General features: G+C 43.8%; 1 protein-coding gene, 1 long non-coding RNA gene and 1 pseudogene across 6 annotated transcripts; 1 reads left to right on the top strand and 2 right to left on the bottom strand.

Annotated features, from left to right (window-relative positions):
* Nucleotides 1-3,933: 3,933 nt before the first annotated feature.
* Nucleotides 3,934-22,507, bottom strand: LOC117722741 (uncharacterized; annotated as a pseudogene). Its single transcript, XR_013104526.1, has 6 exons — nt 22,435-22,507; nt 13,105-13,261; nt 12,418-12,586; nt 10,328-10,408; nt 5,272-5,376; nt 3,934-4,648 (listed from the first exon to the last, which is right to left on the bottom strand). The product of XR_013104526.1 is annotated as an uncharacterized LOC117722741 (transcript).
* Nucleotides 22,508-63,716: 41,209 nt separating this feature from the next.
* Nucleotides 63,717-70,667, bottom strand: LOC143434824 (uncharacterized). 3 transcript variants are annotated; one of them, XR_013104619.1, is made up of 4 exons: nt 70,320-70,667; nt 67,912-68,113; nt 67,444-67,658; nt 63,717-63,930 (listed from the first exon to the last, which is right to left on the bottom strand). It is a non-coding gene; the product is annotated as an uncharacterized LOC143434824 (long non-coding RNA). The 3 variants fall into 3 exon arrangements; XR_013104618.1 differs by lacking the exon at nt 63,717-63,930 and adding an exon at nt 63,940-66,755; XR_013104617.1 differs by lacking the exon at nt 63,717-63,930 and having other exon boundaries at nt 67,166-67,658.
* Nucleotides 70,668-70,678: 11 nt separating this feature from the next.
* Cab39 (calcium binding protein 39) lies at nt 70,679-127,784 on the top strand. Of its 2 annotated transcripts, none has more exons than XM_034521341.2 (9): nt 70,679-71,067; nt 92,409-92,565; nt 110,165-110,329; nt 112,142-112,260; nt 117,685-117,853; nt 120,369-120,428; nt 123,568-123,633; nt 124,453-124,596; nt 125,207-127,784. In XM_034521341.2, exons 2-9 carry the CDS (start codon nt 92,452-92,454, stop codon nt 125,393-125,395), a joined length of 1,026 nt encoding a protein of 341 aa, XP_034377232.1. In that variant the 5' UTR covers nt 70,679-71,067; nt 92,409-92,451; the 3' UTR covers nt 125,396-127,784. The 2 variants fall into 2 exon arrangements, with proteins under 2 accessions (XP_034377232.1, XP_076770993.1); XM_076914878.1 differs by lacking the exon at nt 70,679-71,067 and adding an exon at nt 71,102-71,255.
* Nucleotides 127,785-135,321: the final 7,537 nt, after the last annotated feature.

Below are 135,321 nucleotides of genomic sequence, written 5' to 3'. Positions count from 1 at the left end.
TGAGGTCTTATATATGCTCAAGCTACTCCAAGTGACTCAGTCTCCTATTGCCTGCAGATCAAGATAAAGAACTCTCAGCTCTTCCTGCACCGTGTCTGCTTGCATGCTACCCTGCTTCCCACCATGATGATAATGGACTGAACCTCTGAAATTGTAAGACAGACCCAAATTAAATGTTTTCCTCTATAAGAGTTGCCGTGGTCATGCTGTCTCTTCACAGCAATAAGACTTGACCTAAGATCTATGCTTCCAAAGGAAGGGGCATGGTCAACAGGACCCTGCAGATGACATGGCTGACAGAGGAAAGTTAAGGGAGTCAATGGGTCATGCCTAAATCCCCAAGAGGACACATACATAGTTTCAACAGACAAAAATATTTAATTTTTGGCCGGTTACATGGTTTTAAGTATCCAAAAGCAAATAATAATAATAATAATTAATAATAATAATAAAGCTGCCATTCATATAGCCAACTTTAGTCAATTTAAAAAGGACAGTCCATAAAGTTACTAACTGGATTCACTTGTTCAAGATTAAACCCTATTTTTCAGAAAGCATTTAAAACAAAACAAAACAAGATCAGGGGAGACTGGAAAAATAAACCAACTGGGGACATATAGTTTCTCTTCAAAACTGACCCCAGAGGTCAACCCCAGGTAAGAGCAGGATAGGGTGCTTTAATCCCAGCAGGCAGAGGCAAGAGGATCTCTGTAAGTTCAAGGCCAGCCCGATCTTCAAAGTGAGTTCCTTAACAAGCAGGGCTATTTATTTAGAGAGATTTTATTTCTCTCTCTCTCTCTCTTTTTTTTTTTTTTGGTTTTTCGAGACAGGGTTTCTCTGTGTAGCCTTGGCTGTCCTGGAACTCACTCTGTAGACCAGGCTGGCCTCGAACTCAGAAATCCACCTGCCTCTGCCAAGTGCTGGGATTAAAGGCGTGCGCCACCACTGCCCGGCTGAGAGATTTTATTTCAAATAACAAAACAAAACTTGGACCTTCCTGTTGCCACCGCACTGTCCCTCCCTTGGGAGCCACTATGTTTTGGACCGCACTGCCCCACATTTGGGTACCAAGTGACCTGGTCTGTCCGGGTCAGTCAACAGGATCTAGCAAGAGAGAGAGGGGGGATGGAGGGGCAAGAGACGAGAAGAATGGAGACAAAACAGGGTGTGTAATCAAGTCCCAAGTCTCATTTAGTGAAAGGATAGCTTGGGTATTTATATGCCTTTCCACGTGCCTTGCAGTCGTGGACAAGCAGGGGAACCCAGCTGAAGACAATTTACCACATGTGCCTTGCAGCTATGGGCACTAAACAACAAAACAAGATACGTGGGAAAAACAAGATGTTTATCAGAGTGTGCTCAGCTGTTGTGGGCTGTTGAAAACAAGTCTCTTGTCAGGGCATATGGCTCAAGATGGCTGCAAAGATGATAACCGCTTTCTGCTGGGAGTCGGCTCCCAACACCTACCAGTCCAAAAAAAAAAAAAAAAAAAAAAGAACATTTCCCGACCCTATTGATGGCTAAGCAGGTTTGTCTCTTCCATAATTCATTAAATTATTCAGGAGATATCATATCCTACACTGTTGCTATCTGTTCTTTTACCTCTAAACCTGCCCTGGAGGAATCCTGCTCTGCCCTGGATTCTGTGTGGGACTTCCAAATGACTATCTCAACGGGGCTTCTGCTGTCTATTTCTGCTGTCTCTTTGAGCATTCAAGTAGATGATGTTTCGTTTACCTATCTTATCTGTCTGTCTGTCTATTACTTGCTATTTATTCTTTTACTTTGGCTTACTATATACTTAATAAACTCACTCATTCAACCCCAGGGAAAACAAAACTGTCTTATTAATTTTTATCATTCAGTGTATTACCCAATGATTAGTCAATGTTCTCTAAAGGAACATAATTTAATATATATTAAATATTGCTAATTATATATTACTTACTAATTAATATAATTACGTATATTACACACACACACACACAAATGGCTGTGGACCAGTTAGCTCAACAATGGCTGCCTACAAACTGAAGGACCAAGAATCCAGTAGTTGTTCAGTCCACCAGACTAGATGTCTCAGCTGCTCTTCAGTCATTATACACTGGAATCCTGAAGAAGTAGGCTCTCACACCAGTGAAGGAATGGGCTTGCTTTGCCAGTGAATGGAAGCCGGCAGGGAAAGCAGCGAGTCCTTCTTCCATGGCCTTTCTATAGGCTTCCAGGAGAAGGTGGATCAAATCAACGGTGGATCTTATCACCACAAAAGATCTGGATTAAAGGTTTTGTCTTCCCACCTCAAAGATCTGGATTAGAAGTGAGTCTTCTCTTCTGGAGAGCTGGCCAAGCAGTTAGGAGCACTGACTGCTCTAGAGAAGATATGGGTTCAATTCCATGCACCCACATGACAGCTCACTACTGTGTGTAACTCCAAAATCTGACACCTTCACACAGACATTCATGCAGGGAAAACACCAATGCACATAAGATGAATGAATGAATGCGTGAGTGAATGGGTCTTCCCCCTTCAAATGATTTAACTAAGAAAAAAAGTCCCTCACAGGTGTACCTGTGTACATTTAGATTTTAGTTAATTCCCAGATGTAGTCAAGCAGATATCAAGAACAGCCATCACATTCAGTAATCTGGGTAAAAAAATAATTTACAAGTAAAAATACCCAGTCTTTGTTTAAAGTGCCATAATGAGATAGGAGCTAACACTACAGGAAATAAGGGTAGGACCCTACAGCTGATCATAATTTGGTGACGGCAGAGAGTGGTCCAATCAACAGCCTACAAAATGAGTTGTCAGAGTGGACAGGCATCACGATGCCTGCTCCCTTGATTGGATGATTGTTTCTCTGGTTGGGTTGAGGGACACCCAGTGAGGGTGTCGGCCACTCACCAGTCCAGAGCCAAGTGTGCTCAGAGAGTGCCCATCCCAATAATTACTCTATTATCCAGGTTCTCACTAACACAGGCAGTTATTTCTCACGTTTCCTTAATAATCTCCATTTGCTTTGCTCATTCCTTATCTGTGTTTCCTTGTTTTCCTAGGGGGTGAGGCAATGAACTCAGAAGCCAGGGGCTCAGGACGACTTTGGTGACGATCAATCACCAGACCCCCAAGTTCTAAGAGTTAATCTTACCAAGCATTGAGAAAGCCTCCACCGATCTCAAAAAACCACATCAAACCCATTAATGAACATTCTACTCTAGCCATGTGGTCAGATTTTGAAAGAAAACTCTGTTTTATTTTATTGTTTTCATTTGGTTTGTGTCGTTTTGAGACAGGGTCTCACTGAGGAAGGCAAATACAGGATTAGTTAGCAACCAGGGACTCCACTTGCATTGGGTTACGTGCGTACAGCCCTTTCCCAACAAGTCGCTCAACAAACTGGGACTCTCACCTACATCAAGATGCACACTTGTCTTAACATACTAACTGGTTATGCTGACCTGTAGCTTCCAGCAACCATGAGTGGCCATAGTCAACTTCTCCTTGACCCACACGAGAAAGCCCTGGGCAGTGGTTAGATGCTGTAGAAAAGATGCCTGCTCAGGGTTCAATACTTCCTTGTAGTCTATATCTATTCTATACTTTCTGCTTTGTTTCTTTATACTGTCCTATTTGTTTATGCTTCCTCAATTCTTTGAACAACATACCTGGAAATGCCTGATCCAGACAGAGACTCCCAGTAAAATCACTTTGTAGCCCAGGCTGGACTCCTGTCTCATCCTTTTATATAGTCACAGCTATATAATATATAATATTAAATAATATATATACATATATATGTATGCATATATATACATACATATATATGTGTAGATATATACATATATCTACACATATATGTACTGAGCACTGAGAGCTCTATGCAAAGAAATAGCGATAAAAGCCAAATATAATATATATTTTATTATGCTTCAGATAGGCATGGTTACGTGAAAGGGAAAAATAAAACAAAACTTGTAAATAAACCATTTTCATTTTATTCTGCCATCAGTATTTCAACAAAGTTGGAGAATATTTTCTGACCTCTCTGTTGTAGGTCAGAGAGACTACCCACCAGAGAAGGCTGCTGGGACATGGATTGAAGCTGACGGAAAGTCTTTCTTAGCCAGCCAAGGAATGGGTGTTCAGGATCCCAGAGTAGCCCCAAGTCTTTATCAGGATGAGATTTTAAGCACAAAAACTGTTTGGGGTCGATATACTTCAGTTAATAAGAACAGTTAGCCAGAAGCAGAACTACAGAAGCCAAAAAACAAGGTTAGTGTATTTAGAGGCCTTCCCAGAACTATGGTGGATTAGTTTTGTTTTCATGCGGGTGGTACTGCCCGCATATTGAGTCTTAGAGCCTGAATGGCTCTTCCAGCATGGAGTCAGCTGTGCTAAGGTCTGGGACCTTGTTACACTCTCCACATCTTCCCAAGTGTCAGAAACCGTAGGGTGCAGAGACTGAGCCCCTGGACTTCTCGATGTCCTCCAAGAGCGACTAGTCCAGACACAGAAGGTGTGAGATCCTGAGGGAGGCTCTGCGTTCTGGAACCTGGGGCACAGAGTCCTCAGCCTCCTGAGTCCCGGTGCCCAGGGTTTGGTCCTCCTTGTCCTCATCACTGGACTCTGAGCTCGCACTGCTAATCACTGCACAGCAAGATAAAACCCCTTAGGGCTCTCAGATTCAACTGGAACCCCAGGATGCAGACACCAGGAAAGATCCAGAAGCTTGAGTAACACTTCAGTAGCAATGTTCCTGCCATAGTTGGTCTCTCCTGAGTGTGCTACTTTGAGAGACATCACCCTGGCTTTGGTTGTCTCAAAACTTTGCCTGTCATTTCTCCATCCTTTTACTCTTCCTCCTGCTTCCCGCTGCCTCTGCCTCTGCCTCTGCAGGCTCCTAACTCCTTCTTCTCTCTCACTCTATGGATCTCCAGTGCTTTCTGCTTCTGCTTGTTTTGTCTCCTCCCCCATCCCTCACTATACACACCCACATCCACCCACCCATACACACACACACACACACACACACACACACACACACACACACAAAACCTGGCTTCCTTGTGGCTATTATTCCCTCTCAGATGTATTAAAGCTTTCCCATTGCCTACCTGCTTTCCCAATCAAAGCAATGCCAGGGCCCATGGCTCCTGCATTTATCTGGGACTCCCAGAGCCATGGAGCTGGACTCGAAGCATAGGCTCAGTCACCTCCACTCTAACTTACAAGGGTCACCTATCATCACGGGCATCATAAGTTATCCTTACCAATGATTTCATCCGCTTGGTTCTGCAGTGTTTCTGGCTCCTGTGGGTTCTCTTGTTTCGCAAAACAGGGCTGTGCCCAGTTTTCATGTGTGCATAGGTTTGTCCCTGAAAAAGAAGAGAATATTACTTTAAGAGTTCTCATCCACTCCCTTAGAACAAACTGACAATGTTCTGGTCTTTCTCCCCTGACACTTGACTGCAGAGGACAAGCATACTGATAAAACTTTTGCCACGTTAGCCAGGTGTGATGGCTCACACCTGTTATCCCAGCACTTGGAAGGTTGAGACAGGAGGGGTCAATCATGAGTTCAAGGCCAAGAGGTCTACATATAATAAGACTTTGTTTCAAAGAAGGAAAGAGAGTGAGAAGAGAGAGAAGGAGAGAAGGGAAGGAAGGAGGGAAGGAAGAAAGGAATGAATGAATGAACGAACAATCTTTTCCCACTTAGCTTTCTAGCTTGCCCTACAATACACCTTCCTCTCTTCAGCCCTTACGTTCTTTTCTCCCTTGACTCCATCTTTTCTGGTTTCTCTTTTGCCTTTACTATCATTTACCAACTGATAATTATCGCAGCTTAAGTTTGCATTCTTTAACATAATTAACTTAATTTTTAACTCTATTAAGGCCTGAAGTTTTTCTGTCAGGCAGCGGTGGCACACACCTTTAGTCCCAGCACTCGGGAGGCAGAAGCAGGCAGATCTCTGATTTCAAGGCCAGCCGGGTCTGCAGAGTGAGTTCCAGGACAACCAGGGCTACACAGAGAAACCCTGTCTCAAAAAAACAGAAAAGAAAGAGAGGGAGAGAGAAAGAGAAAGAGAAAGAGAAAAGAGAGAGAGAGAGAGAGAGAATATCAGTGAAGAGGATTTAATTCCCCGTGAATACTGAGAAACAAACTATCTGCATAAATGTAACTCCTCTGATTGTTTTTATTTTCAGAATTTTGTTAATTCTGTGGTGTGTGTGTGTGTGTGTGTTGTGTGCGTGTGTGTGAAGAGAGACAGAGAGAGACAAAGACAGAGACAGAGAAAGCATGCCATGGTGCACTTGTGAAGGTCAGAGGACAACTTTCTGGAGTCAGTTCTCAATTTTCAGCGTGTGGGTTCCAGGAAATGAACTCAGGTCATCAGGTTTAATAGCGAGTCCCCTTTCCTACTGCACCATCTTGCTGCCTTTGAAGTTTCCCACATAAACACACCAGCAATATCACCATACCAACATGCACATCCAATGTTCAGGGTAAATAATTAGTGCTATTATGGGACAGATCTCTTTTTAAGATTTATTTATTTTATGTATATAAGTACACTGTGGCTGTCTTCAGACACACCAGAAGAGGGCATCGGATCCCATTACAGATGGTTGTGAGCCACCATGTGGTTGCTGGGAATTGAACTCAGGACCTCTGGAAGAGCAGTCAGTGCTCTTAACCTCTGAGCCATCTCTCCAGCCCATGGGACAGATCTTATGATATAGTCAAACCAGGTCACTTTCCCAGAGCGGGCTAACTGGTAGGGCATGGAGGCTGAGGAAAAAAAGGACTCAAAAGAACTCCTGGGCTTACTGCTTGAAGAGCTGGACATGTACCCACATTAGCAAAGAAGGAGAAACAGAGGTTGAAGGGGGAAGGTTTGTGACGAAGAGGCTCAGGGTAGTTTGGTGCAGTACACTTGAGATTCCTAAGCTGAGAAGGCAGTCTGTGCTCACCACGCCAGGAGGATATAGGAAAATATACCTCAAGTCAGCAGGGAGGCTGGCCACCTGTCCTCCTGCCCCTGAAGCATCTCAGCAGCTGTTTGCAGAGGTTGCCTTGGCAACATTGTAAGTTGCCAAGCTGGGAGGTTGTAAGGCAGTTGCTTAAGTGGCTACAGCAGCTGGCCACTCAAGATGGGCTGAAGCTGGGCATCCAGAGTAGTGGCTGAAGAGGCAGACTCTTGAATGAAGGAGCTCTTGTTGTTATGGCAATAAGGGTCGCCCCAGCAGCCACAGACACTGGAGCACATGTAGCTGCCAGGATGACAGCCCTGCCAGGTACAGAGCCCAGCAGTAGTGATGCCTGGCCCTGGATCCTACTTGCAGACTAGTGTAACATGCTTGTTTAGGCTCACTGAAGGGTGGAGCTGTCAGTCAAAGGCCTGGGTGTTACCCACCCTGCTTCCCCACCCAGGTGGTTTCAGCACCATGCATAAACACATCCTGAATTCAAGAAACAGGGGTAACCAGGAAACACACACACACACACACACACACACACACACACTTTAGAGCAAGGAGGGTTCTTCCTGTTCTATCTCATCGATCCCCCTCCCTCCCTTCTTCCTCCTACAGATCTTCCACTGTGATCTTTCTTACCTGCAAGTCTGAGGATCACACACATCCCCATGCCTCAGTGGTGACTTTAACCACCCAGTATAATGATAATCTCCATTCCAATGTCTGCCGAGCTGGGAAAGTAAGGTAAGGCTGAGCTCACCTCGGTAGCTCACTGTGTGACAGTTCATCTATCCACGCTCTCTATCCTCAGCCTCTACGTGGCCTCACCCAAGGCGCAATTGGGACCCCTTTGTCCCTTACCTACAGACAGGATGGGAGCAGCAAGCAGGCAACAAAACAAGCAAGAGGCTGAAGGGGTCAGATTTGAGGAGATAGTCTCGTCTAAAGCCATGCAAGCGAGAAGATCCCTACTGTTGGGTAATGGACCTCTAGCATCTCCCAGGCCTCTGCCAACTTGCCTCCATCACATTTTAGCATGCAGCTTGAGGCTGGCTCAGGTGTGTGAAAGGGAGAGGGGGTGGAGGAACAGAAGACAAATATCTCCTCCCTCCATAGAATGGTCTAAAGCACAAATCATTTATAACGTGAGATTTGGGCTTGTATTGAAAGGGCAACATAAACCTCATTTGTTTCCATTTAAGGACCAGGCCTGATGTCAGAAAAAGGCCGTAAGGCACCAGCTTCAGGAAGAGACCGTAAGTCCCAGAAACTAAAGTCATAATACGCCAGCTCTAAGAACAGACCATAAAATCCAGAACAAGATCATAAAACCCCCTCCCAAAGAACAGCCTGGGGATAACCACAAAATGGGAGAATACCTTATCTTGGAATGGGCCCTATGTGGTGGGCAGCCCTATCTCATCCTATGGCTAAAGGTTCATGACATAGGGAAGTGTTGTGGAGAGCCCTGACCTTGTATTTTGATACTAATTCCCCTTTCCTGTGAAGGGCTGCAGAGGAGGTGTGAGTCTGACACAGGTGAATTCTGGTGAACCTTCTGCCCATCTTAATTTGTAAAATAAAGGCTGAAGTCAGTGATTGTGCAGAAGAAGGGGAGGTGGAGAAATAAAGGTTGGTGGAAGAGAGTGGAGGGAGGGAGGAGGACTGGAGGAAGACAATAGAGGAGGAAGAGGATGAAGGAGAGGACGACTGGGAAGCAGGAGGTAGAAGGACAGACGGGAACAGAGTAGTGAAGGGATGAATCTGCTCAATCTGGGCTTACAGAATATATTCATAATTACTGAGTTGTGTTTTTATTGACCGGTCATATTTGGGTTGGAGATTTAAATATCTCCCACTACAGGGATGCAGACCACTGACCACCTGTGAAACCCTAGCAGCCACCAGTGAAATTTTAGATTACATAATCCTTCTAGAGAGTTCCCCCTGGTTCCCTATAGGAAGACCTGTGTGCTTTGTCTGGGGTCTCCATTTTAGAGAATAGTTGACCCCCACATGCTGGTTGTGTCTGCAGAATAAATGCTCTTTGTGTTTACATACTGAGTCTGGGTGCCTTCCTTCAGCGATTTCAGACTCTTACAGTATGATGGCCCAGGGGGTAAAGCACTTGCTTCACACTACGCTACACTGGTGTGCCCCCCACATACACACTTTATTCACACACACAATAATAAAAATAACAAAGTAATTTTTAAAGACGAGAGTCAACCTGATGCTTGTCTCTCACACAGCTGTAGGCAAGAGGTCTAGTCTAACCTCTCCTCCTTTTAGAGCTGGAAGGTATTAGGTTTACTGGAAATTCAAGAGATGGAAAAAGAGAGGGGTCCCAGGAGCCATGTCTGGGAAAACATGGCCGTTCTAAGCTTGGGTGTTGGAGGTTACAATGAGCTGCACCTCAGGAGAAAGCACGGCCTTTTGAGGACCTCAGCTGGCATCCAGTAAGCCTGCTCACTCATGTCATCCTCTTCCCGCTCTTTCTCCTCAGGTTCCATCAGGAACCCATCTGTAAGCACCTCGGCTTCTCCCACAAGGAGGTGTTGGCACATTTTGGCTTCACCAGCTTCGAGGGTCACCCAGCTTCTATCTATCCTGTCTCTCCAGTGGGACTTTGCAACCCATTTCTCACTGACTCTGTTTTTCTCCTTGACTGCTGTGCCCCAGCCTCTCTGTTTCTACTCTTGAACAATAACCCCCAGATCCAGATTTACCAATCACCTTTGCTATCACCAATTGTCTCTTCTCCGGTGCTGTTCATTGTTGACCCACAGTTCTGAGCCGGTCACAGGTCTCCATTAAAGACTCCTTAACTTGGAACCCACACTCAGAGACGCAATCTGCTTTCACTGTGAGCAGAACGCATCTCAGCCCCTTCAGCTCATTTGTAACTGGAGCAGCTGGAGCAGCTGGAGCGATGGCTCAGTGGTTAAAAGCACTTGATGCTTTTGTAGAGGGCCCAGGTTCAGTTCCTAACACCAGCATGAGGACCCCCAATCGTCCATAACTCCAGCTGCAGGGGCTCTGACACTTCTTCTGACCTCTGTAGGTAATAGGCAGGCACACAGTGCAGAGACGTGCAAGCAGAAACACTCAGACACATTACATAAAATGCATAGGCCTTTTGTTTTTTAAAGTAGCAACCATCTACCTCTCTTATCCCTTCAGAGTTCTCTGCACAGCACTACCCATCCCCCACTCTCACTCCCCATCCCCCATCCCCCATCCCCCATTCCCCATCCCCCAACCTCCACCCCCACCACTGTAGCTCTGGCGTCCATGTTTCTTTTTCCTCTTGGTTAACCAAAAATTTCGCCCAGTTCTAAGTACCTTGCTCATAACTTGGCTGCACAGTGGCAAGTTTCTCTTCTTCCCGTTTACTTTTCTGGGGAGAGTATCCATCCTGTAGCTCTGAGCAGAGGGAGAAAGGCATTAGTCACTGCAGGTCAGTGACAAGAGCATCACCTCAAGCCCTGGACATGGGGGTTGGAGTCCAGTGGGAACAATCGCACAGATGGAACATCTGTGAGTTTTCATAGTCTAGTGGGAAGTTCAAGTCCTTGGGTCACTCTGGATATCAATGGCTTTTATGGATAGATATAGTTTGTCCCTTCCTACAGGGCAGCTAAGGAGAAAGCAAAACAAGACCACTGGGAAAAGTACACCAGTGGTTCTCAAGCTGTGGGTCACGACCCCTTTGGAGTTGAATGACCCTTTCATAAGGGTCCCCTAAGACCATCAAAAAAAAAAAAAAAACTCCAAAAAAACCCCACAGATTATTTACATTACTGATGGTCTTATTCATAACAGTAGCAAAATTACAGTTATAAAGTAGCAACAAAATAGTTTTATAGTTAGGGGCTCACCATAACATGAAGAACTGTATTAAAGGGTTGCAGCATTAGGAAGGTTGAGAACCACTGCTCTAGACAATAAACTTGAGATTTGGGGGGCTTGGGTTTTTGTTTTGTTTTTATTAAAGTCTATGTATTTTCTTGTCAGTATGTGCTGTATGTGTTCATGAGTGTAGGTGCCTGTGGAGGCAGAAGAGGGTGTTGGCTCTGAAGCTAAAATTACAAGTGGTTGTGAACAACCCAATGTAGGTGCTGGGAATGAAACTCAGGTTCTCTGCAAGAATAGCAGATGCTCTTAGCTGCTGAGCTGCCTCTCCAGCTCCTCTCTCAGGTTCTAAGGATGATGATACAGTGGAGACATCATAAAAAGTCATTAGTTGGGGCTTGGGGACTTAGCTCGGTGGTAGAGAGCTTACCTAGCAAGTGCAAGGTCCTAGGTTCGATCCTCAGATCCAGGGGGAAAAAGTAATTCGTTGCTCAATTAAGTGTAATGAAATCTTATTTCAGTTCAAGAGAAGGGGTGTCCCGTGGGATGCACAGACTTCTGGGAAGAAACAGGGGCTCCCTCTGGAGTAGAGTGAATAAGGTCATAGACCCACATAAGATAGTTGTTGTTGCTGCTGTTAAAGGTCAAGAGCATCAAAGATGGGGCCAGCAAAGAGGGGAGCCTGAGCTTCCTTGGGAGAAGGATGAGCAGAGAGCACAGGAGAGAGCCAGACACAGACATCCCCAGGGCAGTCCAGGCCCAAGCAGTAAGAAGGGGCTTCGAGAGCTAAATTGGGAGTGAAGACAGCTAGCCTGAAAGAAATGCCAAGACTTCATGGGAAGAACCCGAGAGGCCGCTCACAAGGCGAGAGAGAACACTATCTGTTATGTCCACAACGCCCGGTTCAGGCAATGGCACACAGTAAACAATTTAACGACAAAGATTAAATGAATGAAAATAGAGTTGTATTTAAGTAGGACATTTTTTTCAATCCCTCACCCTAAGTCTCGGGGAATGTTAAAGAGGGGGCAAAAAGAATTTAAGAGCTGGCAGATGAGGATGACGGAAGGCTGTAAAGCACAGCCTTCTGGATATTATATAACTGCCGGGTTCACAAATACAGAGCTGCATAAGAGCCAGCCAATCAGCTTGTCAGCACTGGTGGGGCGGGACTCACGAGGCTCCACCCTTAGCTGAGTTACTATTTGCAGGAATGGTTGCTGGGAGAGAGAGTGGGGGGGGGTGAGGGGGGGTTCCTAGGGAGTGGGGGTGGGGGATGAGGGTTCCGTGGTTGCTGGTAGATTGTTCACACTTAAGTGGATGCGCCATACCTATCTATGCACATATGGGCAGTTTTAAAACCCAGAAGGTTATAAAACAGAGGAGGAGGAAGAAGATGGAGACAAAAAACAACCGTGAAGAACATGAAAGTGTAAGGGGACATGTTGGGGGGTGGAGGGGATTTGATGGAGTCAGGGTCAGTTTAGAACTAGATACATTGTATACATGTATGGGATTGTCAAATAATAAAAATTAAGATAGAATCTCACTGCAAAAGGGAAGTGAGGGAAGGAAATTACCAGTTTCCACGTTTTTATGAATCTCTCTTAAAGCAGGATATTGCTTCAGGTTCACTCTGTTAAACAGAGCCCATAGAAACGATGGGTCAGATAACTTCTCCAGGTGACTGAGAACATTGTATACCACTCTCTCTACAGGAACAGAGTTTCTACAAGCTTCATAAGAATCCTTTAAAATGTTCAACAGAGAGAGTGTCAAAGCATAGTTTCATCGGACACAGGTAGACATTATCATGAAATACTGTCCTGGGGGGACAAAACTTAGACGCCGGTAATATTCTCATTCTTTCATTATTTCAACTTTGCTTTATTGTAAGTCACTAATCAGTATCTGTCAGCGGGACTGAACAATTTCTTCTTTCTTTCTTTTTTTTTTTTTTTTGTGCATCAGGAGTACGAGGGGGTGGGGGTGGGGGGGCGTGGCCATAAGGAGGATATTAGAACACAGCAAATGCTACTCAGTCGCTTTACACCCCAGCCTTGTTGCAATTCAGCCATGGTGCCTTCAGTTAGGAGCAGAAGTGGCTTGTTACCTTGTACATGATAGAATAGTTAACAAACATAAAAGGGTGTTCCCACGAAAGGCATACCAGGCCTTTTAGCCCACTAGAGAACCCTAGCATCCAGAATGGCAAATACCAGTTAACAGGCTCAGTTGTGATGGGGTGATGAACACATGTCACTTACAGCATAGATTTTGTCTGTGATGAAGGAGCGTTCCCTTAGGCTTTCTAGGAAAGGAAACAGCTTGGTGATTGCATGGGCTATCTCTATTTTATTTTCCTTGAAGTACTTTAAAAATACTTCATTAAAATGTTCCTCTTTCTGGATCACTCCAAACATGCTAAGGTGGAGACGAGAGAACACGGTGAGAAAATAAACATGAGGACTTCATAGCACATTTCCCAGTCTCTCCCACCAAAGAAATTCAGGCCCAAATGACTTCACATATATGGTTTTAAAAAATAAACTACCAACCTCAAATAAACTCTGCCAGTAAACAAAGAAGAGAAGAGGAAGAAGAGGAGGAAGAGGAAGAGGAAGAAGAGGAAGAGGAGGAAGAAGAGGAGGAAGAGGAGGAAGAGGAAGATGAAGATGAGGAAGAAGAAAAGAAAGACTTCCTAACTTGCTATAGAAGGACAGAAAAATCTTGACACTCAAATTTTAAAAGATAAAATAAAAAGTAACATGTCAGTATTTTTTGCAGATGCAGCCTGGAAACACAAAAACAAAACAGTAAATCCAATCTAGAAACATTCACAAGGCATAACACATAACTAAGTAGGACCTTTTCCGGGAATGCAAGACATATTTAACATCTAACATTCAAGAACTAGGGGGCTGGAGTTGGCTCAGTGGTTATGAGCACTGTCTGCTCTTCCAGAGAACCCAGGTTCAATTCCCAGCACCCAGGTGGCAGCTCACAACTGTCTCCAACTTCAGCTTCAGAAGTTTGACACCCTCACACAGACATACATACAGGCAAAACACCAATGCATATAAAATAAAAGTTAAAAAATTAAAAAAATAATCAAGGACTATATCACCACACTGACAGAAATAATGGTATAAAAAATGTTAACTTCAGAAGTCCCAGAAAAGATAGTTGATAAAATTAAACATTGGTCATTATTTTAACTCCCAGAAAACTAAAATAATACAAAGTAAATGGATTGATTTAATTAAATATGTAGGCATGCCTACAAACAAAATCCTGTAGCAAGCATTAAACTTGGAAGCCAACTATTAAGTATTTTCCCACTCAAGCTGAGTACAAGACACAGGTATACTCAACATTTCAATTCAATGTGGATTGGAAAGCCTAGCCAACACAATAGGTAAGAAAAAGAAAATTTTAAATAAGCCTTAAAAGAAATAACTAGCCAGTCGTGGTGTGCACTTAATCCCAGCACTTGTGAGGCAAAGGTATAGGCAGATCTCTGAGTTCCAGGCCAGGCTGATCTATAGGTCAAGTTCCAGGACAGTCAGGGCCACATGGAGACATCCTGTCTCAAGAAGAAGACAAAGAAGACAAAGGAAGAGGAGAAAGAGGATGAAAGAAAATAAAAACTATATCATTGTTTTCAGGGGACCATATATTTTAAAAAGCTAAAATAATTTATAATCAAACTTAATTAGTAATTTCAGCAAAGTATCTGGATTCAACGCCAATATGCTGAAATCTATTGTATATTTAAAAACGAGCAAGCAACAAGTTGAAATAAAAATAGAAAAGCAATTTCCAGAGGTATCAAAAGCCATCACCGATAAAGATAAATCTATCAAAAAGCATGTGGAGATACTAAATGAAGATCACCAGCCAGACACGGTGGGTGGTACACACATGTGATTCTTGCACTGAGGAGGTTGAAGGAGAGAAGCCATGAGTTCAAGGCCATCGTGGATGACAAGTACCATGTTTTGCTTTGTTTTTAAGACTTTTTAAATCTTTAAATGGATCATGAAATACAGTAGATGCATACAATGGAATTTTACTCAGCTGTAAGGCTGGAACTGTGAGCTTTGAGGGGAAGTGGATAAAAATGGAAAATATTAAGTGTGGCAACTCAGGCTTGGAAAGACAAACACTGCATGTTCTCACCTAGATGTTGTGGTGGTTTGAACAGGAATAGTCTCCATAGACTTCTGTGTTTGAATGCTTGGCTGTAGGGAGTGGCACTATTAGGAGGTGTGGCCTGGTTGGAGTAGGTGTGGTCTTGTTGGAGGAAGTGTGTCACTGTGGAAGTGGGCTTTGAGGTCTCCCATGCTCAAGGTACGACCAGTGTGGTACACATTCTGCAGCCTGCAGATCAAGATGCAGAACTCGCAGCTCCCTCTCCAGCACGACATCCCCCCACATGCTGCCATACTCCCCGCCATGATGACAATGGACTAAGCCTCTGAAACTGTAAGCCAGTCCCAATTAAATGCTTTTCCTTTATAACAGTTGCCATGGTCATGGTGTCTCTTCACAGCAAGAAAACCCTAAGACGAAATAGATCCTAGTTTCTAATGTTTATACGATGTGTTCATGTGGGAGGGACTGTGTGTTAAGGAAAGAATGGAAACCAGAAGAAAAGGAAAAAAAAAAAGATTACAGTGTGTTGAGTGTCTGCGTATGTAGTATAACAATGTGAGTTAAAACTGGAAGGGGATCCTGGGGGTGGAAAAGTATAAGTGAAGAGATGGGATGGGGAAAGGAGACATGTAGATGGAGAGTCAACTAAAACTGTGTATGGAAGAAGACTAATGAAACCAGGACTTGTTAAACTAATAAAAATTAAATTATTTGAACAGAGCGCTCTGTGTAGATGGATAAAGGCAGTCCCAGAAGCTGTAGGTTAGTAAGTAAAAATCTCAGTACCAATGACTTATGGATCAGACAGGCCTCTGCAGCCTTCAAAACAACGAAGGCAATCTCCAATCTTGTCACTTGTCCATGGGAACTAGATGCTATCACTGAAGACACCAAGAGCCTGGTCACAGGTCATAGAGAAGCCAAGCTGGACTGGAGCCAGAAGCTTCCTCCCAGTTGGCTAGCCTTTACAGTTCAAGAAGTTGCTTTGCCAGTTGTTGGGGGAGAATTGTCACCAGTAGTCAGCAGTAGACCCTGTATGCAACAGTACCAGCAGGGCAAGCTGAGCCTACTGGTTGGATAATAGAAAGCCAGCTGACTGCCTACACAAGATTTCCACAAGATCAGAGCCTTCAACATCCTGTCAATGAAGCCAGAGAACACATGTTGGCCCACCCACCTTGAGGATTGATACTTTGTTAGTATTTCAACTGGGGAGATGTTTTTTTCTTCACTGGTACACATATCAGGTACATGTGCTCCTGTACACAACCCTAATGAAACCGATTGGGTCACAAAAAGATGTGAAAAGAGAAGGGAGCTGGGTGGGAAGAGGAAAGGGATTAGTGAGAGGTGGAATACAATGAAATGCAGGAGACCCACTATTATGTATGATTTAAACATATTAATTAAAAGCATTCAAAAGGAAGAGGGGCTGAAGAGGCAGCTCAGTTAGTGAAACGCTTACCCTACAAAAGTGAAGATGTGAATGTAAACCCCACACATGGGGATAAAGAGATGACCCAGAGGTCAAGAGTCCTTGCAGAGGACCTGCATTCAGTTCCTAGCACCCACACAATGGCTTGCAACCATCCATAACTCTAGTTCTGGGGGATCTGACACCGTCTTCTGGACTCCAAGGGGACCAGCACATGCATGGTGTGTGTACACAGACACAGACCTTGCTTATGTTTGACTTTAGCATCTTCTTAACTGACTCTCTGGGATCACCTAAGATTTGCTGAGTACAGATGACAGCAGACTTTGAGGGTGCGTCACCAGGGGTATATCTGTAACCACATTATTTGGTATGGGGTGGTGGCTCAGGATGGTGTCTTATCTGCTCATCCTCTGTGAAAGCTTTTGTTAAGTAGATGACATAACAGAAACCCCTGAATGTTTTGCAGATTGGGGAAGCCATTAGAGAGACATCTGGATGCATCTAAGGGAACCAGGCTGGGAGATCTGGCTGCACAGCTGTAAAGTTCTAACATTATTATGGTATGGTTAAGATGCATATGATATCTGATAATGTTATTAACAAAATCCTACTACAACCTGTTCTTGTAAATGTAAAGAAGCTACAGGCGTCTGGGGACTCTGGGATATTAGCAGATTTTCATGCCTCACCTTGCCCAAACCGCCCATCCTCTGTATAACTTGATAAAGAAGAATATAATACAGGGTTGAGACATAAAGGCTCAAGAGGCTTTTGAGAGAGCTAAGATCCTTGTAGGACAGGATAAACGGCTGTGTAGGACACCACTGCAGTATCCCTTCCTGTTGGGAGACACCAGGAGTTCAGAAGGCTATATAGCTGGGGCCTATGGCAAAAGCACAAATGAATAACGTTTGGCCTTGGTCGATGAAAAGAGCAGAAGCCATCATACAGCACTAGGAACAGCAGCTGTGAGAGCTACACAAAATATTACAATGGAGGAATCTGTAGGGTGATAGGTCCAAGCTCACCTCCGCGTGAAAAACTTAGCAAATCCCACCAATCCCTGGGCTGGGCTTGAACCCTGACCACTCCCCCACCCTGGAAATCTCACCCTGCAAAGCACCTCTCCCAAGAAGCCCTACCTAAGTGTCAGTAAACTCTTGCTGCTTCTCTGCTGAGCAGAGACGGCCCCCTTCTTGTGTCTCTCCCAGTAAGTCTCTTGTGGTCTGTTGTGCAGAGGCACTTTGTGGTATCCTTGGCTCTCAACCACCAGGATACTGTCCCCTTGGAGCTGTAATACTTCCACTGGGGGAAGACTGAAGGGTTTGGGGTCAGTATGGGCTCAGGACCCCCAAGACCAACTTCTCAGCATAAAGATTTATTTGCAGTGGTGGCGCAAGCCTTTAATCCCAGCACTGGGGAGGCAGAGGCAGGCGGATTTCTGAGTTTGAGGCCAGCCTGGTCTACATAGTGAGTTCCAGGACAGCCAGTGCTACACAGAGAAATCCTATCTCGAAAAACAAAAAACAAAACACAAAACAAACAAACAAACAAACAAACAAAAAAAGATTTATTTGTCCCAGAGAGATAAAGGGCTGGAAATAAGAGACAAAGACAGGAGACAGAAGATGGGGGGTGGGGGAGAAGGGAACGAGGAGGAAAGGGCTGTCTCTGGATAGAGAAGAGACAGATGTGGCCCATAGAAAACTGGCATTTTATAGGGGTAAAAGGGGAACTCTGTGTTAAGATGAGGTGTTTAATTTTTACTGGGCATGTTAATTAGATGAGCCAAAGGGGGCTTTTGATTACTGGACTTCAATATTTTAATAGCTGGACCTTGGTAGTCAGCCTCAGGAGGAGGAAGTGGCCAAATATGGGAATATACCTTGGTGGCTAGTTTCGGGAATATAATCTAATGTTTTTAGGCAGAGGGAATCGGGGAGAAGGGCAAGGCCTGCCAGAGCCATGTTTGCCGAGCTCAGCCTGTCTGGAGTCCCTTCAAGGCCGTTTCCCTCAGAGCTGTAACACTTACAGAAACCATAACTTCTTCCACCCCTAATGACTAAAAATAGCTTATCTGATAAAGGTCTAGATTAAAGCCAAACTCCTTTTGGTGTAGCACAGAACCAAACCCTACAAAGGTGACACACACACTTACAACAGTGAAATGTGATGTCTGCAAGCCACAGTGCCGATGCCATGCAGGCTGTCCTAGGGCCAATGTCCTTTAACACCACTGAGCATTCTCCAGCAACTAAACCAACAGCTAAAGAGTTTAAAGCCCAAAAGTACCATGCACAGGTGGGAAGGGGATGAAAATCCTGGGGCCCAGGATGGGTTACCTCCCTGTGCGTGGTTGGTCAGAGAAGCCCCTGAGGTTCCTCAAATTATATAGGCTATTGCTACTTCGGTTGGCTGTATACCAGGATGAAACAATAGGGCCTTATTGCTGAAGACACTACATGTTTGTGCTTTGACTAAAGGGTGAGAAATTCAGCTGTGACATAACTGGAAATTCACATCCTGCTGGCTGGCTTCTGTAGTATCAGAAGGGGCTGCACAGGATGTTTGTGAGGAACTGTCACCAAAACTTCAGCTTGGCTATTGTCCCTGCATTTTGAAACACTGACTTTCTAGCAGGATGTACCTGGTTGTGCAATAGTGGCTCGGCTGTCATGGGTAAAACCTTCCGATTAGATGGAAGGCCCACGCCAGAAAAGGGAGTTCACATCTGGTAGCGTATGCCAGTACAAAAACATGTAGCTGAGGAGGTCACAGGCCTCAGTGGGAAAGCGATTTCTATATGGATTTTCTAGATGGATTGGATATGTCCACTCAACTGCCTTCTAAATATGTGTATTTGCACCATAGGCTCTGTCACTGTCAGCTTCAACTCATAACTACTTGTGAAGCTCCAAATAACAAGTGACTTGTTACTGTGGCATGGATGGCCTGTTTATTAGCCATAGGTGGACATCTATAGTCATCCCTTCCAATGCTCAGGGATTATTGCAAGAGATAAGGTGGAAAGAATGTAATAAAGAGAGGAGAAAGGAGTAGAATGCTGTGTAACAGTTTCCTCAGAGATTGAAACATTCCATCCTGATGGTAAGATCCTTAAGCAAGAAGGTAAACAATTCAATAGCTTCAGGAAGTCCCTGAAATTGACCAGTACCTATAGGCCCCTCTCTGCCAGAATGAGAAATCAGAGCTCAGAGTCTTTCTCAGATGAAGTGAAGGCAGGCAAGCTGCTAAGAAGACTCTCAGAGCAGAGAAGCAGCAAAGAATTAATTCTGAAATCAGAACAGCTTCCTTGAAGAAACAGAAACCAACTGAGCTGCCCGGTCGTGGTTTAGACCAACCAAGGCACCAGGAAAGGAAATTGCCCAACCTGTTTGAGCTGCTTGCAGGCTGTACAGTGTGTTCCAGATTACTAGCTTTGTGAGCTGTTGGCTTTGTTGGGTGGTAAATGGTGATGCAGCTTTGAGTCATTTCTGTTTCTGTGAGTAACCCCAATAAAACCCGTTGGTTCACCAAGTTGGACATCGCTGGTATCCATACTTTGGTCTGTCATGGTTTCTATGATGGTGAACATTGTGTTTAGAGGATTAATTTGCTATGCAAAGCTTATAAAAAGCAAAATTGTTTTGAGCTTGTATAAGCCATGAGGAAGTTACTCCTACCTTGAATGTACCCTGTCAGCTAGCCCGAGATAGACCACTTCCTGATGCAGTTGAGCTATTCTTAAAACCTGCTGATTGTTCGCCTCCTCAGCTATTTCTACAAGGTAGTGGGTCACAAGAACAAAAAAAAAGTGTTAAATAACACTTTTGTATGAAACCCTTGCTTGAATGACTAAGTTACCAGCTGGATATCTGTTACAAAAATCAAGCCTTGCCTGCTTGCAAGACAAGATATGAGATATTTTGGCTCCCCCAAATTACAATATTATGCTTTTTGCTTTTATAATCCTTGAACTAACAACAGCCAAGGCCTTACCTGAGGAACTCTTTCTGGTTTGGTTCTGGTCAGGTTTTGTTGTTGTTGTGGTGGTGGTGGTGGTATTTGTTTGTTTGTTTGTTTGTTTGTTTTAATAAAAAGCCTCTACTTTACTAAAACCAAAACATGGGACTGGCGAATCTCTGAACGGCCCCAGACCCACAGTGGTTCCCTGTCTGGAGTGGGTAGATGTGTAACTGTTCTTTCCCATCCCTGCATCGAGAATTGCTATCAGTAGGTGCTGAGAGGTTACACTTGAGGGATGAGCCCCCTTACAGAGCATCTGATCCCAAGTGGTCATATACATATAGACAAAGGAGCAACACTAAAGGAACTCAGCAGGCTGTGCACATGTGTATACATACATGCATACATACATACATACATACATACACACATACATGTGTAAGTATAACAATAATAACGAAAGAGGAAGAGGCCACTGCTTTGCAAGGGAGTGAAGGGGACCAGGGGAGAGGAGAATGGACATGATGTACCTATGTATGAAATTCAAAAGCATTAAACATCTCAGTTTTGTCTTAACATTCCTGCTGAAAACCCACTCTCTGTGTCTGCTCATGTGTCTCTGGGCTATCTCTCTTCAATCCATTTGTTAGTCCCTATGCCAGAGCACCCCACTGTCTTGGTAACTGCAGGTTTGAAGAATGTTTCAGAGATGGAAAGAGTGACTCATCCATCTATCTATATTCCTCTCTAAGACTGCTCTGGCTCCTCAGGGACTCCTCAGTACCATGTAACTCCGAGGTTCAGCATCTCCATTTTGGTGGTGGTGGGGGAACCCCAAACTCAGAATCTGGTGTGAAGAGCTGTTGAACATCCTATAGGAGTCATGTTGACTCCGTAATCTTTTTAGATAGTGTTGACAGAGAATACATAGCCGGACAAAGGCAAAACAGGACCCAGTCAGAACAAAGTCTTAGTACATCACCCCCACTTTCTGTTCTGCCGGACTTCTTCTACAAAGAAGCAGTGCCCCTAAAATAATGCTAGGTATTGGCAAATAAAGATTTCGGGATCCCTGCCCTCCTCCCTCAATTACGCCACAGCTGGGTGTGGGGAGGGGTGGGCTGGGAACTCAAGGTTTAAGTTTCTTTTGAAACTTAACAGTTTAATAGAAAATGAAACCAGGAATTAAACTTGGATAAAGAGGAAGTGCTAGGCCTTCATCCTATCCCTTAGCTCTTTCTCTAGAATGAAGAAATTGCTAGGGTTCTTTCCTGACCGCTGGTGGGTCCACCCCAAACTACATTGCCGGTGCGATAAAAATAACAAATACATATAGACAGCTTCATGGGATAGCAAGGGGCACCTCCACTGCCTGCCCCTCACCTCCCAACCCCCCTCACCACAACCCCACCCCACCCCAAGAGGAGCAGGGCAGGGCATTAAGGGGAAACCAGCAGACTCATTCCTTCCCTCCCTGGAGGAGATAACCTAAGGCTGGGTGTTCCCCGGAGGTTGGTCGGTAAATGGCTCCCGTCCTGACCCTCTTACAGGAAGGAGTACAGGACATAGCACCCCAAGTGTACCACTTTGGAACCCTTTGAGATGAGCAATGAAAAAGAGCACGTGCTGAGGAAGGCTTTCTCTGAAAGCCCCTCTTTTGCCTAAAGGCAGATCTTTGGAGAGAATTCTCTCAGATCAGTGCTTCCCTGGGAGTTTGATCCGAGAAGAATGAGTGTCTCATGCCAGGAGAGAAAGCATGAAGGCAACTCTCAGAGAAACTCTGTCTCAAGCTACCATCCCTTCTATCCGTTTGGTTTCGCCTAAAGCACTTCACAGGCTGCCTACGGCCCCTTCCCTCTCTTCCGAAAGGATGCTCTCTTGTTCGTTAGTAAGTTTGCTTTCTGTGGTACATTAGCCCGTCTGGTATCTGACTTTCACAGACTCGCTTAAGGAGTCCTCTAGGAGTCAAGGCCTCCCTCCAACCTCTCCCTCACCTCATCCCAAGCACCCTCCCACCTCCTCCCCAGTTAGCCACCTTGGGTCTGGGGGAATCTGCAGGGGACACTTCAGCCTTCTTCCCGGTGGGCGTCTATTCTGGTCAACAGCAAGTACAGAGAACAGAAAGCAGAGCGAAAGCTAGGACCTCACCTCGAGCTGGGGTGGGTTTAGGGAAAACTTTAGTGAAATTTGCATTTAGCTCTTTCCCCCCCCCCTCCCCCGCTGCGTCTTTCCCTGCAGAACTTGAGTACCCCTTTCCCTCTCACGGGTCTCTGCAAAGTCTATCCTGCCCTCTGGTGGTAGCACTTTGTTACTGCACAGTCACCTTCAGAAATAAAGATTGAGTGGCCTTTAGCCTCTCTCCAACTTTTGGAGATTTGGTGGTATTTGCTTTACACATAATGAAATATCTTGGAGATTTGACCTGTAGAAGTTACTTCTCTGCTGCTTGATAAAATACCACAAGCAAGGCATCGTAAAGGAGAGTTTATTTGGGCTTTTACGGTTCCAGAGGGGAAAGAGCCCATCATGGCAGGGAATCTTAGCAATCAGTGCAGTCGTGGTACAGGAACAACGGAGCTCGAATCTCTAGCTGCAGGAATAGAGCGAGGGAACTGGAAATGATGTGTGCCTTCGAAACCCCCTCCCCAGATGTACTTCCTCAAGGTATGCCATGTCTAATCCTCCCCCAAACAGCACCTTAGACTGGAGACCTCACACTCAGTCACCTAAGCCCATGGGAAAGGGACATTTTCATTCAAATCACCATACCCAGAAATGGCAGACTTCTCAGACATCATCAAAATATTCCCCTAGTAAGTGATCATGCAACGGGCCGTCTGCCCATCTAGAGAGTACTAGTATAAAATTACAATGGAGCAAGTTGTTAGGGTCCAGGAGTCTCCCCACAAACCACAGAAATACCTATCTCAATTAAAGAGGGATGGCTTATTGAACTCACACCCGAAGACCAGGATGACAGGTCAAAGATACGCTCTGGACATTTCTCAGGACAGGCTTATAAAGACTAAAACTGCGAAACCCACAGGGAGCTCAGGCAAGAAGCTGGAAGGGCTGCCCGGTAGACGGCCCTGACTCAACCCATTTTAGACATAACAGTTTGTATTGACCTTTAATTTGATGGGCCCTACCTGAAGCTTATAGTTGGGGAATTTCTTAAAATTAGCAAACCCCATAACATAGGGAACATAATAGGATATGTGGTCAGCGTGACCCTGCTCTGAGTAGAGTTATTTTTCTGCAGGCACATTACAGCAACAATATGAAGTAGCTGGCGGCATGGAACAAAATGGCTACCGCTGTGCTAGGGGGCAGGGTGGGGGGCCTTACCAGAGGTTTAAAAAAAAAAAAGCCTTTTCTAAGCCCAACCTTTCCTCTTGAACCCCTTCAGTCTTGCAGAGACCAAAAAGAAACAATGATACAAAAGAGAAGACACTGAGCAAAAAGGAAAAGCAGTTAGTCAATTCCTCTGTGGCCCCAGGTGATTACTAAACCGAGTCCTTTTTTTTTTTTTTTTTTTTTTAAATCACTAAATGAAAACTCAGGAGTTGCCAGGGACTTTAACCAGGTCTAGCAGATGTGATAGTGTTCAAGCTATAGTGTCCGACTCTGTGGGTGGCCACCCCTGAACAGAAGTGCTGTGTTGTGCTGATACCTGCAACTCTGCCTGTGGAGTTTTATCTGGCCAGACTGGATACTGAAACCCTGAAGCAATGCAAACCGGAAGTTCGGGAGTTTTCAGGTAGCCAGAAGTAGGCCTCAACCACTGAGGAGCAGGAAGTTCTTGGGTGAGCGTCATAGTGCCTTGGCTCTTCTGTAGAAAAACTCTGGTCTCTTTCCTCTATTACTACTTCCTTCCTTTAAAACAACTTCCTTACAGGGCTGGTGGAGTTGTTCTGTGGTTAAAAGCACTTGTTGCTCTTGTGGGACACTCAGGTTTGGTTCCCAGCACCCGCATGGTGCTAGACGAGCATCTGTATCTCCAGTTCCAGGAGAATCTGATGCCCTCTTCTGGCCTCTGTGGTTACTGCACACACATGGTGCGTATACATGGAGGCAAAACACATATACACATGAAACAAAAATTTTTAAAATCTTATTAAAGTTATTTGGGGGTATGTGTTATGTGAGTATAGGTGTCTATGAACACTGACACCCTGGTGTGTGGAGATCAGAAGTCAGCTGTCACCTTCCACCTTGCTGAAGCAGCCTTTCTTGTTTCTGTTCCTACTAAGTGCTTCAGGCTAGCTGGCCATTGAGCTTCTGGCTGATTCCCCTGACTCTCTCTCCCTCCTCTGTCCTGTAGGAATGTCAGGATCACAGATGCAGGCCACTGCATCAACTTCCTATGTCACTTCTGGTAACCAAACACAAGTCATCAGGCAAGTGCTTTTATCCTCTGAACGTCTCCAGGGCTGCTTCACCACAGTTTACAATCTCATATCTCCGTGTCTGTTTCCTGAGGAGATCAAAACCAAGACTCCAGAAAGTGGAGAGGTGGCTTAGCAGGAAGGAGCACCTGTGGCTCTTGCCAAAGATCTGGATACAGTTCCAGGCATGGTGGCTCAGTAACTCCAGGGGCCCCAAACTCCTTTCAGCCTCCGAGAGCATGAAGCACACATAAAAGGAGTTGAGACACATACATATAGACAAATACTCATTCATTTAAAGGAAAAAATGAATATGTATTTTAAAAATTAAAAACTCTAAGATATCAGGAAAACACAGGTTGACTTCAAAGGCTTGAGTCTGTGTTGAGCTAAGTCAGAGAGTTCTATCTTGGTGCTTGTCCAGTCAATAAAACCAATCATAGTGAATTTCTGATTTTACTCATAAGCGAGTTTCCTGCCTGACACCTGGGGATGGGAGCCAGTAGGGGTTTCACCACATCTTGAGACAGAAGAAAGATTTTCATCACATAACTCTTCTGATTTCCTGCCTCTGAAGTGCTCCGTTTCCTCCCACAATGCCCTAGGAGCAGGCGAGGTGCATCATATATGGGGTCAGAGCTCATTCGATGCAATAGTCATAAAGTTGGGGCTGGTGGCAGACTTAATTCTCAACAGCCCAGTTACTTTATTTGTTTTCATTAAAGAGTGGCTCACTGGGCTGGTGAGATGGCTCAGTGGGCAAAGGTGCTCACTACACACGCATGGAGACCTGAGTTCGACTCCCAGAATTCACATAAAGATGGAGGGAGAGAACCATTTCCACAGAGTTATCCTCTAACCGCCCTACAGGTGTCCCCACGCCATAAGCACACATGCATAATAATATTCTTTGTTTGTTTTTCAAGTCAGGGTTTCTCTGTGTATCTCTGACTATCCTGGAACTCAGTCTGTAGATCAGGCTGGCCCTGAACTCAGAGATCTGCCTACCTCTGTCTCCTGAGTTCTGGGATCAAAGGTATGTGGCACTATGGCCTGGCTAAATATTTTAAAAATTAATTGTAGCCTGAGGTTGAAATTCAGTCATTTACCTTTATAGTTCTGATACTATCTTTTAATGATGTGGAAGTGGGGTTTAATGAAGACATTGTTACGTAGCCTTAAAAAGCAGGAAAAAGAAGTTCTCAGAAGAAAGAAACAGATGCCCAAGAACATGGATGTGGGCTTCTTAAAGACAAGTCACCCTTGGGGAGGTTTTGTTTTGTTTTGTTTTGTTTTTTTGTTTTTTGTTTGGTTTTTTTTAATTTGAAATCAAAGTAAATTTTGTACCATTTAAGAAATTATAACTTCATCTTGATAATAATTATACAGATTTCTACCAATAGGTTATGGCTATGCAATAAGTCCTAGCTAATCCCCCCTGTTCCAACAAAACTTTGGGGAGGTTTTAATCTTTTTTTTTTTTTTGCGTAGTATAATTGATTAATTTTTAATTTTAAAAAAATCATAAGCCGGGCAGTGGTGGTGCACGCCTTTAATCCCAGCACTTGGGAGGCAGAGGCAGGCGGATTTCTGAGTTCGAGGCCAGCCTGGTCTACAGAGTGAGTTCCAGGACAGCCAGGACTACACAGAGAAACCCTGTCTCGAAAAACAAAACAAAATCATAAAGCTTTAAAAATCATAAACATACAGCCATACCACTACCACTACAATCAAGATGTGTGGTTTTTTTTAAATTATTTTTTGTTTAGTTTTGTTTTGTTTATTTGGTTTTCTTTGTTGGTTTGTAAGTCAGGGTTTCTCTGTATAGCCCTGGCTATCGTGGAACTCCCTCTGTAGACCAGGCCTGGAACTCAGAGATCCGCCTGCTTCTCCCTCCCCGAGTGCTGGGGTTAAAGGTGTGTAGCCCCAGGATCCAGCAAGATCTGATTCTTATTAAGTTAGGTGAAGCCACTCAAAGCCTGACTCCTTGGCACGCTGAGACCTTCCGGCTGACGGAAGTGTGACAGGTGTTCTCTGTGGTACCTGGAAGCAGAAAGGAATGTGGACAGACAGGCCTTGCTTGCTAAGCCCACCCACCCCAGCACATCCTTGCTGCTTAGATGTCCTCTCTGTCCAGCCGTGCTTCCTTCCACACAGCTGTCGGTCCGTTGTGTCTCAGCAGACAGGTCCCGTTCTCCCTGTGTCTGCGTCTTCACTCCTGAAGGCTCCCATTTCACATACAATTTTAGTCAGTAAATCCTGCACCCTTTCCTTTCAGCAAGCTGCCCTTTGTTATAGGAGTATCAGTTGTAGACCTCGTCATGGGTGAAGAAAAGAAGTCTTTGGGGAAAAGGTGAGATGGTCCGGTAGGGAAACCACTTGCCACACAAGCCTGACCTGAGTTAGACCCCCTGACACTCAGGGAAAGGTGGAGGATTCCTCTGATTGCCACATGGGGGCCATCATCATCACCACCTTATCATCATCACCACCATCACCACCACCACCATCATCACCATCACCATAATAATAATAATAATTTTTCAATAAATCTTTTCTTCCTTACAACTTCATTGTTTTGACTTTAGCATTTAGGCCTGGTACCCAGGAACTTCCTAACGGCTTCTAGAAATACCTCCTGTATCCATAAAATACACAAGCAAACAAATATATGTCCAACTGTATCCACTGTATAATGGAAACACTGGAAAGAGGGATCTCATTAAATAAGCGACTATTCATAGACACAATAGAGCGTCTTCAACCAAGGAGCGATGAGGTTCTGACACTAAAAGAAGTTTAATATATGTCCAAAGGTAATTGCCAAGCAGTATCCATGGTAACATGTTACCAAGCCTCAGGCCACAGCCTGTACCCCCAAGAAATGAAATTCAGCTGGCCTATCCTCAAGGTTCCAATTAAAACAACCAAACGAGTAGTAAAGCTGACAAGGGAGGTGTGTTTCATGTCCAGTGGCGTTCCCTCAAGCCCAGCGTTAGGAAGTCACGGGGGACGCAGAGCTAAGCAGTCCACACCAAGGTGGGTCCTGTCCCCCGCTCACCCGTCGTTGCCTAGACTCCACGCTGATCCCGTAAGGTGTCTGACAAGCTGTAAGTCTGCTTCTGGGAGACAAGCTCTCTGCTGCAGCAGATGCCTTTGCCGTCACACAGCATGAGACTCACGGGGGAAATCCCCACTTCTTATCATTTTTGGTTGTGAGCCTAGCCTTTAACGGCTGAGCCATCTCTCCAGCCCAGTCCCCACTTCTTGAGGTCAATTTTTTTTTCAATAATCTGATAGACTGAGAAACACTAGCTTGTCTTTGAAATGTCTTCATTTCTGCCAGGTCAGTTGCAGTAGCGGGGACAATAATGAGTAAGACAATAATAGTAAGTCTGTGTTCAGGGGGGGAAATCTGAGATTTCAGGGAGACATATACATCAAACTATTATTAATAGTTCATTGTTCCATGGGGGAGTGGTTTGGGGAGGTGGTTCTGGTGGACTTCCATCTCCCAAGAACATATCTCTGTATTAATCTTTAAATTATACTTGTTAGCATCTAAATAATAGTGTTTTAAGGAGGGGCCCTGAAAGCTGGGGACACTGTAACAGATGTGTGTCTGCCTTGCAGGCAGATGCCTTCCATTTATAAGGTTGTTTAAAAATTCAGACTCATCCCCTCGTTCGCTGACCCAGAGCACAGCAGACTAAATGTTTGACATGGGAAAATTCTTGAGGACAAAGGAGTTTATTCAAGCAGAACTGACAGCCATGAGCTGTCCTATAATCAGCAGAGACTGCCTTCCTGCCTGTGCTGGGGGGAGGGAAGTCCAGGAGAGCCAATAAGGGGGCAGGAAAGGACCCTCTTTCTTTCTGGCTTATGCCCATGCCTATGGCCTTCACTTTGGTGGCTGAGCTGGAGGGTAACTGGGAAGAAGTTGCTAGAAGGACCCCTGTGCGAGTCAGAAGACCTCAAACCCTGGACATAGTTAACAGAGGAATGTGAAAGGAGGGTAAGAGTGAACAGGAACTTTGCCTTGGAGATTAGCATAGAACCCACCTTCCAAACAGGTGTGGTAGTACATGCTGGGTGTCCCAGTCCTCAGGAAGTAGAGGAAACAATTTGTGGCTAGCCTGGTCTACATAGCAAGATTCTGTCTTAAAAATAGAAGGAAGAGAAGGAAGTTCCTTTGTAAGAACAATATGTTCTCTTAACTGCATGGCTGATATTAATACTGAAAATCAAACTCAGGTCCTCTGTAAGAGCAATGTATACTTTTTCTTAATCTCTGTCTCTGTCTGTCTCTGTCTCTCTCCTATCTATCTCTCTTTTTTTAGAGATTTGTTTATTTTATGTATATGAGTACACTGTGGCTATCTTCAGACACACCAGAAGAGGGCATCAGATCCCATGACAGATGGTTGTGAGCCACCATGTGGCTGCTGGGAACTGAACTCAGGACCTCTGGAAGAGCAGTTGATGCTCTTAACCACTGAGTCATCTCTCCAGCCCCCTCTCTTTTCTTGAAACAAGGTTCACTAAGTAGCTCTGGCTGTCCTAGAACTCACTATGTAGCTGGGGCTGGCCTTCAACCCACAGAGAGATCCACCTGCCTCTGCCTCCCCACTGGGATTAAAGGTATGAATTGGCACACTCCTCTGCTGTATGCACTTGCAACTTCAGAGCCCCCACTCCAGTCCTGTGATTGTTTTAAACATCAGCTCACAGCCTAGAGTCATCTGAGAGCCTAAGTAAGGAATTGCCAAAATCACATTGGCCAATGGGCATGTCTACTGGGGATTGTCTTGATTGTTAATAGGTGCAGAAAACCCCGGCTCATTGTGGGCGGTACCATTCCTTAAGCAGGAGGTCCTAAAGATGACAGCTAGATAAACAGCAAGCAGGCAAGCTAGCAGGCATGCATTCTTTTCCCTCTGCTCTTGACTGTAGATGTTTTAAGTTCCTGCCTTGACGTCTCCACAATTGTGGACAGTAACCTAGAATTATAAGTCAAACACTCCCTTTCTTCCCTAAATTGCTTTTGTTTCTTGGCGTGTTTATTTGAGACATGATCTCACTACATAGTCCTAGCTGGCCTAGAACTCTCTGTGAAAACCAGGCTGGCCTTGAACTCACGGAGATCCTCCTGCCTTTGCCTCCTGAGTGCTGCAACCCTGGCACCCTGCCCAGGCTAGTATTTTTACTTTGTGTTGTTGCTGTTGTTTTGTGTGTTAAAGTTGGTTTTGGTTGAAGTATTTTGTCGGAGCAACAGAAGTGAAACTATGCCAGGTTACACCCTGTAGGTGGGACTCATAGAACTTTTTAGGGTGCATGTCCTTTTGTAGGTGGCATGTCATCTGATGAGTACCTCTAGATATGGCTCTCTGGCGCTCGGATTACGTTAAATGAAAGGCATGTGTGAGCTTTCCTTACCTGCCTGCAGTGTAACTCCCTCATTGGCTGGAAGAGTGTGACTCAGAAAAGAGAGTGAAGGTCGATGTGTCACCTGGACAGACTTTGGCACATCCTATCACCTATGCTTCCAGGCCACTACCTGAAACTTTATCTGCTTAACAGATAACCTTTGCGTTCCATGCAGTCCCTCCTCTGATCCTCCCATTACCTATCACCACCTTCTCCAAAGCCTTAAATATCTAGTTCTTTCTGGAAAGCAGAACCCTATATGAAGATCAATCCTCTGACCCTTTGGTTTCCTATTCCACACGACTACTGTGCTCATGCATAAAACCGGAATCTTTTCTCTCTTGTTCAGTTTGTCTACTGTCAACTTATCCCAGAGACCTAAATTGTTAGGTGTACAAAGAGTAGAAAGAAAGCTTAAAAGTCTCCCTGTACATGGTAGAATCCCCTTCCTTCTCGTGACCAATAGTCCATTGATTTTCCGAATTTTATGGCCCATTGATATACCACATTTTACTCACCCACTTGCTCACTGATGGACGAAGTTTGCTAAGTCTAAGTTTTACCCACCATGCAGAGTATTGCTGAGAGCATAAGAATATAAACATCTCTTCAAGCCTCTACTGGCAATTTTGAGAGTATGTTCCCCAATGTCACTCTGAGCTTTCCTGGAATAGGACAGATCACCTCTGAAACATGTAACATGTTACAGTTGCCCTGCGTTTGCAAGCTGCTGCCTACTTGTCCCAGGGTGTTTCCCTCTTACCTTCAGCTCATTGGATTCACAGCCTGCAGGGCAGCAGGGCAACTGCTGCATGCATGGACAGGGAACCAAGGACAGCTCTCTGTGTCCAGCTCTTCTACCCCTTAAGCTATTGACTCCTACTGGGTGACAATAAGAACACAGTTCTTGAGCTAAATATGAAGCACACTTTAATTAAATACTGGTCACGATGCTGGACTGAGGACAGGACCATTCCAGGGTTCCCTAAAAATGACAGACTCATATTATTTCCTCAGAGGCTTATAAAGGCAAACACATAAGGCTACATATTTCCCACCAGGTCCAATTAGGAATGTACATATATTCTGATGTACTTCCTGCTTGTGTACTCCTGCCTACATCCAATCAGGGCAAGCAGCCACCCTGGTATATTTCCTGTTACATACCTCCTGACTGTATGTGATCAAGCACATCTGGTGTAGTTGAGTCAAACAAACTGGTTCAGGATAGCCACAACACGTGGCTTGTTATCACAATAGCCGCCAGTATTTCAGGAAGTATCTATTCTTGGGCAAGGGGCTTACAGGTTATTGCTGTCTTATGGATCTCTTAGGCACAGTAATTAAAACTTAAAACATAACTTTGACCCTTACAAACAATCTCTCTCTCTCTCTCTCTCTCTCTCTCTCTCTCTCCCCCCCCCTTCCCTCCCTCCCTCCCTCTCTCTCTCTCTCTCTCTCTCTCTCACACACACACACACACACACACACACACACACACACACCTCTGTATGCTGGAGTGTATGAGAGACACACATCCATTTCTTAGTGTAGTCTTGGGTAGACCTTCTATTTGTTACTATGCTATTTCAGGGCTTGCTTTTGTGTGAGAGCCTGTCTTTGTGGAAGCAGATGAGATGTTTTTCTGTCCTTATGTGCACACTACAAGCTTGCCCACCGACTTCCTCCTAGTAGCCAGCTGGGTGGGCTGGGCACTGACTTCTAAGAATAACCTTTCATTTCATTAAATTTCATCAGAAAATCTCTTATACTTTTTGCCAGGAATATTGACCCCCCCCCCCCCCGTTACAGTCAATAATTGTATTACGCACAAAACATTTTGTCTCCGACCAGTTTGGGCTTTTTTCTTTTAGAGATTATCAACATATATCAGAATTACCCACTTATTAACTAAAAGAAGCCAGTGTGTCACAGAGGCAGAGGGTTGGTCCCTCCACTCTCCACCTTTGTCCAGATGACCCCATAGATTGTTTTGCTAGTGTCAAACAAGATCAAAAATCCCCTGGGAGAGTGGGGCTCCCCCTAAGGTCCCTAAGGACAAGGAACTTGGAAGAAGTACAAATGAAGAAAGAGGGAACCTTGGCCTCCAATTCATATGCAGCTAACCTTTGGTGGTTATTTCCAAAGAGCAAGAGCTCCGAGTGTCCTCAACGCAAACACAGAAGGCTGAGGTAATGGGCGTTCTGATTATTTGCATGTGAGAGAGGTTGTTGGCTAGCAGTGTCGAAATAAACCAACAATTCCTACACTGTATTCGTCAACAACCAAAATTTGCAAGGATGGAAGGGGTTTGCCAAGGTTGGCCCCTTTCCACCCACAAGGGCAAGATGAACGTCCCAGGCTAGCCTCCCACACTGAAGTTCTATGTCTTCTACTCATTCCCAGACTGACTCTGAAGCCCCAGCCTCAACTCTATTCTTGCCCCTTTAATAGCAGAGGCTCCTTGAACTCACACCCTACTTTGTTTGCATATTAAGACTTACCAGTGACTGACCAGGCTCACCCCACCTTGAGGAAGGGCATGAGGATTTAGTGGCCTCATTGCCTGTCACCTCTTCCTCTGTGTCTCTGTTTTCTCAAAGTCAGATCTGGGGGTTTGGAATGGTAAGGGCTCTTTGATAGGAACGAAGCCACTAGGCCTGGAAGTTTATCTTCTACCATCAAGGACAAAATACATCTTCAGCAAAGACTGGATTCAGCAAAGGTCAACAAATGTGGATAGAATGAGAGCTGGTGGCGGCCACTGTTAAGAGCCCTCCTAATGACCGACCTCTTCGCCCTCTCCTCCTTCCCACCTGCCCCCCACCCACCCACCCCCGTGCTGCCTGCCTCAGAGAGTCACCCCAACCTGGCTTCTGCTACAAACAGGAGAAAATGGGACGAATAGAATATAAGTGGGAAGCAGTGTGGAATTTCCCAGAAGGACCAAGTGTGCTGCTACCCTGGTGGGAAAGGGTTTCTAAAACACAGAACAGATTATAGAGTAATAAAGTTGTCTTGATAAAGGTGTGGCACACACCTTTAATCCCAGCCCTTGGGAGGCAGAGGCAGGAAGAGCTCTTGTAGCTTTTTAGTTGAATTTGCTTTTATCCCTGTGGTAAGCACCTGAAAAAATTTAGGAACTGTTCTGGCTGCTGAGAGTTGGGTACTCTGAGAACTGCTGAGAGCCCTTTGCCCACAGTCCGGAGCCAGATTCCTCCCTGCCTTCAATGACTCAGAGCTCATGCCCTGTCATCACTAACAGCCAATGCAATGCATTTCCACCGTCACCAGAATGATATATTTTCTCTCTACCCATGCTCCATACCTTCTATAAACTCGGCCTCCATGATATGGTCCACCACTGTCTCCATCCCTGCTCGGAGGCAACCATTGTGCACCCCTTCCTGCCCAATAAATCTCTTGCCGGAATTCTGTTGTGTGGTATGGTTTCTGTGGCATTCCTTGGCTCCCGATGGCCAAGATACTCTTTCAACACAAAACCCTTTCAATAAGGGTTAGCAGCTGGAAAGAACATCCTCCATGGTCCCACCTATACCACTGTTCACACCTTCAATGTCCAGGAGACCCAGAAAGGTAACTGAAGGGGAAATCCAGAAGCCATGTCCCCTGAGCTCACAAGTCAAATTTTCCCTAGTAAATTGCTAAATACGATAGAGGCCAGGACTGTGGTGTGCATCTTTAATCCCAGCCCTTGGGAGGCAGAGGCAGGAAGATCTCTTCTGAGTTCAAGGTCACTCTGTCTGCATAGTGAGTTCCAGGACAGTCAGGACTTCATGGAGAGACTCTTCCTCAAAAATAAATAAAATAAATACATTTTAAAATAGATTTTTTTTTAACAAGACAGGATCTCACTATGAAGTGGTAGAAGGCCTGGAACTCATTTTATAGGCCAAGATGGCCTCAGACTCAGATATCGGCCTGCTTTGGTCTCCCAAGCGCCGAGATTAAAGGCGTGCTCTACCACCTCTGGCAACAATGGATACAGTCACTTAAAATGTGAAAACCTAGAAGGCAGATAGTGACATAAGCACTGAAAATGAAATTCGGGAGCTGGGAATGTAGTTTGGGTGTTAGAAGAATGTTTTCCTGAAATGCATGAAGCCCTGGGTTTGGTCCCCAGCACCACCTAAAATGGGTGTGGTGACACCCACTTGTAATCCTAGCACTTGAGAAATGGAGACAGGAAAATCAGAAGTTCAGAGTCACCCTTGGCTATAGAATGAGTCTGAGGTCAGCTGGGCTACACAAAGAGGTCTGAGCTTTCAGGGAGACTTCTGCGGGCCTGACGTCAAGCTTTTGAGAGAAAGACAGCTAGGGATGGATGTAGCAGACAACTTGTCCCCTGGGAAGGGAGCCTTCCATTTGCCTCGTGGAAGGACTGGACTTACCTGAAAGGTAACTGAAAGTCACTGTGGAAGCTGTAGGATCTGCATTTCTAGGACTCTGCTGTTGCTGTAGAGAATGGATTGGAAGGGCGCCAGCTGTGGAGTAGGCAAGGCAGTAATCAGTGGGAGAGACTAAGACGATGTGGGCCAGGAAAGGACAGGAAGACCTGAAGAGTCCAAAGGGACCGGCAGTCAAATGCATGCTGTGTGGAGAGGAAAGCACAAGGGTTGGGTAAATGAAGATTCGTGATTGGACAGGTGATTGTCTTGTCCATTGATGAATAGCAGGGTCTGACTTGCAGATGGCTATTTGAACCCCACTCCTGCCTTCCCTGGGCTATTGCTGAAATGGAGTAGTTTCCTTGTTTGTATTTGGAACACTCTCTATAGTACCCCAGGTCTGTCCAAAACTAGCTGAAAGGATACCAGGACCTACATCCAGGACAGTGAAGTTATTTCTTCAGGGACCTCAGAGGAGTCCCTCCCTGTGTCCCAAGAAGCCTGTCTTTCCTAGCCCTCCACTAGGTCCTCTGGTTGGCACTGGAGTGTATCGTTCTTCCTATAGAAATGGCCAACTGAAAGAGCAGGCACCTAACTCAGTCCTCTAGAGATGGGAAGGTACCGAAGATAGGCATGCAAGGAAAAGAACTTCCACCAGGTGGAGGGAAGGGGTCTTAGAGCTGGAGATAGGCAAAGAAGATGAACCTCACCAGGGTCCAGCCCTGTAAATAGTCATGGAAGGATAGCAAGGGCACCTAGTGCAGCTCCAGACGAAGCTGGCTTCTTCAGTAATAACACAGCTGCTGTTGACTGTGGCTTGCTCTGGCTTGGCCTGCTGCCAGCATTTCTGAGCCTCTCGTTTTTATGCTCACAAAAGAGACCAAGCACATTTGCCCAATTACTATTAGCTGCCTTTTTGTTCTATGGCCCTGCCAATTGGTCCATGCCTGCCTCTGACCTCTCTAGCCTCATAGCGTAGCCCTGAGGTTATCAGGTAGTTACTCAATCCACAAAAAGATCCTTCCATGGACTGCCTCTCTCCTTCAACTGCCAGCTTCCTTCCGGGTGTCCTGTGTCCATTCACAGCCTTTGAGCTCCTGCATCAGCGATTCTTCAGACTCTTCCAACAGGAAGTGCCACATCCTCCTGGTCCTAGCCCTACCTATTTACCCTGTGTCTTCCCATCTCAACCACCACCCCCATATCCCAGTCAGAAGATACTACCCAGACCCTGCTGCCCCCCACCCTCAACATTGCCTCCTGTCCTCCTTTCCAAAGTACCCTCTCCTGTTCAAATCCTAGGAAGGTCAGGTCAGACCCAAGCATCCTTCTACTCCGGCTCTAAGCACTCTGAGGTGCTCCCTGGGTCTCACACATTGCCTCCTTCCCAAGGAGAAGAGAGAACGGCCCTGTCTCAGAACACAGAAGCCTCTCCTTTCTGAAACTACAGAATTACCCAGACAATGATAAGCAGAACACTGACTGTCTGCTAAGTGAAACCAGGTACCTAGGCAGGATGTAGGCTGGGTGGGGGGGGGGGGGGGGTGTTGAGGGAACTAGGTGATTGAAGGAAGAAGGCAGTTCTGCTAATGTTTCTTTAAAAAAAAAAAAAAAAAAAAAAAAAAAAAAAAAAATCCAAGAAACTAGTCCCAAAGTAGGAGAACTTGTGACCAGAAGGTAAGAACACCCAGCAGGACGCAGAGAGACAGTCCCAACACTATTCCATCCTCCTTCAGCAGGCTCAGTCCCACCCCTGTGGTCACAGTTTGAGAGACTCTGAATGTGTAGTCAGCAGCTTCTGCTGGGCTATTTGTGGGTACCTAGATCTGGGACCCTGCAGGCTTTTCCAGCAGGCATGGTGGATTGCACCATGTGTCTCTAGGGTCCCAGGATAACTGCCTTAATGTCAGTCTTATCCTCTGACAGTCTGCTGCCCAGTGACAGCAGCAGAAGGCTGTCCCCCAACAGACAGGCTATGCTTCTGAGCCCCTTCCCCCATTCCTATTTCCATTCTAGCCTCACCTCAGTCCAGCATTTTTCAGCTCTAGACACCCAGTGCCTCTCTAGCCTGGGAAGGGAAAGAAGGGCCAGGCCCCTCCTACAGGTGTGACTTCAATAAAGGAGGACAAGGCCTCCAGGTAGATTCCAGAAACACAGCTTGTACTGCCCAGGGACAGCCCTGTGCAGAGCCGTAGATGGATAGCCAGTTGCTTTAAGGCTACTGTCATCTCTGCATTTCCAGCCCCAAAGATATTTCCTTTTCTTGTTCTGGTGTACACTAGCCAGGGCATTTCACAATGAGTTGTTGTCAGAGACAGAGAGCTGGAGCCCCCGGCCAGCTTCTGTCTACATCCCTGTGAAAATGGCTGATGGCGACAGGCCTTGAAGAGCACAAATCCAAGCTGCAGTTTTCAGGCTGAGGTCATGGGTGGGGGAGGGAGGCGGAGCAGGCAGAGGATTACAGACCACGTGGGCGGTTTAGATCTCTGTCACACTAGTTGGCAGTTTCCGTCCTCTTACGCCCAAGCTTCCTTCTTGGTTCTCTGCCCGGCACAGGGCTGTGGCAAGTGTGCAGCCAACTGCAACCTATGACAGGCACCAGACAGGGTGTGAGTGGTGTTGGTTGATGGTTAAGACAACCGGCACAGACAGAGCCACCGTCTCAGCTTCACTTGAGCGCTCTCTAACTAACAACTCTCATAGCTGCTGAAAAGACCACACAAAGAATTATAGAACACACTAAGACATGAATCTGGGCCTTCAGTAAGAACTCGAGGCCATGACTTGACTGGGCAAGGTAGCTGAATTACACAGGGAATCCTCATATATTCTTCTAGCTACCCTGCCTCCCCAGCAGGTCTGCAAGTCCGTGCCTGAGAACCGCAGCTTTGAGACACTCACATACCCTTCCTACCCAAAGCCACTTTCTCCTCCCCACCCCCACTGACCTCAGCATCTGAAATTAGAGACTAGTGCCCTACACAGACACAGGCACACTGTGGATCATGAGAGTGCAGAGGGATCCAACCTTGGTCTTCTGTGGGGCAGGGTGGGAAGAAGCAGATATGAGACAGGTCTGACCTTCCACGGGCTGCAGATAAGGAGGGGACCCAGAAGTCAGCCTGGCAGTGTCCTTCCCCTGCACCATAAGGCTTTCCTCCCTAAGTGTTCACCTTCCCTCAGGCCTTCCTTCGTCACCACATTCCAGAGCTCCACTTCTGCATCTGAGAAATGAGCACGTATCTCTGAGGGTTGTGGTTAGGATCAACTGCGACTAGTTAGGCGAAGTCCTTTCAAGGGAGACATAGACATAACGAACCAAGCAGCAGTAGCCTCGGACTGCCTTATCTACAGAAATGCCTTTCCCCTGATGGTGAAGCCTGCATGGCTGAGCTCAAGGAATCACATGTAGCGGGCTGTTTCTCCCCAGGTCTCTGGTTGCCTTGCAGAGGGGTGCCTTCTCCCTGAGTGTTCTTGTGGTCTTCCCTCTGTGTGCATCTGCGTCCTAAGCTCCTCTTCTTATCCAGGTAGCAGACTCACAGACTAAGTCCACCTGAGTGAGTTCACTGAGCCTCCTTCAAGATAGGCCGTGTACTGCCATACTCGAAACACTGGGATCAGAGGATTCAACACATGAAGGCTCTTTGGGTTTATTATTATTTGTTATTTGTGTGTGCGTGTACGCGCGCTCATGAGGCATCCGATCCCCTGCAACCAGAGTTACAGTTGCTTGATGTGGGTGCTGAGAACCGAACCTAGATCCTCTGCAGGATTAGTAAGTATTCTTAACTGCTATGTTGAGATTGTTTTGTTTTGTTTTGTTTTGTTTTGTTTTATAAGACAGGGTCTTAGTTAGGGACCTCTGTGAAAGAATCGTTGGCTTCCAGACAGGTCCTAACTCACAGGTTGGGAACCATTGCAAATCTAGCAACTCCCTAGGTCACAGATGCATTGAAGTAGGATTACATGCAACTTTGCTGGAGGAGTAAGTAGAATCCATGTGAAGGTCTGAACACACACACACACACACACACACACACACACACACACACAAACTTCCTTAAGGGAATCCTGATATACCTGGACTTGTTAATTTTTCCCTTCCGTGAATCAAGTCCACAGCACATCCACTGTAAAGAAGACATAGTTCTATAACAACAGGTGAGAATGCAAATATATCTGTGCCCAGGCAGGACAGATAACCATACAGCTACCAAATAGTCGGGAGTGGTGGGAACTAGTCTAGTTTCCTAGGGCTGTTTCACCAGTACCATGTGCTAGGTAATTCAAGACCAACAGGAACCCACTGCAGCTCTGCAGGAGATCTGACATGGAGCTGTGTGTTCGGTCACATTTCTTTTGAGAATGCTGGGAAGGACTCATCCCAAGAGACTCTCCTGGTTTCCAGGATTTTTCTTTTCAATTTGTGGACCTCCTTGGCCTTTAGAAATATTGTTCTGGTCTCTGCCTTTACCTCCACGTAGCTTCCTCCCTCCCTTTTGTGTGTCTATGCTCTCCACAGGGGTCCACACTGACCTCACCTTAATAACCCAATTTCCGTGGATGACCTGCTCAGGCCTAGCGATGAGGCATTTAATATAAGAATCCGGAGAGGAAAGAACTCAGCCTTCATAGAACTGATAAGATCTGAAAAGTAAGAGAGGGGGCTTGTTCTCGGGGCAGCCCCCAAATGTTACCATGGCTCTACAGAACTTCAAGAGAAATCAGAAACTCTGACTTTCTGGGAAACTGACTCAACGAGTTAATAAAAACAAAAAAAGATCTTACTGTGGTCCCCACCCATCCATCCCTGAAATGTGTCTAATATAAGCAGCCAACTTATTACCCATTGAAGACTCTCCCAAAAGAGGCCATTTTTGGCTTGACCTAATTTCCAAAGCCAGGTTGGACAACACATAGGGCTGTGATGGTGGAAAGGTGAAGTCAGTTAGGAAAGAAGCTATAGCCAGTGTTTCAGTGAACTGCTTCTATGTATTCAGGAGGCTGGGCACCAGGGCAGGGATGGGCAAGAGTGCACACAGAGGCAGACCAGTGTCTCACGAGGCTCTCCTTCCCTCATACCTTCCTGGGAGGACTTTCTGAGTCCCACTGCCTATGCTCAGCTGTGCTTTGTTTTCCAGAAGCTTCCAGCACTGCTGCCGACGAGGAGTCCAGTGGCCACCGGTGGCATTTATTAGTATTAGTGTTCTTATTGCTGTGACAAAATGTCTGGCAAAGTAACTTAAAGAAGGAAGGTTAGGGGTTGGAGAGATGGCTCAGCAATTAAGAATACTTGCCACTCTTTAGTGGGCCCAGGTTCAGGACCCATCAATCACAACATGGTGGCTAACGCCCTCCTGTGGCCTCTGCTAGTACTGCATACACATGGCACACATACATACACATAAGCAAATCCTCATTCACATAACATAATATAGCCGGGCAGTGGTGGCGCACGCCTTTAATCCCAGCACTTGGGAGGCAGAGGCAGGTGGATTTCTGAGTTCAAGGCCAGCCTGGTCTACAGAGTGAGCTCCAGGACAGCCAGGGCTACACAGAGAAACCCTGTCAAAAACAAAAACAAAAAAATAACATAAATATAAATACATTCATTTAAAAAATTAAAAGAACAACAAAAAAAAGAAAAGCAGCAAGAACAGGAGGCACATGGTCTCATCACATTTGTGGTCAGGAATCTAAGAGCAGTGGATACTGGTGGTCTAGTGGCTTTCTTCTCTCCCACTTGTTTTTCAGTGCAAGACCCCAGCCACCACATTCAAGGCTCCTCATCAAGCCTCTCTAGGGATACCTTACAAGCATGCCTCCTAGGAGGCTCCAGTCAAGTTGACTTATGAGGGTGAACCATCACTGTATTGGTGTTTGTGATCGGATGGGGTGGAAGGAGGGAACATCTGAGACTGGAGGAGGTTGAGAAGCCATGGGGGGGGGGGGGGGCAATCCAAGTATTTATCTTGATCTGTCTCTGCCACTGTTACAGAACACTTGAGCCTGGGTCAACTTGTACTCACAATTGCCAGGCTGGGAATCTCAAGAGAATGTCCCTGGCACCACCTTCTTCGTTTCTGGCAAAGGCTCGGTGCTTCTTCAACTCATGGTAGAGTGTGGAAGGGCAAGTGGGCACACACAGAAGAGACCACACACCAAGGACACTGTTGCTTCACGCCAAGTAACTCTCTTGGTAACTAATCTACTTGAGAGAACTCCTTCCAGGGCTCTAATCCTCCTTGATGACCCAATCATCTCTTAAAGGTTCCATTTTGGGGACCAAGCCTGAGTGTAAGTTTTCCTGGGGACAAACCATATCTAACCCACAGCAGCAACCTGGGAGGTAGAGCCAGGCTGTGGGGACAGATGCTCTATGCTCCATTACTCATTCTCATGACTGCTAGCACTACCAGGCAGGGACACCCCTTTCCCACCCACTCACAAGTACACACACGAATGTTCCTCATCCACTCAAACCAGTTTCTGCATCTCTAAGGCATCTGAGAGTTTCTAAGCAACCTGTAAGGCCCAGTGATAACAACTGCATGGCAGTTTTGGTGCTGGGCTCAAGCAGAGTGGGTTTCAGGCAGAGTTGGGAAGGGTCTGGTTCAGGGTAAAGTGGGTGAAGGCAAGTTTTGAGTTTTCTCTTCCCACTGGAAGCTGAGCTCGCCCTCTGTGGCATCTGCCCATCAGGTTTGAAAAGGGAAAGGGGAAGTGGAAGATGAGTGTCAGGAATGAGAGGGGAAGGGCAGAGGCTCTTCTTCCTCTTGCCAGACACTGCAGGACGCGGGACCCCCCCCCTCAGATGGAATCCCACATCCCTGCTGGGAGCTGCACACCCCACCAGTCAGTCCTGGGTAGTCTGCTCTGCTTGGGCAAAGCACACTGTGCCTGCATGAACTTGCTATTTCTGAAACCAGAGAAGGCAAGGGGAGTGAGGGGGAAGTCCTCCACCCAGCCTGGGCCAGCTGGTTGGGCTAATTATAAAATTTTCACAGCCCAAACAAAGCCCATTAAGCTCCTGTATTCTGGAAAATACATGCAGATCAGCGGTACCTTCGTTCATGGCCTCCTCCACCTCAGCCTCCTCAAAGTGCCCCATCTCTGTCTAATCTGTCTCCCTTTCACCTTCTTCTCTCCTCTAGCTGCCGCCTCACAAAGATCTCTGGTTTGGAAGTCACAGTGAAGCCCTGTGTCCTTAGCCCTGGCACAGTGCTAGGACCAAAATAAGCACCAGAGAGTCTGGATGGAATGAATGAATGAACACTTTAATACTTCGTGTGCCGTGAAAATGCTACTGGAGGGTGAGGCTAAAGTTAGCAAGTACTGTAAGGTTAAAAGAGCCCAGGCTTTAAATCACCCCAAGAAGTCTATCAATAGACCGACAGACTCTTCCTAAGTCCAGCCTCAGACAACCCTCCGCCCCGAAGCCTGCAGAGTGGCTCCTGTCCTCTCTCCCTCTTCCTCAGATTCAGCACTACAAGTGTTTGTTCAGGCAATCTTGTTCATGCATCGTGTCTCCTAAAGAACCCACACCTAGAACTCTGTTTTAATGCTAACTTTATTTTATCTTCCTTTTATTGAAAATAGATTCTTCTCTTACATAATATATCCTGCTGAAGCGCCCCTCTCCCTACTTCTCAAAGTTCCCCCACCTCCCCTCCCCTCCCTTTGTCTCATTAGAAAAGAGCAGACTTCTAAGAGATGATGTTAACATATAATAAGATGAAACAAGAACTATCCTATCCACGTTGGACAGGACAAACCAATGGAAGAAAAAGAGTCCAAGAGAAAGCACAAGAATCAGAGATCTTGCCAGGTATGGTGCGGAGATAGCAGGACACAGAGAGCCCTGCCACAATAAACAAAACAAAACAAAAAAACAAAAAACAAAAATAATCAGAAACCCACTTGTTTCCACACCAGTAAAACCCACAAAACCACTAAACTGGAAGCCATGACATTCGGAGGACGTGGTACAGACCTGTGCAGACCTGAGCACGCTGCTTCAGTCTCTGTGAGTCTGTATGAGCTTTGCCCTTGTTGGTGTAGAGGCCATGCTTTCCTGGTGTCCTCCATCCCTTCTGGCTCTTATACTCTTTCTGTGTCCTCTTCTATGGGGTCCCCTGACCACTGAGAGAAGGCCATGTCTCCCCAATTATTTGATGACTTCACTTAGAAAGCTTCATGTATATATTTTAGGAAGTTTCTACTGTATTAGGTTTCCATGCTACCCCTCAAATGGCTGTTAATTTTAGCTGTCTCTCCCCGTATCTTCCAGTTCCCGACCTCTCTCACATTCATCTACCCTTAACTAACTAGTCTGTATTCTTTTCTTTTTTTTCTTTTCAAGACAGAGTTTCTCTGTGTAGTCTTGGCTGTCCTAGAACTCACTCTGTAGACAAGGCTGGCCTCAAACTCAGAAGTCCACCTGCCTCTGCCTCGCAAATGCTGGGATTAAAAGCGTGTGCCCCCACTGCCTGGCCCTGTATTCTTTTTATAACAAGATCTATCTGTCCCCTCTAGTCCTTTACGCTATACCTATGACCCTCTGTGGTTCTACAAATTATAGCTTGGATATCATTGACTTAGCAGCTAATATCTACATATAATCAAATACACACCATATTTGTCTTTCTGAATCTGGGCTACCTTACTCAGGATGATTTTTTTGTTGGAGTTCCATCCATTTACCTGTAAATTTCATAATGTCATTTTTAAAAAAGCTAAGTAATGTTCCATTCTTTGTTGAGTGACATCTAAGTTGTTTTCCATTTCTAGCTATTATGATAGAGAAGGGTCTTAGTCAAGGTTTGTATTTCTGCGCAAAACATCATGACCAAGAAGCAAGTTGGGGAGAAGGTTTATTCAGCTTATACTTCCCCATTGCTGTTCATCACCAAAGGAAGTCAGGACAGGAACTCACACAGGGCAGGAACTTGGAGGCAGGAGTTGATGCAGAGGCCATGGAGAGGTGCTGCTTATTGGCTTGCATCCCCTGGCTTGCTCAGCTTGCTTTCTTATAGAATCCAGAACTACCAGTCCAGGAATGGCACCACCCACAATGGGCTGGGCCTTCCCACCCTTGATCACTAACTGAGAAAATGCCTTACAGCTGGATCTCATAGAGAGGCATTTCCTCGAGGGAGGCTTCTTTCTCTGTGATAACTCCAGCTTGTGTCAAGTTGACACACAAAACCAGCCAGTACAAGAAGCAAAGAACACAATCGAACAAGTGTCTTTGTGGTAGGATGAAGCATCTTTTGGGTATATGCCCAAGAGTGGTATAGCTGGATCTTGAGGTAGAGCAATTCCCATCTTCCTGAGGAAATGCCATGCAGCTTTCCATAGTGACTGTACTAGTTTGCACTCCCACCAGTAATGCATGAGCTGTCACTTTGCTGATCTTAGCCATTCTGACACACATCAGCAGATCTTTAGAGACCTTGCATTGGCATCCTCCTTCAGGGGCTGCCGCTTTATTTCCATATTGGCTGGGGCAGGGTAAAGCCGAGCTTCAGGTAGTCTAAAGATTAAAACCAGAGGCAGAGAGGGGGTCCCCCAAGGTGGCAAATGAAAAATGGGGCTTTTCATGGGTGGCTGGAACGCCTCAGTGTTGAAGAGCAAAAGAACACGAGGAGCTATAAAACCATACAGTGAAAAGATCTCTTTGGGTCCAGGCAAAAGAGGGAGTACCCAGGCTAAAGCTCCAAAGGACCAACCGTAGTCAAGTGAGGTGGCACAAGCTTATGGGCTAGCAACTTGGGAAGTAGAGGCAGGAAGATTAGAAACTTAAGGTCATTCTCAGATACATAGAAAGTTGGAGCCAGCCTGGATTATAGGAGATCCCATCTTTAAAATAATAAAATAAAACGCGTTAGTGGTAGCGATGGGGTACTCTTTGTTTTCCCTTTCCCGTTTTTTTTTTTTAAATTGGATATTTTATTTATTTACATTTCAAATGTTGTCCCCTTTCCCAGTTTCTCCTCTGGAAAACCCTATCCCATCCCCCTCCCCCTGCATCTATGAGGTGCTCACCCACTCACCCACCCATCCCTTTCCGGTTTAATCAATTTTCCTGCCTTCTTATTTGCCAGTTCCCCGAACACAAGAACAATGGAAGCTAGAGAATATCAAATGTTGGCCGCCTTCTCTCTCTAGCTGTATTTAAGAAGTTCAAGAGTGAGCTGTAGACACTGGGACAAGTCAACCCCAAATATTTGGGCTGCCTCTCCTAAGAGTCGTACACTTTTACATAACCACAAAGCCACAGTCAGTGGTGGATATTTGAATTAAAAAAAAAAAAAAAAAAAAAAAAAAAAAAAGGCTTTCTAAGTAGTATTTCTTCTAAATAAAGAAGGTTTGCATAACTAAAAAAATAAAGGAGGGTCAGGGATTGGAGTTAAACCATACAAACCCAAACCCAGATCTTCTCTGAAAAGCTTCTAAACTGGGTTCTACTCAGAAGAAAACAAATGACCCTTCATCTCTGTCTAGCATCTCCCCAGGAAGCTTCTAGAACAATACATATTAAACAGCAAGGCTCCCAGGCACATATTTATGCTTCCCACAACGGTGCCTTGTGTTAGGAGAACTTTTCTGTATGTGAGAGATCCTCACATAGTAGGTGCTTACTAAATCCAAATATAAACTTAGCCTTTGTGGCAGCAGAAAGCCCACGCTATCCATGTCTGCTCGAGGCTAGCTCATCTTGAGCAAACTCAAACTCAGCTTCAAAAGGATGGCTTTTACTTACCCACAAGACCCTAACTCTAGCTGATCTGAGAAGACTTCCCCAGCCTACCCTCCCAGTTTGCCTTCTTATATACGCCCCTAGTTTATTTGTGCCTAGTGTATTCGTCCTTTTCCTGTTACAATAACAAAAATATCAGAGACTCAGTGTTGTGTAAACAAAAGAGGTTAGTGTAGCTTTAGAGTCCAAGAGTTTGCCTCTGAAGAGGGTCATCTGGCTACACCATGACGCTATAGGTGGCACCAGGGTGGAAATACATGCTGGGACAGAGAATAGTCAGTGGCCAGGTGTGAAGCAGTAAGGCCTGAGGGGCTACACTTGTGCCTTTGGTAACAACTCCCTCTCATGGGAACTTACCAGGGTTCCATGAGAGAAACATCAATCTGTGCAGGGGTGACCTATACACCCCCTGCTGGACTTCCACCACTCCAGCATCATGACCAAACACAGGCAAAACTACACAGCTAGCCCATATTAAAACCACAGAGGCAATATCATAGCTCGACTCCAGCTTTGTCCACTGTTTTCCTCTGTGGGCTCTTCTTATCTCCCCAACCATAGCCTAAGCCCTCCTCTTTTCACCCTGCCACGGAGCTTACAGACAGAGTCTGCTGGTTGGTTCCAGGTAGCAGTAATGGCTGCTGCTGCTTCTCCTCCTCTTCCCCCCTCCTCCTCTTCCTCTTCTTCCTCTTCCTTCTCCTTTTCTTTCTCCTCTTCCTCTTCCTCCTCCTTCTTTCTCCTCCTCCTTCTGTTTGTTTTGTTTTGTTTTGTTCAAGACAGGGTTTCTCTGTGTAGCCCTGGCTGTCCTCACTCTGTAGATCCAGATGGCCTTAAACTCTGCCTCCTGAGTACTGAGATTAAGAACACCACCAAAGCCCAGCTTGGCTTCAGGTTTCTGAAAGTCAGAATTACTCCAGAAGCCCAATCTCCTGGAGTGGCAGGCACCAAGATAAGAACCTTTCAAACATAAACTAAACTAATCTTCATAAAAACTCATGCTGCCTATAAGTGTGGCTCCTCGCTTACAGACGAAGTGCTGGGACTTCTCAGAGATGAGCCAAAGTCAGACAACTTGGAAGTAGTAGGAGTGTTCAGTAGTTCCCAGTTGTGCCCCCTTTCAGAGTGGTGGAGATGGGCTGCAGGGCAAAGGGAGCCTGTGAAGGTGTGAAGGTTACTGAGCAAATGAGTGGAGGTCAGGTAGAATATGGCACAAGGAGCCAGCTGTGGTGGCCATGAACTCTACACTCCAGCCACAGACAGTACTACAGAGCAGAGGACTCAATTTTCTCTTCCAGCCTTCTCCTTGTATTTCACATAACAGATGCCCTGTAAGCACTCAGGGACCTAGGCAGGTAAAAAGAAAGGTAATTTATTTCTCCTTCTTCTTCCCCACTGTGCAAATGTCCAGATGGCAGAGTCCAGGGAGTGCCACAGCCCAACCATTGGCATCCCATTGACCTTTCTGCCAACTGGGACCAACTATGAGGAAGGTGCCTGCTCTTGCCTGCTCCAGTTGTGCCCTGAGACCCTGACGTTGTCACCGGGGGAATAGGATTTTTTTTTCCCACAACAGATGACCAGAGGAAGATACCTCACATTCTTCCATAATACGTAAGACAGCTGTATGAGTTCCAGAGGGAGGCCAGAAAGGGCATGCGTGGGGTTGCTGGAACCTTAGAAAGGAGATGAAATGAAGGATCGACCTTAATAAGTTCCTTTATCTTTTGAAGAGCTCATGATTCAGAAAATATAAGAAGAAAAACCAAGAAAGCTTGGTTCTTCTCAAATGGTCAGAGGAAAGTTTTTGTTTCTTGGAAAAAAGAAAAAAAAAACAAAAACGTTGTGCTTGTGTGTGAATGATGGATGAGTAGGAAAACGTACTTGTTTAGAGATAAGATCTCATGTAGCCCATGCTGACCCTTAACTAGCTACGTAGCCAAGGATAATCTTGAACTCCTCATCTTTTGTCTCCAGCCTATTACTGCTAGGGTTGTGTGCAAGAACTTGGTGCATGCCATGCTAGGGCCTTGAATTCTAAGCCCTAGTATGGGACCTCCACCAGAGCCTAGGTGCCTGTCCTCATGGTCTTATGAATGCTAGGTATGCAGTCTATCAACCAAGCAACATTCCCAGCCCCATGGGTTTGAAAAATATTAATGAAACCTAGAAGTTCTGCCTTAGACCTTTGTTCCATTTTCTCAGGGACATTTTTAGGATGTATTTAAAAAGTTGAATTAAGAAATGAAAATTAGCAGGAAGTAATGGTACATGCCTTTAATCCCAGTATTTGGGAAGCAGAAGCAAGTGGGTCTCTGTGAGATCTAGGCCAACCTGGTCTACATAGTGAGTTCAAGAACAACCGAAACTACTTAGTTTGAAAACAACTTAGTCTTGAAAACAAATAAACAAAAGAAAAAAACGAGCCAATAACTGGGCTTCTGTACAGGAAAAGGTCTTGAAGAGGAAAGGGTTTATTTCATGCACAGTTCCACATAACAGTTCATCACCAAAAGTATTGAGGGCAGGAACTGAAGCAGGGCAGAAACCTGGAGGCTGCTGATACAGAGCCCATGGAGGCCTCATACTGGCTTGCTCAGCCTGCTTTCTTATTGAACCCAAGACTACCCAGTGCCCAGGGATGGCACCACCCACAATGGGCTGGCCCTCCCCTGCCAATCACTAATTAAGAAAATGCCTGACAACTGAATCTTAAGAGGCATCTTCTCAACTGAAGTTCCCTTCCTTCGGATAATTCTAGCTTGTTTGTGTCAAGTTGACATAAAACTAGCCAGCATAGGCCTCTGAGAGGAACTTACTCCCCTGCCACTGCAGGGACCCTGAGGACAGGCCCCCAGGCTCTGGTGGAGGTCTAACACTAGGGCTTAGAATTCAGGGCTTAGTCTGTGGGCAGGCACAGTTCTCTGGGAATGGCCTTCAGGGCCCACAGCAGCTGAGCAAGGGGGGGCTGTAAGCTGAGCACTCACACCTCAACAGGCCAAGGGTGGGGTGCCTGGGCGGGTTGTGCTAAAAGCAGAACAGCCTGACAACATCCCGGCAGAGAACAAGTGGGCCTTCTTCCACTCAGAACTTCTTCCTAGCAGCAGCTCCCAGCAGCAGGGGCCAGAGTGAGGAAACACAGAGTCTGACCGAAGTCCCCATCCAGTCACTGACATGCCAAGCCTTTAGACCATACCCCACATCTTCTGGGGTGCTTCTCACCAGGTCCTAGCTCTGATGGTGCCTATGCTGACCAAATGCCAGCTAGGCTCTGTGGTCCAGTGTGATTGACTGAAGATTGGCTCAGTTTCTCAAAGGCCTGCACCATCTCCTTCCTAGCCCTTCACTAAGACCCCCTTGGACCCTCCCCTGCCCTGTCCAAGTACCTGTCGGTTCCTGCTCCATGGGGGGAGGGCAGAGGGGGGAGGGGCTGGTCCTGTATTCTAAGCACTCAGCTACACTGACTTCTTACCTCTGCATCTCCTGACCAATGTTTAGTTCCTCAACTCGGGTCACCCTAGCATTGAAAAACCATTTCTGAATCTTTAGTAAGAACTAAACCCCAGTACCCTGCACTAATGTTGCTCTTGGTCTTTCTTTCCTTCTTTCTTTCTTTCTTTCTTTCTTTCTTTCTTCCCTTCTTTCCTTCCGTCCATCTGTCCTTCCTTCCTTCCTTCCATCTGTCTTTCTTTCTTTCTTTCTTTCTTTCTTTCTTTCCTTTCTTTTTTCCTTCCTTCCTTCCTTCTTTCTTTCTTTCCTTCGTTCATTCACTCATCCAATCAATCAACATGTACTTACCGTCTGGTATGTACCCTTGTGAGACAAAACATGCATACCCCGTCCCCAGGGAGTTTCCATCCTAGAGCACGTGGGAAGAAGAGTGATGGTAATGGAGGGTTGACCTCAGGTCCACTGATCACAAAGAAAACAGAAAAATGGATGGGGAATGGGGTGTCTCACAGCTACAGGTACCACAAGACAAAGCATTCTCAGTGTTTCCCTTCAGGCCTCCTAACCAAGCCAGGCTCCTCATTGTGAGCCCAGGGATTCCTTAGGTGTCTGTACTGTACCTCCCCTAGAGTCCCCTACCAGTCATCCAGAAGTAAGGGTTTAACAGGTCAAATCAAGGCTTCGACAGATTTCCCAGGCTGCCCAACAGACACCCTCCAGCTCAGGTCTTTTTGGCTTGGGTTTTTTTGATTGTTTGTTTTTGTTTTTATGGTTTGTTTGTTTGTTTCCTTTGTTTTGTTTGGGTTTTTTTTTTTTTTTTGGTTGTTTATTTTTCAAGACAGAGTTTCTCTGTGAGACCTTCACTGTCCTGGAACTCATTCTGTAGACCAGGTTGGCCTCAAACTCAGATGTCTACCTGCCTCTGCCTCCCCGAGTGTTGGGGTTAAAGGCATGCATCACCCCTGCCCTGCCAGCTCAGGCTTTCTTAAAGCTAGGTCAGAGGGACAAGCCAAAGGCATGCATACAGCCTTGAACCCCCAGAGAAGACTCCTGAAAACAAAGAAGCCATGGAAACAGACTCCCAGAATTCAGCAGGTCTAAGGATAAAAATAGAGCATTGACAGGTGGCTGAAAGCATTCCTGTCCTGGTAGCTATAGAGGCATGTACATTATGCCTGGAGACCTCCTCTGATCCACTTGTTGGTTAATCTAGTCAGGGCTCTATCCCTGAGAGGGTCAGCTTTAAAGCTACTTTCAGACAACTTATTTTCATATTCCTCCCTCTCGTTTTTGAGACAGAGTGTCATATATCCCAGGCTGTCCTTGAACTCCCTATACAACTGAGGATGGCCTTGAACTTCTGATCTTCCTGCCTCCAGTTCTTATGTTTATACAGAGCTGGGGTTTGAACCCAGGAAAACACTCTATCAATTGAGGTGCAGCGCCAGCCCCCATTTTCATATTTTTTTGTTTGTGGGGTTTTTTGTTTGTTTAGTTGAGTTTTTGTTGTTGTTGTTGGGATTATTTTGTTTTTAAGACAGGGTATTATGTAGCCCAGGCTGCCTCATGCCTGTTTGTAGTTGAAGATGATTTGATTTTTTTTTTTTTTTTTTTTTTTTTTTTTTTTTTTTTAGTTTTTTCGAGACAGGGTTTCCCTGTGTAGCCCTGGCTGTCCTGAAATTCACTCTGTAGACCAGGCTGGCCTTGAACTCAGAAATCCTCCTGACTCTGCCTCCCAAGTGCTGGGATTAAAGGCGTGTGCCACCACTGCCCAGTGATTTGAAATTTCTGATCCCCCTACCTCTATCTCTCAAGTACTGGGAGTGTTCCAGCCTTTGTGTGTGTGTGTGTGTGTGTGTGTGTGTGTGTGATCTACATGTATGTGTGGTGTACATGTATGTGTACATGCACAAAGAGGCCAGAAATTGATACTGGCATCTTCCACCATTCTCCCCTCTATTTATTAGGGCAGGGTCTCTCAGTGAACCCAGGAGCTTGCCAGATTTGGCTGGTCTAGCTAGCCATTCTGTCTAGGGGATCCCATCTCTGCCTCCTGTACAGTGGAAAGTGGGCTGCCATGCCTTCCTGGGTTTTGTATTGAACACTAGTGATCACACTTGAGTAGCAAGCACCTTAGACCATGGAGCCATCTCGCTTTTCCCTTACATGGTTTTTTGTTTGTTTGTTTGTTTGTTTTTGGTTTTTTGAGAGAGGGTTTCTCTGTAAAGCCCGGGCTGTCCTGGAACTCACTCTGTAGTAGACCAGGCTGGCCTCGAACTCAGAAATCCTCCTGCCTCTACCTCCCAAGTGCTGGGATTAAAGGTGTGTACCACTATGCCTGGCACTTCCATTCTTCATACAGCTATAACCTCCTGTTGACTTGGAGCCCAAATTGCAAGAGAAAGAGCTCAGTGCAGTGTATCAACTTCAGTACACAGAGTTAAGAGAATTGTGAATAGGTACGCCTGCCCAATGACTGTTTATCTGTTTAATAAAGACTCTTGTTTACCTAAGTGCTGCAAATGCACAGTGGGGATTTAGGTCACCTGGTCTGTCCTAGGAGATGTTCAGGCCTCTCAGACTTGTTCACTTGTTGACTGAAACAGATCAAAATGAGGTTGGAGACTGTCCTGGCTAGTTTTATGTCAACTAGACACAAGCTAGAGTTATTTAAAAGGAGGGAAATGCGACTGAGAAAATGTCTCCTTAAGATCCAGATCCAGGGCATTTTTCTGTTTAGTGACTGATAGGGGAAGGCCCAGCCCCTTGTGGTTGGTGACCTTGGATTCTATAAGAAAGCAGGCTGAGCAAAACCATGTAGAGTAAGTTAGTAAGCAGCATCCTTCTATGGACTCTGCCTCAGCTGCTGCCTCCAGGGTCCTGCTTTGCTTGAGTTCCTGACCTCACTGCTTTTGATGATGAATTAAATAAGCCCTTTCCTTCCTAAGCTGCTTTGATCGTGGTGTTCCATCACAGCAGTAGTAACCCTATGACGGAGATGGAGATCTGAAAATGGGGTTGTAGATTTATGGAAGAGTGCTTTCCGATCACGTGCAAGGCCCTGGGTTCAATCTCTGCACAGACAGACAGACAGACAGACAGACAGACACACACACACACACACTCAGAGAGAGAGAGAGAGAGAGAGAGAGAGAGAGAGAGAGAGAGAGAGAACACATGTGGCTCATATTTGTAATGCCAGAACTTGAAAACTTGAGAGACTAATACTGGAGTATTGTCCTGAGTTCAAGGCCATCTTGGCTTACGTAGAAGGTTCCAGGTCAGTATGGTCTATTGAGTGAGACTCTTTCTTAAAAAAAAAAAAAAATACTAAACATGCCAAAATAAATATTTCTAACCATTCAGATGCATAGATTATTTGGTACTTTACAAAGTGACATTGTGTTATCCCACTTAGCTCTCAAAAGACAGAAGATACCAATAGCATGATAATTTGGAAGTTGACAACCCAGGACATAGCTTTCAGCCCAGGCCCCAGAGGCCACAGTGAGTCAGAGGCAAATGAACTTGGTCTTCACTTCCTTCCCCAAGTGGTCCTGGCTTTAAGTGCTTAAAACAGTCTCCCAGGGCTGCTATGAAAATGCAGTGTAGGGCCTGAACCTCAGGGGTTCTGACATTAGGATGCCCAGGAAGCTGAACTTTTAGAAAGCACTGGTTGATACTGCAGAAGCCCCCAGAACTCTACTTGGAACAAATCATGAGCCAGTGGAATGAATCACCAACCTAGGGAACTTTGTTAAGATTCCTGAGCCTCTCACCTGAGTTCTACAGATCCAATACGACCTGACCAACATTCATTTATTCAGGTGAAAAAAATTTTTAAGCTGGGTACAGAGAAGCAGAGGATGCCAACATGGAGAAAGAGAACCTCAAAACCCAAATTCTCTTATAATGACTAGCTCTGTTTGGTTCAAGCACACACATTCAATGGACCACTTAGAACATTTCTGGTGAACAACAGAAACTAACCTATAACTGGCTAGACCCAAGAGAGTCATTGTACCACAGTGACCCATCCACAGAGCCTGTCCCCTCCGCTTCAGACACTGTACTAAGAATCCCTGTACTAGGGATGTAAGATATGCAGATAGAGTCCCACAGTCCTTATCCTCAAGGACAGTCAGTCTCAAAGAGAAATGTGACAGATGCCCCTGAGATCGGTCTGAGGTAAGTGCTTGAGCTCTGCCTGATGCCACCACACAGGGAAAGCTTCCTCTCAGAGGCAGCGCCTGAGGTGGGAACTAAACGTGACTGAAAACAAAGCAGAGGAGTGGGAGAGAGATTCCATTGTTTGTAGCAGAACTCAGAGGGGTGAGGCTTTGGGTCCTGAGTGACCAGACTGGCAATGAACAAGTGAAAATGGCAGGATCCAGCCCTGAGCTGAGGTGCACACATCATCTTGAAGAACTTGGTGGTCTGCCATGTGACATACTCTTCATGAGGAAGCTGGAGAAGCAGTCCATGAGCTTCAGGGTTGTTGTTGTTTTCATCGTGTGCAGGTGTGTGTATTCACATGCGCTCACGAGTGCGCCCACCTTCCCCCACCCCACCAACCCGGCGTGTCTGGATTTCATCAAACCCAGCATTTCTCTTGTTTTAGGACCAGAAATAATAAAAGCAAAGGGACACTTAACATCAAAGATACACACTATGGATCAAGATCTGTGGCTTAAATTCCTAATTTTTGAATCTAGAAATGAAATTTAAAAATAAAAAACCATCATCTTCAGTCAGAACAGATGGCCCAACAATTGGGAGCATTTGTTGCCTTGCAGAGGACCTGGTTTCATTCCCAGCACCCACCCTGAGCCTCTCAGAACTATCCGTCACTCCAGCTCTAGGGTATCCAAGGCCCATCTGGTCTCCTCGGGCACTGTCATACAGACTCAACAAACTCACACAAAAACACATAAATAAATAATAAAGTATGGCCGGGCAGTGGTGGCGCACGCCTTTAATCCCAGCACTTGGGAGACAGAGGCAGGCGGATTTCTGAGTTCGAGGCCAGCCTGGTCTACAGAGTGAGTTCCAGGACAGCCAGGACTACACAGAGAAACCCTGTCTCGAAAAACCAAAAAAAAAAAAAAAAAAAAAAAAAAAAAAAAGTAATAATAATAAAGTATGTAGACAAAAATCTTTAGAGGAATTGTTAGATGTTCCCTCAGACTGTGTACAACTGTCATTCTAGGCCTCAGAAGAATCCTTGTAAGAGCGAAGTGTGCTGACATGGCAGGCACCTTGGGAGAATGGGCTAGAGGGTGTGAGCCCAGAGACAGAAAGAGAGAGGGAGTGATTGACAGAGACTCACAGACGATGCACAGAAAGAAACAGAAGGAAACCCTAAAGGTGAATAGTTTTCTGTCACCTTGTTGAAACTTTGACTGGCAAGGGAAGGTCAGAGGTGTTAGCTCCAAGCCTAGAGAAGGACAGATGAGTCAGGTGAGGCTCCTGGATGCTTCTGCCAAGAGCACAGTAGAGGAGCCAGAAGAAATATTCTTAGCCCCAGAGGGTCGAGGATGTGAAAGAATTGTTAAGCTATGAATTCTCATCATTGTAGAGTTGGAAGCCAAGCGTTTAAATCCCTTTCTTTATGTTTTAACTTGGAGATGTGGAGGCTGCTGATTAGTGCAAAACTAAAAGAGAAAAGAAATACAATCAATACCATTTAGACTACAGCTGGGCAGTGGTGGCACTTTAATCCCGGTATTAGGGAAGCAGAGGCAGGTAGATCTCTGAGTTCAAGGCCAGCCTGGTCTACAGAGTGAGTTCCAGGATAGCCAGGGCTACAAGAGAAACCCTGTCTCAAAAAAACAAAAGAAAGAAAGAAATAGATAGATGGATGGATGGATAGATAGATAGATAGATAGGTAGGTAGACAGGTAGACAGACAGACAGGCAGGCAAGCAGATAGGCAGATGATTTAGACTACAAAGTAGGTCATAGTGGCACACACCTTTAATCTCAGCACTCACTGGAAGAGGCAAGCAGATCTCTGTGAGTCTGAGACCAGCCTTGTCAACACAGTAAGTTCTGGAAAAAACAGGGTTATGCAGAGAGACCCTGTCTTAAAAACAAACAAACAAACAAACTCAAAACTACAATAAAATGTTTTTAGTGCCTACCTGAACCATGACTGTATTTTTGTAGACTTTTTGCTTTTTCTTTCCCCCATTGGTCTTTAGTTTATTTATTTCGGTTTCCATTTTTTTGTGTGTGTTCTTGTGGGGAGTTTGTGTGTTTCTTGTTTTATTGTTGTTTTTGTTTGTTTTAAAGAGATAGAAAAAAACAGTTGAGTGGGTAGATTAGTGGGGAAGGTCTGGGAAGAACTGGGTGGAAAACATGGTCAAAATAGATTGTATAGAAATGGTTTCAAAACACATATGTGCATATATACATACAGATAATAGATGATAGATAGATAGATAGATAGATAGATAGATAGATAGATAGATAGATAGATTTAGACTATCTGAAATCTGCCCAGCAACCACTATTACAAGTCCCTTGTTCACTTTGAATTATGCCAATTTTGTTGTAAATTTGTTAGGTGTGTGAGAATATTGGTATGAACTTTTGACTTCAATATTTGAAAATCTGATTTGGCTCTAAAAATATATTTAATATGTACTGTTTGTAAAAGTGGTTGGATTTTTTTGGAGGCCATGTATGGTGGCACACCCTTTAATTCCAGCCCTTCAGAGACAGAGACAGGTAGACTTCTGTAAATTCAAGGCCAGCCTAGTCTGTACAGTGAGATTCAGGCCAGCCAGGACTACATTGTGAGACCTTGCCCCAAACTAAAAAAAAAAAAATTAAGCTTTTAAAAGTATTTTGTGGCTCCGTGGGTATTTCTTGCCATGCCTAAAAATTAAATTCAGTCCTCAGGATTCAGATGAATAGCAGACAGAAGTGACACCCTAAAGTTATCCTCTGAGCTCCACCATCTGACTTAGTACCTATACCCCACCCCAACACACTAAATAAATATAACCTAAAAACAGTTTTTAAGAAATCGTATCTGTAGTAGTCTAGAGGACTGCCGGTGATCAGTGTCAAATGTTTATGGCTTTTTAGGGCCAATTATAAGAATAATAATAAAAAAACATCCAGATAAATAAGTTTAGGTAAAACTCATGCAAGTACAGTCCAGGGTGTCCACTATTTCCTGGGACGGGAAATATCAATGTATTACTTAGCTGTAGAATTTGTCTGTTATGCTTTATCTTTATGACAGGTAAATCAAATGTGAAATTGCTTCGATTTGTATGCAGCTCCACACAGGATTCTGCGAATTAGTGTGGCTAATTCTGCTAAGTAGAAATTCAGAGCTGAATGAAAGTCTTACAGTCAGAAAACCCAGATACTACAAAAATGCAGAACTGATAATTTTTTTTTTTTTATCATAAAACAGCTTAGCAAAAGGTGAGCACAGTAGGGCACAATGGTGATCATAGCATTTGGGAGGTGGAGGCAGGAGGATCAGGAGTTCAAAGTCATCCTCAGCTACAGAGCAAGTTCAAGGCTGGCTTGGGCTACATGAGACCCTATTACAAAAAAAAAAAAAAAATGAAGCAGACGATAGCTCTGCAATTACTCACAGGTTTATAAATATCTATGATGTAATTTGTCCTTTAATTCAATCAAGATTCCTGTAGAGAATTTTACTAAAGCAATTGGTAATAGAATTTCATTTGAAACACTGAGTTCAAAACCGAGTTCTTTTAGTGTAATATTAATTGGAAACATTCATGCTATCAGAGCTAATTTGCTTGGTAATTTTAACAAGGGCACACAATGCTTACTGGTGAATTCATTGGGATTTTATGTTTTGGTTTTTTTTTTTTTAAGTATCTCATCTAGTCATAATCTAGCTTTGCACTCTAAGGGTGATTTATGGTGTAATTATCATAAAGTAAGTCTGGGCCAATGCACACCGGTGACCAACTGGGACATAGAAACAGACTCTAACTTTAATGAAGATGCTACAGTGTTCGTGCTTTACACTCCATGAACGTCATTTTCACCTCTTTTCATCTGTAGCTTGTTTCTTGAACAGCCATTCTGTCTCTAGGCTGATTTCAGAAATGGCCGGGAGTTTGTTGTAATGTAATGTTGATGGCATAAAACGTGCAGTCAGTTTAGGATGTTCTGGTTGGAGGCTCTGGGCTCTGCAAGAAGTTGTGCTCACGTTGAACATGTAACTCCCCAGCCTGATTGAAATCAAGTTTCCTTTTGAAGAATTGGTTCTGGGCCACCTCCAGCATACTCTATGTACCCTGCATACTGTAAGGTACTGTGTCCTCGGACACTGTGACAGTACAAATAACATTGTCTGCATCGGGCCTAAAATAGCTGGAGACATTGCTGTTTCTTCTTATGTCCTGCTGGCAAGGACAAGCTAATGTCAAGTCCTCTGTAGCCTCACTGCATCAGCCCAGGCATGAGTCATTACATGTTGGCTTCCCAGACCATGCCTGGACTAGAGAGAGCCTGCCTGCACCTCCAGCTAGGTCTGAACAATCTTTTCTGGAAGCGTCAGGGCTACATCACAGAAGCTGGCAGCTTCCCTGGGCTCTCTTCCACTGTAGCTTAATCATGAGATGGCTGGACTCCAAGCCACAGCTGCCACTTGAGCACCGTGGCATGACATCTCCTTCCCATTCCCTTCTCAGCCTTGATCCCTGGACCACCTTCTTTTAGAAGGTGGGTCACACTGTACTTGGTGGCAGAGGTCAAGTGTGCCTGTATTGGGGCTTATCCCACTTGGAAGACTCAACTCGGCGTCTCTCATGTTTTCTTCTCAGTGAGGAGTAAACTGAGTGGAAGATGCCGGCTAATGAAGTTTTGCCTCTCTTTGCTTTCCTGTCTAGCCCAGCAAGCACTGTTTGGCACAGACGGATGCACTTTCTGTCTACGTGCTGGGTGCTTCATCTTGCTATACTCTGTTATATATCGTGCTCTCTCTCGTGTACGTTCGCCTGCCTATATGCATTCATCCAAAACACACCCTCAACAAATGGGCAGACTGCTTGTGCCGTAAACACGAGGCTGGTTGGCTGGTTTCTTTCTTTCTTCCTTTTTTTTTTTTTTTTTCTTTTTCTTTTTTTTTTTGGTTTTGGTTTCTTTTTTGTCTTTATTTTACAAGGAATGGTTTCTCTGTGTATTCCTGGCTGTCCTAGAGCTCACTTTATAGACAATACTGGCCTCAAACTCACAGAGATCCATCTGCCTCTGCCTCCCAAGTGCTGGGATTAAAGGCATATGCCACCCCCCCCCCCATTCCATTAGGGGTTTTGTTTTGTTTTGTTTTTTCAAGACAGGGTTTCTCTGTGTAGTCCTGGCTGTCCTGGACTCACTCTGTAGACCAGGCTGGCCTCGAACTCAGAAATCCACCTGCCTCTGCCTCGCAAGTGCTGAGATTAAAGGCGTGCGCCACCACTGCCCGGCTCCATTAGGGTTCTTTAGTGGAACAGAATTAATAGAATTACTATATATTATAAAAGTGTGTATGTGTCTGACTCTGTGTATATGTGTCTGTATCTCTCTGTGTGTCTGTTCCTCTCTCTCTCTCTCTCTCTCTCTCTCTCTCTCTCTCTCTCTCTCTCTGACTGTCTGTGGTATACATAGGTTGGCTATCTTCCTCTATTCCTATCTTAATTTTTTGAGACAGGGTATCTCACCAAATCTGGAGCTCACTGATTAGGTTTAAACTGAGCTGTCAGCAAGCCCTGAGAATCTCCCGTCTCTGCTTTCCAGCTCTAGAATTTGCAGGCATGCACCACTGTGCCCAACTTAAACGAAGGTTTATGAGGTCAGACTACAGAATAGGGACAAGGATGACAACACTGCACACTGGAGAGACTGAAAGAGAGAGCCTAGCAACTTCTCAGTCGGTGAGGTTAGATGCCTCAGCAGCTCTAATGCTGCCTGAAGCTCCCTGAAGAGTAGCTAGCATAGAGTCCTCATGGGAAGGCTGAAGAGGCTGGCATCTGACGCCAGCTGAGTGAGCAGCAGCAGCAGCAAGGATAAACACATGCACTCAGAAGCTGTGACGGCAGACGATGCACACTGCTTTTTCCTCGGGGCTCTGTAGCAGAGTCACCCACTGGAAGATGCCTTCTGTGTTGAGAGTTGATCCCCTCTTCAGTCATTCCTCCCTGGAGGTACCCTTTAGACAAGCCCAGGGATGTATATTCTTGCCATTCTAAATTATTTCAAGTTGACAATCGAGACCAACCTGCATGGGTATGCTAGCTCTCCACTGCTGTGACAAAATACTTGAGAAAAGTCAATGTAAAAAAAAGAGGAAAGACTTATTGGAGTTCTGATCTCGATGACCCAATTTCCTTTCACTAGGTCCCACTTTCCACAGGTTCCATCACCTCCTAATAATGTCACAGGCTGTTGACCAAGCTTTTCAAATATGGGCCTGTAATTTAAGATCAAAACCGTAACGATGGGCAAGTTATGCAAATAGGCCAATGTCTAAGAGAACCATGATACCTTGTTCTGCTTAACAGTAATCAGAACTCACCCTGAGATCCAGAACGGAAAACATCCGGCTACCTGTGGAGCTGTGATCTTTGTCACAATAGATGATAAGGTGTCAGGGAGATTTCTGAGCACTGCATCCCAATAGTATGGAGCAACAGATAGCATAGTTGAGTCTCGGCTCTGAGGTGCCTCGATGCCACTAAGAGGGAACCCACAGATCTCCTTGACTGCCACCTGTATCTCCTGATGGACATCTCACTGCTGCTGGTGTCTCCTAACAAGAGGCTTGGCCTCATCCTTACTTAGATTCTTGGATATGAAGCATCATCTGACTTCTTGCAACCAACATCATCTGAGGTAGGTATGTTCTACCCTGATTATACCAGGATAGCTATATAGTCGTAGCCATCTTTCAAAGTTCAGCTCTTTTATCCAAGGCAATTGAGGGGAAAAAAAAAACTTACTAGAGTAATTAGCCAGTGTGTAACCATTCCCAGCGGGTCTTGGTGCCTTGTAAAGAAAGAAAACAGAGAACTTTGCGTAAGTCTTAAGTGCCTAGAATCAGAGAAGAGGCACCCAAGATAGGAGAAGGCCATTTGGAAGGGAAACTAGCAGCCTAATAGACTGCACCTTCATCAGTGCCATGTAGATACTTAGATCCTAACACTCAAATGCAGAAGAACATGAGTTCAAAGCCAGCTCAATCTACATAGCCAGTTCCAGGCCAGTCAATTGTTTTGAAACAGCTTATTGTTATCAGCTCAAAACAACAAGGCTGGGGGGTGGGGGTGGGGGTGGGGGGAAGGAAGACATGGCTCAAAGGTTACGAGCACTGGGTACTCTTCCTAATAGACCTGGATTCAATTCCCAGCTCCCACATGACAGCTCACAACTGTCAGTAACCCCAGTCCCAGCAGGATCAGACATGCTCACACAGATATACATACATACAAAGCAGCAATGCACATTAATTAAATAAAAAATAATAACAGCAACAACTCAGAGCCATTATTTTTTGTCACCAGTGCCCAGACCTTGTCTTGGTACCCTAATCAGGCCCATCACAGTAAGAGATTGTCACTCATTGGTGAAATTGTTCAATTTATAACATCATCATGGAGGATTCAGTCTATTAATAAAACTGGATTTCTGAGACCAGATAGCTCAGGTGTAGACCTGTAGGTTGGTGAAGAGGCCCTTCCAGACACACTTGGGCCAAATACTTAGAAATGTTGTGGGATTCCTCCTGAAGCCCAGGCTCTGTCTTAGTTAAGGTTTCCATCGCTGTGAAGAGACACCATGGCCACAGCAACTCATAAAGGAAAACATTTAATTGGGGCTGGCTTACAGTTCCGTTCATTATCATCATGGCAGGAAGCATGGCAGCATGCAAGCAGACATGGTATGGGAGGGGCTGAGAGTTTACATCTTGATTGGAAGACAGTCAGAAGACTGTCCCACACTGGGTGGAGCTTGAACATGAGACCTCAAAGCCTGCCCCCACAGTGACACACTGCCTCCAACAAGGCCACGCCTCCTAATAGTGCTAATTTTTAGCCAAACATTCAAATACATGAATTCATGGAGGCCAAATCTATTCAAACCACCACAGACTCATTTCCAGCTACTTCTTTATCAAGGTGTTGTTCTAAGTCATCAACTCTCTGGTGGCATTGGTTAGTACCCCAATCCTAAAGTTATAGTCCATGGCTTAGTGTGGGTTAATCTGTCTCTTTTATCTGTTTTATTAAAATAATAAGTGACTTGGGTTCCTGAGAGCTTCCACTACTGTCAGACACCACTCCTTTTCAGCCAGAATTCACTCTGCTCAACCCTTGTCTGTATTGTCCTAGTTATTAACTTTTGAGAAAATATTTTCAATATCACCCCTGGCAACATGACACACAATCAGCGTGACCCATTTCCCTACCCGCCCCTGTCCAGTTTTCCTGCCCTGTCATTCTTTTATGGTCCAGAAAACACTTTCCACACTGAGTTCAGATTGCCAGTCACCATGACCAGCACTGTGCTAGGACTGAGGACACCACAGAGGTGACCCAAGGGTGCTAGGAATTCTCAAGGTTCCCTGGGACCTCGCTCCAAATATGCTTATACGTCCAAGAGGAGACAGGTGCCAGTACACTTGCAGGTGGCATCTCCTTCTCACTGCTTCAGACATTCTTGATTGCACACATTCTGCCCTGTGGGACCTTCTTTGCCAGTTCCCACTGCCCTTCCAAGAAAAACAAGGCAGTGGAGTTAGGCTAAAGTCTTGCATGTCTTTTTATTTATATTTTTTGGCTCTCTGAGGCCTCCATGCCTCTAGATTCTAAGCCTCCTCAAGGCTCACCCTAGTTCTTCATAGGAGTCACTAAGATCCTTGAGTGACCTCTACTATCTAGCTCTGCTTCAGCCCAGCCTTCTGCCCAGTGCCTGTCCAGGCTAGACTTCTGAGGCCTGGCCTACTACTTCCTCCTTCTAATCAAAGAATGGTTGCGTGTTTTAATGCCTTTTCAGGTCAGAGGAATCTCAGACCTCCAGCAGAATACAGAGAAGCTCCTTTCATGTGTGGGGTTTGTGTACATACAGGTTCATTTAGAGGAGATGTTCACATATGGGAACAACTGTGTTAAGGCCAGACATAAACACTGGGTGTCCTCCTCCACTCTTTTGTTTTGTTTAGGCAGGATGTGGAGGCTTGAATGAAAATGGTCTCCCTAGGCCCATAGGGAGTGGAACAATTAGGAGGTGTGGCTTTGTTGGAGAAAGTGGGTGGGTGGTGAGGGGGAGGGGAGATTTCTTGAGGGGGGATGCTTTGAGGTTTCAGAAGCTCATGCCAGGCTGTGTCATCATTTCTTCCTGCTGCCTGCTGATTCAGGTGTAGAACTCTGAGCTACCTCCTCAGTAGCATGCCTGCCTGCATGCTGCCGTGCTCCCTGCCATACATGAAAATGGACTGAACCTCTCTGAACAGTAAGGCAGCCCCAATGAAATGTTTTCCTTTATAAAGAGCTGCTGTGGTCATGATGTCTCTTCACAGCAATAGAACACTGACTAAGACACAGGGTCTCATGTAGGTACAACTAGACTCAAACTTGCTATATAGTCAACAATAACCTTGAAGTGCTGATCCTCCTGCCTCCACCTCCCAAGTGCTGGGACTATTGGCATGGAGCACCACAAAGTTTTATATAGTATTAGGCATCAAACCCAGTGTTTCAAACATGCTAAGCAGGTGCCCTAACAACTGAGCTGTATATCCCCAGAATTCTTCCACTTTTTTTTTTTTTTTTGTTACAGGGTCTCTCACTGAACCTAGCCTCATCAGTTTGGCTAGACCGCTGGCCAGATAGCTTCTGGGATGCTCCTGTCTCTGCCTCCCCAGCACTGTGAGGACAGGTGTGCATCAACGTGCTCCACTGTTTTCCTGTGGATGCCGAGGACCCAGCACCAGCTCCTCAGACGTGTGCAGCCAGCACTTTGGCCACTGAGCCATCTCCACAGCGCCAGCACCTTCCTTCTCTGGCCTGTTTGACCCTGGGATGGTGAAGGGACTATGGTACATAAAGTCAAACCACAGGATGACGAAAAAGAGCTCTAGGTAACAGATGGTCGTCATGCCAGCAAGACGGTCAGGCTGATATGTCAGCTACTGTTAAAAGCAGTCCTCAGCCAGGTGGTGGTGGCACACATCTTTAATCCCAGCACTCAGGAGGCAGAAAGGCAGGTGGATCTCTGAGTTTGAGGCCAGCCTGGTCTACAAAGTGAGCTCCAGGACTGCAAGGGCTGCACACAGAAACCTTATGTTAAAAAGAAAGAAAGAAAAAAAAGGAGTCCTCAATGGTGCTGTGACAGCCAAAATCTGATAATTAAGGAGGTAGTTTTATTCAAGCTAGGATGATCAGACACCATTCTTTATTGAGGAATACCTCAAAGAGAGCCTGGGGTTTGTAGAGACAAGTCTCAGAAAGGTACCATCCCCCTAGGTTACAGGAGTTCCAAGGAAGAATGGAAATGGGGTTTCTGACAAGAACCATGAGATCTGTATGGCCCTTTGTAGTCAGTTCATCATTTCTGAAATATACAGGACCAGAGAGGCATTCTGTCACCATGACTGCTGAACTCGTGGGAGACTCCTAGAAAGCAGTACTCTCAAGTGCTCAGCTTCTGTTCGAGATGAGTGTCTTCCATCAGTGAGCATCTCCAGTGAACATAAGCCTCCTGGGTATCTTCATGGACTAAGTTGAGACTGCGCATTTGATTTCAGTTCTGAGGACTGAACTTGCAATCTTGGAACATGCAATCCTCCTGCCCCAGCTTCTCAAGTGCTGAAATTACAAGTATGCACTACCATACCTAGCTCTCTCTCTTGTCGCTGTGTCTCCTTCGAAGACCAGTCGAACCGCCTATTGAGAAGTGAGTTGGGCTGGAGAGATGGCTCAGTGGTTAAGAGCACTGACTGCACTTCCAGAGGTCCTGAGTTCAAATCCCAGCAACCACATGGTGGCTCACAACCATCTGTAATGAGATTTGATGCTCTCTTCTGGTGTGTTTGAAGACAGTGTACCCATATATAATAAATAAATCTTAAAAAAAAAAAAGAGAGAGAGAGAAGTGAGTTGTTTTAAGGTCTTCGGGGTGGATGGCTATCTGGGTGTGATGTCTCTGACTATAATCCCAGAATTTGAGACACTGGGGCAGGAGGGTCATTATGAGATTGGCATCACCCTGGGCTAGCCAAGGTCCCCAAAAACCCCACATAATAAAATAAATAAAAGATGGATGCCTGTGATAGAGAAGTAATAATAATACAAAAGGTCGATTACAAGCTGGTAAGATACTTTTCTCTGAGGAGAAAAGTAGTGGCTATGCAAGCCTAGCTGCCTGGGTTCGAGTCCTGGGACCTACAGTAGAAAAAAAACTGACACCCAAAAGTTGTCCTCTAACCTTTCCACATATACCATGGTGCACACACACGTGTGCATACACACACAATTATAATAGTAAATAAAATTTTAGAAGAGGTACTTTACAATAAAAATCCTTTAGTTGGACCCTGAAAAATAGTTCAGTGGAGTTCAATGTCAGCAGAAATAAAACTATCCCAGTAGCATTCCTTGTGTTCCCTAAAGCTGAGAGACAATGTTCTTGATGATGCCCCTGGTCCTGCTTCATCTATATGAGGACTTACATGCCCTGAGGTTTCGGCTAGACTCCTTAGTGGTACAGACAGTGACTTGTCCAGGGACAATTCTTGCCTGACACTCATGATCTGCTGAGGTGTTTCATCCATGAAGGTTAACTCCAGACTGAAGTTTCCATTTGCACAACCTCCATAGGTTCTTGGAGATAGATCAGCTGCAAGGCAACCTAAACTCTTGCTAGGGATCTGGGTTTTAATTCCTGATGATGCCAGTCTAGGCCAGTTGCAGGGAAAGTAAAACATTGAGATAGTGAACTATGAAAGAAAACTGGAGAAATGGGAAACGTGGTACAGACGGACAATTTGGGCAAGGAAACAAGATACAGTCCAATTTCAAGAGAGGGGGAAAAAACCACTTTTTCCTTGAGGAATACATTTTTTAAGCAACTGAGGTTGACTTTATAGGCCCAATGCTTAATGCTCCCAAAATGAACTTGGTACATAGAGCTTACAGGACCCCTGGCCTTATAGGAGACTAAGGAAGGTGTATTCCTGGCAAATGTGTTCAAATGTATAGGTTCTGGAAATGACTCTGATGTCAGCTCATTGGCTGGCTTTCAAGCCCAAAGAAGCTTTCAGTAACTGGGCTTTTTAATTATACATTATAATCTGACCACTTGGGAGGCAGAGGAAGGAAGATTGGGAGTTTGACTTCATCCTCCACTGAACTAAAGAGCTTTAGACCAGACTGAGCTAAAGCTAAAGTCCAGTTTGAAGCCAGGTTGTGGTGCATGCCTTTAATCCCAGCATTTAGGAGGCAGAGGCAGGCGAATCTCTGAGTTTGAGGCCAGCCTGGTCTACAGAATGAGTTCCAGGACAGCCAGAACTGCATAGAGAAACCCTGTCTTGAAAAAACAAAAACAGCCAGGCAGTGGTGGTGCACGCCTTTAATCCCAGCACTTGGGAGGCAGAGTCAGGCGGATTTCTGAGTTCAAGGCCAGCCTGGTCTACAGAGTGAGTTCCAGGACAGCCAGGACTACACAGGAAACCCTGTCTCGAAAAACCAAAAACAAGAAAGAAAGAAAGAAAGAAAGAAAGAAAGAAAGAAAGAAAGAAAGAAAGAAAGAAAGAAAGAAAGAAACCAAAACCAAAATGAAAGAGCACTTTGGGACTGTTTATTGAAGTTTGATCATTTCTGATTAAGTGAGCGTCATTCTCAAATGTGATGATCCAGACTAGGTCTCCAAGCAGATCCTGTCAACAAGGGTGGCAGACTGTATCAAAGCCACACAAATTACTATATTGCTATGAAATTACAACTCTTCAATGAAAGTAGTCAAATTTTGGAAAGGTCAGAGAATATCCACTTAGAGACTCATAAACGGTTCAGTTGACCTAAGCATGACATGCCAAATTGTTACATTACAGGTTGAGAGAAAAGAGAAACCAGTTCCTTACAAAGCCAGGAAAAAAAACCAATTTAAACATCACCAATATGTCAACCAAAACCAATCATTATGATTCACTCTAATTTTTGTGGCTGTGACAAAACATCCTGACCAAGAAGCAACACAGGGGAAGAAGGCTTTATTTCAATTTACAGCTCCAGGTGATGATCCATTATTACAGGTAAATCAAGACAAGAATTCCAGTGGCTAGTCACACCACACCTGCGATGGCTGTTCTTGGTTGCTAACCTGACTACGTCTGCAATTAACAAAAATCCAAAAATTGAGGGCCAAACCTGTGAAGGATTTTTGTTTAGTTTGAACATGCCTTTAATCCGGAGTGGGGGTGGGGCGAGGAGAAAAGACACACCTTTAATCTGAGCCACACCTTCTGCTGGAGCCTTGTATTTTGCTCTTTGCTTGTGTGCACCTTCCTATAAAGTCCATTCTTCAGGATTCCAGTGTCTACTGAAGACTGGCTAAGGCATCCAGCCTTGTGAACTGAGAAACTTCTGGAGTCTTGGATTTTCTGCTCATAGCCAGCCGTTGTTAGATTACTTCATAAGGTATCTTAAGATTGAAAGTTTAGGGCCTGGAAATCTTTTGAGGACCTCACTTAGGGAGGACCAATACTTTCTCATTTTAACAGACACCAAGATTCTAGCTTTGGATTTGCAGATGTGAGACTAAATTTTACATTTTAATTTTTTAAACTTATTTTTCTGTGTACGGATGTCTTGCCTGTATGGATGGATGTGCAGCACGCACATGCCTGGTGCCCTTGGAGATCAGAAGAAAGCAATTTAGCCCCTAAAGCTCTCTGTAAAAAGATTCACAAAGAAAGCCAGTGAGATGGATCAGCAAGATCTTTGGTCCACCAAGACTGCCATGGTAGAAGGAGAGAACTGACCAAGGCACAGTGTCCTCTGACCTTTACCTCAAGGGTATCCCAGGAAGCTTATCTCTAGCAACCACCCCCTCCTTCCTTAGAAACCTCAGGGAACCACTGTGAGCCTGCCATGGACAAGTCTGTTTTCTAGAACCTTCTCAGCAAATTGGTCCTCTCCAGCTACCATCCACCACTTTTCTCTATGCTCTGTGGTCTCACTGTTTCTACCTTGATTTCTTGAAGTCACATCTGAGGTTCTCTGACACCCCCCCACACACACACTGCTTCTTCACTGGTAACACTCTGGACCTCTGGACACCCCCCCCCCCCCCACCTTCACTGGTGACACTCTCCGGAAGCTGTTGCTGCACTTAGCAGGTTCTCCTCAGGCCTCCTGTCTCCTCCCCTTCTTTAGATTGCTGATTAGTCTTCAGATAATGCACATCTAAGTAAATAGTCCTACCATCCAGTTTCCCAGATCAAAACCAGTTCTCTTCCTGGAGTCCACATTCTTTCTTATCTCCAGCAAATCACCATGTAGTGCCCTCTACAAATGTCAGATTGATTCATGTTGAGCTCACTTGTCACCAACCCTAGCCCAGACTCCATTACCTCTTACCTGACTTGAGAGTAGCTTCTTACTGGTCTCACTGTCTGTAACCTGGCCCTCCTGTGGCTCCATGTCTGTCTGATTAGAGAGGCGTTTTGAACTCCTAAGTACACATCTGGAACGAGGTATTGGAAGACAGCTCTGTGGTACACAGCTTGCTCAGCAGGAGCCATGTTTTGGTTTGGATTTTATCCTGAGCACTGCCCTGGGGTTGGGGGTGAGGGCTGGGGACGATGACAAACAACAAAAACCAAGCTCATCTGCACACATCATCCAATGACAAAATTTCAGTGTGTACCTACCCACCCTCCCAGTACATCCATGCTGAAGTCCGGGCTCCTTAATGCCAAGGACATAGGTTTTCAATGATTACAGCTTTGCTTATCTTTCCACTTTTATCTATTCCCTTCCTCCCCAGCCCCAAGTGTAAGCTCTACACACACAATTACTTGTACCTAGGCTGGTCCTCTAACTCACCATGCTTTCTGTGCTCCTTTCATGTTTCCCCTTGAACACGAACCCCATTATTCAACGTACTAGGTCTCTTACAAGCTTCGTGTCTCCCTCTCCTGTAGTTGTCCATCCACTCCAGTGTCTTTCCTGGATGCTGAGGGGAGCCACGTATCAGCCAGTGCTTCATTGCCATCATTTGAGGTCATCGTTTACTCTCAAGAAGCATCTGCCAAATAAACAAATTCTAATGAGATTTGGAGCAGGTTTGGTGAGTCTGAGGGTGTGGATGGGCGGGTGGATGGGAAGGGAGGCAAACAGGATTGCTGGAGAGTTCAAACTTCAAGAGCAGAGCCATTGTGAAAACTGCAGTGTCCATGTGAGGGACTGTATCCAGCAGGGCAGGCTGCAGTGATACAGCCAGGTGAATGAAGGCGCTGGGTGGGGTGGGAGGGAAGCCATGAGTCAGGCTCCAAAGTCCTTTCCTAGAGGGTCTAATTAAGGCAGGGAAGTGCCTCTATCCTGTGGCCCAGCTTCAACAAGGAAGAGGAGGAGATGGCATGACTGGTCATTTACACAGGACCAGCACCGGCTCTAGGGAGACAATAACAGCAACAACCTGGACTTATGACCCTGTGTTCTATGGCCACAGCACAGGAAAACAAAGGCCCCCTGAGAACATTTCAAAATGAAGATGCAGAGCTTTCCAGAAAGTGGCATGTCCAGAGAAATAGTTTAGTAGAAACAGCTTTCCAGGGGCTCCCCAAGAGAAGAATATGGAAAATAGCCTGACTCTATAAGAGTTCGGGTTTCCCAGCTCTTGTTTGGGAAGGCAGCTAACAAGATCTGTCCTGCATCTTCTCTCTGTAACTGTGGGTGGAAGATGGATGGCTGCAGCCTTTGGCCCTTTGCAAGTGAAATTCACCAGAGTCTGGCTAGTTTCCCTAGAAGTTTTCAACATGTCCGAGATGGACTATGCTTGGTTGAATGGATTTTAAGTGTTAATATGCTGACTACTTTTGCTTGTTCTTTGTTTGTTTGTTTGTTACTTGAGACAAGTCTGTCTGACCACCGCACATCCCGAAGAATGAATTCTTCATTTTCTCCCTCCACTTCCAAGTGCTAGGATTGCAGGGGTACACTACTATTCCAGACTGACACATGCGCACATGCTGACAAAAATTGGGGAGCGGGGGTTGTTGAGACAAGATCTTGCTATGCGGTACTAGGAACCTGGAACTCACTACTTAGATCAAGTTGGCTTCAAATTTACAGTCTCTGCTTTCCTAGAACTAGGATTATAGTGTAACAGGTTCCCAGACCTTAGCACAATCGATGTCATGATGAAAGTACCATTCAGGCCTTGAGACCCAGGATATAGGCAGCAACACCTGCCAAAAACGAGAACAAAGATCTAATCCATCAAAGTCCATAGTTCCGGGAAAGTCCATAAAGGTACTAATCTTGTTTTTGGCTTCTGTAGTTCTGCTTCTGGATGACTATTCTTGCTAACTGAGATGTGTCAACCCAGGATATAGTTTTTTGTGTGTGTGCTTAAAGTGGGGGAACCATTGGGGTGTTAAATAAATAAGTAAGTAAGTAAGTAAGTAAATAAATAAATAAATAAATAAATTCACCTGAGAAAGGCTCAGGACTGTACTTGGGTCCCAAATACCCAGTGTAGTCATCGTTTGGTAATAAAGACTTTCTATCTGCTAGAAGCCATGTCCGGGTGATCTTCTCTATTGTGGATACCTCACACAATAGGCATGTGCTATCTTCTCTATCTCCCTCATCTTTGTCTCATTTCTCTGTGTGCACACAAGCTACCCAGGACTGAACCCAGGACCTACCATACATACACTATAGCCTGAACTACACCCTCCCCCGCAGCCTTACTAGAGGGTTTCAGCAACCCCCATCTACTGTATTTATGGAATTCCTCCTTCACTCTGATCTTCTTATCACAGTTACAGTGATCAAAGACCTTTCAAAAATGCCAAAGCCTGTCCCTTTCCTGCTCCAAATCCTGTGGATAGTTTGGTTCTCTCAGGTAGTAAAGTCCTCACAGGAGGCTTCACATCTACCTTCCTTTCTCCAGGGAGCCACTTCCTTAGCACACTGTAGCTGTCCAATATCCTGTCACATTGTAAGTCGATAGCAAAGGAGCACGCGTGTAGCATTTTTGTGTACCAGATTCTGTCATCTGATCTCTCTCCATCCATCCATCCATCCATCCATCCATCCATCCATCCATCCATCCATCCATCCATCCATCCATCCATCCATTCATAGACAGGGTTTTTCACACAGCCCAGGCTGGCCTGAACCTGTGAAATCTAGGATGACCTTGAACTCTCTTGAGTTCGCCTCCAAGTGTTGAGATTACAGGCATGCACCACTACACTCCGCTTTGGAAAAAGTAGGATTTTTACCCTGGTTGGATCTTGTTTCTTTGGGATATTTCATCACTTTTTTCCCTCTGTCAGGAAATGCCAAAATGAAGTTACAGCTTCTCCACAAGCATGCCAGAACCCATTTGAACAGTTTTGAGCCCTCCACAGATTTAAAATTTTAAGCCTTGAGGAAGTAGACGTGTGTTCTTCCAGGAACCAGCCAGTGAGGGGCATGTAGACGACGATTCCAGTTCTCCTCTTCTGCTTTTTGCAGTGCCCCCAGCTCTTCAATTTGCCTGCAATTTAGGCGTCCTGAGTCCGCCCGGCCGCCCAGGGGCGCCCGAGTACGCAGAGGGCGTTGCGGCGCCACCCGACGTCCCGCCTTAGGCGGCTGCGCAATGAGCACGTCAAAGCCGGGCTCAGGCCGGAGCTGGGCGCGGGGCGCCAGGAGCCGCGCGGCCTGAGAAAGTCCGGGGCTTCAGTAGCCGCTCGAAGACTGAGGCAACCTCAGAGGCGAAGGCAGTGCCGGACCTCACAGCCACAGCCGCGGCCCGACCGAGCGCAGCAGCGCGGCGGCCACAGCAGGAACCCCTGGGCCACCGTCCGTCCGCGCAGCCGCCGCCGCCGCGGGAGCCCGTCGCCCGGAGCAGCTGCGGGCGGAGGACAACGGAGGGCCGGAGCGTCCGAGCCGCGCCGCGGGGACCGAGCGAGCAGCCCGAGGCGGCGGCGGCCGAGGACGGGGACGGAGACGACGCGGAGAGGGAGCTCCCTGGCCCGGCCCAGCCCCGTGAGTGATCCCCTGGCCCGGCCCTGCTCGCGACGCGGACGCCCGCCGGCTTCCGCCCGACCCGCCTCCATTTTCCCGGGTGGCGGCGGCGGGAGCGGCCCGGGGCAGCCGGAGCTCCGGGCGCCGCCCTTGTCCTCGCCGGTACTAGGCTCCCGGGGCCTGCGGACCAGGGCTGCAGCTAACGTGGGGTGAGCTGGCCCGGCCAGCTGTCACTCCCGCCGCGCTGGAGACTCCGAGCACCTAGCCCGGGGCTCCGCGTAGCCTCCCTGTTAGCGGGACGCAGATACTATCTTTGTAGGGAACCTTTCAAGAAAATGCCTAACTGATTTCTGGCTAGGAATTGTGCGGTCCGCGCGTTCCCGGGTTCGGTTGGAGCAATCCAAAGCGCCGACTGCGTGCCGGTGCCGGAGCGACTCCGAGGTGAACCCGGCCCGGAGGTGCCCTCCCCCGGGGAGCTTTAACGCCGCGATGTGAGAGATAAGACGAGTACACAAATAGCTAAGATACCAGGCAGGAGGGGATAGATAAGTTCCGTTTAGGAACTACCAATTGCTGGAAAGGTGCTCCGGGGAGACGGGACCTGTCGATCGTTTCCGCCTTCCCACGAACCTGGGAGGCTTCCTGGGCGAGGCGGTGCTAAACCCGGTCTAGAAGGCTCGATTGGATTCGGGAGGAGAAGGGGGTTGCAGAGGAGAAGGGCGTGGAGGGGCAACAAAGCTGGAGGACAAAGGTACAAAGAGCATGCGAATGTTGCTAATTCCATCACCGGGTGCCGCGATAGGTGGAGTAAAGAGGCAGTTGGAGTCAGATCTTTGAATGCTGTAGAGGAGCTGTTTGAGCGACCTTCCACGGAAAACTTAGAACTCATTTTTCAGTGACTCATGAGGCCGGAAATGTATGCTAGGGCATATTAAAGGCGCTCTTGTGAAAGACAGGCGAGAAGAGAAGTCCACAGTCAGGAGTTGACATTGTTTCTTAAATATAATGCAGTTTGAGGTCGATTTTGACAGCTTCCGGGATATTTAAGTAAATCTATGTCCAAGCCAAGGAAAATACCGTTTTCAGAAAGTGTCAATAGATTCGTGCTTATCTGAAGTAATGAAAAGAGGTGCCTAAATTAACCTCTGCACACAAGGCAGTCGCATTAGTGAGTTCTCTAAAAATTGCATCAGAACTTCTGGATCCCTGTTTTGGAATTGAAAATTAAACTGTGAATGTATAAAAAAATAGTAATAGAAACCGAACTGTTATCAACAGTCTAGACAGACAGTTGGACATACCGTTTTCTGGAAAGGTAAAAATTTTTCTTGTTAGTTTTTAGTTATGAAAATATCAGAGAGCCATAAGTGAAAGTTTTTAAGTTCTATTTTATAGGTTTTAAAAAGTTACCAAGTAATTAGTAATGACTAAAAGCTTACAATATATGACTTGTAAGAATTGCCTTAGAACTTACTATTGGTTTTGTAAGCACTTATATGTACAAGAAAATACCTACTTTTTTCAGCCTTAAATTTTTCTTTATCAGAGTAAGATCTAGCTGGGGTGGTGGACACTTTTAGCCTCAGCACTTTGGAGACGGAGGCGTGCCAGACCAGCCAGATAGATCACAGTGAGAGACTCTGTCTTTTTAGTTTTGTTTTTTTAAAGTAAGACATAATCTTTGAAACATGGAAGTAGTAAGCCATCTCTCCTTTCTCCACTTCCCCCATCTCCCCCACCCCCATCTTTTGAAACTATATCTCACTGTGTAGCTCAGGTCTTCCAACCTGTCATCCTCCTGCTGCGGGTTTCTAAGTGCTAGGATTACAGAACCTGCTGGGATTTTTTTGTTTGTTTCAAGTTTTCTTAATCTTGCCACTTAGATTTTGTTGCTGTCAACCTTTTTTATGCATTTCCTTTCTTGTCTTTTCCTGTGTGTATTTTTCATAAAAATATATTATGTACATTCATTCATTTATTTGTTTATTGGTGTTTTGGAACAGCCTCTTTCTCTGGTCCAAGTTGTACTGGAATTTGCTAGCTTCAAAATTCCAGATAGTTCTCCTGACTCAGCCTCCTAAGTGCTGGGCAGGAACCAATAACACCAGTCTGAAAGTTTTCTAAATGTTTTGTTAAGCTTTTACCTGTCAGGGTTGCATTGTTACCTAAGACTTCTTGTTTGAAGTCTATTTATTAGCTTCTCTTCAAGGTTTGGACCTGATTGCTGCTTATTGACTATATTTTGTTTGGTAGAATACATGTATGAGATCATGAGGAATGGAGAAGAGCATACAGACCTCTGCCCTGTGAGCAGAAGAAGGTTTAGAAGGGCACTGAAGGCCTGGAGAGATGGCTCGGTGGTTAAGAGTGTGTACTGCTCCTGCAGAGGACCTGAGTTCTGCTCGCTATTGGGTTCCCAGCATCCAGTTTGGTTTACAACTTCCTGTACAGCTCCAATGACTCTACACACTCCTGTCTTCTATCTGAATTCATGTTCATATACCTACACGTGTACACAATTTAAAAGGAAAATTAAAGAAGGACACAAAGAAAAGATTGTATATAGTCATGATATATAATCTGTTGTGGTCCTACCTACCCTCTGCTCTACTACTAAAAAGTAGTCTATACTAAGGCTGTCCATAGAGCTAACTACTTTTTGGTCATGACATCAGAAGTCAGGCTCAATTTTTGTTGTTTTTTGTTTTTTGAGACAGGGTTTCTCTGTGTAGCCTTGGCTATCCTGGAACTCATTTTGTAGACCAGGCTGGCCTCAAACTCAGATCACCTGCTTCTATTCCCAAGTGCTGGGTTTATATGAATCTCTATTGTATATTGCAAATGTATATACTGTATAGCATCTTGGTTATTTTCTAATACTCAAAGCATTTCTTTTGGCCCATTTTTGTTAAGTATAGATTTTTGTAGCAATTACTGTTTGGTACCAAGAGTGTAATTTTCCTGAGAAAGTTGATCACTGTTGATACTTGTTCTGCTGGCCTTATAAATATTTACATATAGACACAGATACACAAATTCCCCCTCCCCATAAGCATAAAAGATAAAATTCAGCAGTAGAATTTCAGGTAGTGTCTTTTGGTTACCACTCTTGATGTATGTGGGTTGTTTTCTTTTGTTGTTATGTTTTGGGTTTGTCTTTTTGTTTGGTTGGGTGTTTTGTTTTTGTTTTTTGAGACAGGGTTTCTCTGTAACCCTGACTGTCCTGTAACTCAAGCTGTAGACCAAGGCTGGCTTTGAACTCATTCATTGCCATCAGCATCCCATGTGCACACACATATGTGTTGGTGTGTATGGTCCAATGCTGTGCCATTTTTATCTTACAGAATTTATGGATAGTGTCATTTTAACTTTCCCGAGGAAGAGGAAGGTAGACTTGTGATCTATAGCAGTTGGGAATTTAAACTGGCAGACAAGGGAGAATGGCATGCTGAGAATTGCAAGAGGTCAGTCAGGTGTGAAAGTAACCCCAAAGGAGAGTGTTTGCAAAGCCTGCCCATGCCATTTGTGTTGGCTGTGTCCAGTGTATACCTATTCTTTGATTATTCTAACTTGAGACCTTGTTACTCTTAATACTCATGTTGGGAGGCATGTGGGTAATAGGCAGGGCTGGGTTCTGATGGGCTGACTAATGTAACTCTGGGCTTCAGTCATTGTTGATTCTATAAGAGACCTAGGTTGGAAGCCCCTGAAGTCTAGATTGCTCCTGTTTTCTGAGATTGTGTATGGGGATAGGACTTACCTTTTCTCCCTCTGGGGTTTTGTTTGTGGTCCTTTATGAGAACTTTATGAAGGCATGTGACTGCACTTGAACATTTTTTTTCTTCCACTTGGTTAGGTGCCTGGAATTACTTCACACTATTTAAGTACTCTGCATAAGGTAAACAAAAAAAGTCTATTTTCTAATTCTCTACCTTTATACTTAAAAAATGTTGAGAACTAATGTTATATGGTAGTAAAGTACAAGTCCAGTAAGTCAAACAATGATTAACAAGTTCTAAAAGCCTTCAGTAACATTGTCACTGTTGTGAAGTCCTATGAGCTGTTTGGGGAGAAAGGAAAGGCATGAACCAAAGGCACTGAGTGGAAAGGATGGGCCAGGAAGGAAGGACCAGTCCTGTAGAATCCAGTCAGAGACACAATATACTTACTACTTCTTGCTTGCTTAGGGTTGTAACTGTGGTAAAGACAAGGGACACTTACAAAGTAACAACCCCTCAGATGACTTTTGCTTGAGTCACATGTTATGAACGTTCTGCTAAATATTGTTTTAAATGCTTGGCTTCAAGAAATTGTTGATCTGTCTAAACAATTCTTTTCTGCTTTAATACCAAACTATCATTGAGTTTATCCTCTAGATACTTCTGGTAGGCAGGCAGGCAGGCAGGCAGGCAGGCAGGCAGGCAGGCAGGCAGGCAGGCAGGCAGGCAGGCAGGCAGGCAGGCAGACTTGGCTCACCAGTATAATCTATATAGATTTTCTGGTTCTTACCACTTTAAAGTCATAGCTTTATCATTTGTTCAGCCTTTGAGTCATGCTTGCTGTAGAAGTTGTAAGTTGTTTGAATTTTAAAAAGTTGTTTGTTTGTTACAGGGTTTCTCTATGTAGCTTTGGCTGTTCTAGAACTAGCCCTGGAAACCAGGCTGGCCTCAAAGTCACAGAGATTCACCTGACTCTGCCTCCCCAGTGCTGGAATTAAAGGCGTGTGCCACCATCGCCTGGCTGAAAGTCTTTGGTTTTCTCAGTTTTGAAAAACTTATTAGGGTCTCTTCTTCAGTTTGTACTTTTAGGAAATAAAATGTTTCTTTAAATAATAAATGATCCAGACATATGATAGTGTGATAAAATTTGTAGTAGTCAAGATGAACTGCTTTAACTAGAGTACATTTTCCTGTGCACTCTCTCTGTTGTATTTGCGCTGGAAAGGGACTTACATAATAGAAGAGATTGTAGTAGAAAGTTAAAGGGCCCCTGCCCCCTTTCCTGTGTTTACCAAGTCGTGTTTTGTGGAGTATTGGTCTTTTGATCGATCAGTAACTCTGTTATTATGAGTCTCTGGGAGAGCCGAGGAGGGAGCAGGATCTCATGTCCAGGCTGGCCTTGAATTTTCTGTATAGCTTAGGATGACTTAACTTAAATTCCTGATTTTTCTGCTGCTGCTTCCCAGGTGTTGGTTGTGGGCATAAGCCATTTTTTATTTTGTTCTGTTTTAATAATTGACCCCAGGACCTCATGCATCCTGAGTGGATGTTCTATTACCAGGCTGTAGTCCTTAGCACCAGGTTTTTATTTTTGAAGGTGATTATTTTTCTGTAGAGCTTGTCCAAGAAAAATAGTGTACGTTATGCCTTTTCCAACTGTACCATAATGGGCAGTACTTCCCACTTGCTAAGATTATTTGGTCTTGATGTCCCTTTCTCTGGGAAGACTGACAAAGACCTTAAAATAGGTTCCATCAGAATAGTTTGAGAATGTTCTCTTGTAGACTTATTGGTTTATTTTCATCGCATTTATTTTTCTAAGTTAACTTTTTAAAAAAAAAAAATAGCAGTCTTGCTTTGTACTTCTGCCTGACCTAAAACTTGCTAGGTAGACTAGATTGGCCCAGAACTTTTGGCAGTTTTGTTTCTTGCTTCCTGGGTGCTGGGATTACAGCTGTGTGTGTTACTATACCCAGCTGGGAGGTGATTAGAGTTAAATTTGTTAAAGTGGGTATTTTGTCTGCATATATGTGTATGTACCACATGCATACCTAGTGCCCATGGAGGCCAGAAGGTGTCTGTCAGATCCACTAGAACCAAAGATACAGATGGTGTGAGCCACCATGTGGATGCTGGAAATGGAGTCCTGGTCCTCTGGAAGAGTACTGTACCATATCTGCAGTGCATGAAGCAGTTTTTAAACCTTATTGTGTATGATGTTTTCCAGTATTCTAGATTTGTTAATGCCTGTTATGAGCTGTTAGAGGTAACTCACCATGCACGCCATTTAAGATACTTTCTTAGGTTACACTGATTTATAATCACAGGAGATAGAAGAATAAAACTGGACCAGAGAGACAGTTCTGTAAATGAAATAGCTTAAAAGCTCAGTGTTACTAGGACCTTAAGAAAGGACTGAAATCCCACTTACATGCTTTTGAGGATCATATCGTATGCCCATTCTTCCCTGACTTTGCTGTCTGTAAAATAAGAGTAGACTGATGTCTGTAAAGAAGTTGTGGAAGTTCAATAAAAAAAATGTCCAAGTTCCTAGTCTGTGGTAGTAGCTATCATGGTAACTGAAACTCTCAGAGCTTTTCTTCTGTGCTGTATGTACTTTCAGAGATACTTTATGACTCTGGAAGTGCTTTAAGTAGCCAGCAGTGAACCTGGACTCTGGTTTGTAGTTGAATGTGTCATTTGTTGTGATGTCAGCAGAAAGAACACACAAGTTTTACCTCTAGTACAGTATTGCATAATTAAAATACTTCTTTTACACAATTTCTTAAGCATGTAATTAGATACAAATGAATCCATACTAACCCGGCATCATGGCAAATGCCTGTAATCCCAGCTTTCAGGATGTTGAGGCAGGAGAATCACAACATTTGAACCTAGCCTGGGCTACATAGTGAGACCTTGTCTAAACAGTGTACATGCTTGCAGTGATAATTAGTTCTTAAGTTCTTTTTTTTATTAAATGATTTTATGTGCATTGGTGTTTTGCCTTCACTTGTGTCTGTGTAAGGATATTGGATTCCCTGGAAGAGGAGTTGACAGTTTGTGAGCTGCCATATTGAGAATTGAACCCCAGTTCCCTGAAAGATGGAAGATCAACCATTAGCCAGTGCCCTTAATCACCCAGCTACCTTTCCAGCTCTTTTTTTTTTTTTTTTTTTTTTTTTTTTTTAATTCACTAAAACAAAAATAAAAGTTGGTGTTTCTTATTTTATCCTCATTTCTACAGGTTATTTTTAGTTTTTCTACTTATAGTATTTCTGCTGCAGCTAAGGCCCTACCTCAAGAAGAGAGACATTTAGAAGAGGTCAGTAATGGTAGAGGCCGAATCAACTATTATATTTATGTGACCCATGACACATTTGAGTTTTTCCCCACTTGATTTTTTTCCAAACACTTTGAAAATTATGTTTCATAACACCCCCAAATAAAAAAGGTCAGGTATAATGGCTCATTTCTTTAATCCCAGCACTTAGGAAGCAGGCTGATCTCTCTGAGTTGGAAGCCAGCCTGGTCTCAGGAAAAAAAAAATGTGTTTCAGCTATAGTATATTTGAATGTAGGTGTGTGCACTTAAGTCCAGGTGCTTCCAGAGGACGGGGTAAAGAAACCCTTGAACCTAGAGTTAAAGGAGGCTATGAGTCACCCAACATGGGTGCTGAGAACAGAATTCACATTCTCTTCAAGAGCAGCAGACACTCCTAATTGGTATGCCATCTCTCCAGACCCCTGGTGAACAGTTTTTATGGGAGTTCTGGTGTACCTGAAAAAGGGCTTCTCTGTTAATTAAGTACAAGTAGTTAGTGGAGTCACTAGTCTGCAGTATGCCAAAGGTCCTAACAGAAGAGCTGTAGACCACGTCCTCTACACATGCCAACTCAGTCAGTATGAAAATAGCTCATTAATTCTGTGTAAGCAGGAAGAACAAGATTAAAAAGTAAGTCATTGCCAACTTACACATGTATACCAGCTTCTGGTCCATTGTCAAGAGCTATATACATACATATTCAGCCCAGTGTTTTCAGGAGTTTAATCAGTGAAACAATAGCCTCAGTTATAAATCTAGAAAGGGTTCTGCATTCAGAACTCTGGTGCAGAGCCTAACCTTGAACATGCAGTAGAGTTGTGTGTGTGTGTTCACAAGAGAATGGGTTGTAGACTTATCCTGGAGCCTGGAGCATAGCCAAGCCAAGCCTTCTGGTCTGGCTGTGTGTTACCAAGTTACCATCAGTGCTGGTTAAGGGGCTGAGAAAAAATGAACTCTTACAGGAAGACGAGAGTTCAAGTACTGTTCTTCCTCAGACAGGAAATAAAATGTACAAACCTCAGAGCCAGAACTTGGTGTGATTGCTGGAGGCCACAGCCAGGTGTTGATTCCTAGAAGCTCCAGACCACTTATTAGATCATTGCTTTCTTTCAGGGTTCTAAGTAGGGAAAACACCCTGATGGTTTTAAGTTGGACTGTTTTTGATGTCTTTATGAAGTAGTTCTATTGTGCTAGTTAAGTTTTGGGGGTTTTGGTTTGTTTGCTTGTTTTTGTTGGTTTGGTTTGTTGTTTGTTTGTTTCAACTTGCTATAAGCTAGAGTTATTTGGGAAGAGGAACCTCGACTAGGAAAATCACTCATCAATCACATTGGCCTTAGTAAATCCTGTGGGGGATTTTCTGGATTCCAGACTTAGGAGGATCACAAGGTTGATTGTAACCAGCCTTGGTTTCAGTGAGATTTTTTACCTCTAAAAAGAAAACCTTCCAATATTGCTATTCTCTCTCTTTATGTAGTGCGCTGCCAGGAGAGCAGGCAGGAGCAGAGTTGTTTTCTAAGCACTGGTGCTCAGGAAGAACTGTCTAGTAAGCACTCATCTTGGAGAATGCTAGACAGAGAAAGCCCGAGGCTAAGGATCCACCGTGCCAGGCCCACCCAGGCTCTGTGGCTTTACATCCTAAAACTCTGGTTGAGTTTCTGTGTGACTAGAATAATCATCTTGGGCTTGCTGTGGGATACACAGGTGAGGTGAACAGAACAGCACACAATAGATATCAGTTGTTACCCTTGTTAACAATTCTCTGTTTAACTAAACTTGCTGGTATTTTATAGTTTCTAAGAGCCATTTTTGTAAGTGCTGGAATTTTCAGCATGTTTCATTGTACCTGACTAGATAGTAAACTAGTAAAATCAAGCCAGTACCCATATCTTATACTAAGATAGATACTTGATTTCTTGTTAACAGTATTATAAAAGTCAGGACAAAAATACTCGGACTATGAAAAAATGAAATCTCTAAGAAATATTTGGGATCACTGAAAAAAACTAAACTTTTAAGAAACCATAAGGTCCTAAGAAAAGGTGACTTAAGAGTTACTGTGCTCTCAAGTAGGAAGACTATAAGCAAGAAAAATCTCTCATCAATGTATTACTGGCCAGAGAATACTCTTCAGGTTTATTATTATTACTATTAAATTGTATTTATTCAAGTGTATTGTTAGGCGTGTGGTCGCACACATGCCATGCCATACCTGTGGAGACCAGAGGACAGCTTGGATGACTTGGTTCTCCTTACTGTATGGGTCCCAAGGATCAGACTCATGCTGAGCCATCTCAGTAAAGCCAGCTTACAGAACTCAAGATAGTTAGGAATTTAATGACTACAATCACAGTAGTGGGAAGGAGAAAGGATTTGGGGGGTGGGGTATGTATTACCCTATTCTAAAACTCACTCTGTATATATAGGCTGGCCTCTAACTCAGATCCACCTGCCTCTGCATACCAAGGGCTGCGATTAAAGGGGTGTACCACACCATACCTGGCCCTGAGAGAGTATTTAGTAAGAAACTTTTAGATAGGTGGTGTTGAAGAGAGATCATGTGAAGGCACTGGGCTTTGGAAAAAATGCAGTCAAGTCAGTGCAGATCTGAGGGCTCACAAAAAGAGTGGTTGCCTAGCATTCCTGAGACCCTGGATTCACTCCCCAGCATCACCAGAAAAAAAGTGCAAGTATCATGTGGAAATAAAAATAATGAGCCAGGCAGTGGTGGTGTAAGCCTTTAGTCCCAGCACTCGGGAGGCAGAGGCAGGCGGATTTCTGAGTTCGAGGCCAGCCTGGTCTACAGAATGAGTTCCAGGACAGCCTGGGCTACACAGAGAAACCCTGTCTCGAAAAACAAAACAACAAACAAACAGACAAAAAACCCAAAAAGAAATGTGCCTGAAAATGACATTCATTCAGTTCACCATCCAGGATAGATGGCTCCTGATGGGAGATCGAAGAATTGGGACATGTGCCTCAAGGGGAAAATGTCATCCTGTCTACCATGGAGGTGGATGAATGTTGATGGGAGATTAAAGAGTTGGACATGGGTATATTCTCTTGTAAACATAAGGAATTGTATTTGCTAAGGAAGAGTTGTCTTTCATTTCTAAGAAAGTCTTAGGCACAGGTGACCCCTCTGGAGGGTGCTTTGCTCCTCCTTGATCAGAATGTGAACAGCAGAATGGAAACATTGGCTAGATCAAGATAGTAGATGAAAGACCCTAATTTGTCAGAGTAAGTATGTATGACTTTGAGTTTGTCCTCACACAGTTGATCTCTGTTGTTTCCAAATTGCTCTGGTTTAGAGGACAGTATCATTCTACCATTTAATGATGTAAGAGTACAGCTGTCTCCACCTAGTTTGACTCAAAGGACTAATTCTGGAGTCACTCATGGGTCCTTTGAAAACAAAGTCGTTTTTAGGAGATTCACTTATCTCAGAATGAAAGCTGTGATGTCATAGTACGTCTGACTATAAAGTGTTCTGCCTAGCCCTGAGTCAGTCTCAAGGAAGACATTCTAAGCAACTGTGCCTGTATTCTCTCTTCCTTTGACATTACATCCTCAGGAATTGTTACAAAGAGAATTTGGGTGTTAGTGTTTTTGCTGATAGTTTTGTGTATGTATATATGTGTGTAGGATACGTGTGAGTTCCTCTGTGTGGATGGGTGTGTCTTTCTCTCACAGAGTTGTGGGCCATGTCAATTTCAGGTGTCTTCCTCAGTCTATCTGCGCTGTATTTCAGGGGTGGGATGGATGGATGGATGGATGGATGGATTGATTGAATTAGAGGTAGTCCTGCCTAGACTCTAGTCAGATCAGACTGGCTTAATCCTTTTTGTTTTGTTTTGAGAAAGAGACTTCACTGAGCCTCAAAGCTGAGTTTCAGGGGTCTGCCTGACTCTCTCTGCACCCCCACCCACACCCCAAAGTTTTGGGTTACAGACTTTGACCATCAATCCCAACTTTTTATAGTGGGTGCTGGGGATCTCTACTCAGGTTCTACTGTTTGGATTTTACTGAAAGAGCCATTTTCCCTTTGTGTTTATTTCAAACTCCCATCTTTCACCTTACCATACAAAACAAGATAAGAAACAGTAGAAAAACAGGAAAAATTAACTCTTGGGCCAGGATTAATACACAAAAACATCTGTCTTGTGTACTGTCAGGTGAAATCCCACATTTGGCTTTGATTAGGGTAGCTAGAATAAGGAGTAAGTTCTAAGACTGTATGTAAGACACAAGCTGGTCACTTGAGAGAAAGAAGCCTGACATTTCCAGGAATTAAGGTCAATACAGTGTCTACAAATGAGCTACTTAGGCTTAAGACATTTTAGTTTAAGACCTAAAGATAATATTGTTCTGGAGTGCTGTATTATTAAATCATTATTTTTCTGAGTGATCTAAACCCATTTGGGATTTTTCTACTTTGACCTGGAGTTCTGGGATTGTTGGCATGTACCACTGTACCATGTTAAAGGCATTGATTTCTGATGCTCTGGAGCTGTAATAGTGGCCTTGTAATAATGCCTCCAAATATCTTATTAGACACCAGAAAGGTTCAAGGCTATAATCTCAGGTAACTGCTCTGGGTTTAACAATTGGCTAATCCTAGTGGACAGCACTAATAGCTGCCTCTGAAAAGTAAAGACCTTACGCAGGGCTTGATTGCAAATCTAAGTACCTACATTGATTTGGATGCCAGTAAAATGCCAGATGACCTGGCATATGCCAGCAATCCCAGTACTTGGGAAGCAAAGGTAAGAGTGTGAGTTAGCTTGCGTTACATAAGACTTAAGATTCTGTTTTGTTCATGACAGAGAAGTCCATTATCTAACACAGTAGGAATGAGGTAGGTGTTAGGGCCGGAGTAGACTGACCTCTTGCTCCAGAACTCAGCTACCACAGAGTTGGAAAGCTGCTTTCAGCACCATAGCTAATACCATTTCTATCTGAAGATGCTTCTGAGCTTGTTCATCTCCCATTATTTTGAAACAGTTTTAATCAATATAACTTCCTGTTCAAACCACTGTGATTCTGACACTTTAGTTAGCAATAATCTCAATATTTGGAAGACGTGTAAAAAAAAAAAAAAACCCAAGAAGATACTGGGCATGATGGTGTACACGTTTGATTGTAGCATTTGGGAGGCAGAGGCAAACAGATCTCTGAGTTCCAGGGAAATTGTGGGACTGTATCAAAAAACTAAAACATAAGAAATTAGAAAATCAATCAAGATGAAAGATGTGGGATATTTGCATCTGGGTGATAATCTGTGTGGTTGAGTTGTTTCCTTGTGTACAACAGCAGCACTCTTGGGTATTCAGTCACTGTAGTCACTTGGTTGATAGCATTCCACTTTTGAAATAGTGAAGGAAACATTAAGTTCTTTGTTGAAAATGTGTAGAGCTCAGAAAGTTTTCAATGTAAGTAGCTCTTCCTGGTTTGGGTGCCTCTCAGATGCTGTGCTCCCTTGGCTATAAAAAGCGATTGCTTCCTCATTTTAGATGGAGACTTGAGATGAAAAGGCAGATTTTCCTGTTTGACTGTATTGTGCTATCAACACATCAGGAGTGCTTGGAATGTTCTTTGAGCAGTAAAAGAAGGCATGTGACCATTCTGTAAACAACACTTGGGCATCTCAACTTTTGCCTTCCTTTCCACTCCATACTTTATTGCCCACAGAACTTGAAAAAAAAAATGACATAATAATTTGTTTCCATAAAAGACTTTAGACTGTGACATACAGCTCTCTAGTCAATTGTAATACATATTCTGGTTTTCCTTCAAAAGTGTCAGCGTCTGAGAGCCAGTTCAGGGAGCATCATCTCCTGGATGCTTGTCTGCCTGCCTTTAGTATGTCCTCTGAACTTGGTATTAATGAGAGTTTTTATTAGGATAGATTTTAAGTCTGCTCTGTGTGTACTTATCTTCTTAATCTACTTCAAATAATGGCCTCATCTTTTTAGATCCATGAGCTGAGTTGTTGGTATGTGGTGGAAATCTTCATTTCCTCTAAAAGCACATGCAGCCACTTTTTGTGTGATCCTGCCAGCTGGATCACACAGTTGACAGCTGCAGTCTAGTTGCTTCTCTGATGTTAAACACTATTTAGCCTCATTGTTTCATTGAGAACTCTTTTCTCAACCTAAGAGCAAGCCTTCAAAAGCCAGTTAATGTGTTGACAAAGAGGCTAGAAAGGATATGGTGTCTGGGTGTTTTTGGTAGACTGTGCTACACCAGAGGTTCTCAACCTACGGGTCAGGACCCCTTTGAGGGTTACATATCAGGATATCCTGCATATGAGATACTTACATTATGATTCATAGCAGTAGTAAAACCATAGTTATGAAGGAACAACAAAACAACTTTATGGGTGGGGGTCATCACAGCATAAAGAACTGTATTAAAGATTTGCAGTATTAGGAAGGATGAGAACCACTCTTTTGTATGACCCTCAGTCTGAAGTGCCATGGAGTTGTGCATTCTGTGTCCAAATATTTCTGCTGAAAAAAGTTTATTTACACTAAATACTACTATTTGACAGCCCTTGGGCAGTTACAAAAAAAACAAACCTGCAGATCTCCAACTATGGTGGTGCAGCTTGGGCTGGCTGTGCGGTCTGTTTGTGCTTTTGTGGGCCTTTGGCCAGAACAAAAATAGTAATGCCAGACCTTGAAGAGAGTGACTTCCCAGGTTTATATATCTAATTCTGTAGGCATTTAAAACTGTGAGTTTACATTTTTTTCAAAATATAGTTCTTTATCAGAGTAACTAAATACAAATTTAGAAATTACTTTTACTTTTTAAAGTTACCAAATTTCTAACACATCATTAATTCCTCAACCTAAAGAGAATTTTTCAAAAAGTACTTTTGTCTGACCATACTTGATTTGTGTCATGTTTTTCTCATCTGTTTACTGTTCAAGTTTGAATATTGCGTTCTTCTTCGGGAATTTGCTTTCTAAAGGGCAGGGTTGGCTATTTGCTTTTCTTATTTACAAAAATGTGGGTGAGACCGTGGTGTTTGTTCATGATCATATGGACTGTGTTTGCACAGCCTTGTGGCAGAGCAAGTAAAGTTTACCCTGAAAAAGTAGATTACTGTTTCTTGAAGATTGATACTTTTTCATTATTAAAAAAAAATTATTTCTGTACTGGTTTATTATATGTGTATGTATGTCTCACTTTGCACATGGTCAAGGTCAGAGGATAACTTGCAAGAGTGAGTTCTTTCCTTCTACTATCTGGGTCCTATGGATTGCACTGTCAGCCTTGGTTGCATGTGCTTTTACCCACTGAGTCATCTTCATTGGCCCAGTTTGTCATACTTTTTTATTTTATGTGTACAAGTATTTTGCCTACAATATATGTATGTACTACGTGGGAGCCTGGTGTCACTCGACAGTAAGAGAGAGTGTCAGATCTGGAACTGGAGTTAAGTTGGTTGTGAGCCACAGTATGGGTACTGGGAATTGAACAGTCTGCAGGAACAGTAAGTTGATCTTCACTGCTGGGCCATCTATCGGCCCTAGGTTTCTCATTTTTAAATGTGAAATTGGTTAACTTATTAAATTATTTCTTATTAAATTGCATATACTGTATAAATCATTGAAATGCATATTTTTAAAAATTGGTTCTAAAATTATACTGTAGCTTTTAATTCCTTAATATATGAATCATTTTAGATAGGGCTAAAAATGGCCAGTCCATATTGATTTTAATTAGAGAAAGCAGTCAGTTATATATTATAGTTGTTTGTAAATAATAATTTGTAATATGTAACTATAATTTCCAGTCTCAAATTATATGATGAAATCTTTGTCTTGTAACAGTTTGAGAAGTCTAGCATATGAATAAGAAAGCTGCCAAAGCTTTTCAGATTGACTTATAAATTTTATTTATTTACTTAGTATGTGTATATGCATGTTGTGTACACATAGAGTGTGCATGTGCATACCACATGCTTATCAGTGTTCACTGAGACCAGAAGATGTCATCATAACTCCCAGAGCTAGAGTCACATGGAGTTCTGAGCCTCCTGATACGAGTGCTAGGAACCCCACTTAGGTTCTCTGAGAGGCAGCTTCGAAGTAATGTTCTGAGCCATCTTTTTAGACTCTTCAGATTAATTTCCAGCCTTTGTTTTGCATATTGCAGGTCTCATCAGTAGATTGAGAAATCACTTTAGTGAATTATCATTAGCCTTTAGAAGGAGGGAGCAAGATAGAAGAAAATAAAACAGAAGGCAGAGTAAAATTATGAGAAATTAATGAAAGTATACAGTATAATTTTACCAATTGGGGATAAGTACTGTTTGATAATATTGGTTGGTTGATTAGGTTTTTGTTTGGTTGGTTTTTGTTGTTGTTTCCTTTTTCCTTTTTCTTTTTAGTCTTTTCCAAGCTGTCCTTGGAACTCACTGACTGAAGATGATCTTGAATTTCTGATCCCCCTGCCTTTATCTCTCAAGTGCTAGAGTTACAGGTTTATGTCACTATACTAGATTTGATTCTTATTCTTGCTGTATAAGTGTGTTGTGGGCTTAAAGAAATCTGTAAGCCTCCATTGCAACAGTAATAAAGTTAGATATCTTGGTCTTGTAGTTGTTTAAGTAACTACCCAGGAGAGACTGACTGCAGACTTTAGTTGGAAAGTTATAGTACTGTGTCTTGCCTGGGTTTGTATCTTTAACAGAAAGTAAAGGAAGACCTGTGTGGTTTACTCATCAAAGTTGTAGTTGGCAGGAAATGGATTGGAGAAACTAATAATACAATAAATGAGAGAATCAAGATTCAAGAGTAATTTGTATTTTGGGGTGGGTGGGTGGCTCTGAGTGCACATGCCTGTGCCTGTGTGTCTGTCTGCATATATGGAGGACAAAGGGCAGCTTTGGAAGTCAGTTCCGTCCTTCCACCAGCTCAGGTTGTCACTCTGGCAGCAGGTGTCTTTACCTGTTGAACCATCTGATTGTTCCCACATGCACATATGCACATACACACCCTAATTTAAATGTACTGTGTATTGGATCTAAATCAGAAGAAATTTAGTAGAAGTAAATGCTTATTCCTATAGGCTTGTCCCAAATGGACCAGTAAACAGGTGAGGATGTAGCTTGCTACAAGAACACACAGGAAAGACTGGAGTTGGTGGAATTGCTCAGGAACTTTATCAGCTGCATTCTTTTACTATTGAAACTATCAATAAGGTTTAAGACTAAATTTAATACTTATGCTGATAAAGTCTTGGCTGGTCAGATCACATGTGGAGTTGAAAGTTAAGTTTGAACTGCCACACTCAGACAGTTGAAGACCTGCAGAATAGTTTCAAAACCTCCCATTGTGCCAGCTGCCTCTGTGCTCACCATTTTTACCTGTAACCAGACTTGAGAACTTTACAGGAATTCTGTTACCAGCTTGGCTAAATCTTGTACAGATAGCTTGTGCACACATTCCTGCCTTTACTTGTTTATTTTAGCCCTGGGGTTTAAACCTAGGGCTTCATGCAAACCAAACTAGCTCATTGAAAATGTGCTATGCTCCCAGCACCTTGTTTGTTTTTGAGACAAGGTCTTGTTCTCTAACCCAAGCTAGCTTCAGATTCACGATCTTCCTGTCTTTGCAAACTCATGGTTCTACTGAGTGTTGGGGTTGTAGCTGTACACCCTCCTCAAGACCTTTGCTATTGGATGTCATTTGTACAGACATGTGGATAGAATAAGAGAAAGCCATAGTGTTGGGGCTAAGCATTTATGCATACAATATGGGAAATATGTCTGGGTCTAGTCTACAAATAGCAGAGTGAGTGTAACTAAAGCCTAGAGTAAGGGGATGGAGGGGCTGAGCCCAGAGAGGAACAGATCACAGGAGCCCTTGTAGTCTTGGTGAAGAGTCAGTTTTACTGAATGAAATGGTAAGTCATTGGGTGGAGATAGAGGTTGAACAGAGAAGCAACAATGCCTTGTAAAATATTTATGGGAGATGATGCTACATTGTTTAAATATTCCTGCTACTGTTGCCATTCCAGCATCCGTTTCTTATCTAGGCTGTAAATTTTACTATCAAGTCTTTGATTAGGCATTGGCCAGGAAAGAAGCCTCCTCTGCCCTTCTACTAACCCCTCTCATCCTGCCCCCCCCCACTTGTGCGCGTGTATGTATGTGTGTCTGTGTCAGTATATTTGTGACAGAGACAGGGAGGTAATGTGTGTGCATGCATGTATCTGTCTGTATCTGGGCGGGGGGGAGAGATTGGTGTGGGTCTCACTGTGCAGGTTGACCTCAAAGTCTCAAAATCTAACTACATCCACCTCTCAAGAGTGCTAGAATTAAAGGGTGTGGACTACCAAGCCTGGACCTAAAAGTCCTTGTTTATTATAAAGCCCACTCTACCCAATGTCTTCTGAGCAGTTTTGGTATAGTTGGTTTAGAGTTATGTTTCTGGTGGTTTTGGTAATTAACCAAGGCTTCAGCTGGCTTCTTAAAGGTGTGCCTGGTTTAATTTTAATAAAGCTGAGTCATCAGATCTTATTTGCAGTTGAGAAGGGCAGACCTCCCTTCTATCTAAAAGCTGAATGGAGTTTTTTTAGTTACATCACAAAAGCACATTGTATAGTATCTAGTTATGTAGATAATTACCCATTGGTTTTATTCTGAAATTAGTAGTCATGAGTCAGTTTAGAGCCAAGGGTGGGTAGCAATCCCTTTCTATTCAAAATTTCTATGTGCTTCAAACAGCAGCTACTTTACAATATGATGTAAAATGAAAATACATCAAACACAAGTTTTCACTGTGCACATCATGGTTTGGAGAGGTGAGTCAGTGATTAAGAACATGGGCTGTTCCTTCAGAGGACCAGAGTTCAAGTCCCAGCACAACATCACGTGTCTTCCAAGGACTCATAGGTCCATTTTTAAGGCTGTCCCATACCCTTGGCCTCTGTCAGTGTGTGCATTCATATGTATATACGCACACCAAGACATGCATATAATTTAAAAGTAATAAAATGTCTACCTCAAATAGCTTGGTACTTAGAAACAGTATTTGCTTATTTGATAATTGTGTGGATTAAATGTCACTAACATGTTAGTGTAGAATTGGGCCTTAAGAGTCAGCTGAAAAAAAAAAAAAAAACCACATGGATTTGTATGTACTGGGCTCACACTTTCCATGAGTGTGTACTCAATCAAGAACCCTAATGGGCCTTGGATGCAATCACCTTTTTGTTCATTTATAAGTTTTGCATTTGACCACCAAGTTGAGTCAGATTGAATACATGTATTAATACAGAGTTTTAGGAAGTCAGCTGTCTAGGAATGTGTTGTCATTCAGCAGTTTTCATTATTGTCTCCAAACACACCCACATCTGTGCATACCAGATTTTTGTGTGAAAAGCAGGCACTAGATGCCTTTAGTTTGTAGCATACATTTCAGCATGAATGGCTGTTTCTTCATACTGGCTTATGTGTTGTCTGACTATTTTTCAGTATTTATTAGCACTTGGGTAAATAGGAGTGTGGTGCATAAGCCAAAGCAATCCAGTTGCCAACGTGGAACCTATGATTTCTAACTTTAATGATGGGGATATTCTGTTAATAAAGTTTTTTAAACAGAAGTGACCATTGCTAACATCCTCTGGTCTCCCATCTGTTTTAGAGAAGAAAGTAGATACCAGTGTAAACAAGTACAAATATAAAAGCAAGAAATAAAAAGAATATATTGAACCATTAATAGCTTCTCACTCTTTCTCAGGTTAACCTTCGTGTTTGGATTTTGCAGAATGAACTTCAGAACATTTTCTGTAAAAGCTAGGTGTTTATTTGTAAGTGGTAGACTTAGATAGAGCAACAGATGGAAAATATTCATTATTCTGACTTAGACCCTATCAAAGAATATGAACATTCACAGGGTCAGGCTTCTGTAGCTCCCAGCCAGAAAGTAGTGCTCCTTTTCTAATGATGGCAGTGCTGTTTTCATCAGTCAGGTAATGCCTCACTCGTTGTGACAACCTATTTCTTCATCATCCTTGTCTCACTCTGTACCGCTATGACAAAAGACTTAGTTAGCATTAGGTAACAGTTCCAGAGGCTAAACCCCATGAGCAGGTTGCTGGGTTGAACAAGTGGTGAGGTCCATGTCCTCACATAGCAAAACAAAGTGAATACATTCTTGCAAGCCCTTATAAAGACAGCATTAATCAATCCACGAGGTTCCATTCTTGTGAAAACTTCTCATTTAAGTCTCAGCTTCTTGGTGTGCGTGTTGAAATTAAGTTTGTAGCTTATGAAATTTCATATGTCTTAGAAGTACTATTGATTCCATTGTAACCCCTGGCCTATATAGAGACTTCCGAGTGTCCAAAAGAAAAAGATGAGCAAGTAGCATCTGTTATCAGAGCCAAGTGTTGTGATGGAGTGGAATTCTGGAGTGTGGCACTAAGAACAAGAAGTAGGACTTGGTTGAGTAGTGCTGGCACACACCTTTGATCCCAGCACCCAGGAGACAGGGGCTGGCAGATCTCTCTGAGTTCAAGGGCAGCAAGTTCCAGGACAGCTGTGGATACCCCAAAAAACCTTGAAAAACAAAATATGAGTTGTTGAAACTGTAGACAAGGCCGTCAGCAAATAAAAGGCAAGGGAGACAGAAACACTGGAGCAAAGATGAGTCATTGAATTACTCTTAGAAAAGTAACATGCAGAAAGAAAAGAGGAAGGTAACTGGTGAAGAACAAGGAGACCAAACAAGATGTATTGGGTACCAGCCCCACGTTCAGCTTTCAGTGGTCTAAGTATTCGTTGGAGCATAAAGAGGAGTGTTAAATTATCTTGCCCTTTACAGGTTACCCTTGGCCTCCAGATTCTTAGGATTCAAGCACATATCACTGATTACCATCATAAATAGGCCTCTATACTTTTATTCTAACTTTAGTGGGGTTTGTTTTTTGTTTGTTTGTTTGTTTTTCTGAGACAGGGTTTCTGTGTATAGTCTTGGCTGTCTTGGAACTCGCTCTGTAGACCAGGCTGGCCTCGAACTCAGAAATCCGCCTGCCTCTGCCTCCCAAGTGCTGGGATTAAAGGTGTGCACCACCACTGCCTGGACTCTAACTTTAGTTTTAAAAACTCATAGTAACATATAAAGGAGGGATCGGTGTTCATCGTGAATAAGTTTGCTGTTGGGATTGGATTCTTCGTGGAATATCTAGTTGTTGTCTTGAGTACATGTCAGGGACTACTTATGTCAGAGTAAATTGGATTTGTTTTTATGTTCCTGTTGGGTAGATCAGTTAAGAAGAATGATTATGTCATAAACTTTCCTGAATAAAGGAATTCGACATACACGTTCTCCCTGACAGCTGTGTTTTGTGTTGTGACCAACACTTATAGGACCTTTTAAATCTCCTTCAACCTTGTCCATCTGTACTGGGAGGAGTAGAAAGTCCATGATGTAACTCTCTTAAAGGAGATTGATCCAAAGTTGTCAGAGTTCCCTCCAGCTCTGAAATACTCAGATGCTAAGGAAGTGCATGCATATAGGGCAATGCCACTGGGTGTTGTGTTGCAGAAGTGTGCATGGGCAGCATGAACCCTGGGATAGGAGCGTGTTACTGATGCTGTATGATTCAGCTCTCTGCCTTTTGGCCTCACTTTCGTCAGCTGTAGAATAGACAGTCTCAGTTGGGGGAATAATATTGCAACTAAGGACAAGGTTAGTAGGAACCAGAGCTTGTTTTACCTTAAGCCAGATTGCCAACCTTACTAAACCTCTATAAGGAAGCAGTAATAATTTGCCAGGGTTATTTGAATAAGTGCTCATCAGTGGGCCTGACAGTAGTAGTTGCTCTGTGAGAGGTAGATGCTGGTACACATGTCAGCAGCATCCACATGTACCTGTTTGGTGGGTGGTTAGGGAACAGAGGATTGGGGAAAAACTAAAATAGTGCTTTAAAAATTAGAGTGTTTCAAAGGGCCTCTCTGTATTAACATTTTTACACATCTTAGTGGGCTTGTGGGGTTACCGAAACTTTGGACATCATGTAAAATGTTTTTTATGTGTATGTGATTTTTTTTTTTTTTTTTTTTTTTTTGCTCGCATGTATGTCTTATTACACATACACTTACTATGTGTCTAAAGAGGCAAGAACTCTTGTCACAGAGTTGTGAGTTCTGGGAACCACAGCCCTGTTTTCTGGGAGAACAGCAAGTGCTCTTACCTGCTAAGCTGTCCTGGCCTCCAATATGGCTTTCTTCCTAGGTTACAATGTAGACCTGTGTCTTCTGTTAGCCCTACTGTCTCACACGAGCCTTGTACTGTGTTGTAGGTCAAGCAGGTAGAGTGCAGTGGAAGCCTCTGGTGCTGCCGTCATGCCGTTCCCATTTGGCAAGTCTCACAAATCTCCGGCAGACATTGTGAAGAACTTGAAGGAGAGCATGGCTGTTTTGGAAAAGCAGGACATTTCTGACAAAAAGGCAGAAAAGGTATGCATCTGGAAATCCTTTAATTCCTTCATTAAGGACCAAAAGTTACCACTACAAGGAAACTTGTAGGAAACCAAACTGATTTAAAGTTGTAAAGAGTGTGATTGTGTGTGTGTGTGTGTGTACGTGTACACGTGCGTGCCTGCTTGCCTGCCTGCCTGCTTGCCTGACTAAGACTACTGGGTAAGTTAAAGTCCTAGTATGTACACAAAATGTAATACTGTCCCAATTTATGAAAGTGGTTCATAAGATGTTAAAACAGGAGCAGGGCAGTGGTGGCGCACGCCTTTAATCCCAGCACTTGGGAGGCAGAGGCAGGTGGATTTCTGAGTTTGAGGCCAGCCTGGTCTACAGAATGAGTTCCAGGACAGCCAGGGCTACAGAGAGAAACACTGTCTCGAAAAACAAAAACAAAAACAAAAAAAGATGTAAAAATAAGGGAGCCTAGTTGCAGAAAATGGAAACAGGTTTTCTCAGGAAATTAGAGGAAGCAGTTAGCAGAACCATAACAACACCTGCAGCTCACAGGGCCAGAAGGTCGGCATGCACACCCTGGCCTCCCTCTCACTAGCAGTCCTTATAGACCAAGGATCTGACATCAGATGGAAGCAACTGTAGCTATCAAGAAACAGAACCGACACACCTATGGCTGTCACATGAGCTGGCCCCTGATCTAAGGAGGCAGTGTGAAGGAGAATAGACCCCATAGAAGAGTGATTCATACCATAGGAATTGCCTCAGTGGCTGCTCCTTCATCCTAAATTGTTTATCATTGAAAGATGTATGTGGTATGTGTCTCTTAAGATGATGATTTGTCTTTTGCCTGTACCTAAAGATACAGTCTACTCCTTAAACTCTGAATTATGCCATTCTGTTCATCAGATTGTGTGTGTGTGTGTGTTTGTGTTAGTTATGCTGGGGACTGAGTCAGGGCTTTGCAGATGCTAGGCAGGTAACTAGCACTGAGCTACACAGCAGCAGTCTCATCAAACTCACTCCAGTTTCGGCACCAGGAACCTCAGACATACAAGATGGACAAAGGCTCTACTTGAAGACAGGGTTCTCTGTGTATCCCTGACCTAGAATGCATTCTGTAGACCAAGCTGACCTTAAACTGCCCCCTGTCCTGCCTCCCGAGTGCTGGCATTAAAGGTGTGCACTACCACCTGGCAGTTAAGTTTTTTGTTCACAGGACCCCTTTATACTCTCAAAATATTAAGACCTAAAAAAAACTGCATGTATGTGGAATATTGAGATTATCCCATTAGAAATTAAAATCAGAATTTTAAATAATCATTCAAAAGTAATACACATTCTGGTTTAACAAATAAGGTATTTTTTATGGAAAATAACCATATCATCCCAAATGAAAAATTCAGAGAGAAGAGCAGCAGATTTAAATCTCTTTACTGTGCTGACAGAAAGCGTTGACTCCACACACGTGTGCTTCTGTACGTCATGCTGGTAAAGAAAGGGCTAGGGCTAGAGAGGTGGCTCAGCGCTTGCCGCTTTGCAGAGGACCTGGGATCCATTCCCAGCATCCACATGGCATCTCAGAACCATCTGTAATTCCAGTTCCTGAGAACCTGACACCCCTCCAGATCTCTGTTGTGCATCCTTGCATACATATGTTATATGTAAACTCATGCACATTGTTTAAAGAGAGAAAGCTATTTTAATGGCATTTGAGACAATTTTGAATATTGATATCATATAAGAATTTGATAATTGGTAGTTACACAGGTTTTTTTTTTTTAACAGTCATATCTGTAAGGACCCAAACACATTTCCTGTCTTTTATACCAAATTGTGTACTTAAAGAACAAAATTTAATAACATTAATGACTTTCTTACTGCTTCCTTATAGGTATTCTTTTCTTCTCTTTCTTCACCTTTTCTCTTAGCCTGGACTGAAAATTGTGATCCTCCACCCTCAAACTCTCTGAGTACTGAGATTATAAGTAGATGCCATTATGCACAGATACCCTGGGCATCCTTACGTGAAACCTGAAGGTTTCTTTTTAAAACTAAGTTTGTGGTCTTACAGGGTTAAATAACTGTTCCTATAATTTGTTGGCACTGCCTTGTGTTGTGCTGGAGTGTTAGCCCTTTAGTATAAATAGCAGTGCAGTGGGCACAAGGCAAATGATGTCTTATCATTGATGTAAAAACCTCAGTCTGGGGGAGCCCAGGAGCTCACACTTTGCAATGTACTATGATAGTTAGTAAGAATTATGACAGGAAAGGGACTGGCTTGAGAGGTGGAGAATATCCTAATTTCTGTAAAGTAACAGAGAAAACTTAAGAAGGTGGCTTGATGGAGGTGGTAGAAGGAAGTGCTGGGATCTGTATTGTCTGCCTGGCTGAATGAGGTTTTTTTTTTGTTGTTGTTGTTGTTTTGTGTTTTGTTTTGTTTTAGTCCATGAGTTGTTTTGTTCTGTTAGAGTACAGTTGGAATGCCAGGATCATTTTTGGTTATAGCACTAGGGGGAAGGCAGCTACTGGCATTCAGTTAGTAAAGCCAGGGATGCTAAAAATAGAACAGCAACAAAAAAGAATTACCCAGCAAAAATGTCATTAGTGCAGAGGCTGAGAACGCCCACTGTAAGCCGACATTACACAAGTGTAGATTTGCTATGAGTATAAACCATGGGAATTTCTGAAAAATAAACTTCAGTTCAAGGTGTTAGGCCTAACTGAAGAATTACATGTAAATTATGAAACAGATTAAGAATAGAGGAGAAAACACCTGTGATTTGTGACTAATTTCTCAATATCTAAAGGGAAATGACAACTGCTACGCATGGTGAAAGAGAGCTGAGACCTAAACTATAACTACTGCAAATAAAAATGGGTTAACAATAGCAAGCTATTAGTAAATGGTTACAAAATGCAGAAGTGCTGGCATAGTGACAGACACTTTTAATCTCTGTACTTGGGAGGCAGCCTCTGAGCTTGAGGCCAGCCTGGTCTAACTAGTGAGTTTCAGGGCAGCCAGGTCTACATAGACAGACTTTGTCTCAAACAAATAAACAACATGCAAAAGATGATGGGAAGAGGTTGGACTGCTCAATGGATAGCATATCCAGCCTTCTTTAAATGTCAGCTATAGAATGTGTCTGTCTGTACCAGTGTCATCTGTCTGTCTCAGTCACTATAACAGAAGTATAGACTGTCTAGGATTACTTAAGTCTTTGCATTTGCCTCTTGCGTTTCTACAGGATCTTCATCCTAGCTCCCTCTGTGGTTCACATAGGATCTTTTTACAAGTCTTGACTCAAATGCCACCTTTTCACCTAGTTTGCTATTTAAGATAAGGCCTGCTGTTCTGCATTCTGCCTCTTACCTTGCTCTCTTTTCTTGTATAATATAGGTAACTATGTTTCTTCTTCAGTGGATTATAAGGCTTTGAAAGACATACCTCAGTAATAACTTGTATTTTTTGAAGATGAAATAGAGAGCAGAGCTAATGTGAACTGCTGCCACCTTGCTGTCATGCAGCACTAATGACTGCTGAATGTGATAAAACATCCACATTTAGTGTGTAACTAACAGTAAGGGGCTGTAACCAAGTAATAGTGTAGACTGACTGAAGATGGCCAAGAGCCATATTTTTCTTTCAGTCCTGCCACCCAGAGCTCTATAACTCACTGCTGAGTTACGTGTCTGTTGTGATGCTGCACTGTTGCTGGGACAGAACACCACAACCACGTCCGCTTATAAAAGAAAGTATTCAGGCTTATGGTTCTAGAGGTTCAAGTCTTTACTGATGGAGTGAAAGCTTGGCAGTGGCTGGCTGATGCAGCAGCTAAGAACTCACATTTTGGTCCTAAAGTAGGAACAGAGAAGACTCAAAATGTCATGAGTGTTTTAAACCTTAAAGACTACCCCCAGTGACAGACATCCTCCAACAAGGTCACACATTCCAGTTCTTCCCAAACAGTTCCACTAAGTAGAGACCAAGTATTCAGATATATCAGCCTGTGGGGGTCATTCTCATTCAAACCATCACAGGGACCATTTCTCTCCCTTGTAGTTAATATGTTTAATATGAACCATATTTTTACTATGCCAAATGTTGAGTACAGAGCAGCTGGGACTGCTATGAGTATGAGATGGTATAGCCACTTTAGAAGACAGGCAGGTTCCTAAAGAAGAAAATTAAATCAGCTTTGATCTAACCATGACACTCCTAAGTATATACCTAAGAAACCATGAAGTATATATCCATACAAAGACTTGTCTAAGTGTGTGTAGAAGTTTTATGTGAAATAGCCCATCAGGAAATAACCAAATGCATGAATAAACCACTTGGGCCACATTGTTAATAGAACACTATTAACAATAAAAGGATAAACTATACACAGCAGTCAAATCTCAAAATAATTATGTTGCTAAAAGTAGCCAGTGTACATGATCTATGCTTTATACAAAACTCTGGAAAATGTAATCAGTCTATAGTTGCAGAATTCAGGTTGGTGGTTGCTTTGGAATAGAAATAGAGGGAGAAGAAATCAAGAGGAACTCAAAAGGGGACATAAGGAGGCTTTTGGTAATGGTCAGTGTCTTGATGGGTGTATAAACACATCAGCAAAGCAAACTGTACCCAGACACACAAACTGTACTTAGTATGTTGTATAGCAACTAGAACTCAGGAGAAAGTAAGAAGAGATGTTTGTTTCATGTATCAGCTGAGGCAGATGTGACTTAGAAACCACATTTATGTGAGGGCATATGTGTGCCCCAAGAATAAATAATGTAATAAAGGCCCAAAGAGACTATTGAGGACAGGTTGCAGTAACAAATGTATTATTTAAATTCTGTTCCACGTGGGCAAGTCCTTGCTTGAGGTTGTGGAATGATAACTGTGTTAAAAGGAGTAATTAGGCTGACATGGCAGTTCAGAACTACTGTTAAGTAACAGTTCAGTGAACCAGGAGTTAGATTTGAGCAGTGTCTTTGAAGAATACGGAGTCTCGGTGTAGTTACTAGCATCTTACTATAAAGCAAGGGTTAAACCTGCTTCCCATGTAACAGGACATAAAACTCAGACCTGTGGGTGGAAGTCCAGTAGGGATTTGATTTTGTCTTCATATTAGGTGACATAAAGTAGGAGCCTGGCTTCCTCAGAAGTTTCTCCTTTCTGGGGTTTTGGCTTGGGCTTGGTGACTACTTGGTTAAGTGCTGTAGAAGGGGTTCTAGCTGTACTGTTGGCACATCTTATTGTAGCCGCCTGCATCCACGAGTCAACTGGGTTCACCTGAAAGGGGGGCTGGGAATGAAAGGGGACGGAGGGTGAGAAGAGATGAAGCCAAGACAAAGCTCTCTGATCAAGGCTCAAAGCTTTAATGTTCAGCTCTCAATTTAAAGGGGAAGGCCCAACCCACAACTCCTGGTTTCAGCTGGAGATTGGTGGGATAATCCATAATCTGTTCTAGGTCACAGCCTGAGATATCTCAAGGCAAGCCCAGGGGCAGTTCTTCTGTGTTTTGTGCAGCTAAGGTGGGTAACTCCACCTAGATCCTATCTCTTGGTCTGTTGTGGTAAGCAAGGTCTCTCAGGCCTGCTCAAGGCTGGGGGAAGGGCACATCCTATATCACCATCCTTCTGCAAGGTGCGTCACAGAGAGGCCTCTGTTACCATTCTCAAGTGAGGAAAACTGCTTCTTAAGCAATTCATTCTATGGGAATGTAATTTACAATTAGCTATGCCAAGCCTTAATAAAACTGTGCCTTTCTACTTTAGTCACTATGTCTACGGCATTTTCCCATTGAGTGTTTATTCCTTCACTTGCATCATGCTAGAACTTTTACTTGTGTTCCATGGTGCATAGTTACTGTGTTGAGATTCTGTATTATACACATAGGTCAGTTCCTTTTTAACTTTGCCATAGCCTTTTAATTTTTATTTTTTATTTATTTATTTATCCATTCATTCATTCATTCATTTTACAAAACCCCTTTATAAAAAGGGGGGGGGGGCAAAGAAAAGAAAACAAAAGGCTTACTATCCTTATTTATTTTTCGATAAGTGGCAGACAGGAGTAGGATGAAACTTTTTCTACCACTAACTGTGCCATAGTAACAACTGTTTTCATATTCTACCCACCACCTGCCATATACAGAAGATATGGCTACCATTTTCAGCTTGTACTCAGTTCTCTTCACCAGCATGACTGCTAGTATTCTGGGAGAAGTATAGGTAGGTTTGCCAGCACAGCTAAGAGGGGGAAGGGAGTATCCTTTTTATAGCATGGCCATTTTAACAGTGACTTGTGGTTAGAGAAATGTTTAACACTAGGAATTAATAACAGATTTTTCTTAGTCCATGATCTTTTAATTGAGCATAGTCAAATACTTTGTATAATGAAGAGCTTGGGGATGGTGGGCTTTTAAAAAGCATTCAACACAGGAGGTGGTATACTAATGGAGTCTTTTCATCAAATATTTACCACAACAGTATCTAGTCTATTCTTTTTTTCTTTTCTTTTTCTTTTTCTTTTTTTTTTTTAATTTTGTCTTTACATGAGAGTAGGCACGTGCATGGTGTGCCTGAGATTGAAGAACAAACCTCAGAAGTTGTTCTTCTGCACTGCGTGACCCAGGGCTTCTGCTCAGGGTTTTAGGTCTGTGCACAATCTTCTCTACCTGATGAGCCATCTTACTGATTTCAGTTTACTTTAGATTTCATCCTCCAACTTTGTCTTGTCTTCATATCTTTCTGTATAAAAACTTTCATTCTTCTTCAGGTTTTAGACAGTCTTACTCTGTGGGTCTAGCTAGCTCTGCCTCCTGAGGGCTGGGACCAAAGGCACTTACCCCCACACCCTCCTTTGTTTCACTTTAAATATTTGTTTTGAAACTGCTGATTCATAAAACCCCTTTCCCTGCTTTTACCCAGTGGACACTGGCCTTATTCTGTCTTCCCTCTGTCTGTCTGATGCTAGTGGGCACTAGCTCTGTGCCCATTGACCACAGGGCAGCCTGAGCCGCAGCAGCACAGATGAGTGTGATGAGGATGTGGAATTGAAGGCGGAGAGGCTTTCTGGTTTGGGGAGGTCCTGAAATGACTACACCAGGGCTTTAGTTTCCTGAGCACTTATTTTTCCCCTTCATGGACTCATGCACCCTCAGGTATGTTACCCAGGCTGGGCTTGAATTCCTGTACCTTTTGCCTCAGATTTCCAACTTACATTCAAGGGGAAAATCTTATAGCTTGGATGCTATTAGGGAGGTTATACTAGACACAACTGTAAAGGCTGGAGAACATACCTACATTCCCCCTCTGGGTAGGAAAGAAGTTTTATTCTAATAATATTGCCAGTGATACACACATTAGGTATGGATTTTGAGATACTGGGGCTGTTTACATTGATCTAATAAATATTTTAAAAATAATTCTTAAAAGCTAAATAAAGTTCTCACTTGGTTGTATGTGGATGTTCAGGAACTTTGCTACTTCAGGAGTCACTTGCCTTCCCTCCATGAGACTTGAGAGACTTATTCTCTGCTCTTCTACCCCAGCACCTGAATTCCAGGGAACGAACATGCCCAGGCTCTGCTCACTTTAGGCACTTCTAAGCCCTGGTACATGCAGCTGCTTCATAGGTCACGTCTCAAAAGTCCTAAGGAAACAGCTAAGACCTTAATCACACTCTTTTCCTCTTGTCACATAGAGTAAGAAATGAGGGACATGGGACTTCATTTTCCAGTCAAATGAGTAGCTTGTCACAAGGGATACTCTTGACTAAGTATTTATAAACAGTTGGTGGCTGTTAATAAAGCAGTCTGCCTGTGAAACCCAATATGAGGTTCCCTGGCCATGCAGGAGTAGCATCTGTGTCTCAGAACACCATGTCCAGCTGATGAGCACTCGAAGAGTGTTCTGCCAACTAACAAAATCCTGAGCTCATTCTGTGTGTAAACTGCTGTCAGACCCTGGAGTGTAGAAAAGGAGAGGCACATGAGAAGGTTCAGCCCTGCAAGGCTGGTAGCTGAAGGAAGGCATAGCTGCTGCAGCTGGAGTCCACCTGGAAGGGGTGGGGCAGAGTGTGACCACTCGGCCTTCACCAGGAGCAGAGCTGAAGATAGTCAAGGTGGGAATGAAAGTAAATGACAAAAGAATTGAAGACTGAAGAATTCAAGAATTTGAAATATGAAGTCAGTCGAAGCAACAGATGATCCTCTAAGACACAAAGGGTATCTCTGAGGCCCTTTGTTTGAAGAAAGGCCTTTCTGCAGCACACAGAGATACAGCCAGAGATTCTGATACTGAAGTAAGATGTCCCTTCCCTGGGAAGAAACAGCAAAACAAGAGAGCTGGTAAACTTGTCAGCCTCTACCCCACTTCCACAGATGTTACATTTAACATCATCACAGTGGAAAGATGGACAGAGTGCATTGTTAATGGATGCAGCCTTTACTATATACCTCTGGACCAGCCATCCAAGTCTGGATCACACATTGCATTTAGTTGCATCTTCCTAGCTGCTTCAATCTGGAACAGCTTCTCAGTCTTCCTTTAACCTTGTGACCTAAATACTTGAATGATTTATAGAATGATCCCTGATTTGGGTCTTGCTGGTGTTTCTTCATGATCTAGTGTAGGTTGGACAGTTTGGCAAGAGCTCTACAGAACTAATGTGCCCTGTGAGGAACATAACATTAGGAGATCCTTAATTCAGTAGTCTCATTACAGGTAATGTTCATGACACACACTTGGTCAAAGTGGTATTACACCATAAAACTACTTTGTTTCTATAGTTAGTATCTTGGGAGCTGGGGTTATAGCTCAGTGGTAGAGTATTTAACTAGCATGTTCTTTTTTTTTTTTTTTTTTTTTTTTTGGTTTTTCGAGACAGGGTTTCTCTGTGTAGCCCTGGCTGTCCTGGAACTCATTCTGTAGACCAGGCTGGCCTCGAACTCAGAAATCCACCTGCTTCTGCCTCCCAAGTGCTGGGATTAAAGGCGTGCGCCACCACCGCCCGGCAACTAGCATGTTCAAAGCTCTTTGTTCAGTCCCTAGCGCTGGAAGGCAGGGCTTGTATTTTAGGCCAAACATCGTGGCATATGCCTATAATCTAAAGAGGGTAAGACAGGAGATTGCTGTCAGTTTTAAGTTGATTCAAATTGTATAATGAGTTTCAGGTCTGCTAGTGCTACAGAGTGAGACCATGTCTCAAATCAAAGAGTATTTGAGGGCACAGCATATGTAGTCAAAAGGTAGCAGGAGTGTATCAATATGGAACAAGAGTTAAGAAAGTTTTTCCTGGACAGTCTCAACTTAGAGGAGTAAAGCTAGGTGTCTGTATCCAGAGTAGGATACCAAACAGAAGTCTGGAGGAAAAGCGTAGCCATTTTGAAATGTGTGCTCTTCACTAGTTACTACTTGGAAATCAGTCCATCTGACAGGAACGTTTCTGAGCTGGATTGAAGCTGGACAAGCAACACAAATCATTAGTAAACCAAGTATGCATGGGTTCTGTCACCATTTACAGTGATTACAGTTCTAGGAGCTGGTGTAGAAAAGTTGTGGGAAAAATCATCCAGGAGTGTAAGGAACACAAAGTCATTGATCTCTTGTGACAGTACTGAAGCACACAGTCTTAGCACACAGATAATGAATGAGGTCAATCAGGGGCCAGTGGATTAGGTGACTGGGGATTTCAGCAGCTCAAAAGGGGGAGTGTTTAGAGGTGCTGTAGATGTGAGTAGCTACTCAGTAGGTATGAAACATAAGTAGGGGTGCAAATAAGAAGGATGTGATCAGTGTGATCAGAGATGCAGACCCTCCAGAGTTGGGGCTTGGGTGTGGCCACTGTAAGAGCACTGAAAGAAACCAATTAGATCCAACACTATCTTCTATTCTCCTGTTCTCTGTGGCGATTGAAGTCAGTAAATGCCTGCTGAATTACCTTGCCTTGTGAAACCCAACCCCATCTCTGTTCCAAGTGTGTGCATGTATGTGTGCAAAGTTCAAACTTAAGGGTTCTTGGAAAGTCAGTTGAGTTGTATGGTGTTATGCTGGGGCAAGCACGTATAGGAGTGTTTTCCTGAAGCGGACACAAGTAAAAGGATGTTTTACTAAAGCAGACACGTGAAAGAATGTTTGCTGAAGTGGACACAGGTAAAAGGATGTTTTGCTAAGGCAGACGTTTCGCTAAAACAGACACAAGCAAGAGGATGTTTTACTGAAGCAAGCACGTAGAAGGACACAAGACAAAGGACTCTTCGCTAATGGCACCTGACATTTCATAGTTGAGCTCCATTTGTCCATAGAAAGAAGCTGTACCAAAAACCTTCTGTTGGTGTGCTGGTGGCTTCTTGCCACTTCTGTGGACTCCGGCCAATTGGCAGAGTGATGTCAGCTCATACAGACTCAGGTACTGAGGCAAGACCCATGGAGGACACTTGATGTTGGAGAAAGTATGAATAGACTCAAGGGACTGTGAGGGGGCCTTGCTTTTAGAACTAACTTTATAACACTTCTTGGTCTCTCATCTTCGCTAATCTTTGCTTCATTGTGAGAGGCACTACAGAGAACTTCTGGCGTCTCTGACGGTCTTGTTCGCCTGAGGCCTGGCTGTTCTGCTAGGTCATGGCACTGCTGCTGCTATCCTGACACTACTGAATTAGACTACTGGTGTATCCATGAAGTGTTTGCGAGTGGATTGAGCTGCTGCTGCTGCTGACCTATGAACTAAACTTCTGATTTCCTGAGAATGCAGATGAGATTTGCTCCAAAGAACTATTTCTTAACAGGTCCACTTCTTCTGCATCCTAATAACCTTTCCCACTACCTCTGGTGAGTGGTGTGCTAGAAAAAGAGGTTAAAACATTTAAAAACAATCATTAATAGTAAGTCTTTAAAAAATTAAAACTTACATGCACACGTGCATGAAATAGAGTGAATGAAAAGTGAAGAAGCAAACAGCACTCAAGTTTAGTGTGGAGTGTTCTTTTAGAGCAGTGGTTCTCAACCTTCCTAGTGCTGCAACCCTTTAGTGTAGTTCTCGTGGTGTGGTGACCCCCAACCATACAATTATTTTCATTGCTTCTTCATAACTCATTTTGCTACTGTTATGAATTACAAGTATTTGATATGCAGGATATCTGATACATGACCCCTTTGAAAGGTGCTCTACCCCCAATGGGATCACAACCACCAATTGAGAACCTCTGTTTTAGACTATGTAGTTACAGGAATTAGGCTGTAAGTTGAGCAAAAGGCACACTTAACCTTTCCCATACAGAGTAATATACAGTGTGGGTGTGCTGCGACTCAAGATTTTCAACACAGCCCACATGTAACAAACTATTCTTTTCAGTTAGTCAAGTACCAGATACAGAAACTGATTTTCCTTGGTGTTAGCTTGAGGAGGTGTCTGCACTATGACCATATGCACACCAGGATCCAAGTTTAGAGTACTTGGCCCTTAAGTAAAATGGCAGCCTTAATGAATTAGTCAGCCAGTTCGCTTCTTTCCTCACACTGTACCTTGGCAAGCAGACACTGCTGCAGTTGTTGCTGTAGTTGTTGATTCTCTTTCATTGAATTACAGTCCTTTCTCTTCACACACACTCCCACCCCTGATCTAGATGATTTTTTTTTCCTTTACTCATCATTAAAGTCAAGTCTGTTTTTATTCCAGGTACCAGATAGAACACTTGATTCCTAATTCTAGTAGCCACCGTCTTTCCTTTATCAATAACTGAAATATTAGCTCAGTTATCTGGTGTTGCCTATGTGGTGAACCAGCAGTGCTGGGAGTCTGAATTTAGTGGCTTCTTTCTAGAAGTAAACCAGATATATGAGTTGCTCCTACATATTCCTGTACCTCCCCCCAACTGTTTTTTGCATAATCTGGTCTGTTTCTGGGCTCTTTTAAGCACTTCCTTTTGCCTTCTCAGTGGGGTCAATCTTACAGGGTTGCTCTGCCGTCAAGGCCCTGTATCTCCTACAAGCTCTCAGTGTAGCAGAAGGGACCAGTAACTGGGAAATTACAAGTAACAGAAGAATCATACTTAACTATGAGAAACAATGTGAGGGAAAACTTAACCATAGGTGAATGTGTGACAGAATTTATCTAGGAAACTTTTGAAAAAGTGATCCAATACTAAGGTAAGCACTGAAGAAAGAAAAGGAGTTAGTTGGTCAAGAGGTGGGTGCAAAGGACACATGAGCATAGCAGACCACATCTGTAAGACCTCTGAGGAAAGAGAAGTGTGCCCATACATCCCGGGTAAATAGAGAGAATAGTGCAGGTCTAGGTTAGACAGTAGGACCAGATGTCATGGGGTTATTTAAGAATGATTTTGCACCATTCTAAGAGAAATAAGTAATCATTGGAGCATTTTAAACAGAATCTCTTCATCATTTGTGTTTTGATTGGAAAAGAATGTACAGGTCTAACAGGAATGTAAGGAGGTCTATAAGCTAGGCAGTAATTTTGGCAGGAGTTACAGGACTTGGGTTTTGGTGGCAATGGCAGAGGAGACAGCAGATGGCTGGATCTGGGAAAGTGGAGACAACTTAGCCTTTCCTGGTTCAGAAGAAAGAAGAGCTGATGATGACCCCTGAGTTTCTGACATGCGCCTGTATTGCTCCCTGATCTAAGGACAAGGGAAGAATTCAAGGCAGTGGGCAACAACATGAGTTCTCTTTTAGATACATTGGGTTTGAGCTAGGTACCATACCATAAGACATGTAAATACAGACATTTGTGTAGACTGCTGAAAGACAAAGCCTGAGAGAACTGAAGATAGGCATCTGTGAGGCCCCTGCCTTTAGGAGTTAATTAAAGCAGTGGGTGTGGATGAGATCACTTAAAGAGAAGCTGCAGAAAAACAAAAGGCAGGAAGGAAAGCCTCAGATCTGGCCTTGTGGGATACTTGATATTTAAAGGTTTGGTTAAGAACAAACTGAAAAGGAAACTAGGAAGCACCTAGAGAGGTGGGAAAGGTAAAAATTAGGATATGGATGGGTGCAGTAAGCAACAAGTACAAACCTACAGGTGCCCAGGCACAGTGAGACAGGTAATTGCCTTTGGTCTCATGTAAGTCATTGTTGGCTGGCCAAAAGCAGTAAAGTGTGAGGCACAGGAGCCTTGTGAGATTGACATGAGCAGTGGATAAGGGAGGAGATGTGGATTGTGACAAACATGAGTAAATATTCAAGAGACGTAGGTGAAGTGTAGCTGTGAGGAATTTGTGATGTCCAGAAAGAGCTTGTTTGGTTCTTCTGTTAAGGGGAGCCTTGATCATATGTAAAAACTGAAAATGGGCTGAGTTGGGAATTGGCTATATATGAAGGAGAAGAGATAATAAAATACACGGGGTTCTCAACAGGGCAGGAGGGCATCAGAACCCAAAAGCAAGTAAGCAGTGAGAGGTAGATGTGTGTAACTCTGTTGTCATTGCCACCCCATCCTTACTGTGACAGGTAGTACATCTTCTGAGAGGGAGAGGACTTTACTAGTGAGCCTGGCTTTCAGCCCAGAAGTACAATAACTTTCTATTTTGTTCATTCCTCTCTTGTATCTTTTAAAGACAGCTCTATTGAATGTACATATCGTGCAGTTCACCATTTAAAGTGTGCATGGATATATGTGACCATAACTGCAGTCAGTTCTAGAACATGTCATCATCTAACAGCGAAGCCTTGCCCTTCAGCTGTCACTCCTTTCAGCACCTGTTGCTGTCAGAAGAAAGCATAAGGTTTGACCTGAATTCAGAGCTTAAAATCATGAAAAATTCAAAATTGATAAAAATTTCTAAGAGTATTCAAACTTGAGTTTAACCAGAAAAGCAAAGGAGGCTAAAGGAGATCTGCCATTTAGGCTCATGGCCATAAAACCACCAGTCACTTAGTAACCCTATTAAGTGTCAGATTTTCTTTTTTGTCAGTGAAAATCACTTGGAATAAAGGAACTGAAAAGGCAGTGCAAATAAATAGATTATAATAGAATCTATTCTCCTTCTATTCTGTCTTGGTCCAGAAAAATTATATTTGAGGTACCTTATTGCATATGAGATTTTGAACTACTGAGAAATCTAAGCCACGTAGACAATAAGGTAGATACTGGACCAGGAAAGGTAAGCTCTGCTGCACACAGACGCCTAAGGGTTCATAGGACTGAAAGGGGACAATTTGTAAACATTGAGGGGAAAGCACTAGAAATCAGAATAGGTTTGATTATATTTTTTTAAGTCAGAGTCAAACTATATATCCCTAAGTGACCCAGAGCTTCCTATGTAGACTAAGCTAACTCAAAAAGATCTGTCTCCCTCTGCCAGGATTAAAGGCATATACCATTATACCCGATCAAAATGGTTTAGTGAAAAAATTTTACTAAATTAACTTTTTTTATTTGTAGTCAGAAAATATGAAATGTCATTTTTATCAAGATATTAAACAAATCTCTGCAAATATGATTTGCAAATAGTCCTGAGTAGCCATACACAAAATTATTAGACCAAAGCCAGAAAGCCAGGTGGTGGCGCATGCCTTTAATCCCAGCACTTGAGAGGCAGAGGCAGGCATATCTCTTAAGAGTTCATGACGAGCCTGGTCTACAGAGTGAGTTCCAGAACAGCCAGGACTGCATAGTGAAACTCTGTCTGGGATCAGGGAGGGAGGGTGTGTGTGTGTGTGTGTGTGTGTGTGTGTGTGTGTGTGTGTGTGTGTGTGTGTGTGTTAGATCATTACTGAAAAGATATGATAGGTTCAGTTGTGGTTCTTTCCTGTTTGGCATTTTGGTTAGCAATTTACGCAGGCCACAGAGGCATAACCAGATATGTGATTCAAATATAAGAGTAATATGATTTACTGGATATCCTTTAGAGCACAGAAATGTCTGTGCAGCCTAGGTGTTAGGCTGATAGTGAAATACAATTAAATAGTGAGGAGCTAAAGCCTTCAGTGTGGTATCATGCACTCCAGTTGGCCATAGCACCCATGGAAGATCCACTCCACTCTAAATTCTTTCTCATGATTGTCTACACCACTAAAGATGACCTCAAGCTGTGTTGGCGTGTCCCATATGCAGGCTCCTCTGTATCTGGAACAGGGTTAGGGCATTATCCTACCTTTCTTGGAACAATAATTCACAAAATTAAAAAGAAGTTTTCTGAAGATATACTTCAAAGGAAGATAGGTGAACTACCTCAAGCAGGAAGAGAAGTTCCTGCTTTGGCCATCAGACAGTATAGGGAGGCCATGTTTGTCTGATTCTGGGGTCCTCCAATACAGCATTACTAGAAGCAGGAAATACTCAAGGTGAAATTCTGTGACCATTTATTTAGTAAGAAGTTTTGATGGTTGTAAAGGAATTACTGTGGGCTGTTACAATTGTTCTGAATACTGTCATAAGCTGATGTCCTACAGCAAGTCTTCTATATTTTGGCTAGGTTTTTGTTTGCTTGCTTGCTTGCTTGTTTTCATGAGATAGCTTCGCACCATGTAATAATATAAGCTGGCCCTAAGTTCACTGCGTAGCTCAAGCTGGTCTTGAACTCACTTTCTTCCAGCCTTGGATTCCCAAATGGTGGGATCACAGACATTCACTACCACCTTTGTCTGCATGGAGTTTTTCTTTAAATGTTTGCTTTAAGGCTTATGTTTATAACATCTTTAACTTGTGATAGTCTGTCTTGAGGAAATATGATACTGCACACTACACCTTATGCCGTATCCCATGACCCTCCTGAGCTACTGCTGTCATGCATTTTCTTCTACATGGAATAATCTTAGAGTATGCTGTTTTTGCTTTAAACAGCCAAATTTATTTTGAATCAGGGTCTTACTGGATAGCCTTGGCTATCCTAGAACTCACTATGTAGAATTATTTTTATCTTTAAAACGTTTTTATTGGGTTATAAAATTCTAGGATGATAGCTTAGTAGTGTGTTTTTCTTAATAGTTTTAACAATTCCCATCTGTCTTTTGACATATATAATTTTGGCAAGAAGTCCATTGGCAGGCAGCCTTTGGTTTTCTTTGGCTGTGCTCGTCTCCCTACTGCTCCCCCACCCCCGAATGGCTACTTTTAAGATACTCTCTTTATCAACAGATGTAAACATTGCATTGTTGTGAATGTCTGCACAAGCTCTTTCTCTGTGTCTGTGTCTGCTTGTGAGTGCATGTGCACACATGTACATGTGAGTAAATGTGCATGTTTGTACACACGGAGCCCTCTGCGGCCTCTTGTGCGTGCTAGGACCGGAGTTCCAGTCCTGTGACTTCACAGCCAGCTCTAGTCACTGCAGCCATCTCTATATAATCTTGTTCTAGTTCTTTTCTTGTTCTATGTTTTTAAAATGTATATGTGTGTTTCACTTGCATGTAGTCTGTTTATCACATGTATGACTGGTGCCCAGGAGTCCAGAAAAAAGCATCATACCCCTTGTAACTGGAGTTACCAGACTATTGTGAGCACACAAGTAGAGGCTGGAACTCAAACCTGGGTCTTACTGAAGAGTAACCCGTCGTGCTCTTGCGGACTGAGCCATCTCTCCAGCCATCTTAGTTTTATTTCTTGCACTTGAGATTTAGTTGCCTTTTACCAGTATTTATTTTCTTTTTAATCAGATTTATATTTTTTTGTTTAGGTTTTGTTTTATTTTTGCAATAGAAGTCCCTCTATGTAATTCTCACTATCCTGGAGCAATGTAGACATAAGGCTGGCCTCAAACTCACAGACATCTGCCTGACTCCAACTCCCAAGTACTGGGATTGAAGGTGTTCACCTGGCAAATTCAAAGTTGTTTTCATTCATCACATTTTCAAATCTTTTGTCTGCCCTTTACTCTCTTTGGGGACAATAGTTATGTATATTACTAAAGTTCCCCTAAAGCTTATAAGCATGATGTCCCCCTCTGCTTCACTCCCATGATTCATTTTGTCTACTTGTTACTATTCAGCAGCATTTTCTTCTGCAGTATCTTACCTGCTGTTAACATCCACTGCAGTTCTAACTTCAAACATCAAAGTTTCTAGTTCTCAGTCTGTGTCTTCGGTTTCTCTATTTAACATCCTTGGTTTTTCTTGAATGTGACGTATATCCTTATAGTCCTCTTTACTCTATCAGTGCCATTTCTTTTGCTTGCTTGTCTTTCCAGTTTCCTCGCCCTCATTGCTGCCTTTTGCTGCTCCTTCTTCCTGACACCTAGCTGTTAATCTCACACACCACCACCACCACCACCACCACCACCACCACCACCACCACCTCTATCTCTACCAGCAGCAGTGGCAGCTCACATGCCTCTTCTGAAGAGCTTCCCCAGACTTGAGAAACCCAGTCTTGTCATTCCTGTTTCTACTTTACATTAGCTGAGTTTCCACTGTATATGAGAACATGTCATCTTTCGGGGGAGTGCATGCAACCCTCTCCCTCTCTTCCTTCCTCTTTCTCTCCCTACTTTCCCTCTGTCTCTCCCTTTCTCCTTTCTGTACAGTGTCTAGCTCCTGAAAATAGAGCTGGAGCTTGCACATAGGTCTGAGGGTAAATAATATAAAAAAATAGATCTTTAGCTAATACAACTGTAATATGTATTTATTAAAATAAATTGTTTTTTCTTCTGCACCTTCCTCCCCAAATCAGGCTACAGAAGAAGTTTCCAAAAATTTGGTTGCTATGAAAGAAATTCTATACGGCACAAATGAGAAGGAGCCTCAGACAGAGGCGGTAGCTCAGCTGGCTCAGGAGCTGTACAATAGCGGGCTCCTCAGCACCCTGGTGGCTGACTTACAGCTCATTGACTTTGAGGTAAGAAATTCGTTTCCTAATTCTCAAAAACACTTCTTGTGGTCCTTTTTCATGCATTCTGTTCTTTGGGATATTTTAAGATCCCTGTTGACCTGGGCTCCTAACCTTTGTACATACATTTCACCACATTGTATGTGAAGTTTCTTGGGTGTTTGTGATACTCTTTCATTTAGGTTGTATTTCATAAACTGCTGCTCTCTGAGTCAAGGAATCAGCAGTCTAAAGGAAGTTATAAATGTTTGAAGACCCTAAAAATGTCTATTACAGCAGAGATCATGTGTTTTGTGTTTGCTTGGCACTGCTTTTAAATTTTTTTATTTAGTGTAATGTTTAAACGGATTTTATTCACAGTTCTGAATTTCTGACTTCTGCAGAATTTATTTCTGGTAATATTGGGCCTGTACTCCTTGGCCCCACAGCTAGAGCAGAACAACCAAGCTTTTCACTCTTGGATTCGCTGCAGACAGCATAGCTTGCGTTTTCTCTTAGGGCCTGGTCCCTCCACCAGCTCTCCCATTGCCTCTGTGTATCAGTTGGATCACAATGTTAGGTAGATAGTGAGTTCATGAAGATACTGGCCCTTGATTCCAGCCTGAGAAGCATATATATCTACATATATCTATATAGACCATATATAAGCAACTTCCTCCTCTTTCACTGTCATGAGTATGTTTTAAGTCTCAGTGTTCATCTGCTTGAGTAGTCAGATATCTGTGTGGGTTTTGGTAGAGAAAGGTATGATAAAGTTTGAAGAAGGGAGGTCTACTTCAATAATTCTTAAAGAAAAATAAACATTTTTGTCCTACTATAGGGAAGATTGAACAAAGATATTTCCATTTATAAGCTAATTTTGTGTACTTTTAGTAGTGTATCAGACTCTAACAGTTTGTTTTCTCTGTTAACTTGAAAGGTGCATTTGGTCCTTCTCTGTATCCACCTATTTGTTCTCTCAACTGAACACCGAATATAATATTCATTTGAAACTTTAGAGGCATTGTTTTTTGTTTTTTTTTTGTTGTTGTTGTTGTGTGTGCCCTGGGACTGATTTGTAGAAATTACTATTACTGCACCTGAGCCAGCACAAGCCCCAGGGTGATCATCTGTCCGTGGACTTCAGTGCTCTCTGGGCTTTGTCAGCCTTGTGACAGTGTCTATTCGTAAACATCTCTTGGGGACCTGTTGTCTATTATTAATTTCTTAGGCAGCTTTCTGATTGTTAAGATTCACTAGATCCGTCTGTGTTTTGTGCAGTGGTATTGTAAAGTTCTCATCTCTGAACTACTGTATTGTAATACTTAGTGCTTTTATTATTTAATATGTATTTAAGTCTTTCCTAAGTGAGTTTAATAGAGGAGTTTATCTACTTGCCAAAAATCCTCTAATGTCATTACACTGAGAATACAATCTCCCCCCTTTCTGTTTCTGAAAAGAAAAGTGTGTACACTGTACTGTTCACAACAGAAGTGTCCACTTGTGTAAGGTTCATATCCCTATAGATTGGAAGTGTGCTACCAACATCTGTTTTCTATAACCGAGTCAGCATGCTTCTGAGAGTTAGAGCTGGTTGAAATTACTTGTGGATTATAATGAGATTTCACTTTGTTGATAACATTGTATTAAAATTGCACACTATTAAATCTAAGAATTTGTAATTATAAATAGATAAAATTAGAAGTTTAATGTCTACAAATGTTGTAAAGTCAGATATCCAGTCATAACTAATACACAATGGCTCTTTGACTTTATATTGAGGGTGGATGGACATTTTCATACTTAGTCAGGTAAATATTTTAATGATTGTATTCCTAATAGGGCAAAAAAGACGTGGCTCAAATTTTCAACAATATTCTCAGAAGACAAATTGGTACAAGAACTCCTACTGTTGAATACATCTGCACCCAACAGAATATTTTGTTCATGTTATTGAAAGGGTATGTACAATGTGATAAAGTTTATATTCTTAGTTGAAAATAAAAAGAAATATTTGTTTGGGTGGGAAAAGATAACCAGGTTGGTAAATGGAAGGATATTCTCTGTAGTTTTAGCTCACTTTAATGTAGCTCTCGAATATACTGCCCTTTTAAAGACTTGACCTGTAAGCTAGACTAACTCAAAAATACTCTATAGACGCAAGCTTAAAATTGGGTGAGTTGTGAGCCCTTCACAAATTAAATAAAGAAAGAGAGAAAGAGAGCCAGTGTGGCCTTATTTGTGTTCTGTAAGATCGAAACCACGGAAGTCCATGAAATCCCAGCCAGGTTGAGTCCAAAGATGCCTCCTCCACACCTCCTCTCACCTCACACCTCAAACAGCAGTGAAAGCCTCCTTGTGGGGCTTCTCACCCTCACTCGGCAGAGCATGTGCTGCTGGGTCACTGCACATCTTCCTGGAGTTACTCCTAGACTAAGCAGGCATTTATGATTTGGGTAGATGTTCATTTCAGAAACAGAATCAAAACTTAGATCTAAATTGACAAAAGTGAAAAGACCCTCTTCTTTCTGAGCACCGAGCCTACCCAGCTGGCAAGGCAGTCAGTCAGTCTCCTCCACACCACTGTTGTCTGACACCTCTTGAGATCATGCCAGCATTGACAGTGTTTTGCTAAAATAGCGGGCAAGCATGTCTGCCCACTGCAGTGACTGCTGGTGTGAGCTACCTTGTTCCCCTACTGCTAGCTTTACACATTACCTCATTTGGATTTGTATCTGTGGTTTAACACTTGCCCCAAGTTTAGACTTGTTTAGACAAAGCATGAGTCAGTGACATGTCACATGCCAGCATCCTGCTTCTTCCTTTCTATTCCCATCCCAACCCATCCATGTTGCTTCTTCACCTGTTGTTGTACAGAACTTTTGTTGTATCAGTCTGGTGTCCCTGTGGAAACATGCTATGTCAATAGTCTGAAATTTGAGTGTTCATAGAATGGTGTGATGCTGACCAGAATTTCCTTTGCTGTAGAAACCAAAGGTTTATTGAAATCTTAAAAATTAACACTTCCTATTATTTCATGGCAGCTTTGATGTAAATAATTTTTTAGACAATGTATAAAATTAAAAACAACAACAAAATCCTTTGAAATAGGGTTTCATTGTGTACCCCTTGCTGGTCTTGAACTTAAAAGATCCACCTATCCATAATTCCTGAATGATAGTATTAAAAGCATGTGCTGTCACTGGAAGCTTAAAGAAGATTTTTGGGAGATAAAGTATAAAGCTCTCATCTGAGCTGCTCAGAGTGGAATCCTTAGCCAAGGAGATAAGAAGGAAAAGCCTGAGAATGGAGCTTGACTTGGGACCCACTCCCCCTCCTCCCACCATACTTAGTTAGGGAACTGAGCATTCAACCATTTAAAAAAAAAAAAAAAAAAAGACGGCAGCCTCCCTACCCACCACCCCACATCAGTCATTAGCCTTGCACCTTTCCTGCTTTGTGAGGCCTTCCTCTCTCCTTGCACACAGCTCGGCTGTTGTTCACCATGCTCCTCATGCATCTGCAGTGTATGCATTACACAGGCTATTTCAGAGCCTGCACATCTGCTACAGCCCAGTGCCCAGCCTTTCTAGTTCCTTGATCTTAACAAAATGAGGTTGTTTAAAATGGACTTGTAAACAAGGCCTGCAAACTGAATTTTATAGATAATACTCTTGCTTTCTACTAATCTATAATAGTTAATCCTCTCACTTAAAAAATAAAATAAAATAAAATAAAATAAAATAAAATAAAAGCTAGTTGGTTATGCCTTTAATCCCAGCACTTGGGAGCCAAAGGTAGGTGGATCTTCATGAGTTTGATGCCAGCTCAGGCTGCATAGCAAGCAAGTCCTTGTCTCAAATAAAGAATGAATGAATGAGCTGGGCGGTGGTGGCACACGCCTTTAATCCCAGCACTTGGGAGGCAGAGGCAGGCGGATTTCTGAGTTTGAGGCCAGCCTGGTCTACAGAGTGAGTTCCAGGACAGCCAGGGCTACACAGAGAAACTCTGTCTCAAAAAAACCAAAAAGGGAAAAAAAAAAAAAAAAATGAATGAGTGAGTGAGTGAGTGAAAATCAGTTTACTGATTCTGGTATTGCTTCTTCTAATTAAATGTTTTCCTCCATAAAACAGAACCTCTCCACAGTGACGACGTCAATATCCTAGATACAGTCTTTGGGGAAAGCCAGTACCATTGTTTTAATGCATTGGTGCTCTAGCCACTGACTTGAATAAGCATTGAATATATTGTTTAAGCATTGTTATGAACTCAAAATAGATACTGGACGTTGTATTAGTTACTTTTCCTGCAGTAGTCCTGACAAAAGCAACTTAAGGAAGAAAGGTTTATCTTCGTTTTCACAGCTGGAGGGTAGGTTAGGAAATCAGGGTGGAAGAGGCTATGGTTAGGAAGCTGAGTGGGGAGCACGAGTGCTCAGCTCACTTTTCCAAGACCGTAGGTCTAACCCATGGGATGGTGGTATCCATAGTTAAGGTGATCTTCCCTTCTCACCCTAATCAAGATACTCCTTCACAGGTGTGCCCAGAGGCTCCCTGGTCCAGATTATTTCTCACAGGTGTGGTGGGAGGCTTTTCTCTTAGATGGTTTTCATCCTGTCAGGTTGACAGCCAGTATATTAACCATCACAAACCTGGTCTAGTCACTGTAAATGTTACTTTTGTGTTTAAGCTGGCCCATCTTAGGCCACTGTGTGCTCCTTTGACTGCCCCTTTGTTCTGTTGGCAGAGCCCGATTGGTCTGTGATGGCTTCTTTGCTTTCTGACCCCTTACTCATATGATTCCTGCCTGACCTGGAAGGTAGCACTCTTTAAGAAGCACTGTGAGCCATCTTTGCAGATAGCTGTACTTGAGCTGATTAAATAGTTAGATTACTTATGTTCAATGTGGTTGACTTAGTAGATTCTAAATACTTTAATGGAAGCTTTTGGGAGAGGTGCTGCTGATTCTAGTGTGTATACAGGAAGTACTGCATACAGGAAGGACTGGATTTAGAAACAGTAGTATTTTACTAGCTATTTAAAATCTAATGTGGTCTTCAGTCTGGTGTTAACAGGTTGAACAGTATAACTGTTTGCCTTGTATTCACTGACTTATGGTTTAATCATTTAGACAAGCTTGAAAAACTCTGATCAAAACCTGCCACACTTGTACCCCAAACTGTCTTACCTTTGTCTTGCAAGTGTCCTGTTCATTAGAGATAAGCAAAGGTTAATGCTGTGATCAGCTATCTTGTGAATAGACACTTTAATCACATGAGAGCCAGTCTGCATGCTGCTTTCCATGCCCTAACTGAAACAGGAGTGCAGTCCTGCTCTTGAGGCTGTGAGGCAAACATGCACGACCAGAGGCTGAGGGTTGCTGCTAGGCAACAAACCAAGACAAATTCCAGTGGCTAAGTGGGTTGTAAAAAGAAAGGATCTTAAGGTTGGAGCTGCAGAGAGTTTAGAATTTACATAGACAGAAAAAGAAACCATCCTGATGGGCTATCACTAGTGTAAAAGGTCCGGGGCCAAAATGAATACCATGTGATAGGGAGCAGGAAGCTGCAGAACTAGACCTTTTATGACAGGCTGGGAGGTGGCTTGTACCAGAGCAATCAATCCAATAAAGGAAAGATTGGCCAGTGTGCCCAGAAGTTTGTTTGGCAATAGTTTTGAACTGCTAAAGTAGAAATGCTGGTGGTAAACTTTGTTGGCTTAGGGTTAGGATGCATTTGCAGTTCTTACGGTGTGAGTGAAGGCAGCAGTGGAAATAGAGGAAAGGAAATAAAACTGAGATTTGAAGAAGAGTAAAAAGGCCCAGTGATTTCAAACATAGAAAGTGTGGAGAGCTGGAGATTTGCAGTGAAGCTAGTATAGTAGTTACTAACCATGTGTAATGATTTAACTTTAAATTATGGCTATTCCATCTCTTATTTGCTTAGCCAGACCTGTGGCTTAGTAGCCACCATAGTGGACAGCATGGGTACAAAACATTCCCCCATGATGGCAAGTCTGTGGTACTAGGTGTCAGACAGGGAACTGGTACCAAAATGTAGAGCTGAGGGTGGGAAGTTAGGTCTTGGTGTTGAGTAGCAGGGTTGGGGTTTCATGTTAGATATGCTCAGCTTACATAGACCTTTACCTGAGGTTGTTCAGGGACGTTGGAAAATACCCAGCTTCAGTTCAGAAACAGTGAACTGGGGGAAGGAAATTCACTCATAGTAGAGGCTGTGAGATTGTGGACTCTCATTAGCAGGTGAAGACCTCAGCAGAAAAAAGGAGGAACTACGGAGGGGATAAAAAGGAGAACTGGGGGGACTTTTTTCTTCCCTATTTTAAAAGAGAGGGATAGTGCTGGGGTGTAGCTCAGTGATAGAATGCTTACCAAGTATTCACAATGCCTTGAATTTGATCAACCATACCAAAAAACAAGAGAAAAAGACATAGATAGGCAAGCAGAGAACCATCAGAGCATTACCCAGACAGATCTTGGTCAGTCCTGTTTTAGCCAAGAGGAAGTCTCTACTGGCCAAATAATTATTTCACTAGAGTATTGGGAAATTTCTTTGACTACCAACAAAACAACGGCTGTGAGCTTGTCGGTGGGAAAGAAGTAAAGCCAGCATTGATATCTTGGAACAAGAGAACAACCTGTTGGAGCAGGTATCTGTCCATGAAAGGCTTGTGCTTGTGAGAAGGGAAGGTGCCTGCTCAGCTGAGAGAGTTTCTTCATGATCACAAGGGAAGAAATGCTGAGCCGGAACTGAGAGTAAAGGAAAAGGCAGCATTTGGAGAGTTAGTGGGGAGGTGCCAGGGTCTTGGGATCCACTCTGTGTACTTTTAGGGTCCCCGGGTTCTCTATGGTAGAGATACTTTGTAAAGTCTTTAGAATGAGGCTTGCAATTTTGTGAGGGTTACATGTCTCCAAGAATCTGGACTCCAACAATACTGTTTTGAGTGTTGAAACAGTGATGTATAATTGCTGTATATTTAATGGATGGACATGTGTTTATACTGCCAGTTTCTGAATTTGGAAGAATACTCTATTACTGTTCTTTTCAGATTGTGGTTCTTTTGGTTGTTGTGAGCACAGTGGGTAAAAGCTAAGGTCTTGGAGAGCCTAACTCTTCCTTCTAGACTTTTCACACACACAACTTCTAGTCTAATGGTCTCTGCCATAGTTGATTTTTCTTGAATGAAGGCAGCTATCCACCTCTGCACACAGCTGTAGGTTCCAGATTAAATGACCCTGCTGTAACTTAGCTGTGGTCACTTAGGAGTATCTGAAACTCCCACTGAGGAAGTTTGAAATGTTCACTTTGCTGCTTTGGAAGAGAAATCATGTATGGCTTTTGTTTGTTTTGTTTTGTTTTGTTTTAACAGGTATGAATCTCCAGAAATAGCTCTTAATTGTGGGATAATGTTAAGGGAATGCATCAGACATGAACCACTCGCAAAAATCATTTTGTGGTCGGAACAGTTTTATGACTTCTTCAGATATGTTGAAATGTCAACATTTGACATAGCTTCAGATGCATTTGCTACATTCAAGGTAACATTTAAAAACTTAAATTCTCAGCACACTTGCAAGTCAGATTGTTTCCCCATCTTTGTCTCCTCTACTCACAACTGCCTTCTAGTGGGAATAGAGAAGGTGTGTTTTATATGCCTCAGGTATTTGTAGTAAAACCACAAAAACAGCCAAAAATGTGAAAAAACTAAATTTTCAAATCTTATCAGAAAAGCAAAAGTCCTGTAAGGTCAAAATTGTACTTTCTTGTTCAATTAGTCACTAAGTGAATATAGATAATATACAGATTGTATAAGATTATAAGATAATAAGATAATATACAGATTGTCCAACAACCAGGCTTTCTCTTGATGGGGCACTCTGCAGTGCCTCCTTTGGCTGGCACTAGATGAGGTAAAGGAATTGGCCTCCGCTCAAAGGCCATGGTTTTGGGGAATATATGTGTTATCAACTACAAGAACCACATTCAGAGTGCAGCCCAAGACACGCCAGAGTATGCCTGAGTTCCCAGCAAGGGAGCAGGGTTACCTACACTGGGCCTTCCACTGTCATCCTACACCCTACCCTCACAGATTTATGTGACCACAGTTTCTTTAGTTGCAGACCTTTCTTTATGGTATAAAAATAATGCAGCAATTTTGTATTTTTTCTTTTTGTTTTCAGTGAGAATAAATCTTGATGTATTACATTTTCTTAAATGACCTTATAAGTTGTTGAATTCTTGTTTAGTACATGTAGCTCGCCCATACTCAGAAGCCATGAACACTAGCACACTGAGAGATTGTCACTTTTCTTGTAAGAGCTCGGCTTCTTAATAAAGAGCCCTGAGTAAGGACAGCTCTGGGTGAAGTTAATGTGTAAGGCAGTGAATATGTTAGGGCAGGAGGACGGCCTGCTGACTGACAGTAGGGTTTCACCCTGACTGACTAAGGCATGAGTAGTGCCAAGGAGTTATTTCCCAGAATCAGTACATCTTCTGAAGAAGCTTTAAGTAATTCCTCAGTTACATATATGTGTATATCATATATAAAGCAAACTTCAATTAATTTGAGATCATAACATAGAGTGTCACTATGGTGTCTCAAGTTCTCCACAGTTGTGGGGCTAGACTCATGATAAGGATGCATTGATGGAAGGGAGTGCCCCATTCAGGAGCAGCAGCCCAGCAGGAAGGGAAGTGTAGTAGTTAGTGCCTTGTGTGGAACAGGTCCTTCAGCTACACTTACTCAGATTACCCACAAGTATGATTCAGCCACAAAATTGAAGTGGCATCACCATGTACAGATTCTGACATGCTAGTCTCTTACTTACTCTATCCATCCAGTTTCTGAGTGCCTGACTTGTTTCAGGCATTATTTATTCTAGGGTCTGGGGATTCAGCAGTGGCCTGTACATATAAGCCCTGTCCTTGTGGTACCTACTCAGGGGACATCATCCTTTAGCCAATCATGATAGCAGGCTAAAGGGTGGGGATGCTCTTTGACAGGGAGGTTTAGGTGCTATCTCTGTAGATAGCTCCCTTGGAAGTCATTGTGTTCTTGTTTGCATTGCAGCCATTGATGCTTGCTAAGGCTCTGGACACACTACTACCACTTTCCTTTCCGCCCGAGATGGGGGAGCTTACAGCACCTGTCAAGGGAAGACCCTGCGCGTAAAGTCTGGCTGAGCAATGTGGGTGCTAAAGGGTTCAGTCAGATAACTACTGCATCTCCAGAGATGCTGAGACTTAATTCCAGCTTTTTTATTTCTCTTGTTGTACTCTCACAGGAGACTTGGGGGAAATTAACGTTCTTGTTTAAATGAGAGAATACAACACAAGCCCCGTGCAGCAGTTTGAACAGCTGTAAATCCTTGGGGCAGGTTAGAAGCTTTCTTAAGAAGTATACCACAAAGAACATTAAGTGTGATGCTTTCCCAAACACATCTAATTTTCCTAGTTCATTGATTGATTGATTGATTGATTGATTGATTGATTGATTGAATACTACGCCTTTGCTGTGTACTGGGAAGAGTTTAGGTGCCAGAAATTCAAAGCTTGTAAAAACCAGTGTGATCCTTGTTACAGAACTGACAGTCTAGTGAAGGAGAGACCTTACTAAATAATCCCACAGCACATGGAGAGTCACAGCTATGACCCATCAGGAAAGGTTTTCTGAGGAAGTGATGTTAAGTCAGAGTCTAAGGTCAGGAGTAGATGACTGGACATACAGAAAGCTTCTGTGAGGGACGTTCTTGGGAGGTGAGTTCAGATCCCTCCCTGCACAACCGGGTCTCAGTCTATCTCCACAAAGGAGCACAAACTTAGGGCCAGTGCCACCTGTGATGAGCCATAAACAGTTCTGACCTAGTGAGACCAAGGTCATTTCATGGTCATTTTATGGTCCCGAATAAAAATCATGATGAAATAGTAAGTACCTACTGTGTGCTAATAGTTAGCAGCAGCTTAGTAGGCAGTTGGCAGATATTTTAGAATTCTCTTTTCTAAGAAAGCATTAATGGAGAACAACTGTAAAAATATGTGTTTTTCTTTTTCTAGGATTTACTTACAAGACATAAATTGCTCAGTGCAGAATTTTTGGAACAACATTATGATAGAGTAAGTATGAGAAATATTTTAAATAACATTTGTAATTTTTAACAAAAATTAACTTTTAAGATTTAAGTTAGACTTTGCATCAGAATATTTGACTCTGTAGTGCTCGTAAATGATGCTATGATCACTTTACTGAAACAGCATTGAGTACTGCTAAGTCTGGAGCAAAATTTGACCTTGATTCATACATTGCCCTTTGCATCTTTTCTTACTTTAGAAGGGAAAAGTGGTCATTTTTTGCTCCTGAATGATAATCTAGTTAAGATGCAAAGAGAATCCAGTCTGACTTTTATACTTTTTCTTCCTTTTCCATCAGTTGCTGCAAACAAGTAGAGAGAAAGAGGCAGCAGCTGATAGGATTTGAGCAGCGCTGGCCTAGAGTGGGCAGGACCCCAGCTCTGCCCCTGCTTCACTGCTTACTCCTTTGTGGCCATGGCCAAGGCACTCACTGCTTGGGGGCTTAGAAACCCTCCTTATTAGTAAAGCCATCAGTAAGGTTGCTTGCAGCTGTCTCAATGTCAGTGAAGCCCAGCAGTGATGACCTCTAGAGAGCTGTCAGTGATCCCGAGTGCCGGACGACCTGCTGCCTGTCAGCTGTACAGCTGCCCCAGGGCTATAGTGCCTGGTTCACTCTATGCATCTGCCTTCCTCTGGAGGGCTTCTCACAGTGCCACAGTTGTTCCCTATACACTGTCCGAGATCTGATGGGTAGGGAACTCAGAATAACTCTCCACTTAAGCTTCCTGTCCAGCCCACAAGACTTGGCTTAGTTTTTAGTTCTCCCACTAGTAGTTTAAGTCTTTGAAGTTTTAAATATTGTTAGTACTTCATCATTTGCTTTCCTATTCCACTACAATATAAGGTTCTTGGAGGCAGAATCTATGCTTCCTTGTGTGTCCCTTCTTGTCCCCCTCTCCCAGCAGCAGCATAGCATGTGGCTAAGAAAGCAGCCTCATAAATGGCTTAAACATTGACAGCACGTTAGTTCTGCCATGAGTGTTGGGATGCGGATGTTTCCTTTGTGTGTTTCTGGTTTGAGGTGGCAGCCTTTGTTTCTTTGGAGTGTCACAAGCTTTTTAACAGGATGGTTCTCAGCGTGTTGGTCATGGCCCTTTTGGTGGGTCATACTAGATATCCCGCATATGGGATACTTACATTATGGTTTATAACAGTAGCAAAATTAGTTATGAAAAAGCAATGAAATAATTTTATGGTTGGTGTTCATGACAACCTGGGGAACTGAATCAAAGGGTCGAAGCACAGGGCAGTGGTGGCGCACGCCTTTAATCACAGCACTCAAGAGGCAGAGGCAGGCAGAGCTCTGAGTTGGAGGCCAGCCTGGTCTACAGAGCAAGTTCAGCCAGGGCTACATAGAGAAACCCTACCTCAAAAACCAAAAAGAGGGGGGGGGGGGGGCTGAGGAGGAAAAAGAAAGAGAAAGGATTGCAGCAGTGGAAGGTTGAGAACCACTGCTCTAACATCAAAAGCCTGAGTCTGCCTTCAAGTCCTAAAAGCAAAGGCTTTCTTTATTCTCTGTGCCACCTTTAGCATCAGAGTAGCCCGAGCCCACTAATAAGAGTGTGTGGAGTGTGTGGCCTTCTGACTAAAGCTCATGGAGCTAGTGCAAAAATGGAAGAGTTAGGAATTATTAACCTACCTTATTTCCACAGGGCCTCAAAACTTTTTTTAAATATGCTACCAACTTCATTTAAAGCCTCCCACAGATAGACTACCTTATTTAAAGAGATTTCTATAGGTGATGATGTCTATTTTAAAGTTGAAATAAGGTGGTTTTTATATATTATTTGTGGATGTGACATCAGCTAACAAGTTGGGTTTTTTTTTTTTTTTTTTTTTTTTTTTTTTTTTTTTTTTTTTGGTTTTTGGTTTTTGGTTTTTGGTTTTTGGAGACAGGGTTTCTCTGTGTAGTCCTGGCTGTCCTGGAACTCACTCTGTAGACCAGGCTGGCCTCGAACTCAGAGATCTGCCTGCCTCTGCTTCCCAAGTGCTGGGATTAAAGGCGTACGCCACCACTGCCCAGCAGCTAACAAGATTTTAGAAAAACATTTTTACAGAAATGTGTGAAATGCAGTCATATCTAAGGGAGAAGGAATATCAAGTCCTATCAAAAGTATCTTTATACACTTAAACAATTCTGACCACTTTGATTCTTGGGTTAGTTTGTTTGTTTATTTGTTTTTATTTTACCAACTAAAGCATAGGGAAAATAATCAGTTAAAAGACCAAAAGATGTGTGCTGGTTGCTCAGAGTTTCCTGTTGACATTCTTAAAGGGGAGTTGCATTTCCTGACATGGGTTGGCTGTCATTGTTCCTGTCCTGGTGACACGTTCTTACCATCTTATGACCACTTTGGAGACCTGCTGGGCCCTTATCAGCTCTGACTGGCAGCTTTGCACTCCTCAGGTCTCTCAAGCTATGACTTCCTTCTACTTCTTCCAGGAATATCTTTCCCCTGCCCCATTTCTAAGTTATATTGCTTCCCTTCCTTCACCTTTGAACTAAGTTCTTACCTTTCAAAACCTCTACCTACTTAACACTGTAGGTTTGTCCTTTCTCTCAGCTTTATTTTCTCTCCTTGCTTGCTTGATACCTTGAAAGAACAGGTTCATTTTTCTCTTTGTGGTTTAGACGAATTGAGTTCCTGTGTATGAAATAATAGGAATTTTTTAACACCAAGAAATGAATATGGAAAGTGTGAGAAGGTATTAATGCAGGGGTCCTCACTTATCAGATATGTTGTACATTATGATTCATAACAATAGCAAAATGACAGTTTTGAAGTAGAAGTTACATAATATTATGGTAGAGGGTCAGCACATGTCATAAAGGGTTGCAGCATTAGGAAGGTTGAGAACTACTGTGTTTTATGCACCTGGAGGTAGGGTGTAGAGGAGACTTGTCAAAGTAGTCTCTGGATCTGACTGGACCCTGGAAGGAACCAGTCCCAGGAGCTCCCTGAATAGAAATGACTGGTGGCATCACCAGAGGGGCCCAAGGGAAAGGGAAATTTGCCATCATTGTCAGCAGGAGAGTGCAGGCCTTTGCTGATTTCAGAGTCCGTTCGAAGTGTTATCTAGCTGCCTGTTCCTTAACCCTGATGTGTGTTTTCTGTTCTCCTAGTTTTTCAGTGAATATGAAAAGCTACTTCATTCAGAAAATTATGTGACAAAGAGACAGTCACTGAAGGTATGGCACATTCTCTTTTTCATGTCATTCATTTCTCTTCATTATATATTTGTGACTTGAACTTGGAGAATCAGGGACATGCCAGTATTGGTTGTAGACCTTTAGAAAAAAGTACATTTTTGATTTGGGCATGGTCCCCCCCACCCCCCAGATTTAGGGTATGGTAGTGGCCTATATGTGCCATAGTATAAGATAGAGACACCAAAGGGGAATATGCTACTCAGGTACAGATCCGAACCCAGGCAATCTGGCACCAGGACGTGCCCTCAACTGTCTGTCTGTCCACAGGATAATGCCTGTTCCCAGCTGGGTATGTAGCTGGTAGACGGCCTCAGCTAGAGCTCAGTACAAGAACAACCTGAAGGAAAAGCCCCAACTGAGCAGTGACCATTTGCACACTGAGTGTATATGGAATGGTGAGGACGCTCAGAGGCCGGGAAGGTGGTCTCAGCTCCCTGCTTGCTTTCTTAGCAGTCAGGGTTATCTTGAGGAACCACTGCTAAAGATACAGCTTTGTGAGGCAGCTGTGAGAAAATGAAAGACTTGGCATCCATTTAGGCACTCACCTTAATCCTGAAAAGCCCTGCTAAATAGAATTTAAAACAGGAAAAAATTAGTTAAAATTAATAATCAAAACTTTCTAGTCCTTTCCTTTTTTGGATAGTGGTGTTTGTTACATTGTTCGTTTTTATTTTTGTTGCTGTTTTTTTTAAACCAGTCTCTTCTAGCATCAAGTAATGACTATCAAATGGGTTGTGTAATTTTTTTATTTGCTTTAAGTCTTTATAATTTAAGAGTCATGGTCTACTGTCTTCTCAGCTTCTGGGTGAGTTGCTGTTAGACAGACACAACTTCACTATTATGACAAAATATATCAGCAAGCCTGAGAACCTCAAGCTAATGATGAACCTCCTCCGGGACAAGAGCCGCAACATCCAGTTCGAGGCCTTTCACGTGTTCAAGGTGAGCTGCCTGGGTGACTGTGCCCTCTTATCAGACTGCTCGTTACAGTTACAAAAATAGTGCCTATTTTGGTAACCAAAGTACTAACTCAGTTCAGTCAGAGCATTTAACAGGAGGGGGACCTGGATAGAAATGGGCTGTGCCCTTGCACGTGGAATGGGAAGTGTAGTCAGATAGGAGTCTTACTCTCTTCAGCCTGCACAGAGGGTATTCAGAGACAAACTCGGCCCCTGCTGCCCTTCTCCCCTGCCCTCCCATCCCTCACACCCACTCTTTATGCAGCTGATTCAGTGAGGGCCAGTGCAAAGCCAGAGATAGTTTTAATGCTTTCCTTGGGGGGGGATAGGGTGTTCTTAAATTTCAGTCTGACCTCCTGTACCCAGAAATAATTTATTTGATTCTAAACTCAGTCAGTGTTTAGTCCTAAGTACTGTGTTTGAGGGTTGGCAGAATGGCTCGGCAGTCTTTGTGCTAAGCATGTAATCGTTGTTATCCTCGCTGTCATGTACAAGTAAGTTCTGAAGAGAAAACCTGCTGTCCCTGCCTGCCCGGGAGCCTGCTGGGGGGACACCGGTGTCTTTTCTGCCTGACACGGCCTTGTCCTCTGCAGGTGTTTGTGGCCAACCCCAACAAGACGCAGCCCATCCTGGACATCCTCCTCAAGAACCAGACCAAACTCATCGAGTTCCTCAGCAAGTTTCAGAACGACAGGACCGAGGACGAGCAGTTCAATGATGAGAAGACCTATTTAGTCAAGCAGATCAGGGATCTGAAGAGAGCAGCTCAGCAAGAAGCCTAGTTTCCAACAAACCCCGCCGTCCGTCCGTCCGTCCGTCAGTCCCACCCCAGCTCAGCACTTGCTGTCAGCTCCTCAGCATCAGGCACTCTATCGACTCAATGAGGAGCACTCCCGCTAATCTGCTGTTAAGTGAACGGTTTTCATTTTACCTTTTGTTTTTCAGTCCAGGTTGGAGAACGTAGCTGCTGCTGCTTGCACATTAGAGCGCACGTGGTCTTTCTTTCCCTTGATCTCTGTGTCCTTTCAGAACTCACAGACTCCATTTGCTACAGGAGTTCTGAACATGGCTGGGTTCACAGAAGCAAATGTAGCGAGCGTGGTCTAGGGGAAGACAGTGATGACATCGCTGACACCGGCCTGTCCATCGACACTGCTCTCTGCAGGTCTGTGCAGTACGGCACGGGTACACCCATCCCAGCGCCAGAGCATCCATCTCTGCTGAAGGAAGACGGCGTATACAGGGATTGTTGGAGATCAGAAGGGAGAACTGTATCCAGTGTGAACTTTGGGGAGGATAAAGTTGATGTGCAAATAAATTGATCCTGAAACTTAGCAAATTCTCGAGTGTGGAGCTTCATAAGGTCATAAGAAAGTGTATATATGCTTTTTCACAGCTTTCTAGAACTTTTGACATTTGATTTTCTTGAAACTTGTAAACCTGGATATGTTGAAGGGTGTTTGTTAATTTTACTTTTGAAGGTGTTTTAAAACAGTAGAGCTAGCGACCAACACCTTATGTTTCATTTCAACACTTGCTTACAGGTTTCTTTTGTATATAATTCTTAGAATGCTCATTTCTTTTAAATCGTTTAATTTGTACAGCAGAGGAATGTTATTGTAGTAGTATGTAACTATTACCTGAGTTTTGCAAAAAAAAAAAAAAAAAAAGAATGCTCATATGTAATTGAAATACTTGAGATTACATGAAAATGCTGATTTTAACATTTAAGGATCACAGCATTAAAAGACAAAGAACCAATCCCTTGTATTCAGTCGCCCACTGGGGTGCCGTTGGCAGGCAGAGCTACACACCAGGAACTCGGTCTGCTATATATTCTTGCAGAATATTGGCTTATTCATTTAAAATGAGTCCTAAGATTGCCATATCTATGAATGATACCGATTATGCTAAATAATGCTGATTTTTTTTTGTGTGTGGGGGACCTCTTGTAGAGCACCCCTTCTTTCTTAGAGTAAGTAATATCCAGTACAGTAGTCGTGAAACTGAATAATTAAACCTTTGGCTTCTCTTAGGGAAAGCAGAGCCCTGGTTCTAGATGTCCTGGTGAGATCGATGGTTTTAATGTCCTTTTCCTTAATGCTGCAAATTATCAGTATTTATAAAGTAACTGATTTTGCACCACTTTTTTGTGACTGTGACCACAGCAGAACAATGTCTCCTAGACTGTATCTACATAAAGTTACTAGAATGGTGTCTGTCTGTCTTAGTGACACATGGATCACAGCTAACAACTTAAAATCAGAGATTGCCCGATCCAATTCAGCATGGCTGTAGCTGACTAAAAAATTTACATAATTATTCTTTGCTAGCCTCTCTTACTAACTGAATTTTTCACTGGCCAGTAAAAGGAGCCTCCTAGCTGATGTTTTCATGGGTTTTAAGGTTTCCTTCAAGGAATACAAGTCAAAAAAACCACTCCAGAAAATACAGGTCTGTTCTATTTCATCTAAATGGCAGTCTACAATAAAGGATTTCCAAGGCTCTCTTTACCCCTGTGCGTGCGTGTGCGTGCGTGCACGATAATTCGTGTTCTCTAGTAGAGATAGAGAGCATTCAATCTCCTGGATGAGGAAATCCTCAGGAGGCAGACTCAGCCAAGCTAAGTGACCCAGTCCTTGCCACCCTCTGCTGTGAGTCAGGATTTGGTGAGACAGCGGCCATTACACCAAGTGGAAGGAGTGTCTCCTTGCCAAGCTAGCTCTTAGAACTTGAGATGACAAAACAGCTTCCACTTGGGCAAATACAAAGTAGTACTAGAGTCTTGCTGTGGAAGATGGGGTGCAGTGTGTCAAAAGAACTGTGTTACTAACACATTGGAAGCTGAAGGTTGAGAAGGCTTCCTGGATTGTTTTTAAACAGAACAATGTGAAAACATTCAAGATTGGAAAGTTGCATTTAAAGTGTGATTATTTCCTAGGCTCCTATTACCAGAACGATTATCCTGGGTGTGGTTTCTTTGGTGTTATAAAGGGTTAATTTTACTTAAGGCAGTTACTTAATGCGATTTTTTTAACCCTTAAAAAAAGTGGGAGATGTATACAATTGTTAATGACATGGAAGTTTCCTTTCTCCTGAGGAAAAGTGAATTTCTTATCAGAATATCTGGCTGGCCCTGTAATTTAAATTAAAATAAAATTTTGGAGAAACTGTCTTGTGATGTCCTTTAGACAGTCATCATGGAGAGTTCCATCAAAAGACAAAAGCACACATTTTGTCAGCCGTCAGGAAACAGGTAACACTTTTTACTCAGGATTTAGTGCACCTGCAGTTTTTTTCCTTATCTTGCCTCTGTGTGCAGGGTGATTATTGTGTCACATAGTCCTTCTTTGTCTTCAAGTTCAGTATCATTGTTACCATTTTATGGACCTCCCCACCCCCTGACATTTGGAGTGTAGATCTGGTGTTTTTTTGTTTGTTTGTTTTTTTGTTTTTGTTTTTGTTTTGGTTGTTCCTTTCTCAACAGTGGAGACACTGCTTGACAGGGAGATTCACAAGTCACTGGAGCATGTCCACTGTGAAGGTGAGACCTGGGAAGCCTAGTACTCTGTCACCACCCCTATTCTGTCCAGAGGTAGCTCCTTGTCTGTACAACCCTGCCAACACTCAACCTTGTCCGTCAGTAAGCTCTCCATGCAGGACAGAGGGCCTGCTCTTGCCAGAGGTGAGTAACAGCATCTTACTGTTCACCTTTCAAGCCAGAGTTACCTGCCCTGCAACTCAGATTCCACTTCCCTACCCCCGTGCTCTCTATAGCATCCTTGCAGTCTTCCAGCTGCATGCTGGCCAAGCATCCTGGGCTGCTTACCTGCACCCTAACCTGCAAGGACTAGTTGGGCTCATGATTATGGAATCCCCAAGGGCTACAATGTTCCACAGTCACCCCAGGTCATAGGGGATCCCACAAATGCCAGTGAGATCCTTTAGAGAAAAGGACAGCATGCTACACTGCCTTTGCATCGCTCTGGCTCACAGGTTGGTCGTTCACCTGCCAACCATCTCTTAGCTGCTCCCAGAGTTTCCCATGAGACATTCATTCCCAAATCCGAGCTGCTTCCTCAGAATTCAATTCCTAGTCTTGAGGAGTGGTCTGAACATTTCCTACCATGTGTGATCATCAGTTTTTTCCTGCTAAGGTTTACTTCTAGTTACCCCATGTACCTCCCTTCAAGAGGCACTTAGGGGGCTAAGACTCTAGGCCTCCAGGGATCTGCCTCCCTGCACTCACATTACCTGGAGGGGGCCAGTGGCTGCACAAAGTTGGAGCTCTTCAGACACCATCTCCTATAATGACCTCAGAAACCTACATGTCTGGATTCCCTGTATTCCTGTCCCTGGAGATGACACACACACCACACCACACACACACACACACACACACACCACACACACACACACACATACACACACACCAGACAGATTACATCCTCCGCAGACACACACACCACACCACACACACACACACACACACACACACACACACACACACACACCAGACAGATTACATCCTCCGCAGTTACTTTTCTTCCTGTGACTCAAGTACCTTTTCGGAGGTTGTCTATGGATGCAACGTGCTTCCACATTTCAACACAGGTGACCGGTTTTGTAGTTTTAGCTGATCAAAATTAAAACTTCCCAGGCAGTAACTTCTTAACCACTTGCATCTCACTAGTCCCTGGAGTTTGTCTAAGTGATACACTCCATGGGGTAGAAATAGGAATAAATACATTTTGCAGTAGGTAGGGCTTCCTTTCTGTTGAGAATCAAAGGTGAACAGTGCCTCCATGACTAGCAGGCCATCGGAAACTCCAGGTGCCATTGTCCAGTTCTTTGCTTTGTCCAGCCTGTGGTCCTGGTCCTCTTGGAGTTTCCACTGGTGGATAGAGCTGGATGCCAAACTGTGACTTGGATATAGGACCATTAGTTTCTTGTACAGTGCCTGTATATGATGGCCACAGGGCCCTCTGGACCCAGCAGCTGCCCTAACTGATGATTAATGACAACTGGCTGGTGGGAAAAGACCAAGGCTTCTCAACCTGTCTGAAGTGATCATCTGCCTTCTGGACTCTGAAGCAGGTCTGAACCCCAACATCCACCATGATACCCAGCTTTGATTCTCTCTGACCCAAGTGTTTTCCAAGACCTGGTGCTCCCAAATAGATGATAGCACCTCTTTGGAAGCTTTGTCCCAAGGCTGACTCCAACAAACAGCCTGACTAGCACTCCTGTAGCAACCTGGCCCCTAGGTGGCTGTGCTTAGCTGCTTTCTTTCTTTATGCCCACTAGAGGGCAGTGTAGTTCCTTGATTTAGTGCTGCAGACAGCTGGGCATTGAAAAGCCCCAGGAATCCTTGGGGGGTGGGGGGGGGACCTCGTGCTGGGCAGCCCAGATATTCCTGGAGGGACATCACTTTCAAACAAGATGGGGTAGGTAGATATAGAAAACAGATGTGGGGAGCAGAGGAAGCCCTGGGTGAATGTGTGGTGTTTCTGCCTCCAGCACCAAGCAAGCAGACATTGTTCTTTGTGGTTCTGAGTGGCAAGCTCTGAAAGCCCCCTTCATTTTACCAAGCATCGGCCTCTTGGAACCAGCACAGAGGGGATCAGCATCTAACATTCCTTGTGGGCTACAGAGCCTGTGCACATGCTCTACTGCTGGCTGAGAACAAGATGACATCTGAGACTCAATGTGTTCTCTTACTGAATGTCCCATGGCACCCACGCTGAGATGTTAGCCTGGGGTGGGTCCCCACAGACCAGGACCTGCTTGTTATGGATACCCCCTATGCCCTACCTCCACCCCTAGAAGACCAGAGCCAAATCTCTGGGGTCAGGGAAAGCATTCCAGGCCTTGATACTCAGGAGGCATCTTATGTACATCTGAATAACAGCCCCCAGAGTCCCTGGGATCTTTGAAGAGCAGGAGGCACCATAAGCATGAGAGTGGGCTATCTGGGTGGCAGTTTGCTCCTGGTGGACTGCGTGGACACAAAGGGGTGTCTACAGAGCACTTCCGGTGCACACCCTTTATTTGTGAAAGATGTGGAATTTCGACCCAGACTTGTGGTTGGCAAGAGTCAGATGTTAAGGAAGAACTGCCTCACCGAAAGGATCTGTCTGTCCGTTTCAATCTGGCTGTGGTTTTGAAAACAGTTGAAGCAAAAATATCAAGTTCACCTGGAAGCAAACGTGAAGAGCCATGACAGAGCAGGTTTTCCTGCTCTCCCAAGCATGCCGTGCTTCGTTTCTGTCTCTCTGCTGGCCTTGAACCACAGCTTTGTTCAAGATGGGGAGAAGAGTCAAATCCAGCTCTTGGGCTTTCTAGGGAGCTGAGGAAAGTGCCCGGCCACAGCCAATCATCAGTACACGATGCCTTGGGAAGCCCAGTGGGAGGGGGCCCTAAGTTCAGAATACTCCCCAGCTTTGATTCATCCTCCGGTTTCAGAGGTAAAAACAATATCCTTGCTGGATCTGGTAATGGCAGCCTTTAATCACAGCACTGTGAAGGAAGAAGCAGGTGGATCTCCATGAGTTCAAGGCCAGCCTGGTGTAAATAGTGAGTTCCCAGAAAACCAGGGAACATCGTAAGACCCTGCCTCAAACAACAAAATGAAAAGCCAATCCCTTACTGGTACTGGTGATGTTAGAATGGCTTTGTCATCACCATGACATTTACTGTTGAACACTGACACCTGCCAGCATCACTGCACCAAGACAGTGTGTGCACTGGCTCTGCAGTCAGAGGGACAGGCAGGTGAGTGGGGACAGCACAATGCCAGAATGATGGGACCCGAGAAGCTCTGGCTGAATTCAGCCCCTTCCAAGCACCATTTGGAAGGTTTAAGTCTGGTCTTGTGCCAATAAGAATACAAGCAACGTATGCCTGTTCACCTCATGAAAGCGGAGGCAAAGGGAGCCAAATGAATTCCCAAGATGGCGGAGGATTTTACCTGAATGACTCACCTGGTAAGAATGCTTCACGGGAGCATTTAGAGATTGAGGAAGATGAGGGATAAGCAGCAGGGCTCTGGAAAGCAGAGTGGGTTTCTGTGTCAGATTAGAGCACTGCTTCTCAACCTGTGGGTCTTGACCCCAGAGGATCACATCAGATATTCTTCATATCCAATATTTACATCGTGATTCATAACTGTAGCAAAATTACAGTTATGAAGTCGCAACAAAAATGATTTTATGGTTGGGGTTATTACAACATGAGTAACTACTTAAAGGGTCTCAGCATTAGGAAGCACTGAGTTAGAGCCTAGAAGATCTCTGAATATAAAAATAGATCACGTGGTGGCACACACCTTTAATCCCAGCACTTGGGAGGCAGAGGCAGGTGGATTTCTGAGTTTGAGGCCAGCCTGGTCTACAGAGTGAGTTCCAGGACAGCCAGGGCTACACAGAGAAACCCTGTCTCGAAAAACCAAAATAAATAAATAAATAAATAAATAAATAAATAAATAAAAATAGATCACTTGGCCCAGAAACAGCTTCCTCCATATTTTGCCAAGAAAGCAGTGGTCAGGCAGTAGAAGGAACTGCGATCCTGACCACTCTTGGTTGTTTTGTTTTGTTTATACTGGGTCTTGCTCTGTCATCCTGTCTGGCCTCAAATGTACTGATCCTTTATTCTCCATCTCCCAACTGCTGGGATCCCAAAAGTGTATACCACCATGCCCAGTTTAGAATCTAGAACATTCCTGAGGTGAGTAGATCCTATGGCCTTGCCAGAATCTGATCCAAAGGTGAACCAAGAAAAGGAAAATAGAAAACAGTCAGCTCCAGGTTGGAGTCTAATACAAGGTGGGGCTCTGCAGACTGCACACTGGGCCCAGAGTACAGCCAAGTTACAGCTGCCCCCTAGTCAAGATCACCTAATTCTAATCTGAAGGTCAGTTTACAGCCACATAACAACACCTCTGTCCAGTGCATCCAAGGCACTCAATGAACTCCCAAATAAGATCAGTGCAGAGGTCCCCAGAAGAGGACTATACTTTGACAAAGCTACGAAGATGAGAACTTTGAAACAAGAGCTGCAGAAGGCTGAGGCAGGAGGGTGGAGAAGGCCAGTCCTGCCTACTAGACAAAATAGTGAGACACTGTCTCAAAACAAACAAAAAATCAGAAATAAAGACAAAACCTTTCAGGGCAACAACGATTCAATTGTTTCTCTCATCTAGAGGGATAGGAGCCAGAGGAGAGTAGATAGATAGATAGATAGATAGATAGATAGATAGATAGATAGATAGATAGATTGGCTAGAATGAGTGTGTGTGTGTGTGTGTGTGTGTGTGTGTGTGAGAGAGAGAGAGAGAGAGAGAGAGAGAGAGAGAGAGAGAGAGAGAGAGAGAGAGAATTCTATATCTGGGAATCTTTAGATGAAGTGGCTAAGCCCTGAGTTTGATCCCTGGTACCCACGTGGTAGAAGGATGACCAGTGGCACAAGGGCACACAGAAGTAATTAAACACAATGGAAAAAGATGAAGAGTGATATCTAGTAAAGCTGACCTTCAAAAGTGAAGGTGAAATGAAGGCATTTTCAAATCCATGCAGACTGGGAGACTTACTGCTCACCGACCTGACTCACCGACCTGACTCAGAAGTAAATACTAGAGAAAAGTCTTTAGGCTGAAGAAGGCGGAGCAGATGCAAAATAAATTTACTGCAAGACGAGTTCCAGGGTGGATATGTAGGTTTTCAAAACATACAGATATGCTTTTCCTCTGACTTCCAAAAGACAAGTTCATATAAAGCAACTACAGTACTGTAGTATTTGGTTAATTTTGTAAATAGGTTTGCTGTCTATGACGTAATGGCACACAGGAAAGAGGGGCAGAGCTGGCTTATGGTGGAGCAAAGTCTCACATTTTGCCCCAGTGAAGTTTGCATCAAACATCAGTAAATTGTGGTAAAACGCATACTGATATCCAGAGCAGCCACTTTTTAAAGGGCTGTTTTAAAAAAAAAAATCAACAAGAGTTAAAATGATACTAAAAACATTTTTTGAAAACAGTAGACAGATGCTTCTAATAAGAAAGGAGTTGGAGGAGAGACAAGAGCTATACAGGCCCTGAACGGTAAATGTTAGTGACAATATCAAAGTCTACCCCAGCCGGGCAGTGGTGGAGCACACCTTTAATCCCAGCACTTGAGAGGCAGAGGCAAGCAGTTTTTTGAGTTTGAGGCCAGCCTGGTCTACAGAGTGAGTTCCAGGACAGCCAGGACTACACCAAGAAACCCTGTCTTGGAAAACCGAAGAAGAAGAAGAAGAAGAAGAAGAAGAAGAAGAAGAGGAGGAGGAGGAGGAGGAGGAGGAGGAGGAGGAGGAGGAGGAGGAGGAGGAGGAGGAGGAGGAGGAGGAGGAAGAAGAAGAAGAAGAAGAAGAAGAAGAAGAAGAAGAAGAAGAAGAAGAAGAAGAAGAAGAAAGTAGTTTACCCCAGCTGAAAGGCATCTCCAATCTGACCAGTTTTAAAAAAAAAAAAAAAAAAAAAAGCCAGCTCGGCGGTGATATTCTGTCTATGAGAGTCATTCCTCAGATGAAGGAGTATGGGGCCAGCCTGGGCTACATAATCAGTTTCAGACCAGCCTGGCCTAATAGAATAGGACATTATCTCAAACAAATATGTAATAAAATAATGAAAAATTCACAGACAGGTTGGAAATGAAAGGGCAGAGGAAGAAAAACATGGAAAGAGTAGAGCATGACCCCATTGTGGCCTGTGAGAGAAAAGTAACTAACACACCCGGAAAGAGGGGCTCTCAATGGAAGAGTTGCCTCCATCGGATTGGCCTGTGGCTGTGTACGTGTGTATGTGGTGGGGGTGGGGGGTGGCATTTTCTTAATTCCTAATTGATACAGCAGGGCCAGATTCCAAGGAATCTTCTCAAGAAAATGAAGGCATGGATCCAAAAGTGTCACGTGCCAAGTATCTGCAGCAGCGGTCTTTAGCACCACGGCCTTGAGGTAATCCAAGCATCCAGCAGCTACCAGACATGTGAACTGAGTGTGCCCGGTCCCTACAGGGAACACTGAGTGACTGATGCCTGCTGCCACATGGAGGGGCTGGAAGAACATTGTGCTAAGGAGAAGTCTGGGCATGGAGACTGTATCTCAGCCACCCGTTTATGTGGCATAGCCTCTGTTTGGTGGAGATGATTTCATGCAGAGGACAGGGCCAGGAATGAGTTGCAGTCAGTGAGGGGAGACATCTTGGAGCAAGTAAGATGTTCTGTCACTGAATTCTTAAAATAGTTTCTCAATTCTACAAATTTACTAAAAAGCGTCAAGTTTAAACTTTTTTTTTTATTTAAAGAATCATTTGCATCTATCCATCTGTCAGTTTGCTCACACGTTAGCATCAAAAGGAAGTTTGTACCTTTTTTCTGTTGGCTAAATATAATCCGTTGAAAAACTAATACTGATAATGTATTTCCTTAGCACAATGCTGGTAAATTATCATTGAGACAGAAATAAGAATACTGAGGCTAGGAGGATAGCTCAGTGGGTAAAGTGCTCGCCTTGTAAGCATGAGGACCTGAGTTCAATCCCCAGGACCCACACAATAAAGCTGGGCATGGTGGCACGTGCTTGGAATCTCAGTGCTGGGGAGGAGAAACAGGCAGAGCCCTGGAGGAGTTCACATCAACCAGCCTAGCTTACTGGGGGAGTTCCACACCAGTGAGAG

This window comes from Arvicanthis niloticus, chromosome 17 (genome assembly GCF_011762505.2).
Source record: "Arvicanthis niloticus isolate mArvNil1 chromosome 17, mArvNil1.pat.X, whole genome shotgun sequence".
Classification (NCBI taxonomy): domain Eukaryota; kingdom Metazoa; phylum Chordata; class Mammalia; order Rodentia; family Muridae; genus Arvicanthis; species Arvicanthis niloticus.
Note: the sequence above shows the minus strand (reverse complement) of the source record. Positions and strands in the feature narration are given on the sequence as shown.

Bases quoted from the DNA above. Each gene is read 5' to 3' on its own strand.
- Cab39 (XM_034521341.2), top strand. From the start codon at position 92,452: ATGCCGTTCCCATTTGGCAAGTCTCACAAATCTCCGGCAGACATTGTG. The intron at 112,261-117,684 runs GTATGTACAATG...TTGTTTTAACAG, and splicing joins TTGTTCATGTTATTGAAAGG to GTATGAATCTCCAGAAATAG. The intron at 120,429-123,567 runs GTAAGTATGAGA...CTGTTCTCCTAG, and splicing joins TGGAACAACATTATGATAGA to TTTTTCAGTGAATATGAAAA.